Genomic DNA, 144179 nt, shown 5'->3' on the forward strand with positions numbered 1-144179 from the left:
TAACTGACTGCCCTGTTTCTGGGGTAACTGACTGCCCTGTTTCCAGGGAAACTGATCACCCTGTTTCCGGGATAACTGACTGCCCTGTTTCCGGGATAACTGACTGCCCTGTTTCCGGGGTAACTGACTGCCCTGTTTCTGGGGTAACTGACTGCCCAGTTTCCAGGGCATCTGATCACCCTGTTTCCGGGATAACTGACTGCCCTGTTTCCAGGGTAACTGACTGCCCTGTTTCCGGAGTAACTGACTGCCCTGTTTCCGGGGTAACGGACCGCCCTGTTTCCAGCTTAACTGACTGCCTTGTTTCCGGGATAACTGACTGCCCTGTTTCCGGGGTAACTGACCGCCCTGATTCCAGGATAACTGATCACCCTGTTTCCGGGGTAACTGACCACCCTGTTTCCAGGATAACTGACTGCCCTGTTTCCAGGGTAACTGACTGCCCTGTTTCCGGGGTAACTGATCTCCCCATTACCGCGGTAACTGACTGCCCTGTTTCCAGGCTAACTGACTGCCCTGTTTCCAGGATAACTGATCACCCTGTTTCTTGGGTAACTGACTAATCTGTTTCCAGGGTTACTGACCGCCCTGTTTCCGGGGTAACTGACTGCCCTGCTTCCGGGGTAACTGACCGCCCTGTTTCCAGGATAACTGATCACACTGTTTCCGGTGTAACTGACTGCCCTGTTTCCAGGGTAACTGACTGCCCAGTTTCCAGGGTAACCGATCACCCTTTTTCCGGGATAACTGACTGCCCTGTTTCCGGGATAACTGTCTGCCCTGTTTCCAGGGTAACTGATCACCCTGTTTCCGGGATAACTGACTGCCCTGTTTCCAGGGTAACTGACTGCCCTGTTTCTGGGATAACTGACTGCCCTGTTTCCAGGGTAACTGACTGCCCTGTTTCCAGGGAAACTGATCACCCTGTTTCAGGGATAACTGACTGCCCTGTTTCCGGGATAACTGACAGCCCTGTTTCCAGGGTAACTGACTGCCCTGTTTCTGGGGTAACTGACTGCCCTGTTTCCAGGGTATCTGATCACCCTGTTTCCGGGAAAACTGACTGCCCTGTTTCCAGGGTAACTGGCTGCCCTGTTTCCAGGGTAACTGACTGCCCTGTTTCCAGAGTAACTGACTGCCCTGTTTCCAGGATAACTGACTGCCCTGTTTGCGGAGTAGCTCACTGCCCTGTTTCCAGGGTAACTGACTGCCCTGTTTCAAAGGGAAATGACTGCCCTGTTTCCAGGGTAACTGACGAACCTGTTTCCAGGGTGACTGACTGCCCTGTTTCCAGGGTAACTGACTGCCCAGTTTCCGGGGTAACTGACTGCCCTGTTTCCAGGGTAACTGACTGCCCTCTTTCCGGGGTAACTGACTGCCCTGTTTCCAGGCTAACTGACTGCCCTGTTTCCAGGATAACTGATCACCCAGTTTTCGGGGTAACTGACTAATCTGTTTCCAGGGTTACTGACCGCCCTGTTTCCGGGGTAACTGACTGCCCAGTTTCCAGGGTAACTAATCATCCTGTTTCCAGGGTAACTGACTGCCCAGTTTCCAGGGTAACTGATCACCCTGTTTCCGGGATAACTGACTGCCCTGTTTCCGGGATAACTGACTGCCCTGTTTCCAGGCTAACTGACTGCCCTGTTTCCAGGGTAACTGACTGCCCTGTTTCCAGGCTAACTGACTGCCCTGTTTCCAGGATAACTGATCACCCTGTTTTCGGGGTAACTGACAAATCTGTTTCCAGGGTTACTGACCGCCCTGTTTCCGGGGTAACTGACTGCCCAGTTTCCAGGGTAACTAATCACCCTGTTTCCAGGGTAACTGACTGCCAAGTTTCCAGGGTAACTGATCACCCTGTTTCCGGGATAACTGACTGCCCTGTTTGCGGGATAACTGACTGCCCTGTTTCCAGGGAAACTGACTGCCCTGTTTCCGAGATAACTGATCACCCTGTTTCCGGCGTAACTGATCACCCTTTTTCCGGGGTAAGTGACTGCCCTGTTTCCAGGGTAACTGATCTCCCTGTTTCCTGTGTAACTGATCACCCTGTTTCCAGGGCAACTGACCGCCCTGTTTCCGGGGTAACTGACTGCCCTGTTTCCGGGGAACAGACTGCCCTGTTTCAGGGTAACTGATCGCCCAGTTTCCGGTATAACTGACAGCCCTGTTTCCGGGATAACTGACTGCCCTGTTTCCAGGGTAACTGACTGCCCTGTTTCCGAGGTAACTGACTGCCCTGTTTCCAGGCTAACTGACTGCCCTGTTTCCAGGATAACTGATCACCCTGTTTCTTGGGTAACTGACTAATCTGTTTCCAGGGTTACTGACCGCCCTGCTTCCGGGGTAACTGACTGCCCTGCTTCCGGGGTAACTGACCGCCCTGTTTCCAGGATAACTGATCACACTGTTTCCGGGGTAACTGACCACCCTGTTTCCAGGGGAACTGACTGCCCAGTTTCCGGTGTAACTGACTGCCCTGTTTCCAGGGTAACTGACTGCCAAGTTTCCAGGGTAACCGATCACCCTTTTTCCGGGATAACTGACTGCCCTGTTTCCAGGATAACTGTCTGCCCTGTTGCCAGGGTAACTGATCACCCTGCTTCCGGGATAACTGACTGCCCTGTTTCCAGGGTAACTGACTGCCCTGTTTCCAGGGTTACTGACCGCCCTGTTTCCGGGGTAACTGACTGCCCTGTTTCCGGGGTAACTGACCGCCCTGATTCCAGGATAACTGATCACCCTGTTTCCGGGGTACCTGACCACCCTGTTTCCAGGATAACTGACTGCCCTGTTTCCAGGGTAACTGACCGCCCTGTTTCCGGGGTAACTGATCACCCTTTTTCCGGGGTAACTGACCGCCCTCTTTCCAGGATAACTGACCGCCCTATTTCCGGGGTATCTGACCGCCCTGTTTCCAGGATAACTGACTGCCCTGTTTCCAGGGTAACTGACCGCCCTGTTTCCAGGGTAACTGACTGCCCAGTTTCCAGGGTCACTGTTCACCCTGTTTCCGGGATAACTGACTGCCCTGTTTCCGGGATAGCTCACTGCCCTGTTTCCAGGGTAACTGACTGCCCTGTTTCGTTGGGAAATGACTGCCCTGTTTCCAGGGTAACTGACGAACCTGTTTCCAGGGTGACTGACTGCCCTGTTTCCAGGGTAACTGACTGCCCTCTTTCCGGGGTAACTGACTGCCCTGTTTCCAGGCTAACTGACTGCCCTGTTTCCAGGATAACTGATCACCCAATTTTCGGGGTAACTGACTAATCTGTTTCCAGGGTTACTGACCGCCCTGTTTCCGGGGTAACTGACTGCCCAGTTTCCAGGGTAACTAATCACCCTGTTTCCAGGGTAACTGACTGCCAAGTTTCCAGGGTAACTGATCACCCTGTTTCCGGGATAACTGACTGCCCTGTTTGCGGGATAACTGACTGCCCTGTTTCCAGGGAAACTGACTGCCCTGTTTCCGAGATAACTGATCACCCTGTTTCCGGCGTAACTGATCACCCTTTTTCCGGGGTAAGTGACTGCCCTGTTTCCAGGGTAACTGATCTCCCTGTTTCCTGTGTAACTGATCACCCTGTTTCCAGGGCAACTGACCGCCCTGTTTCCGGGGTAACTGACTGCCCTGTTTTCGGAATAACAGACCGCCCTCTTTCCAGGGTAACTGACTGCCCTGTTTCCGGCATAACAGACTGCCCTGTTTCAGGTTAACTGATCACCCAGTTTCCGGTATAACTGACAGCCCTGTTTCCGGGATAACTGACTGCCCTGTTTCCAGGGTAACTGACTGCCCTGTTTCCGGGGTAACTGACTGCCCTGTTTCCAGGCTAACTGACTGCCCTGTTTCCAGGATAACTGATCACCCTGTTTCTTGGGCAACTGACTAATCTGTTTCCAGGGTTACTGACCGCCCTGTTTCCGGGGTAACTGACTGCCCTGCTTCCGGGGTAACTGACCGCCCTGTTTCCAGGATAACTGATCACACTGTTTCCGGGGTAACTGACCACCCTGTTTCCAGGGTAACTGACCACCCTGTTTCCAGGGGAACTGACTGCCCAGTTTCCGGTGTAACTGACTGCCCTGTTTCCAGGGTAACAGACTGCCCAGTTTCCAGGGTAACCGATCACCCTTTTTCCGGGATAACTGACTGCCCTGTTTCCGGGATAACTGTCTGCCCTGTTTCCAGGGTAACTGATCACCCTGTTTCCGGGAAAACTGACTGCCCTGTTTCCAGGGTAACTGACTGCCCTGTTTCTGGGATAACTGACTGCCCTGTTTCCAGGGTAACTGACTGCCCTGTTTCCAGGGAAACTGATCACCCTGTTTCAGGGATAACTGACTGCCCTGTTTCCGGGATAACTGACTGCCCTGTTTCCAGGGTAACTGACTGCCCTGTTTCTGGGGTAACTGACTGCCCTGTTTCCAGGGTATCTGATCACCCTGTTTCCGGGATAACTGACTGCCCTGTTTCCAGGGTAACTGGCTGCCCTGTTTCCAGGGTAACTGACTGCCCTGTTTCCAGAGTAACTGACTGCCCTGTTTCCAGGGTAACTGACCGCCCTGTTTCCAGGTTAACTGACTGCCCTGTTTCCAGGATAACTGAATGCCCTGTTTCCGGGGTAACTGACTGCCCTGTTTCCAGGCTAACTGACTGCCCTGTTTCCAGAATAACTGATCACCCTGTTTTCGGGGTAAGTGACTAATCTGTTTCCAGGGTTACTGACCGCCCTGTTTCCGGGGTAAATGACTGCCCTGTTTCCGGGGTAACTGACTGCCCTGTTTCCAGGCTAACTGACTGCCCTGTTTCCAGGATAACTGATCACCCTGTTTTCGGGGTAACTGACTAATCTGTTTCCAGGGTTACTGACCGCCCTGTTTCCGGGGTAACTGACTGCCCAGTTTCCAGGGTAACTAATCACCCTGTTTCCAGGGTAACTGACTGCCCAGTTTCCAGGGTAACTGATCACCCTGTTTCCGGGATAACGTACTGCCCTGCTCCGGGATAACTGACTGACCTGTTTCCAGGGTAACTGACTGCCCTCTTTCCGGGGTAACTGACTGCCCTGTTTCCAGGCTAACTGACTGCCCTGTTTCCAGGATAACTGATCACCCTGTTTTCGGGGTAACTGACTAATCTGTTTCCAGGGTTACTGAACGCCCTGTTTCCGGGGTAACTGACTGCCCAGTTTCCAGGGTAACTAATCACCCTGTTTCCAGGGTAACTGACTGCCCAGTTTCCAGGGTAACTGATCACCCTGTTTCCGGGATAACTGACTGCCCTGTTTCCGGGATAACTGACTGCCCTGTTTCCAGGGTAACTGACTGCCCTGTTTCCGGGATAACTGATCACCCTGTTTCCGGCGTAACTGATCACCCTTCTCCGGGGTAACTGACCGCCCTGCTTCCGGGATAACTGACTGCCCTGTTTCCAGGGTAACTGACTGCCCAGTTTCCAGGGTAACTGACTGCCCTTTTTCCGGGATAACTGACTGCCCTGTTTCCAGGGTAACTGACTGCCCTGTTTCTGGGGTAACTGACTGCCCTGTTTCCAGGGAAACTGATCACCCTGTTTCCGGGATAACTGACTGCCCTGTTTCCGGGATAACTGACTGCCCTGTTTCCGGGGTAACTGACTGCCCTGTTTCTGGGGTAACTGACTGCCCTGTTTCCAGGTCATCTGATCACCCTGTTTCCGGGATAACTGACTGCCCTGTTTCCAGGGTAACTGACTGCCCTGTTTCCGGAGTAACTGACTGCCCTGTTTCCGGGGTAACTGACCGCCCTGTTTCCAGGTTAACTAATCACCCTGTTTCCAGGGTAACTGACTGCCCAGTTACCAGGGTAACTGATCACCCTGTTTCCGGGATAACTGACTGCCCTGTTTCCGGGATAACTGACTGCCCTGTTTCCAGGCTAACTGACTGCCCTGTTTCCAGGGTAACTGACTGCCCTGTTTCCAGGCGAACTGACTGCCCTGTTTCCAGGATAACTGATCACCCTGTTTTCGGGGTAACTGACAAATCTGTTTCCAGGGTTACTGACCGCCCTGTTTCCGGGGTAACTGACTGCCCAGTTTCCAGGGTAACTAATCACCCTGTTTCCAGGGTAACTGACTGCCAAGTTTCCAGGGTAACTGATCACCCTGTTTCCGGGATAACTGACTGCCCTGTTTGCGGGATAACTGACTGCCCTGTTTCCAGGGAAACTGACTGCCCTGTTTCCGAGATAACTGATCACCCTGTTTCCAGCGTAACTGATCACCCTTTTTCCGGGGTAACTGACTGCCCTGTTTCCAGGGTAACTGATCTCCCTGTTTCCTGTGTAACTGATCAAACTGTTTCCAGGGCAACTGACCGCCCTGTTTCCGGGGTAACTGACTGCCCTGTTTCCGGAATAACAGACTGCCCTCTTTCCAGGGTAACTGACTGCCCTGTTTCCGGGGTAACAGACTGCCCTGTTTCAGGGTAACTGATCACCCAGTTTCCGGTATAACTGACAGCCCTGTTTACGGGATAACTGACTGCCCTGTTTCCAGGGTAACTGACTACCCTGTTTCTGGGGTAACTGACTGCCCTGTTTCCAGGATAACGGATCACCCTGTTTCTTGGGTAACTGACTAATCTGTTTCCAGGGTTACTGACCGCCCTGTTTCCGGGGTAACTGACTGCCCTGCTTCCGGGGTAACTGACCGCCCTGTTTCCAGGATAACTGATCACACTGTTTCCGGGGTAACTGACCACCCTGTTTCCAGGGTAACTGACCACCCTGTTTCCAGGGGAACTGACTGCCCAGTTTCCGGTGTAACTGACTGCCCTGTTTCCAGGGTAACAGACTGCCCAGTTTCCAGGGTAACCGATCACCCTTTTTCCGGGATAACTGACTGCCCTGTTTCCGGGATAACTGTCTGCCCTGTTTCCAGGGTAACTGATCACCCTGTTTCCGGGATAACTGACTGCCCTGTTTCCAGGGTAACTGACTGCCCTGTTTCTGGGATAACTGACTGCCCTGTTTCCAGGGTAACTGACTGCCCTGTTTCCAGGGAAACTGATCACCCTGTTTCAGGGATAACTGACTGCCCTGTTTCCGGGATAACTAACTGCCCTGTTTCCAGGGTAACTGACTGCCCTGTTTCTGGGGTAACTGACTGCCCTGTTTCCAGGGTATCTGATCACCCTGTTTCCGGGATAACTGACTGCCCTGTTTCCAGGGTAACTGGCTGCCCTGTTTCCAGGTTAACTGACTGCCCTGTTTCCGGGATAACTGAATGCCCTGTTTCCGGGGTAACTGACTGCCCTGTTTCCAGGCTAACTGACTGCCCTGTTTCCAGAATAACTGATCACCCTGTTTTCGGGGTAAGTGACTAATCTGTTTCCAGGGTTACTGACCGCCCTGTTTCCGGGGTAAATGACTGCCCTGTTTCCGGGGTAACTGACTGCCCTGTTTCCAGGCTAACTGACTGCCCTGTTTCCAGGATAACTGATCACCCTGTTTCTTGGGTAACTGACTAATCTGTTTCCAGGGTTACTGACCGCCCTGTTTCCGGGGTAACTGACTGCCCTGCTTCCGGGGTAACTGACCGCCCTGTTTCCAGGATACCTGATCACACTGTTTCCGGGGTAACTGACCACCCTGTTTCCAGGGTAACTGACCACCCTGTTTCCAGGGTAACTGACTGCCCAGTTTCCAAGGTAACCGATCACCCTTTTTCCGGGATAACTGACTGCCCTGTTTCCGGGATAACTGTCTGCCCTGTTTCCAGGGTAACTGATCACCCTGTTTCCGGGATAACTGACTGCCCTGTTTCCAGGGTAACTGACTGCCCTGTTTCTGGGATAACTGACTGCCCTGTTTCCAGGATAACTGACTGCCCTGTTTCCAGGGAAACTGATCACCCTGTTTCAGGGATAACTGACTGCCCTGTTTCCGGGATAACTGACTGCCCTGTTTCCAGGGTAACTGACTGCCCTGTTTCTGGGGTAACTGACTGCCCTGTTTCCAGGGTATCTGATCACCCTGTTTCCGGGATAACTGACTGCCCTGTTTCCAGGGTAACTGGCTGCCCTGTTTCCAGGGTAACTGACTGCCCTGTTTCCAGAGTAACTGACTGCCCTGTTTCCAGGGTAACTGACCGCCCTGTTTCCAGGTTAACTGACTGCCCTGTTTCCGGGATAACTGAATGCCCTGTTTCCGGGGTAACTGACTGCCCTGTTTCCAGGCTAACTGACTGCCCTGTTTCCAGAATAACTGATCACCCTGTTTTCGGGGTAAGTGACTAATCTGTTTCCAGGGTTACTGACCGCCCTGTTTCCGGGGTAAATGACTGCCCTGTTTCCGGGGTAACTGACTGCCCTGTTTCCAGGCTAACTGACTGCCCTGTTTCCAGGATAACTGATCACCCTGTTTTTGGGGTAACTGACTAATCTGTTTCCAGGGTTACTGACCGCCCTGTTTCCGGGGTAACTGACTGCCCAGTTTCCAGGGTAACTAATCACCCTGTTTCCAGGGTAACTGACTGCCCTGTTTCCAGGGTAACTGATCACCCTGTTTCCGGGATAACGTACTGCCCTGCTCCGGGATAACTGACTGCCCTGTTTCCAGGGTAACTGACTGCCCTCTTTCCGGGGTAACTGACTGCCCTGTTTCCAGGCTAACTGACTGCCCTGTTTCCAGGATAACTGATCACCCTGTTTTCGAGGTAACTGACTAATCTGTTTCCAGGGTTACAGAACGCCCTGTTTCCGGGGTAACTGACTGCCCAATTTCCAGGGTAACTAATCACCCTGTTTCCAGGGTAACTGAGTGCCCAGTTTCCAGGGTAACTGATCACCCTGTTTCCGGGATAACTGACTGCCCTGTTTCCGGGATAACTGACTGCCCTGTTTCCAGGGTAACTGACTGCCCTGTTTCCGGGATAACTGATCACCCTGTTTCCGGCGAAACTGATCACCCTTTTTCCGGGGTAACTGACCGCCCTGCTTCCGGGATAACTGACTGCCCTGTTTCCAGGGGAACTGACTGCCCAGTTTCCAGGGTAACTGACTGCCCTTTTTCCGGGATAACTGACTGCCCTGTTTCCAGGGTAACTGACTGCCCTGTTTCTGGGGTAACTGACTGCCCTGTTTCCAGGGAAACTGATCACCCTGTTTCCGGGATAACTGACTGCCCTGTTTCCGGGATAACTGACTGCCCTGTTTCCGGGGTAACTGACTGCCCTGTTTCTGGGGTAACTGACTGCCCAGTTTCCAGGGCATCTGATCACCCTGTTTCCGGGATAACTGACTGCCCTGTTTCCAGGGTAACTGACTGCCCTGTTTCCGGAGTAACTGACTGCCCTGTTTCCGGGGTAACGGACCGCCCTGTTTCCAGCTTAACTGACTGCCTTGTTTCCGGGATAACTGACTGCCCTGTTTCCGGGGTAACTGACCGCCCTGATTCCAGGATAACTGATCACCCTGTTTCCGGGGTAACTGACCACCCTGTTTCCAGGATAACTGACTGCCCTGTTTCCAGGGTAACTGACTGCCCTGTTTCCGGGGTAACTGATCTCCCCATTACCGCGGTAACTGACTGCCCTGTTTCCAGGCTAACTGACTGCCCTGTTTCCAGGATAACTGATCACCCTGTTTCTTGGGTAACTGACTAATCTGTTTCCAGGGTTACTGACCGCCCTGTTTCCGGGGTAACTGACTGCCCTGCTTCCGGGGTAACTGACCGCCCTGATTCCAGGATAACTGATCACACTGTTTCCGGTGTAACTGACTGCCCTGTTTCCAGGGTAACTGACTGCCCAGTTTCCAGGGTAACCGATCACCCTTTTTCCGGGATAACTGACTGCCCTGTTTCCGGGATAACTGTCTGCCCTGTTTCCAGGGTAACTGATCACCCTGTTTCCGGGATAACTGACTGCCCTGTTTCCAGGGTAACTGACTGCCCTGTTTCTGGGATAACTGACTGCCCTGTTTCCAGGGTAACTGACTGCCCTGTTTCCAGGGAAACTGATCACCCTGTTTCAGGGATAACTGACTGCCCTGTTTCCGGGATAACTGACAGCCCTGTTTCCAGGGTAACTGACTGCCCTGTTTCTGGGGTAACTGACTGCCCTGTTTCCAGGGTATCTGATCACCCTGTTTCCGGGAAAACTGACTGCCCTGTTTCCAGGGTAACTGGCTGCCCTGTTTCCAGGGTAACTGACTGCCCTGTTTCCAGAGTAACTGACTGCCCTGTTTCCAGGATAACTGACTGCCCTGTTTGCGGAGTAGCTCACTGCCCTGTTTCCAGGGTAACTGACTGCCCTGTTTCAAAGGGAAATGACTGCCCTGTTTCCAGGGTAACTGACGAACCTGTTTCCAGGGTGACTGACTGCCCTGTTTCCAGGGTAACTGACTGCCCAGTTTCCGGGGTAACTGACTGCCCTGTTTCCAGGGTAACTGACTGCCCTCTTTCCGGGGTAACTGACTGCCCTGTTTCCAGGCTAACTGACTGCCCTGTTTCCAGGATAACTGATCACCCAGTTTTCGGGGTAACTGACTAATCTGTTTCCAGGGTTACTGACCGCCCTGTTTCCGGGGTAACTGACTGCCCAGTTTCCAGGGTAACTAATCATCCTGTTTCCAGGGTAACTGACTGCCCAGTTTCCAGGGTAACTGATCACCCTGTTTCCGGGATAACTGACTGCCCTGTTTCCGGGATAACTGACTGCCCTGTTTCCAGGCTAACTGACTGCCCTGTTTCCAGGGTAACTGACTGCCCTGTTTCCAGGCTAACTGACTGCCCTGTTTCCAGGATAACTGATCACCCTGTTTTCGGGGTAACTGACAAATCTGTTTCCAGGGTTACTGACCGCCCTGTTTCCGGGGTAACTGACTGCCCAGTTTCCAGGGTAACTAATCACCCTGTTTCCAGGGTAACTGACTGCCAAGTTTCCAGGGTAACTGATCACCCTGTTTCCGGGATAACTGACTGCCCTGTTTGCGGGATAACTGACTGCCCTGTTTCCAGGGAAACTGACTGCCCTGTTTCCGAGATAACTGATCACCCTGTTTCCGGCGTAACTGATCACCCTTTTTCCGGGGTAAGTGACTGCCCTGTTTCCAGGGTAACTGATCTCCCTGTTTCCTGTGTAACTGATCACCCTGTTTCCAGGGCAACTGACCGCCCTGTTTCCGGGGTAACTGACTGCCCTGTTTCCGGGGAACAGACTGCCCTGTTTCAGGGTAACTGATCGCCCAGTTTCCGGTATAACTGACAGCCCTGTTTCCGGGATAACTGACTGCCCTGTTTCCAGGGTAACTGACTGCCCTGTTTCCGAGGTAACTGACTGCCCTGTTTCCAGGCTAACTGACTGCCCTGTTTCCAGGATAACTGATCACCCTGTTTCTTGGGTAACTGACTAATCTGTTTCCAGGGTTACTGACCGCCCTGCTTCCGGGGTAACTGACTGCCCTGCTTCCGGGGTAACTGACCGCCCTGTTTCCAGGATAACTGATCACACTGTTTCCGGGGTAACTGACCACCCTGTTTCCAGGGGAACTGACTGCCCAGTTTCCGGTGTAACTGACTGCCCTGTTTCCAGGGTAACTGACTGCCAAGTTTCCAGGGTAACCGATCACCCTTTTTCCGGGATAACTGACTGCCCTGTTTCCAGGATAACTGTCTGCCCTGTTGCCAGGGTAACTGATCACCCTGCTTCCGGGATAACTGACTGCCCTGTTTCCAGGGTAACTGACTGCCCTGTTTCCAGGGTTACTGACCGCCCTGTTTCCGGGGTAACTGACTGCCCTGTTTCCGGGGTAACTGACCGCCCTGATTCCAGGATAACTGATCACCCTGTTTCCGGGGTACCTGACCACCCTGTTTCCAGGATAACTGACTGCCCTGTTTCCAGGGTAACTGACCGCCCTGTTTCCGGGGTAACTGATCACCCTTTTTCCGGGGTAACTGACCGCCCTCTTTCCAGGATAACTGACCGCCCTATTTCCGGGGTATCTGACCGCCCTGTTTCCAGGATAACTGACTGCCCTGTTTCCAGGGTAACTGACCGCCCTGTTTCCAGGGTAACTGACTGCCCAGTTTCCAGGGTCACTGTTCACCCTGTTTCCGGGATAACTGACTGCCCTGTTTCCGGGATAGCTCACTGCCCTGTTTCCAGGGTAACTGACTGCCCTGTTTCGTTGGGAAATGACTGCCCTGTTTCCAGGGTAACTGACGAACCTGTTTCCAGGGTGACTGACTGCCCTGTTTCCAGGGTAACTGACTGCCCTCTTTCCGGGGTAACTGACTGCCCTGTTTCCAGGCTAACTGACTGCCCTGTTTCCAGGATAACTGATCACCCAATTTTCGGGGTAACTGACTAATCTGTTTCCAGGGTTACTGACCGCCCTGTTTCCGGGGTAACTGACTGCCCAGTTTCCAGGGTAACTAATCACCCTGTTTCCAGGGTAACTGACTGCCAAGTTTCCAGGGTAACTGATCACCCTGTTTCCGGGATAACTGACTGCCCTGTTTGCGGGATAACTGACTGCCCTGTTTCCAGGGAAACTGACTGCCCTGTTTCCGAGATAACTGATCACCCTGTTTCCGGCGTAACTGATCACCCTTTTTCCGGGGTAAGTGACTGCCCTGTTTCCAGGGTAACTGATCTCCCTGTTTCCTGTGTAACTGATCACCCTGTTTCCAGGGCAACTGACCGCCCTGTTTCCGGGGTAACTGACTGCCCTGTTTTCGGAATAACAGACCGCCCTCTTTCCAGGGTAACTGACTGCCCTGTTTCCGGCATAACAGACTGCCCTGTTTCAGGTTAACTGATCACCCAGTTTCCGGTATAACTGACAGCCCTGTTTCCGGGATAACTGACTGCCCTGTTTCCAGGGTAACTGACTGCCCTGTTTCCGGGGTAACTGACTGCCCTGTTTCCAGGCTAACTGACTGCCCTGTTTCCAGGATAACTGATCACCCTGTTTCTTGGGCAACTGACTAATCTGTTTCCAGGGTTACTGACCGCCCTGTTTCCGGGGTAACTGACTGCCCTGCTTCCGGGGTAACTGACCGCCCTGTTTCCAGGATAACTGATCACACTGTTTCCGGGGTAACTGACCACCCTGTTTCCAGGGTAACTGACCACCCTGTTTCCAGGGGAACTGACTGCCCAGTTTCCGGTGTAACTGACTGCCCTGTTTCCAGGGTAACAGACTGCCCAGTTTCCAGGGTAACCGATCACCCTTTTTCCGGGATAACTGACTGCCCTGTTTCCGGGATAACTGTCTGCCCTGTTTCCAGGGTAACTGATCACCCTGTTTCCGGGAAAACTGACTGCCCTGTTTCCAGGGTAACTGACTGCCCTGTTTCTGGGATAACTGACTGCCCTGTTTCCAGGGTAACTGACTGCCCTGTTTCCAGGGAAACTGATCACCCTGTTTCAGGGATAACTGACTGCCCTGTTTCCGGGGTAACTGACTGCCCTGTTTCCAGGCTAACTGACTGCCCTGTTTCCAGAATAACTGATCACCCTGTTTTCGGGGTAAGTGACTAATCTGTTTCCAGGGTTACTGACCGCCCTGTTTCCGGGGTAAATGACTGCCCTGTTTCCGGGGTAACTGACTGCCCTGTTTCCAGGCTAACTGACTGCCCTGTTTCCAGGATAACTGATCACCCTGTTTTTGGGGTAACTGACTAATCTGTTTCCAGGGTTACTGACCGCCCTGTTTCCGGGGTAACTGACTGCCCAGTTTCCAGGGTAACTAATCACCCTGTTTCCAGGGTAACTGACTGCCCTGTTTCCAGGGTAACTGATCACCCTGTTTCCGGGATAACGTACTGCCCTGCTCCGGGATAACTGACTGCCCTGTTTCCAGGGTAACTGACTGCCCTCTTTCCGGGGTAACTGACTGCCCTGTTTCCAGGCTAACTGACTGCCCTGTTTCCAGGATAACTGATCACCCTGTTTTCGAGGTAACTGACTAATCTGTTTCCAGGGTTACAGAACGCCCTGTTTCCGGGGTAACTGACTGCCCAGTTTCCAGGGTAACTAATCACCCTGTTTCCAGGGTAACTGAGTGCCCAGTTTCCAGGGTAACTGATCACCCTGTTTCCGGGATAACTGACTGCCCTGTTTCCGGGATAACTGACTGCCCTGTTTCCAGGGTAACTGACTGCCCTGTTTCCGGGATAACTGATCACCCTGTTTCCGGCGAAACTGATCACCCTTTTTCCGGGGTAACTGACCGCCCTGCTTCCGGGATAACTGACTGCCCTGTTTCCAGGGGAACTGACTGCCCAGTTTCCAGGGTAACTGACTGCCCTTTTTCCGGGATAACTGACTGCCCTGTTTCCAGGGTAACTGACTGCCCTGTTTCTGGGGTAACTGACTGCCCTGTTTCCAGGGAAACTGATCACCCTGTTTCCGGGATAACTGACTGCCCTGTTTCCGGGATAACTGACTGCCCTGTTTCCGGGGTAACTGACTGCCCTGTTTCTGGGGTAACTGACTGCCCAGTTTCCAGGGCATCTGATCACCCTGTTTCCGGGATAACTGACTGCCCTGTTTCCAGGGTAACTGACTGCCCTGTTTCCGGAGTAACTGACTGCCCTGTTTCCGGGGTAACGGACCGCCCTGTTTCCAGCTTAACTGACTGCCTTGTTTCCGGGATAACTGACTGCCCTGTTTCCGGGGTAACTGACCGCCCTGTTTTCGGAATAACAGACCGCCCTCTTTCCAGGGTAACTGACTGCCCTGTTTCCGGCATAACAGACTGCCCTGTTTCAGGTTAACTGATCACCCAGTTTCCGGGATAACTGACTGCCCTGTTTCCAGGGTAACTGACTGCCCTGTTTCCGGGGTAACTGACTGCCCTGTTTCCAGGCTAACTGACTGCCCTGTTTCCAGGATAACTGATCACCCTGTTTCTTGGGCAACTGACTAATCTGTTTCCAGGGTTACTGACCGCCCTGTTTCCGGGGTAACTGACTGCCCTGCTTCCGGGGTAACTGACCGCCCTGTTTCCAGGATAACTGATCACACTGTTTCCGGGGTAACTGACCACCCTGTTTCCAGGGTAACTGACCACCCTGTTTCCAGGGGAACTGACTGCCCAGTTTCCGGTGTAACTGACTGCCCTGTTTCCAGGGTAACAGACTGCCCAGTTTCCAGGGTAACCGATCACCCTTTTTCCGGGATAACTGACTGCCCTGTTTCCGGGATAACTGTCTGCCCTGTTTCCAGGGTAACTGATCACCCTGTTTCCGGGAAAACTGACTGCCCTGTTTCCAGGGTAACTGACTGCCCTGTTTCTGGGATAACTGACTGCCCTGTTTCCAGGGTAACTGACTGCCCTGTTTCCAGGGAAACTGATCACCCTGTTTCAGGGATAACTGACTGCCCTGTTTCCGGGGTAACTGACTGCCCTGTTTCCAGGCTAACTGACTGCCCTGTTTCCAGAATAACTGATCACCCTGTTTTCGGGGTAAGTGACTAATCTGTTTCCAGGGTTACTGACCGCCCTGTTTCCGGGGTAAATGACTGCCCTGTTTCCGGGGTAACTGACTGCCCTGTTTCCAGGCTAACTGACTGCCCTGTTTCCAGGATAACTGATCACCCTGTTTTTGGGGTAACTGACTAATCTGTTTCCAGGGTTACTGACCGCCCTGTTTCCGGGGTAACTGACTGCCCAGTTTCCAGGGTAACTAATCACCCTGTTTCCAGGGTAACTGACTGCCCTGTTTCCAGGGTAACTGATCACCCTGTTTCCGGGATAACGTACTGCCCTGCTCCGGGATAACTGACTGCCCTGTTTCCAGGGTAACTGACTGCCCTCTTTCCGGGGTAACTGACTGCCCTGTTTCCAGGCTAACTGACTGCCCTGTTTCCAGGATAACTGATCACCCTGTTTTCGAGGTAACTGACTAATCTGTTTCCAGGGTTACAGAACGCCCTGTTTCCGGGGTAACTGACTGCCCAGTTTCCAGGGTAACTAATCACCCTGTTTCCAGGGTAACTGAGTGCCCAGTTTCCAGGGTAACTGATCACCCTGTTTCCGGGATAACTGACTGCCCTGTTTCCGGGATAACTGACTGCCCTGTTTCCAGGGTAACTGACTGCCCTGTTTCCGGGATAACTGATCACCCTGTTTCCGGCGAAACTGATCACCCTTTTTCCGGGGTAACTGACCGCCCTGCTTCCGGGATAACTGACTGCCCTGTTTCCAGGGGAACTGACTGCCCAGTTTCCAGGGTAACTGACTGCCCTTTTTCCGGGATAACTGACTGCCCTGTTTCCAGGGTAACTGACTGCCCTGTTTCTGGGGTAACTGACTGCCCTGTTTCCAGGGAAACTGATCACCCTGTTTCCGGGATAACTGACTGCCCTGTTTCCGGGATAACTGACTGCCCTGTTTCCGGGGTAACTGACTGCCCTGTTTCTGGGGTAACTGACTGCCCAGTTTCCAGGGCATCTGATCACCCTGTTTCCGGGATAACTGACTGCCCTGTTTCCAGGGTAACTGACTGCCCTGTTTCCGGAGTAACTGACTGCCCTGTTTCCGGGGTAACGGACCGCCCTGTTTCCAGCTTAACTGACTGCCTTGTTTCCGGGATAACTGACTGCCCTGTTTCCGGGGTAACTGACCGCCCTGATTCCAGGATAACTGATCACCCTGTTTCCGGGGTAACTGACCACCCTGTTTCCAGGATAACTGACTGCCCTGTTTCCAGGGTAACTGACTGCCCTGTTTCCGGGGTAACTGATCTCCCCATTACCGCGGTAACTGACTGCCCTGTTTCCAGGCTAACTGACTGCCCTGTTTCCAGGATAACTGATCACCCTGTTTCTTGGGTAACTGACTAATCTGTTTCCAGGGTTACTGACCGCCCTGTTTCCGGGGTAACTGACTGCCCTGCTTCCGGGGTAACTGACCGCCCTGTTTCCAGGATAACTGATCACACTGTTTCCGGTGTAACTGACTGCCCTGTTTCCAGGGTAACTGACTGCCCAGTTTCCAGGGTAACCGATCACCCTTTTTCCGGGATAACTGACTGCCCTGTTTCCGGGATAACTGTCTGCCCTGTTTCCAGGGTAACTGATCACCCTGTTTCCGGGATAACTGACTGCCCTGTTTCCAGGGTAACTGACTGCCCTGTTTCTGGGATAACTGACTGCCCTGTTTCCAGGGTAACTGACTGCCCTGTTTCCAGGGAAACTGATCACCCTGTTTCAGGGATAACTGACTGCCCTGTTTCCGGGATAACTGACAGCCCTGTTTCCAGGGTAACTGACTGCCCTGTTTCTGGGGTAACTGACTGCCCTGTTTCCAGGGTATCTGATCACCCTGTTTCCGGGAAAACTGACTGCCCTGTTTCCAGGGTAACTGGCTGCCCTGTTTCCAGGGTAACTGACTGCCCTGTTTCCAGAGTAACTGACTGCCCTGTTTCCAGGATAACTGACTGCCCTGTTTGCGGAGTAGCTCACTGCCCTGTTTCCAGGGTAACTGACTGCCCTGTTTCAAAGGGAAATGACTGCCCTGTTTCCAGGGTAACTGACGAACCTGTTTCCAGGGTGACTGACTGCCCTGTTTCCAGGGTAACTGACTGCCCAGTTTCCGGGGTAACTGACTGCCCTGTTTCCAGGGTAACTGACTGCCCTCTTTCCGGGGTAACTGACTGCCCTGTTTCCAGGCTAACTGACTGCCCTGTTTCCAGGATAACTGATCACCCAGTTTTCGGGGTAACTGACTAATCTGTTTCCAGGGTTACTGACCGCCCTGTTTCCGGGGTAACTGACTGCCCAGTTTCCAGGGTAACTAATCATCCTGTTTCCAGGGTAACTGACTGCCCAGTTTCCAGGGTAACTGATCACCCTGTTTCCGGGATAACTGACTGCCCTGTTTCCGGGATAACTGACTGCCCTGTTTCCAGGCTAACTGACTGCCCTGTTTCCAGGGTAACTGACTGCCCTGTTTCCAGGCTAACTGACTGCCCTGTTTCCAGGATAACTGATCACCCTGTTTTCGGGGTAACTGACAAATCTGTTTCCAGGGTTACTGACCGCCCTGTTTCCGGGGTAACTGACTGCCCAGTTTCCAGGGTAACTAATCACCCTGTTTCCAGGGTAACTGACTGCCAAGTTTCCAGGGTAACTGACTGCCCTGTTTCCGGGGTAACAGACTGCCCTGTTTCAGGGTAACTGATCACCCAGTTTCCGGGATAACTGACTGCCCTGTTTGCGGGATAACTGACTGCCCTGTTTCCAGGGAAACTGACTGCCCTGTTTCCGAGATAACTGATCACCCTGTTTCCGGCGTAACTGATCACCCTTTTTCCGGGGTAAGTGACTGCCCTGTTTCCAGGGTAACTGATCTCCCTGTTTCCTGTGTAACTGATCACCCTGTTTCCAGGGCAACTGACCGCCCTGTTTCCGGGGTAACTGACTGCCCTGTTTCCGGGGAACAGACTGCCCTGTTTCAGGGTAACTGATCGCCCAGTTTCCGGTATAACTGACAGCCCTGTTTCCGGGATAACTGACTGCCCTGTTTCCAGGGTAACTGACTGCCCTGTTTCCGAGGTAACTGACTGCCCTGTTTCCAGGCTAACTGACTGCCCTGTTTCCAGGATAACTGATCACCCTGTTTCTTGGGTAACTGACTAATCTGTTTCCAGGGTTACTGACCGCCCTGCTTCCGGGGTAACTGACTGCCCTGCTTCCGGGGTAACTGACCGCCCTGTTTCCAGGATAACTGATCACACTGTTTCCGGGGTAACTGACCACCCTGTTTCCAGGGGAACTGACTGCCCAGTTTCCGGTGTAACTGACTGCCCTGTTTCCAGGGTAACTGACTGCCAAGTTTCCAGGGTAACCGATCACCCTTTTTCCGGGATAACTGACTGCCCTGTTTCCAGGATAACTGTCTGCCCTGTTGCCAGGGTAACTGATCACCCTGCTTCCGGGATAACTGACTGCCCTGTTTCCAGGGTAACTGACTGCCCTGTTTCCAGGGTTACTGACCGCCCTGTTTCCGGGGTAACTGACTGCCCTGTTTCCGGGGTAACTGACCGCCCTGATTCCAGGATAACTGATCACCCTGTTTCCGGGGTACCTGACCACCCTGTTTCCAGGATAACTGACTGCCCTGTTTCCAGGGTAACTGACCGCCCTGTTTCCGGGGTAACTGATCACCCTTTTTCCGGGGTAACTGACCGCCCTCTTTCCAGGATAACTGACCGCCCTATTTCCGGGGTATCTGACCGCCCTGTTTCCAGGATAACTGACTGCCCTGTTTCCAGGGTAACTGACCGCCCTGTTTCCAGGGTAACTGACTGCCCAGTTTCCAGGGTCACTGTTCACCCTGTTTCCGGGATAACTGACTGCCCTGTTTCCGGGATAGCTCACTGCCCTGTTTCCAGGGTAACTGACTGCCCTGTTTCGTTGGGAAATGACTGCCCTGTTTCCAGGGTAACTGACGAACCTGTTTCCAGGGTGACTGACTGCCCTGTTTCCAGGGTAACTGACTGCCCTCTTTCCGGGGTAACTGACTGCCCTGTTTCCAGGCTAACTGACTGCCCTGTTTCCAGGATAACTGATCACCCAATTTTCGGGGTAACTGACTAATCTGTTTCCAGGGTTACTGACCGCCCTGTTTCCGGGGTAACTGACTGCCCAGTTTCCAGGGTAACTAATCACCCTGTTTCCAGGGTAACTGACTGCCAAGTTTCCAGGGTAACTGATCACCCTGTTTCCGGGATAACTGACTGCCCTGTTTGCGGGATAACTGACTGCCCTGTTTCCAGGGAAACTGACTGCCCTGTTTCCGAGATAACTGATCACCCTGTTTCCGGCGTAACTGATCACCCTTTTTCCGGGGTAAGTGACTGCCCTGTTTCCAGGGTAACTGATCTCCCTGTTTCCTGTGTAACTGATCACCCTGTTTCCAGGGCAACTGACCGCCCTGTTTCCGGGGTAACTGACTGCCCTGTTTTCGGAATAACAGACCGCCCTCTTTCCAGGGTAACTGACTGCCCTGTTTCCGGCATAACAGACTGCCCTGTTTCCAGGGTAACTGACTGCCCTGTTTCCGGGGTAACTGACTGCCCTGTTTCCAGGCGAACTGACTGCCCTGTTTCCAGGATAACTGATCACCCTGTTTCTTGGGCAACTGACTAATCTGTTTCCAGGGTTACTGACCGCCCTGTTTCCGGGGTAACTGACTGCCCTGCTTCCGGGGTAACTGACCGCCCTGTTTCCAGGATAACTGATCACACTGTTTCCGGGGTAACTGACCACCCTGTTTCCAGGGTAACTGACCACCCTGTTTCCAGGGGAACTGACTGCCCAGTTTCCGGTGTAACTGACTGCCCTGTTTCCAGGGTAACAGACTGCCCAGTTTCCAGGGTAACCGATCACCCTGTTTCCGGGATAACTGACTGCCCTGTTTCCGGGATAACTGTCTGCCCTGTTTCCAGGGTAACTGATCACCCTGTTTCCGGGAAAACTGACTGCCCTGTTTCCAGGGTAACTGACTGCCCTGTTTCTGGGATAACTGACTGCCCTGTTTCCAGGGTAACTGACTGCCCTGTTTCCAGGGAAACTGATCACCCTGTTTCAGGGATAACTGACTGCCCTGTTTCCGGGATAACTGACTGCCCTGTTTCCAGGGTAACTGACTGCCCTGTTTCTGGGGTAACTGACTGCCCTGTTTCCAGGGTATCTGATCACCCTGTTTCCGGGATAACTGACTGCCCTGTTTCCAGGGTAACTGGCTGCCCTGTTTCCAGGGTAACTGACTGCCCTGTTTCCAGAGTAACTGACTGCCCTGTTTCCAGGGTAACTGACCGCCCTGTTTCCAGGTTAACTGACTGCCCTGTTTCCAGGATAACTGAATGCCCTGTTTCCGGGGTAACTGACTGCCCTGTTTCCAGGCTAACTGACTGCCCTGTTTCCAGAATAACTGATCACCCTGTTTTCGGGGTAAGTGACTAATCTGTTTCCAGGGTTACTGACCGCCCTGTTTCCGGGGTAAATGACTGCCCTGTTTCCGGGGTAACTGACTGCCCTGTTTCCAGGCTAACTGACTGCCCTGTTTCCAGGATAACTGATCACCCTGTTTTCGGGGTAACTGACTAATCTGTTTCCAGGGTTACTGACCGCCCTGTTTCCGGGGTAACTGACTGCCCAGTTTCCAGGGTAACTAATCACCCTGTTTCCAGGGTAACTGACTGCCCAGTTTCCAGGGTAACTGATCACCCTGTTTCCGGGATAACGTACTGCCCTGCTCCGGGATAACTGACTGACCTGTTTCCAGGGTAACTGACTGCCCTCTTTCCGGGGTAACTGACTGCCCTGTTTCCAGGCTAACTGACTGCCCTGTTTCCAGGATAACTGATCACCCTGTTTTCGGGGTAACTGACTAATCTGTTTCCAGGGTTACTGAACGCCCTGTTTCCGGGGTAACTGACTGCCCAGTTTCCAGGGTAACTAATCACCCTGTTTCCAGGGTAACTGACTGCCCAGTTTCCAGGGTAACTGATCACCCTGTTTCCGGGATAACTGACTGCCCTGTTTCCGGGATAACTGACTGCCCTGTTTCCAGGGTAACTGACTGCCCTGTTTCCGGGATAACTGATCACCCTGTTTCCGGCGTAACTGATCACCCTTCTCCGGGGTAACTGACCGCCCTGCTTCCGGGATAACTGACTGCCCTGTTTCCAGGGTAACTGACTGCCCAGTTTCCAGGGTAACTGACTGCCCTTTTTCCGGGATAACTGACTGCCCTGTTTCCAGGGTAACTGACTGCCCTGTTTCTGGGGTAACTGACTGCCCTGTTTCCAGGGAAACTGATCACCCTGTTTCCGGGATAACTGACTGCCCTGTTTCCGGGATAACTGACTGCCCTGTTTCCGGGGTAACTGACTGCCCTGTTTCTGGGGTAACTGACTGCCCTGTTTCCAGGTCATCTGATCACCCTGTTTCCGGGATAACTGACTGCCCTGTTTCCAGGGTAACTGACTGCCCTGTTTCCGGAGTAACTGACTGCCCTGTTTCCGGGGTAACTGACCGCCCTGTTTCCAGGTTAACTAATCACCCTGTTTCCAGGGTAACTGACTGCCCAGTTACCAGGGTAACTGATCACCCTGTTTCCGGGATAACTGACTGCCCTGTTTCCGGGATAACTGACTGCCCTGTTTCCAGGCTAACTGACTGCCCTGTTTCCAGGGTAACTGACTGCCCTGTTTCCAGGCGAACTGACTGCCCTGTTTCCAGGATAACTGATCACCCTGTTTTCGGGGTAACTGACAAATCTGTTTCCAGGGTTACTGACCGCCCTGTTTCCGGGGTAACTGACTGCCCAGTTTCCAGGGTAACTAATCACCCTGTTTCCAGGGTAACTGACTGCCAAGTTTCCAGGGTAACTGATCACCCTGTTTCCGGGATAACTGACTGCCCTGTTTGCGGGATAACTGACTGCCCTGTTTCCAGGGAAACTGACTGCCCTGTTTCCGAGATAACTGATCACCCTGTTTCCAGCGTAACTGATCACCCTTTTTCCGGGGTAACTGACTGCCCTGTTTCCAGGGTAACTGATCTCCCTGTTTCCTGTGTAACTGATCAAACTGTTTCCAGGGCAACTGACCGCCCTGTTTCCGGGGTAACTGACTGCCCTGTTTCCGGAATAACAGACTGCCCTCTTTCCAGGGTAACTGACTGCCCTGTTTCCGGGGTAACAGACTGCCCTGTTTCAGGGTAACTGATCACCCAGTTTCCGGTATAACTGACAGCCCTGTTTACGGGATAACTGACTGCCCTGTTTCCAGGGTAACTGACTACCCTGTTTCTGGGGTAACTGACTGCCCTGTTTCCAGGATAACGGATCACCCTGTTTCTTGGGTAACTGACTAATCTGTTTCCAGGGTTACTGACCGCCCTGTTTCCGGGGTAACTGACTGCCCTGCTTCCGGGGTAACTGACCGCCCTGTTTCCAGGATAACTGATCACACTGTTTCCGGGGTAACTGACCACCCTGTTTCCAGGGGAACTGACCACCCTGTTTCCAGGGGAACTGACTGCCCAGTTTCCGGTGTAACTGACTGCCCTGTTTCCAGGGTAACAGACTGCCCAGTTTCCAGGGTAACCGATCACCCTTTTTCCGGGATAACTGACTGCCCTGTTTCCGGGATAACTGTCTGCCCTGTTTCCAGGGTAACTGATCACCCTGTTTCCGGGATAACTGACTGCCCTGTTTCCAGGGTAACTGACTGCCCTGTTTCTGGGATAACTGACTGCCCTGTTTCCAGGGTAACTGACTGCCCTGTTTCCAGGGAAACTGATCACCCTGTTTCAGGGATAACTGACTGCCCTGTTTCCGGGATAACTGACTGCCCTGTTTCCAGGGTAACTGACTGCCCTGTTTCTGGGGTAACTGACTGCCCTGTTTCCAGGGTATCTGATCACCCTGTTTCCGGGATAACTGACTGCCCTGTTTCCAGGGTAACTGGCTGCCCTGTTTCCAGGTTAACTGACTGCCCTGTTTCCGGGATAACTGAATGCCCTGTTTCCGGGGTAACTGACTGCCCTGTTTCCAGGCTAACTGACTGCCCTGTTTCCAGAATAACTGATCACCCTGTTTTCGGGGTAACTGACTAATCTGTTTCCATGGTTACTGACCACCCTGTTTCCGGGGTAACTGACTGCCCAGTTTCCAGGGTAACTAATCACCCTGTTTCCAGGGTAACTGACTGCCCAGTTTCCAGGGTAACTGATCACCCTGTTTCCGGGATAACGTACTGCCCTGCTCCGGGATAACTGACTGACCTGTTTCCAGGGTAACTGACTGCCCTCTTTCCGGGGTAACTGACTGCCCTGTTTCCAGGCTAACTGACTGCCCTGTTTCCAGGATAACTGATCACCCTGTTTTCGGGGTAACTGACTAATCTGTTTCCAGGGTTACTGACCGCCCTGTTTCCGGGGTAACTGACTGCCCAGTTTCCAGGGTAACTAATCACCCTGTTTCCAGGGTAACTGACTGCCCAGTTTCCAGGGTAACTGATCACCCTGTTTCCGGGATAACTGACTGCCCTGTTTCCAGGGTAACTGACTGCCCTGTTTCCGGGATAACTGATCACCCTTTTTCCGGCGTAACTGACCACCCTTCTCCGGGGTAACTGACCGCCCTGCTTCCGGGATAACTGACTGCCCTGTTTCCAGGGTAACTGACTGCCCAGTTTCCAGGGTAACTGACTGCCCTTTTTCCGGGATAACTGACTGCCCTGTTTCCAGGGTAACTGACCACCCTGTTTCTGGGGTAACTGACTGCCCTGTTTCCAGGGGAACTGATCACCCTGTTTCCGGGATAACTGACTGCCCGGTTTCCGGGAAAACTGACTGCCCTGTTTCCGGGGTAACTGACTGCCCTGTTTCTGGGGTAACTGACTGCCCTGTTTCCAGGGCATCTGATCACCCTGTTTCCGGGATAATTGACTGCCCTGTTTCCAGGGTAACTGACTGCCCTGTTTCCGGAGTAACTGACTGCCCTGTTTCCGGGGTAACTGACCGCCCTGTTTCCAGGTTAACTAATGACCCTGTTTCCAGGGTAACTGACTGCCCAGTTACCAGGGTAACTGATCACCCTGTTTCCGGGATAACTGACTGCCCTGTTTCCGGGATAACTGACTGCCCTGTTTCCAGGCTAACTGACTGCCCTGTTTCCAGGGTAACTGACTGCCCTGTTTCCAGGCGAACTGACTGCCCTGTTTCCAGGATAACTGATCACCCTGTTTTCGGGGTAACTGACAAATCTGTTTCCAGGGTTACTGACCGCCCTGTTTCCGGGGTAACTGACTGCCCAGTTTCCAGGGTAACTAATCACCCTGTTTCCAGGGTAACTGACTGCCAAGTTTCCAGGGTAACTGATCACCCTGTTTCCGGGATAACTGACTGCCCTGTTTCCGGGATAACTGACTGCCCTGTTTCCAGGGAAACTGACTGCCCTGTTTCCGAGATAACTGATCACCCTGTTTCCGGCGTAACTGATCACCCTTTTTCCGGGGTTACTGACTGCCCTGTTTCCAGGGTAACTGATCTCCCTGTTTCCTGTGTAACTGATCACCCTGTTTCCAGGGCAACTGACCGCCCTGTTTCCGGGGTAACTGACTGCCCTGTTTCCGGAATAACAGACCGCCCTCTTTCCAGGGTAACTGACTGCCATGTTTCCGGGGTAACAGACTGCCCTGTTTCAGGGTAACTGATCACCCAGTTTCCGGTATAACTGACAGCCCTGTTTCCGGGATAACTGACTGCCCTGTTTCCAGGGTAACTGACTGCCCTGTTTCCGGGGTAACTGACTGCCCTGTTTCCAGGCTAACTGACTGCCCTGTTTCCAGGATAACTGATCACCCTGTTTCTTGGGTAACTGACTAATCTGTTTCCAGGGTTACTGACCGCCCTGTTTCCGGGGTAACTGACTGCCCTGCTTCCGGGGTAACTGACCGCCCTGTTTCCAGGATAACTGATCACACTGTTTCCGGGGTAACTGACCACCCTGTTTCCAGGGTAACTGACCACCCTGTTTCCAGGGGAACTGACTGCCCAGTTTCCGGTGCAACTGACTGCCCTGTTTCCAGGGTAACTGACTGCCCAGTTTCCAGGGTAACCGATCACCCTTTTTCCGGGATAACTGACTGCCCTGTTTCCGGGATAACTGTCTGCCCTGTTTCCAGGGTAACTGATCACCCTGTTTCCGGGATAACTGACTGCCCTGTTTCCAGGGTAACTGACTGCCCTGTTTCTGGGATAACTGACTGCCCTGTTTCCAGGGTAACTGACTGCCCTGTTTTCAGGGAAACTGATCACCCTGTTTCAGGGATAACTGACTGCCCTTTTTCCGGGATAACTGACTGCCCTGTTTCCAGGGTAACTGACTGCCCTGTTTCTGGGGTAACTGACTGCCCTGTTTCCAGGGTATCTGATCACCCTGTTTCCGGGATAACTGACTGCCCTGTTTCCAGGGTAACTGGCTGCCCTGTTTCCAGGGTAACTGACTGCCCTGTTTCCAGAGTAACTGACTGCCCTGTTTCCAGGGTAACTGACCGCCCTGTTTCCAGGTTAACTGACTGCCCTGTTTCCGGGATAACTGAATGCCCTGTTTCCGGGGTAACTGACTGCCCTGTTTCCAGGATAACTGATCACCCTGTTTTCGGGGTAACTGACTAATCTGTTTCCAGGGTTACTGACCGCCCTGTTTCCAGGGTAACTGACTGCCCTGTTTCCAGGGTAACTGATCACCCTGTTTCCGGGATAACGTACTGCCCTGCTCCGGGATAACTGACTGCCCTGTTTCCAGGGTAACTGACTGCCCTCTTTCCGGGGTAACTGACTGCCCTGTTTCCAGGCTAACTGACTGCCCTGTTTTCAGGATAACTGATCACCCTGTTTCCGGGGTAACTGACTGCCCAGTTTCCATGGTAACTAATCACCCTGTTTCCAGGGTAACTGACTGCCAAGTTTCCAGGGTAACTGATCACCCTGTTTCCGGGATAACTGACTGCCCTGTTTGCGGGATAACTGACTGCCCTGTTTCCAGGGGAACTGACTGCCCTGTTTCCGAGATAACTGATCACCCTGTTTCCGGCGTAACTGATCACCCTTTTTCCGGGGTAAGTGACTGCCCTGTTTCCAGGGTAACTGATCTCCCTGTTTCCTGTGTAACTGATCACCCTGTTTCCAGGGCAACTGACCGCCCTGTTTCCGGGGTAACTGACTGCCCTCTTTCCGGAATAACAGACTGCCCTCTTTCCAGGGTAACTGACTGCCCTGTTTCCGGGGTAACAGACTGCCCTGTTTCAGGGTAACTGATCACCCAGTTTCCGGTATAACTGACAGCCCTGTTTCCGGGATAACTGACTGCCCTGTTTCCAGGGTAACTGACTGCCCTGTTTCCGGGGTAACTGACTGCCCTGTTTCCAGGCTAACTGACTGCCCTGTTTCCAGGATAACTGATCACCCTGTTTCTTGGGTAACTGACTAATCTGTTTCCAGGGTTACTGACCGCCCTGTTTCCGGGGTAACTGACTGCCCTGCTTCCGGGGTAACTGACCGCCCTGTTTCCAGGATAACTGATCACACTGTTTCCGGGGTAACTGACCACCCTGTTTCCAGGGTAACTGACCACCCTGTTTCCAGGGGAACTGACTGCCCAGTTTCCGGTGTAACTGACTGCCCTGTTTCCAGGGTAACTGACTGCCCAGTTTCCAGGGTAACCGATCACACTTTTTCCGGGATAACTGACTGCCCTGTTTCCGGGATAACTGTCTGCCCTGTTTCCAGGGTAACTGATCACCCTGTTTCCGGGATAACTGACTGCCCTGTTTCCAGGGTAACTGACTGCCCTGTTTCTGGGATAACTGACTGCCCTGTTTCCAGGGTAACTGACTGCCCTGTTTCCAGGGAAACTAATCACCCTGTTTCAGGGATAACTGACTGCCCTGTTTCCGGGATAACTGACTGCCCTGTTTCCAGGGTAACTGACTGCCCTGTTTCTGGGGTAACTGACTGCCCTGTTTCCAGGGTATCTGATCACCCTGTTTCCGGGATAACTGACTGCCCTGTTTCCAGGGTAACTGGCTGCCCTGTTTCCAGGTTAACTGACTGCCCTGTTTCCGGGATAACTGAATGCCCTGTTTCCGGGGTAACTGACTGCCCTGTTTCCAGGCTAACTGACTGCCCTGTTTCCAGAATAACTGATCACCCTGTTTTCGGGGTAAGTGACTAATCTGTTTCCAGGGTTACTGACCGCCCTGTTTCCGGGGTAAATGACTGCCCTGTTTCCGGGGTAACTGACTGCCCTGTTTCCAGGCTAACTGACTGCCCTGTTTCCGGGATACCTGATCACCCTGTTTTCGGGGTAACTGACTAATCTGTTTCCAGGGTTACTGACCGCCCTGTTTCCGGGGTAACTGACTGCCCAGTTTCCAGGGTAACTAATCACCCTGTTTCCAGGGTAACTGACTGCCCAGTTTCCAGGGTAACTGATCACCCTGTTTCCGGGATAACGTACTGCCCTGCTCCGGGATAACTGACAGACCTGTTTCCAGGGTAACTGACTGCCCTCTTTCCGGGGTAACTGACTGCCCTGTTTCCAGGCTAACTGACTGCCCTGTTTCCAGGATAACTGATCACCCTGTTTTCGGGGTAACTGACTAATCTGTTTCCAGGGTTACTGACCGCCCTGTTTCCGGGGTAACTGACTGCCCAGTTTCCAGGGTAACTAATCACCCTGTTTCCAGGGTAACTGACTGCCCAGTTTCCAGGGTAACTGATCACCCTGTTTCCGGGATAACTGACTGCCCTGTTTCCAGGGTAACTGACTGCCCTGTTTCCGGGATAACTGATCACCCTTTTTCCGGCGTAACTGATCACCCTTCTCCGGGGTAACTGACCGCCCTGCTTCCGGGATAACTGACTGCCCTGTTTCCAGGGTAACTGACTGCCCAGTTTCCAGGGTAACTGACTGCCCTTTTTCCGGGATAACTGACTGCCCTGTTTCCAGGGTAACTGACCACCCTGTTTCTGGGGTAACTGACTGCCCTGTTTCCAGGGGAACTGATCACCCTGTTTCCGGGATAACTGACTGCCCTGTTTCCGGGATAACTGACTGCCCTGTTTCCGGGGTAACTGACTGCCCTGTTTCTGGGGTAACTGACTGCCCTGTTTCCAGGGCATCTGATCACCCTGTTTCCGGGATAATTGACTGCCCTGTTTCCAGGGTAACTGACTGCCCTGTTTCCGGAGTAACTGACTGCCCTGTTTCCGGGGTAACTGACCGCCCTGTTTCCAGGTTAACTAATGACCCTGTTTCCAGGGTAACTGACTGCCCAGTTACCAGGGTAACTGATCACCCTGTTTCCGGGATAACTGACTGCCCTGTTTCCGGGATAACTGACTGCCCTGTTTCCAGGCTAACTGACTGCCCTGTTTCCAGGGTAACTGACTGCCCTGTTTCCAGGCGAACTGACTGCCCTGTTTCCAGGATAACTGATCACCCTGTTTTCGGGGTAACTGACAAATCTGTTTCCAGGGTTACTGACCGCCCTGTTTCCGGGGTAACTGACTGCCCAGTTTCCAGGGTAACTAATCACCCTGTTTCCAGGGTAACTGACTGCCAAGTTTCCAGGGTAACTGATCACCCTGTTTCCGGGATAACTGACTGCCCTGTTTCCGGGATAACTGACTGCCCTGTTTCCAGGGAAACTGACTGCCCTGTTTCCGAGATAACTGATCACCCTGTTTCCGGCGTAACTGATCACCCTTTTTCCGGGGTTACTGACTGCCCTGTTTCCAGGGTAACTGATCTCCCTGTTTCCTGTGTAACTGATCAACCTGTTTCCAGGGCAACTGACCGCCCTGTTTCCGGGGTAACTGACTGCCCTGTTTCCGGAATAACAGACTGCCCTCTTTCCAGGGTAACTGACTGCCATGTTTCCGGGGTAACAGACTGCCCTGTTTCAGGGTAACTGATCACCCAGTTTCCGGTATAACTGACAGCCCTGTTTCCGGGATAACTGACTGCCCTGTTTCCAGGGTAACTGACTGCCCTGTTTCCGGGGTAACTGACTGCCCTGTTTCCAGGCTAACTGACTGCCCTGTTTCCAGGATAACTGATCACCCTGTTTCTTGGGTAACTGACTAATCTGTTTCCAGGGTTACTGACCGCCCTGTTTCCGGGGTAACTGACTGCCCTGCTTCCGGGGTAACTGACCGCCCTGTTTCCAGGATAACTGATCACACTGTTTCCGGGGTAACTGACCACCCTGTTTCCAGGGTAACTGACCACCCTGTTTCCAGGGGAACTGACTGCCCAGTTTCCGGTGCAACTGACTGCCCTGTTTCCAGGGTAACTGACTGCCCAGTTTCCAGGGTAACCGATCACCCTTTTTCCGGGATAACTGACTGCCCTGTTTCCGGGATAACTGTCTGCCCTGTTTCCAGGGTAACTGATCACCCTGTTTCCGGGATAACTGACTGCCCTGTTTCCAGGGTAACTGACTGCCCTGTTTCTGGGATAACTGACTGCCCTGTTTCCAGGGTAACTGACTGCCCTGTTTTCAGGGAAACTGATCACCCTGTTTCAGGGATAACTGACTGCCCTTTTTCCGGGATAACTGACTGCCCTGTTTCCAGGGTAACTGACTGCCCTGTTTCTGGGGTAACTGACTGCCCTGTTTCCAGGGTATCTGATCACCCTGTTTCCGGGATAACTGACTGCCCTGTTTCCAGGGTAACTGGCTGCCCTGTTTCCAGGGTAACTGACTGCCCTGTTTCCAGAGTAACTGACTGCCCTGTTTCCAGGGTAACTGACCGCCCTGTTTCCAGGTTAACTGACTGCCCTGTTTCCGGGATAACTGAATGCCCTGTTTCCGGGGTAACTGACTGCCCTGTTTCCAGGATAACTGATCACCCTGTTTTCGGGGTAACTGACTAATCTGTTTCCAGGGTTACTGACCGCCCTGTTTCCGGGGTAACTGACTGCCCAGTTTCCAGGGTAACTAATCACCCTGTTTCCAGGGTAACTGACTGCCCTGTTTCCAGGGTAACTGATCACCCTGTTTCCGGGATAACGTACTGCCCTGCTCCGGGATAACTGACTGCCCTGTTTCCAGGGTAACTGACTGCCCTCTTTCCGGGGTAACTGACTGCCCTGTTTCCAGGCTAACTGACTGCCCTGTTTCCAGGATAACTGATCACCCTGTTTCCGGGGTAACTGACTGCCCAGTTTCCATGGTAACTAATCACCCTGTTTCCAGGGTAACTGACTGCCAAGTTTCCAGGGTAACTGATCACCCTGTTTCCGGAATAACTGACTGCCCTGTTTGCGGGATAACTGACTGCCCTGTTTCCAGGGAAACTGACTGCCCTGTTTCCGAGATAACTGATCACCCTGTTTCCGGCGTAACTGATCACCCTTTTTCCGGGGTAAGTGACTGCCCTGTTTCCAGGGTAACTGATCTCCCTGTTTCCTGTGTAACTGATCACCCTGTTTCCAGGGCAACTGACCGCCCTGTTTCCGGGGTAACTGACTGCCCTCTTTCCGGAATAACAGACTGCCCTCTTTCCAGGGTAACTGACTGCCCTGTTTCCGGGGTAACAGACTGCCCTGTTTCAGGGTAACTGATCACCCAGTTTCCGGTATAACTGACAGCCCTGTTTCCGGGATAACTGACTGCCCTGTTTCCAGGGTAACTGACTGCCCTGTTTCCGGGGTAACTGACTGCCCTGTTTCCAGGCTAACTGACTGCCCTGTTTCCAGGAGAACTGATCACCCTGTTTCTTGGGTAACTGACTAATCTGTTTCCAGGGTTACTGACCGCCCTGTTTCCGGGGTAACTGACTGCCCTGCTTCCGGGGTAACTGACCGCCCTGTTTCCAGGATAACTGATCACACTGTTTCCGGGGTAACTGACCACCCTGTTTCCAGGGTAACTGACCACCCTGTTTCCAGGGGAACTGACTGCCCAGTTTCCGGTGTAACTGACTGCCCTGTTTCCAGGGTAACTGACTGCCCAGTTTCCAGGGTAACCGATCACACTTTTTCCGGGATAACTGACTGCCCTGTTTCCGGGATAACTGTCTGCCCTGTTTCCAGGGTAACTGATCACCCTGTTTCCGGGATAACTGACTGCCCTGTTTCCAGGGTAACTGACTGCCCTGTTTCTGGGATAACTGACTGCCCTGTTTCCAGGGTAACTGACTGCCCTGTTTCCAGGGAAACTGATCACCCTGTTTCAGGGATAACTGACTGCCCTGTTTCCGGGATAACTGACTGCCCTGTTTCCAGGGTAACTGACTGCCCTGTTTCTGGGGTAACTGACTGCCCTGTTTCCAGGGTATCTGATCACCCTGTTTCCGGGATAACTGACTGCCCTGTTTCTGGGATAACTGACTGCCCTGTTTCCAGGGTAACTGACTGCCCTGTTTCTGGGATAACTGACTGCCCTGTTTCCAGGGTAACTGACTGCCCTGTTTCTGGGATAACTGACTGCCCTGTTTCCAGGGTAACTGACTGCCCTGTTTCCAGGGAAACTGATCACCCTGTTTCAGGGATAACTGACTGCCCTTTTTCCGGGATAACAGACTGCCCTGTTTCCAGGGTAACTGACTGCCCTGTTTCTAGGGTAACTGACTGCCCTGTTTCCAGGGTATCTGATCACCCTGTTTCCGGGATAACTGACTGCCCTGTTTCCAGGGTAACTGGCTGCCCTGTTTCCAGGGTAACTGACTGCCCTGTTTCTGGGATAACTGACTGCCCTGTTTCCAGGGTAACTGACTGCCCTGTTTCCAGGGAAACTGATCACCCTGTTTCAGGGATAACTGACTGCCCTGTTTCCGGGATAACTGACTGCCCTGCTTCCAGGGTAACTGGCTGCCCTGTTTCCAGAGTAACTGACTGCCCTGTTTCCAGGGTAACTGACCGCCCTGTTTCCAGGTTAACTGACTGCCCTGTTTCCAGAATAACTGATCACCCTGTTTTCGGGGTAAGTGACTAATCTGTTTCCAGGGTTACTGACCGCCCTGTTTCCGGGGTAAATGACTGCCCTGTTTCCGGGGTAACTGACTGCCCTGTTTCCAGGCTAACTGACTGCCCTGTTTCCAGGATAACTGATCACACTGTTTTCGGGGTAACTGACTAATCTGTTTCCAGGGTTACTGACTGCCCTGTTTCCGGGGTAACTGACTGCCCTGTTTCCAGGCTAACTGACTGCCCTGTTTCCAGAATAACTGATCAGCCTGTTTTCGGGGTAAGTGACTAATCTGTTTCCAGGGTTACTGACCGCCCTGTTTCCGGGGTAAATGACTGCCCTGTTTCCGGGGTAACTGACTGCCCTGTTTCCAGGATAACTGATCACCCTGTTTTCGGGGTAACTGACTAATCTGTTTCCAGGGTTACTGACCGCCCTGTTTCCGGGGTAACTGACTGCCCAGTTTCCAGGGTAACTAATCACCCTGTTTCCAGGGTAACTGACTGCCCTGTTTCCAGGGTAACTGATCACCCTGTTTCCGGGATAACGTACTGCCCTGCTCCGGGATAACTGACTGCCCTGTTTCCAGGGTAACTGACTGCCCTGTTTCTGGGATAACTGACTGCCCTGTTTCCAGGGTAACTGACTGCCCTGTTTCCAGGGAAACTGATCACCCTGTTTCAGGGATAACTGACTGCCCTTTTTCCGGGATAACTGACTGCCCTGTTTCCAGGGTAACTGACTGCCCTGTTTCCAGGGTAACTGACTGCCCTGTTTCTGGGATAACTGACTGCCCTGTTTCCAGGGTAACTGACTGCCCTGTTTCCAGGGAAACTGATCACCCTGTTTCAGGGATAACTGACTGCCCTTTTTCCGGGATAACTGACTGCCCTGTTTCCAGGGTAACTGACTGCCCTGTTTCTGGGGTAACTGACTGCCCTGTTTCCAGGGTATCTGATCACCCTGTTTCCGGGATATCTGACTGCCCTGTTTCCAGGGTAACTGGCTGCCCTGTTTCCAGGGTAACTGACTGCCCTGTTTCCAGAGTAACTGACTGCCCTGTTTCCAGGGTAACTGACCGCCCTGTTTCCAGGTTAACTGACTGCCCTGTTTCCGGGATAACTGAATGCCCTGTTTCCGGGGTAACTGACTGCCCTGTTTCCAGGATAACTGATCACCCTGTTTTCGGGGTAACTGACTAATCTGTTTCCAGGGTTACTGACCTCCCTGTTTCCGGGGTAACTGACTGCCCAGTTTCCAGGGTAACTAATCACCCTGTTTCCAGGGTAACTGACTGCCCTGTTTCCAGGGTAACTGATCACCCTGTTTCCGGGATAACGTACTGCCCTGCTCCGGGATAACTGACTGCCCTGTTTCCAGGGTAACTGACTGCCCTCTTTCCGGGGTAACTGACTGCCCTGTTTCCAGGCTAACTGACTGCCCTGTTTCCAGGATAACTGATCACCCTGTTTCCGGGGTAACTGACTGCCCAGTTTCCAGGGTAACTAATCACCCTGTTTCCAGGGTAACTGACTGCCAAGTTTCCAGGGTAACTGATCACCCTGTTTCCGGGATAACTGACTGCCCTGTTTGCGGTATAACTGACTGCCCTGTTTCCAGGGAAACTGACTGCCCTGTTTCCGAGATAACTGATCACCCTGTTTCCGGCGTAACTGATCACCCTTTTTCCGGGGTAACTGACTGCCCTGTTTCCAGGGGAACTGATCTCCCTGTTTCCTGTGTAACTGATCACCCTGTTTCCAGGGCAACTGACCGCCCTGTTTCCGGGGTAACTGACTGCCCTGTTTCCGGAATAACAGACTGCCCTCTTTCCAGGGTAACTGACTGCCCTGTTTCCGGGGTAACAGACTGCCCTGTTTCAGGGTAACTGATCACCCAGTTTCCGGTATAACTGACAGCCCTGTTTCCGGGATAACTGACTGCCCTGTTTCCAGGGTAACTGACTGCCCTGTTTCCGGGGTAACTGACTGCCCTGTTTCCAGGCTAACTGACTGCCCTGTTTCCAGGATAACTGATCACCCTGTTTCTTGGGTAACTGACTAATCTGTTTCCAGGGTTACTGACCGCCCTGTTTCCGGGGTAACTGTCTGCCCTGCTTCCGGGGTAACTGACCGCCCTGTTTCCAGGATAACTGATCACACTGTTTCCGGGGTAACTGACCACCCTGTTTCCAGGGTAACTGACCACCCTGTTTCCAGGGGAACTGACTGCCCAGTTTCCGGTGTAACTGACTGCCCTGTTTCCAGGGTAACTGACTGCCCAGTTTCCAGGGTAACCGATCACCCTTTTTCCGGGATAACTGACTGCCCTGTTTCCGGGATAACTGTCTGCCCTGTTTCCAGGGTAACTGATCACCCTGTTTCCGGGATAACTGACTGCCCTGTTTCCAGGGTAACTGACTGCCCTGTTTCTGGGATAACTGACTGCCCTGTTTCCAGGGTAACTGACTGCCCTGTTTCCAGGGAAACTGATCACCCTGTTTCAGGGATAACTGACTGCCCTGTTTCCGGGATAACTGACTGCCCTGTTTCCAGGGTAACTGACTGCCCTGTTTCTGGGGTAACTGACTGCCCTGTTTCCAGGGTATCTGATCACCCTGTTTCCGGGATAACTGACTGCCCTGTTTCCAGGGTAACTGGCTGCCCTGTTTCCAGGGTAACTGACTGCCCTGTTTCTGGGATAACTGACTGCCCTGTTTCCAGGGTAACTGACCGCCCTGTTTCCAGGTTAACTGACTGCCCTGTTTCCGGGATAACTGAATGCCCTGTTTCCGGGGTAACTGACTGCCCTGTTTCCAGGCTAACTGACTGCCCTGTTTCCAGAATAACTGATCACCCTGTTTTCGGGGTAAGTGACTAATCTGTTTCCAGGGTTACTGACCGCCCTGTTTCCGGGGTAAATGACTGCCCTGTTTCCGGGGTAACTGACTGCCCTGTTTCCAGGCTAACTGACTGCCCTGTTTCCAGGATAACTGATCACCCTGTTTTCGGGGTAAGTGACTAATCTGTTTCCAGGGTTACTGACCGCCCTGTTTCCGGGGTAAATGACTGCCCTGTTTCCGGGGTAACTGACTGCCCTGTTTCCAGGCTAACTGACCGCCCTGTTTCCAGGATAACTGATCACCCTGTTTTCGGGGTAACTGACTAATCTGTTTCCAGGGTTACTGACCGCCCTGTTTCCGGGGTAACTGACTGCCCAGTTTCCAGGGTAACTAATCACCCTTTTTCCAGGGTAACTGACTGCCCTGTTTCCAGGGTAACTGATCACCCTGTTTCCGGGATAACGTACTGCCCTGCTCCGGGATAACTGACTGCCCTGTTTCCAGGGTAACTGACTGCCCTGTTTCTGGGATAACTGACTGCCCTGTTTCCAGGGTAACTGACTGCCCTGTTTCCAGGGAAACTGATCACCCTGTTTCAGGGATAACTGACTGCCCTTTTTCCGGGATAACAGACTGCCCTGTTTCCAGGGTAACTGACTGCCCTGTTTCTAGGGTAACTGACTGCCCTGTTTCCAGGGTATCTGATCACCCTGTTTCCGGGATAACTGACTGCCCTGTTTCCAGGGTAACTGGCTGCCCTGTTTCCAGGGTAACTGACTGCCCTGTTTCCAGAGTAACTGACTGCCCTGTTCCAGGGTAACTGACCGCCCTGTTTCCAGGTTAACTGACTGCCCTGTTTCCGGGATAACTGAATGCCCTGTTTCCGGGGTAACTGACTGCCCTGTTTCCAGGCTAACTGACTGCCCTGTTTCCAGAATAACTGATCACCCTGTTTTCGGGGTAAGTGACTAATCTGTTTCCAGGGTTACTGACCGCCCTGTTTCCGGGGTAAATGACTGCCCTGTTTCCGGGGTAACTGACTGCCCTGTTTCCAGGCTAACTGACTGCCCTGTTTCCAGGATAACTGATCACCCTGTTTTCGGGGTAACTGACTAATCTGTTTCCAGGGTTACTGACCGCCCTGTTTCCGGGGTAACTGACTGCCCAGTTTCCAGGGTAACTAATCACCCTGTTTCCAGGGTAACTGACTGCCCTGCTCCGGGATAACTGACTGCCCTGTTTCCAGGGTAACTGACTGCCCTCTTTCCGGTGTAACTGACTGCCCTGTTTCCAGGCTAACTGACTGCCCTGTTTCCAGGATAACTGATCACCCTGTTTTCGGGGTAACTGACTAATCTCTTTCCAGGGTTACTGACCGCCCTGTTTCCGGGGTAACTGACTGCCCAGTTTCCAGGGTAACTCATCACCCTGTTTCCAGGGTAACTGACTGCCCAGTTTCCAGGGTAACTGATCACCCTGTTTCCGGGATAACTGACTGCCCTGTTTCCGGGATAACTGACTGCCCTGTTTCCAGGGTAACTGACTGCCCTGTTTCCGGGATAACTGATCACCCTGTTTCTGGCGTAACTGATGACCCTTTTTCCAGGGTAACTGACAGCCCTGCTTCCGGGATAACTGACTGCCCTGTTTCCAGGGTAACTGACTGCCCAGTTTCCAGGGTAACTGACTGCCCTTTTTCCGGGATAACTGACTGCCCTGTTTCCAGGGTAACTGACTGCCCAGTTTCCAGGGTAACTGACTGCCCTTTTTCCGGGATAACTGACTGCCCTGTTTCCAGGGTAACTGACTGCCCTGTTTCTGGGGTAACTGACTGCCCTGTTTCCAGGGAAACTGATCACCCTGTTTCCGGGATAACTGACTGCCCTGTTTCCGGGATAACTGACTGCCCTGTTTCCGGGGTAACTGACTGCCCTGTTTCTGGGGTAACTGACTGCCCAGTTTCCAGGGCATCTGATCACCCTGTTTCCGGGATAACTGACTGCCCTGTTTCCAGGGTAACTGACTGCCCTGTTTCCGGAGTTACTGACTGCCCTGTTTCTGGGGTAACTGAGTGCCCAGTTTCCAGGGCATCTGATCACCCTGTTTCCGGGATAACTGACTGCCCTGTTTCCAGGGTAACTGACTGCCCTGTTTCCGGAGTAACTGACTGCCCTGTTTCCGGGATAACTGACTGCCCTGTTTCCGGGGTAACTGACCGCCCTGATTCCAGGATAACTGATCACCCTGTTTCCGGGGTAACTGACCACCCTGTTTCCAGGATAACAGACTGCCCTGTTTCCAGGGTAACTGACTGCCCTGTTTCCGGGGTAACTGATCTCCCCGTTACCGCGGTAACTGACTGCCCTGTTTCCAGGCTAACTGACTGCCCTGTTTCCAGGATAACTGATCACCCTGTTTCTTGGGTAACTGACTAATCTGTTTCCAGGGTTACTGACCGCCCTGTTTCCGGGGTAACTGACTGCCCTGCTTCCGGGGTAACTGACCGCCCTGTTTCCAGGATAACTGATCACACTGTTTCCGGGGTAACTGACCACCCTGTTTCCAGGGTAACTGACCACCCTGTTTCCAGGGGAACTGACTGCCCAGTTTCCGGTGTAACTGACTGCCCTGTTTCCAGGATAACTTTCTGCCCTGTTTCCAGGGTAACTGATCACCCTGTTTCCGGGATAACTGACTGCCCTGTTTCCAGAGTAACTGACTGCCCTGTTTCTGGGATAACTGACTGCCCTGTTTCCAGGGGAACTGACTGCCCTGTTTCCAGGGAAACTGATCACCCTGTTTCAGGGATAACTGACTGCCCTGTTTCCGGGATAACTGACTGCCCTGTTTCCAGGGTAACTGACTGCCCTGTTTCTGGGGTAACTGACTGCCCTGTTTCCAGGGTATCTGATCACCCTGTTTCCGGGATAACTGACTGCCCTGTTTCCAGGGTAACTGGCTGCCCTGTTTCCAGGGTAACTGACTGCCCTGTTTCCAGAGTAACTGACTGCCCTGTTTCCAGGGTAACTGACCGCCCTGTTTCCAGGTTAACTGACTGCCCTGTTTCCGGGATAACTGAATGCCCTGTTTCCGGGGTAACTGACTGCCCTGTTTCCAGGCTAACTGACTGCCCTGTTTCCAGAATAACTGATCACCCTGTTTTCGGGGTAAGTGACTAATCTGTTTCCAGGGTTACTGACCGCCCTGTTTCCGGGGTAAATGACTGCCCTGTTTCCGGGGTAACTGACTGCCCTGTTTCCAGGCTAACTGACTGCCCTGTTTCCAGGATAACTGATCACCCTGTTTTCGGGGTAACTGACTAATCTGTTTCCAGGGTTACTGACCGCCCTGTTTCCGGGGTAACTGACTGCCCAGTTTCCAGGGTAACTAATCACCCTGTTTCCAGGGTAACTAACTGCCCTGTTTCCAGGGTAACTGATCACCCTGTTTCCGGGATAACGTACTGCCCTGCTCCGGGATAACTGACTGCCCTGTTTCCAGGGTAACTGACTGCCCTGTTTCTGGGATAACTGACTGCCCTGTTTCCAGGGTAACTGACTGCCCTGTTTCCAGGGAAACTGATCACCCTGTTTCAGGGATAACTGACTGCCCTTTTTCCGGGATAACTGACTGCCCTGTTTCCAGGGTAACTGACTGCCCTGTTTCTGGGGTAACTGACTGCCCTGTTTCCAGGGTATGTGATCACCCTGTTTCCGGGATAACTGACTGCCCTGTTTCCAGGGTAACTGGCTGCCCTGTTTCCAGGGTAACTGACTGCGCTGTTTCCAGAGTAACTGACTGCCCTGTTTCCAGGGTAACTGACCGCCCAGTTTCCAGGGTAACTGATCACCCTGTTTCCGGGATAACTGACTGCCCTGTTTCCGGGATAACTGACTGCCCTGTTTCCAGGGTAACTGACTGCCCTGTTTCCGGGATAACTGATCACCCTGTTTCTGGCGTAACTGATCACCCTTTTTCCGGGGTAACTGACCGCCCTGCTTCCGGGATAACTGACTGCCCTGTTTCCAGGGTAACTGACTGCCCAGTTTCCAGGGTAACTGACTGCCCTTTTTCCGGGATAACTGACTGCCCTGTTTCCAGGGTAACTGACTGCCCTGTTTCTGGGGTAACTGACTGCCCTGTTTCCAGGGAAACTGATCACCCTGTTTCCGGGATAACTGACTGCCCTGTTTCCGGGATAACTGACTGCCCTGTTTCCGGGGTAACTGACTGCCCTGTTTCTGGGGTAACTGACTGCCCAGTTTCCAGGGCATCTGATCACCCTGTTTCCGGGATAACTGACTGCCCTGTTTCCAGGGTAACTGACTGCCCTGTTTCCAGAGTAACTGACTGCCCTGTTTCTGGGGTAACTGACCGCCCTGTTTCCAGGTTAACTGACTGCCCTGTTTCCGGGATAACTGACTGCCCTGTTTCCGGGGTAACTGACCGCCCTGATTCCAGGATAACTGATCACCCTGTTTCCGGGGTAACTGACCACCCTGTTTCCAGGATAACTGACTGCCCTGTTTCCAGGGTAACTGACTGCCCTGTTTCCGGGGTAACTGATCTCCCCGTTACCGCGGTAACTGACTGCCCTGTTTCCAGGCTAACTGACTGCCCTGTTTCCAGGATAACTGATCACCCTGTTTCTTGGGTAACTGACTAATCTGTTTCCAGGGTTACTGACCGCCCTGTTTCCGGGGTAACTGACTGCCCTGCTTCCGGGGTAACTGACCGCCCTGTTTCCAGGATAACTGATCACACTGTTTCCGGGGTAACTGACCACCCTGTTTCCAGGGTAACTGACCACCCTGTTTCCAGGGGAACTGACTGCCCAGTTTCCGGTGTAACTGACTGCCCTGTTTCCAGGGTAACTGACTGCCCAGTTTCCAGGGTAACCGATCACCCTTTTTCCGGGATAACTGACTGCCCTGTTTCCGGGATAACTGTCTGCCCTGTTTCCAGGGTAACTGATCACCCTGTTTCCGGGATAACTGACTGCCCTGTTTCCAGGGTAACTGACTGCCCTGTTTCTGGGATAACTGACATCCCTGTTTCCAGGGTAACTGACTGCCCTGTTTCTGGGATAACTGACTGCCCTGTTTCCAGGGTAACTGACCACCCTGTTTCCAGGGTAACTGACCACCCTGTTTCCAGGGGAACTGACTGCCCAGTTTCCGGTGTAACTGACTGCCCTGTTTCCAGGGTAACTGACTGCCCAGTTTCCAGGGTAACCGATCACCCTTTTTCCGGGATAACTGACTGCCCTGTTTCCGGGATAACTGTCTGCCCTGTTTCCAGGGTAACTGATCACCCTGTTTCTGGGATAACTGACTGCCCTGTTTCCAGGGTAACTGACTGCCCTGTTTCTGGGATAACTGACTGCCCTGTTTCCAGGGTAACTGACTGCCCTGTTTCCAGGGAAACTGATCACCCTGTTTCAGGGATAACTGACTGCCCTGTTTCCGGGATAACTGACTGCCCTGTTTCCAGGGGAACTGACTGCCCAGTTTCCGGTGTAACTGACTGCCCTGTTTCCAGGATAACTGTCTGCCCTGTTTCCAGGGTAACTGATCACCCTGTTTCCGGGATAACTGACTGCCCTGTTTCCAGGGTAACTGACTGCCCTGTTTCTGGGATAACTGACTGCCCTGTTTCCAGGGTAACTGACTGCCCTGTTTCCAGGGAAACTGATCACCCTGTTTCAGGGATAACTGACTGCCCTGTTTCCGGGATAACTGACTGCCCTGTTTCGAGGGTAACTGATCACCCTATTTCCGGGATAACTGAATGCCCTGTTTCCAGGGTATCTGATCACCCTGTTTTCGGGGTAACTGACTAATCTGTTTCCAGGGTTACTGACCGCCCTGTTTCCGGGGTAACTGACTGCCCAGTTTCCAGGGTAACTAATCACCCTGTTTCCAGGGTAACTGACTGCCCTGCTCCGGGATAACTGACTGCCCTGTTTCCAGGGTAACTGACTGCCCTCTTTCCGGTGTAACTGACTGCCCTGTTTCCAGGCTAACTGACTGCCCTGTTTCCAGGATAACTGATCACCCTGTTTTCGGGGTAACTGACTAATCTCTTTCCAGGGTTACTGACCGCCCTGTTTCCGGGGTAACTGACTGCCCAGTTTCCAGGGTAACTAATCACCCTGTTTCCAGGGTAACTGACTGCCCAGTTTCCAGGGTAACTGATCACCCTGTTTCCGGGATAACTGACTGCCCTGTTTCTGGGATAACTGACTGCCCTGTTTCCAGGGTAACTGACTGCCCTGTTTCCGGGATAACTGATCACCCTGTTTCTGGCTTAACTGATGACCCTTTTTCCAGGGTAACTGACAGCCCTGCTTCCGGGATAACTGACTGCCCTGTTTCCAGGGTAACTGACTGCCCAGTTTCCAGGGTAACTGACTGCCCTTTTTCCGGGATAACTGACTGCCCTGTTTCCAGGGTAACTGACTGCCCAGTTTCCAGGGTAACTGACTGCCCTTTTTCCGGGATAACTGACTGCCCTGTTTCCAGGGTAACTGACTGCCCTGTTTCTGGGGTAACTGACTGCCCTGGTTCCAGGGAAACTGATCACCCTGTTTCCGGGATAACTGACTGCCCTGTTTCCGGGATAACTGACTGCCCTGTTTCCGGGGTAACTGACTGCCCTGTTTCTGGGGTAACTGACTGCCCAGTTTCCAGGGCATCTGATCACCCTGTTTCCGGGATAACTGACTGCCCTGTTTCCAGGGTAACTGACTGCCCTGTTTCCGGAGTAACTGACTGCCCTGTTTCTGGGGTAACTGACTGCCCAGTTTCCAGGGCATCTGATCACCCTGTTTCCGGGATAACTGACTGCCCTGTTTCCAGGGTAACTGACTGCCCTGTTTCCGGAGTAACTGACTGCCCTGTTTCCGGGATAACTGACTGCCCTGTTTCCGGGGTAACTGACCGCCCTGATTCCAGGATAACTGATCACCCTGTTTCCGGGGTAACTGACCACCCTGTTTCCAGGATAACTGACTGCCCTGTTTCCAGGGTAACTGACTGCCCTGTTTCCGGGGTAACTGATCTCCCCGTTACCGCGGTAACTGACTGCCCTGTTTCCAGGCTAACTGACTGCCCTGTTTCCAGGATAACTGATCACCCTGTTTCTTGGGTAACTGACTAATCTGTTTCCAGGGTTACTGACCGCCCTGTTTCCGGGGTAACTGACTGCCCTGCTTCCGGGGTAACTGACCGCCCTGTTTCCAGGATAACTGATCACACTGTTTCCGGGGTAACTGACCACCCTGTTTCCAGGGTAACTGACCACCCTGTTTCCAGGGGAACTGACTGCCCAGTTTCCGGTGTAACTGACTGCCCTGTTTCCAGGATAACTGTCTGCCCTGTTTCCAGGGTAACTGATCACCCTGTTTCCGGGATAACTGACTGCCCTGTTTCCAGAGTAACTGACTGCCCTGTTTCTGGGATAACTGACTGCCCTGTTTCCAGGGGAACTGACTGCCCTGTTTCCAGGGAAACTGATCACCCTGTTTCAGGGATAACTGACTGCCCTGTTTCCGGGATAACTGACTGCCCTGTTTCCAGGGTAACTGACTGCCCTGTTTCTGGGGTAACTGACTGCCCTGTTTCCAGGGTATCTGATCACCCTGTTTCCGGGATAACTGACTGCCCTGTTTCCAGGGTAACTGGCTGCCCTGTTTCCAGGGTAACTGACTGCCCTGTTTCCAGAGTAACTGACTGCCCTGTTTCCAGGGTAACTGACCGCCCTGTTTCCAGGTTAACTGACTGCCCTGTTTCCGGGATAACTGAATGCCCTGTTTCCGGGGTAACTGACTGCCCTGTTTCCAGGCTAACTGACTGCCCTGTTTCCAGAATAACTGATCACCCTGTTTTCGGGGTAAGTGACTAATCTGTTTCCAGGGTTACTGACCGCCCTGTTTCCGGGGTAAATGACTGCCCTGTTTCCGGGGTAACTGACTGCCCTGTTTCCAGGCTAACTGACTGCCCTGTTTCCAGGATAACTGATCACCCTGTTTTCGGGGTAACTGACTAATCTGTTTCCAGGGTTACTGACCGCCCTGTTTCCGGGGTAACTGACTGCCCAGTTTCCAGGGTAACTAATCACCCTGTTTCCAGGGTAACTAACTGCCCTGTTTCCAGGGTAACTGATCACCCTGTTTCCGGGATAACGTACTGCCCTGCTCCGGGATAACTGACTGCCCTGTTTCCAGGGTAACTGACTGCCCTGTTTCTGGGATAACTGACTGCCCTGTTTCCAGGGTAACTGACTGCCCTGTTTCCAGGGAAACTGATCACCCTGTTTCAGGGATAACTGACTGCCCTTTTTCCGGGATAACTGACTGCCCTGTTTCCAGGGTAACTGACTGCCCTGTTTCTGGGGTAACTGACTGCCCTGTTTCCAGGGTATGTGATCACCCTGTTTCCGGGATAACTGACTGCCCTGTTTCCAGGGTAACTGGCTGCCCTGTTTCCAGGGTAACTGACTGCGCTGTTTCCAGAGTAACTGACTGCCCTGTTTCCAGGGTAACTGACCGCCCAGTTTCCAGGGTAACTGATCACCCTGTTTCCGGGATAACTGACTGCCCTGTTTCCGGGATAACTGACTGCCCTGTTTCCAGGGTAACTGACTGCCCTGTTTCCGGGATAACTGATCACCCTGTTTCTGGCGTAACTGATCACCCTTTTTCCGGGGTAACTGACCGCCCTGCTTCCGGGATAACTGACTGCCCTGTTTCCAGGGTAACTGACTGCCCAGTTTCCAGGGTAACTGACTGCCCTTTTTCCGGGATAACTGACTGCCCTGTTTCCAGGGTAACTGACTGCCCTGTTTCTGGGGTAACTGACTGCCCTGTTTCCAGGGAAACTGATCACCCTGTTTCCGGGATAACTGACTGCCCTGTTTCCGGGATAACTGACTGCCCTGTTTCCGGGGTAACTGACTGCCCTGTTTCTGGGGTAACTGACTGCCCAGTTTCCAGGGCATCTGATCACCCTGTTTCCGGGATAACTGACTGCCCTGTTTCCAGGGTAACTGACTGCCCTGTTTCCAGAGTAACTGACTGCCCTGTTTCCGGGATAACTGACTGCCCTGTTTCCGGGGTAACTGACCGCCCTGATTCCAGGATAACTGATCACCCTGTTTCCGGGGTAACTGACCACCCTGTTTCCAGGATAACTGACTGCCCTGTTTCCAGGGTAACTGACTGCCCTTTTTCCGGGATAACTGACTGCCCTGTTTCCAGGGTAACTGACTGCCCTGTTTCTGGGGTAACTGACTGCCCTGTTTCCGGGGTAACTGATCTCCCTGTTACCGCGGTAACTGACCGCCCTGTTTCCAGGATAACTGACTGCCCAGTTTCCAGGGTCACTGTTCACCCTGTTTCCGGGATAACTGACTGCCCTGTTTCCAGGGTAACTGGCTGCCCTGTTTCCAGGGTAACTGACTACCCTGTTTCCAGGGTAACTGACCGCCCTGTTTCCAGGTTAACTGACCGCCCTGTTTCCGGGATAACTGAATGCCCTGTTTCCGGGGTAACTGACTGCCCTGTTTCCAGGCTAACTGACTGCCCTGTTTCCAGGATAACTGATCACCCTGTTTTCGGGGTAAGTGACTAATCTGTTTCCAGGGTTACTGACTGCCCTGTTTCCGGGGTAACTGACTGCCCAGTTTCCAGGGTAACTAATCACCCTGTTTCCAGGGTAACTGACTGCCCAGTTTCCAGGGTAACTGATCACCCTTTTTCCGGGGTAACTGACTGCCCTGCTCCGGGATAACTGACTGCCCTGTTTCCAGGGTAGCTGACTGCCCTCTTTCCGGGGTAACTGACTGCCCTGTTTCCAGGCTAACTGACTGCCCTGTTTCCAGGATAACTGATCACCCTGTTTTCGGGGTAACTGACTAATCTGTTTCCAGGGTTACTGACCGCCCTGTTTCCGGGGTAACTGACTGCCCAGTTTCCAGGGTAACTAATCACCCTGTTTCCAGGGTAACTGACTGCCCAGTTTCCAGGGTAACTGATCACCCTGTTTCCGGGATAACTGACTGCCCTGTTTCCGGGATAACTGACTGCCCTGTTTCCAGGGTAACTGACTGCCCTATTTCCGGGATAACTGATCACCCTGTTTCCGGGGTAACTGACCGCCCTGCTTCCGGGATAACTGACTGCCCTGTTTCCAGGGTAACTGACTGCCAGTTTCCAGGGTAACTGACTGCCCTTTTTCCGGGATAACTGACTGCCCTGTTTCCAGGGTAACTGACTGCCCTGTTTCTGGGGTAACTGACTGCCCTGTTTCCAGGGAAACTGATCACCCTGTTTCCGGGATAACTGACTGCCCTGTTTCCGTGATAACTGACTGCCCTGTTTCCGGGGTAACTGACTGCCCTGTTTCTGGGGTAACTGACTGCCCAGTTTCCAGGGCATCTGATCACCCTGTTTCCGGGATAACTGACTGCCCTGTTTCCAGGGTAACTGACTGCCCTGTTTCCGGAGTAACTGACTGCCCTGTTTCCGGGGTAACTGACCGCCCTGTTTCCAGGTTAACTGACTGCCCTGTTTCCGGGATAACTGACTGCCCTGTTTCCGGGGTAACTGACCGCCCTGATTCCAGGATAACTGATCACCCTGTTTCCGGGGTAACTGACCACCCTGTTTCCAGGATAACTGACTGCCCTGTTTCCAGGGTAACTGACTGCCCTGTTTCCGGGGTAACTGATCTCCCCGTTACCGCGGTAACTGACTGCCCTGTTTCCAGGCTAACTGACTGCCCTGTTTCCAGGATAACTGATCACCCTGTTTCTTGGGTAACTGACTAATCTGTTTCCAGGGTTTCTGACCGCCCTGTTTCCGGGGTAACTGACTGCCCTGCTTCCGGGGTAACTGACCGCCCTGTTTCCAGGATAACTGATCACACTGTTTCCGGGGTAACTGACCACCCTGTTTCCAGGGTAACTGACCACCCTGTTTCCAGGGGAACTGAATGCCCAGTTTCCGGTGTAACTGACTGCCCTGTTTCCAGGGTAACTGACTGCCCAGTTTCCAGGGTAACCGATCACCCTTTTTCCGGGATAACTGACTGCCCTGTTTCCAGGATAACTGTCTGCCCTGTTTCCAGGGTAACTGATCACCCTGTTTCCGGGATAACTGACTGCCCTGTTTCCAGGGTAACTGACTGCCCTGTTTCTGGGATAACTGACTGCCCTGTTTCCGGGATAACTGATCACCCTGTTTCTGGCGTAACTGATCACCCTTTTTCCGGGGTAACTGACCGCCCTGCTTCCGGGATAACTGACTGCCCTGTTTCCAGGGTAACTGACTGCCCAGTTTCCAGGGTAACTGACTGCCCTTTTTCCGGGATAACTGACTGCCCTGTTTCCAGGGTAACTGACTGCCCTGTTTCTGGGGTAACTGACTGCCCTGTTTCCAGGGAAACTGATCACCCTGTTTCCGGGATAACTGACTGCCCTGTTTCCGGGATAACTGACTGCCCTGTTTCCGGGGTAACTGACTGCCCTGTTTCTGGGGTAACTGACTGCCCAGTTTCCAGGGCATCTGATCACCCTGTTTCCGGGATAACTGACTGCCCTGTTTCCAGGGTAACTGACTGCCCTGTTTCCAGAGTAACTGACTGCCCTGTTTCTGGGGTAACTGACCGCCCTGTTTCCAGGTTAACTGACTGCCCTGTTTCCGGGATAACTGACTGCCCTGTTTCCGGGGTAACTGACCGCCCTGATTCCAGGATAACTGATCACCCTGTTTCCGGGGTAACTGACCACCCTGTTTCCAGGATAACTGACTGCCCTGTTTCCAGGGTAACTGACTGCCCTGTTTCCGGGGTAACTGATCTCCCCGTTACCGCGGTAACTGACTGCCCTGTTTCCAGGCTAACTGACTGCCCTGTTTCCAGGATAACTGATCACCCTGTTTCTTGGGTAACTGACTAATCTGTTTCCAGGGTTACTGACCGCCCTGTTTCCGGGGTAACTGACTGCCCTGCTTCCGGGGTAACTGACCGCCCTGTTTCCAGGATAACTGATCACACTGTTTCCGGGGTAACTGACCACCCTGTTTCCAGGGTAACTGACCACCCTGTTTCCAGGGGAACTGACTGCCCAGTTTCCGGTGTAACTGACTGCCCTGTTTCCAGGGTAACTGACTGCCCTGTTTCCAGGGTAACTGACCGCCCTGTTTCCAGGTTAACTGACTGCCCTGTTTCCGGGATAACTGAATGCCCTGTTTCCGGGGTAACTGACTGCCCTGTTTCCAGGCTAACTGACTGCCCTGTTTCCAGAATAACTGATCACCCTGTTTTCGGGGTAAGTGACTAATCTGTTTCCAGGGTTACTGACCGCCCTGTTTCCGGGGTAAATGACTGCCCTGTTTCCGGGGTAACTGACTGCCCTGTTTCCAGGCTAACTGACTGCCCTGTTTCCAGGATAACTGATCACCCTGTTTTCGGGGTAACTGACTAATCTGTTTCCAGGGTTACTGACCGCCCTGTTTCCGGGGTAACTGACTGCCCAGTTTCCAGGGTAACTAATCACCCTGTTTCCAGGGTAACTGACTGCCCTGTTTCCAGGGTAACTGATCACCCTGTTTCCGGGATAACGTACTGCCCTGCTCCGGGATAACTGACTGCCCTGTTTCCAGGGTAACTGACTGCCCTGTTTCTGGGATAACTGACTGCCCTGTTTCCAGGGTAACTGACTGCCCTGTTTCCAGGGTATCTGATCACCCTGTTTCCGGGATAACTGACTGCCCTGTTTCCAGGGTAACTGGCTGCCCTGTTTCCAGGGTAACTGACTGCGCTGTTTCCAGAGTAACTGACTGCCCTGTTTCCAGGGTAACTGACCGCCCAGTTTCCAGGGTAACTGATCACCCTGTTTCCGGGATAACTGACTGCCCTGTTTCCGGGATAACTGACTGCCCTGTTTCCAGGGTAACTGACTGCCCTGTTTCCGGGATAACTGATCACCCTGTTTCTGGCGTAACTGATCACCCTTTTTCCGGGGTAACTGACCGCCCTGCTTCCGGGATAACTGACTGCCCTGTTTCCAGGGTAACTGACTGCCCAGTTTCCAGGGTAACTGACTGCCCTGTTTCCGGGATAACTGACTGCCCTGTTTCCAGGGTAACTGACTGCCCTGTTTCTGGGGTAACTGACTGCCCTGTTTCCAGGGAAACTGATCACCCTGTTTCCGGGATAACTGACTGCCCTGTTTCCGGGATAACTGACTGCCCTGTTTCCGGGGTAACTGACTGCCCTGTTTCTGGGGTAACTGACTGCCCAGTTTGCAGGGCATCTGATCACCCTGTTTCCGGGATAACTGACTGCCCTGTTTCCAGTGTAACTGACTGCCCTGTTTCCGGAGTAACTGACTGCCCTGTTTCTGGGGTAACTGACCGCCCTGTTTCCAGGTTAACTGACTGCCCTGTTTCCGGGATAACTGACTGCCCTGTTTCCGGGGTAACTGACCGCCCTGATTCCAGGATAACTGATCACCCTGTTTCCGGGGTAACTGACCACCCTGTTTCCAGGATAACTGACTGCCCTGTTTCCAGGGTAACTGACTGCCCTGTTTCCGGGGTAACTGATCTCCCCGTTACCGCGGTAACTGACTGCCCTGTTTCCAGGCTAACTGACTGCCCTGTTTCCAGGATAACTGATCACCCTGTTTCTTGGGTAACTGACTAATCTGTTTCCAGGGTTACTGACCGCCCTGTTTCCGGGGTAACTGACTGCCCTGCTTCCGGGGTAACTGACCGCCCTGTTTCCAGGATAACTGATCACACTGTTTCCGGGGTAACTGACCACCCTGTTTCCAGGGTAACTGACCACCCTGTTTCCAGGGGAACTGACTGCCCAGTTTCCGGTGTAACTGACTGCCCTGTTTCCAGGGTAACTGAATGCCCAGTTTCCAGGGTAACCGATCACCCTTTTTCCGGGATAACTGACTGCCCTGTTTCCGGGATAACTGTCTGCCCTGTTTCCAGGGTAACTGATCACCCTGTTTCCGGGATAACTGACTGCCCTGTTTCCAGGGTAACTGACTGCCCTGTTTCTGGGATAACTGACTGCCCTGTTTCCAGGGTAACTGACTGCCCTGTTTCTGGGATAACTGACTGCCCTGTTTCCAGGGTAACTGACTGCCCTGTTTCCAGGGTAACTGACCACCCTGTTTCCAGGGGAACTGACTGCCCAGTTTCCGGTGTAACTGACTGCCCTGTTTCCAGGGTAACTGACTGCCCAGTTTCCAGGGTAACCGATCACCCTTTTTCCGGGATAACTGACTGCCCTGTTTCCGGGATAACTGTCTGCCCTGTTTCCAGGGTAACTGATCACCCTGTTTCTGGGATAACTGACTGCCCTGTTTCCAGGGTAACTGACTGCCCTGTTTCCAGGGAAACTGATCACCCTGTTTCAGGGATAACTGACTGCCCTGTTTCCGGGATAACTGACTGCCCTGTTTCCAGGGTAACTGACTGCCCTGTTTCTGGGGTAACTGACTGCCCTGTTTCCAGGGTATCTGATCACCCTGTTTCCGGGATAACTGACTGCCCTGTTTCCAGGGTAACTGGCTGCCCTGTTTCCAGGGTAACTGACTGCCCTGTTTCCAGAGTAACTGACTGCCCTGTTTCCAGGGTAACTGACCGCCCTGTTTCCAGGTTAACTGACTGCCCTGTTTCCGGGATAACTGAATGCCCTGTTTCCGGGGTAACTGACTGCCCTGTTTCCAGGCTAACTGACTGCCCTGTTTCCAGAATAACTGATCACCCTGTTTTCGGGGTAAGTGACTAATCTGTTTCCAGGGTTATTGACCGCCCTGTTTCCGGGGTAAATGACTGCCCTGTTTCCGGGGTAAATGACTGCCCTGCTCCGGGATAACTGACTGCCCTGTTTCCAGGGTAACTGACTGCCCAGTTTCCAGGGTAACTGACTGCCCTTTTTCCGGGATAACTGACTGCCCTGTTTCCAGGGTAACTGACTGCCCTGTTTCTGGGGTAACTGACTGCCCTGTTTCCAGGGAAACTGATCACCCTGTTTCCGGGATAACTGACTGCCCTGTTTCCGGGATAACTGACTGCCCTGTTTCCGGGGTAACTGACTGCCCTGTTTCTGGGGTAACTGACTGCCCAGTTTCCAGGGCATCTGATCACCCTGTTTCCGGGATAACTGACTGCCCTGTTTCCAGGGTAACTGACTGCCCTGTTTCCAGAGTAACTGACTGCCCTGTTTCTGGGGTAACTGACCGCCCTGTTTCCAGGTTAACTGACTGCCCTGTTTCCGGGATAACTGACTGCCCTGTTTCCGGGGTAACTGACCGCCCTGATTCCAGGATAACTGATCACCCTGTTTCCGGGGTAACTGACCACCCTGTTTCCAGGATAACTGACTGCCCTGTTTCCAGGGTAACTGACTGCCCTGTTTCCGGGGTAACTGATCTCCCCGTTACCGCGGTAACTGACTGCCCTGTTTCCAGGCTAACTGACTGCCCTGTTTCCAGGATAACTGATCACCCTGTTTCTTGGGTAACTGACTAATCTGTTTCCAGGGTTACTGACCGCCCTGTTTCCGGGGTAACTGACTGCCCTGCTTCCGGGGTAACTGACCGCCCTGTTTCCAGGATAACTGATCACACTGTTTCCGGGGTAACTGACCACCCTGTTTCCAGGGTAACTGACCACCCTGTTTCCAGGGGAACTGACTGCCCAGTTTCCGGTGTAACTGACTGCCCTGTTTCCAGGGTAACTGACTGCCCTGTTTCCAGGGTAACTGACCGCCCTGTTTCCAGGTTAACTGACTGCCCTGTTTCCGGGATAACTGAATGCCCTGTTTCCGGGGTAACTGACTGCCCTGTTTCCAGGCTAACTGACTGCCCTGTTTCCAGAATAACTGATCACCCTGTTTTCGGGGTAAGTGACTAATCTGTTTCCAGGGTTACTGACCGCCCTGTTTCCGGGGTAAATGACTGCCCTGTTTCCGGGGTAACTGACTGCCCTGTTTCCAGGCTAACTGACTGCCCTGTTTCCAGGATAACTGATCACCCTGTTTTCGGGGTAACTGACTAATCTGTTTCCAGGGTTACTGACCGCCCTGTTTCCGGGGTAACTGACTGCCCAGTTTCCAGGGTAACTAATCACCCTGTTTCCAGGGTAACTGACTGCCCTGTTTCCAGGGTAACTGATCACCCTGTTTCCGGGATAACGTACTGCCCTGCTCCGGGATAACTGACTGCCCTGTTTCCAGGGTAACTGACTGCCCTGTTTCTGGGATAACTGACTGCCCTGTTTCCAGGGTAACTGACTGCCCTGTTTCCAGGGTAACTGATCACCCTGTTTCAGGGATAACTGACTGCCCTTTTTCCGGGATAACTGACTGCCCTGTTTCCAGGGTAACTGACTGCCCTGTTTCTGGGGTAACTGACTGCCCTGTTTCCAGGGTATCTGATCACCCTGTTTCCGGGATAACTGACTGCCCTGTTTCCAGGGTAACTGGCTGCCCTGTTTCCAGGGTAACTGACTGCGCTGTTTCCAGAGTAACTGACTGCCCTGTTTCCAGGGTAACTGACCGCCCAGTTTCCAGGGTAACTGATCACCCTGTTTCCGGGATAACTGACTGCCCTGTTTCCGGGATAACTGACTGCCCTGTTTCCAGGGTAACTGACTGCCCTGTTTCCGGGATAACTGATCACCCTGTTTCTGGCGTAACTGATCACCCTTTTTCCGGGGTAACTGACCGCCCTGCTTCCGGGATAACTGACTGCCCTGTTTCCAGGGTAACTGACTGCCCAGTTTCCAGGGTAACTGACTGCCCTGTTTCCGGGATAACTGACTGCCCTGTTTCCAGGGTAACTGACTGCCCTGTTTCTGGGGTAACTGACTGCCCTGTTTCCAGGGAAACTGATCACCCTGTTTCCGGGATAACTGACTGCCCTGTTTCCGGGATAACTGACTGCCCTGTTTCCGGGGTAACTGACTGCCCTGTTTCTGGGGTAACTGACTGCCCAGTTTGCAGGGCATCTGATCACCCTGTTTCCGGGATAACTGACTGCCCTGTTTCCAGTGTAACTGACTGCCCTGTTTCCGGAGTAACTGACTGCCCTGTTTCTGGGGTAACTGACCGCCCTGTTTCCAGGTTAACTGACTGCCCTGTTTCCGGGATAACTGACTGCCCTGTTTCCGGGGTAACTGACCGCCCTGATTCCAGGATAACTGATCACCCTGTTTCCGGGGTAACTGACCACCCTGTTTCCAGGATAACTGACTGCCCTGTTTCCAGGGTAACTGACTGCCCTGTTTCCGGGGTAACTGATCTCCCCGTTACCGCGGTAACTGACTGCCCTGTTTCCAGGCTAACTGACTGCCCTGTTTCCAGGATAACTGATCACCCTGTTTCTTGGGTAACTGACTAATCTGTTTCCAGGGTTACTGACCGCCCTGTTTCCGGGGTAACTGACTGCCCTGCTTCCGGGGTAACTGACCGCCCTGTTTCCAGGATAACTGATCACACTGTTTCCGGGGTAACTGACCACCCTGTTTCCAGGGTAACTGACCACCCTGTTTCCAGGGGAACTGACTGCCCAGTTTCCGGTGTAACTGACTGCCCTGTTTCCAGGGTAACTGAATGCCCAGTTTCCAGGGTAACCGATCACCCTTTTTCCGGGATAACTGACTGCCCTGTTTCCGGGATAACTGTCTGCCCTGTTTCCAGGGTAACTGATCACCCTGTTTCCGGGATAACTGACTGCCCTGTTTCCAGGGTAACTGACTGCCCTGTTTCTGGGATAACTGACTGCCCTGTTTCCAGGGTAACTGACTGCCCTGTTTCTGGGATAACTGACTGCCCTGTTTCCAGGGTAACTGACTGCCCTGTTTCCAGGGTAACTGACCACCCTGTTTCCAGGGGAACTGACTGCCCAGTTTCCGGTGTAACTGACTGCCCTGTTTCCAGGGTAACTGACTGCCCAGTTTCCAGGGTAACCGATCACCCTTTTTCCGGGATAACTGACTGCCCTGTTTCCGGGATAACTGTCTGCCCTGTTTCCAGGGTAACTGATCACCCTGTTTCTGGGATAACTGACTGCCCTGTTTCCAGGGTAACTGACTGCCCTGTTTCCAGGGAAACTGATCACCCTGTTTCAGGGATAACTGACTGCCCTGTTTCCGGGATAACTGACTGCCCTGTTTCCAGGGTAACTGACTGCCCTGTTTCTGGGGTAACTGACTGCCCTGTTTCCAGGGTATCTGATCACCCTGTTTCCGGGATAACTGACTGCCCTGTTTCCAGGGTAACTGGCTGCCCTGTTTCCAGGGTAACTGACTGCCCTGTTTCCAGAGTAACTGACTGCCCTGTTTCCAGGGTAACTGACCGCCCTGTTTCCAGGTTAACTGACTGCCCTGTTTCCGGGATAACTGAATGCCCTGTTTCCGGGGTAACTGACTGCCCTGTTTCCAGGCTAACTGACTGCCCTGTTTCCAGAATAACTGATCACCCTGTTTTCGGGGTAAGTGACTAATCTGTTTCCAGGGTTATTGACCGCCCTGTTTCCGGGGTAAATGACTGCCCTGTTTCCGGGGTAAATGACTGCCCTGCTCCGGGATAACTGACTGCCCTGTTTCCAGGGTAACTGACTGCCCTCTTTCCGGGGTAACTGACTGCCCAGTTTCCAGGGTAACTGATCACCCTTTTTCCGGGGTAACTGACTGCCCTGCTCCGGGATAACTGAATGCCCCGTTTGCAGGGTAACTGACTGCCCTCTTTCCGGGGTAACTGACTGCCCTGTTTCCAGGCTAACTGACTGCCCTGTTTCCAGGATAACTGATCACCCTGTTTTCGGGGTAACTGACTAATCTCTTTCCAGGGTTACTGACCGCCCTGTTTCCGGGGTAACTGACTGACCAGTTTCCAGGGTAACTGATCACCCTGTTTCCGGCGTAACTGATCACCCTTTTTCCAGGGTAACTGACCGCCCTGCTTCCGGGATAACTGACTGCCCAGTTTCCAGGGTAACTGACTGCCCTTTTTCCGGGATAACTGACTGCCCTGTTTCCAGGGTAACTGACTGCCCTGTTTCTGGGGTAACTGACTGCCCTGTTTCCAGGGCATCTGATCACCCTGTTTCCGGGATAACTGACTGCCCTGTTTCCAGGGTAACTGACTGCCCTGTTTCCGGAGCAACTGACTGCCCTGTTTCCGGGGTAACTGACCGCCCTGTTTCCAGGTTAACTGACTGCCCTGTTTCCGGGATAACTGACTGCCCTGTTTCCGGGGTAACTGACCGCCCTGATTCCAGGATAACTGATCACCCTGTTTCCGGGGTAACTGACCACCCTGTTTCCAGGATAACTGACTGCCCTGTTTCCAGGGTAACTGACTGCCCTGTTTCCGGGGTAACTGATCTCCCTGTTACCGCGGTAACTGACCGCCCTGTTTCCAGGATAACTGACTGCCCAGTTTCCAGGGTCACTGTTCACCCTGTTTCTGGGATAACTGACTGCCCTGTTTCCAGGGTAACTGGCTGCCCTGTTTCCAGGGTAACTGACTACCCTGTTTCCAGGGTAACTGACCGCCCTGTTTCCAGGTTAACTGACCGCCCTGTTTCCGGGATAACTGAATGCCCTGTTTCCGGGGTAACTGACTGCCCTGTTTCCAGGCTAACTGACTGCCCTGTTTCCAGGATAACTGATCACCCTGTTTTCGGGGTAAGTGACTAATCTGTTTCCAGGGTTACTGACCGCCCTGTTTCCGGGGTAACTGACTGCCCAGTTTCCAGGGTAACTAATCACCCTGTTTCCAGGGTAACTGACTGCCCAGTTTCCAGGGTAACTGATCACCCTTTTTCCGGGGTAACTGACTGCCCTGCTCCGGGATAACTGCCTGCCCTGTTTCCAGGGTAACTGACTGCCCTCTTTCCGGGGTAACTGACTGCCCTGTTTCCAGGCTAACTGACTGCCCTGTTTCCAGGATAACTGATCACCCTGTTTTCGGGGTAACTGACTAATCTGTTTCCAGGGTTACTGACCGCCCTGTTTCCGGGGTAACTGACTGCCCAGTTTCCAGGGTAACTAATCACCCTGTTTCCAGGGTAACTGACTGCCCAGTTTCCAGGGTAACTGATCACCCTGTTTCCGGGATAACTGACTGCCCTGTTTCCGGGATAACTGACTGCCCTGTTTCCAGGGTAACTGACTGCCCTATTTCCGGGATAACTGATCACCCTGTTTCCGGGGTAACTGACCGCCCTGCTTCCGGGATAACTGACTGCCCTGTTTCCAGGGTAACTGACTGCCAGTTTCCAGGGTAACTGACTGCCCTTTTTCCGGGATAACTGACTGCCCTGTTTCCAGGGTAACTGACTGCCCTGTTTCTGGGGTAACTGACTGCCCTGTTTCCAGGGAAACTGATCACCCTGTTTCCGGGATAACTGACTGCCCTGTTTCCGTGATAACTGACTGCCCTGTTTCCGGGGTAACTGACTGCCCTGTTTCTGGGGTAACTGACTGCCCAGTTTCCAGGGCATCTGATCACCCTGTTTCCGGGATAACTGACTGCCCTGTTTCCAGGGTAACTGACTGCCCTGTTTCCGGAGTAACTGACTGCCCTGTTTCCGGGGTAACTGACCGCCCTGTTTCCAGGTTAACTGACTGCCCTGTTTCCGGGATAACTGACTGCCCTGTTTCCGGGGTAACTGACCGCCCTGATTCCAGGATAACTGATCACCCTGTTTCCGGGGTAACTGACCACCCTGTTTCCAGGATAACTGACTGCCCTGTTTCCAGGGTAACTGACTGCCCTGTTTCCGGGGTAACTGATCTCCCCGTTACCGCGGTAACTGACTGCCCTGTTTCCAGGCTAACTGACTGCCCTGTTTCCAGGATAACTGATCACCCTGTTTCTTGGGTAACTGACTAATCTGTTTCCAGGGTTTCTGACCGCCCTGTTTCCGGGGTAACTGACTGCCCTGCTTCCGGGGTAACTGACCGCCCTGTTTCCAGGATAACTGATCACACTGTTTCCGGGGTAACTGACCACCCTGTTTCCAGGGTAACTGACCACCCTGTTTCCAGGGGAACTGAATGCCCAGTTTCCGGTGTAACTGACTGCCCTGTTTCCAGGGTAACTGACTGCCCAGTTTCCAGGGTAACCGATCACCCTTTTTCCGGGATAACTGACTGCGCTGTTTCCAGGATAACTGTCTGCCCTGTTTCCAGGGTAACTGATCACCCTGTTTCCGGGATAACTGACTGCCCTGTTTCCAGGGTAACTGACTGCCCTGTTTCTGGGATAACTGACTGCCCTGTTTCCAGGGTAACTGACTGCCCTGTTTCCAGGGAAACTGATCACCCTGTTTCAGGGATAACTGACTGCCCTGTTTCCGGGATAACTGACTGCCCTGTTTCCAGGGTAACTGACTGCCCTGTTTCTGGGGTAACTGACTGCCCTGTTTCCAGGGTATCTGATCACCCTGTTTCCGGGATAACTGACTGCCCTGTTTCCAGGGTAACTGGCTGCCCTGTTTCCAGGGTAACTGACTGCCCTGTTTCCAGAGTAACTGACTGCCCTGTTTCCAGGGTAACTGACCGCCCTGTTTCCAGGTTAACTGACTGCCCTGTTTCCGGGATAACTGAATGCCCTGTTTCCGGGGTAACTGACTGCCCTGTTTCCAGGCTAACTGACTGCCCTGTTTCCAGAATAACTGATCACCCTGTTTTCGGGGTAAGTGACTAATCTGTTTCCAGGGTTACTGACCGCCCTGTTTCCGGGGTAAATGACTGCCCTGTTTCCGGGGTAACTGACTGCCCTGTTTCCAGGCTAACTGACTGCCCTGTTTCCAGGATAACTGATCACCCTGTTTTCGGGGTAACTGACTAATCTGTTTCCAGGGTTACTGACCGCCCTGTTTCCGGGGTAACTGACTGCCCAGTTTCCAGGGTAACTAATCACCCTGTTTCCAGGGTAACTGACTGCCCAGTTTCCAGGGTAACTGATCACCCTTTTTCCGGGGTAACTGACTGCCCTGCTCCGGGATAACTGACTGCCCTGTTTCCAGGGTAACTGACTGCCCTCTTTCCGGGGTAACTGACTGCCCTGTTTCCAGGCTAACTGATTGCCCTGTTTCCAGGATAACTGATCACCCTATTTTCGGGGTAACTGACTAATCTCTTTCCAGGGTTACTGACCGCCCTGTTTCCGGGGTAACTGACTGCCCAGTTTCCAGGGTAACTAATCACCCTGTTTCCAGGGTAACTGACTGCCCAGTTTCCAGGGTAACTGACTGCCCTGTTTCCGGAGCAACTGACTGCCCTGTTTCCGGGGTAACTGACCGCCCTGTTTCCAGGTTAACTGACTGCCCTGTTTCCGGGATAACTGACTGCCCTGTTTCCAGGGTAACTGACTGCCCTGTTTCCGGGATAACTGATCACCCTGTTTCCGGCGTAACTTATCACCCTTTTTCCGGGGTAAGTGACCGCCCTGCTTCCGGGATAACTGACTGCCCAGTTTCCAGGGTAACTGACTGCCCTTTTTCCGGGATAACTGACTGCCCTGTTTCCAGGGCAACTCACTGCCCTGTTTCCAGGGCATCTGATCACCCTGTTTCCGGGATAACTGACTGCCCTGTTTCCGGAGCAACTGACTGCCCTGTTTCCGGGGTAACTGACCGCCCTGTTTCCTGGTTAACTGACTGCCCTGTTTCCGGGATAACTGACTGCCCTGTTTCCGGGGTAACTGACCGCACTGATTCCGGGATAACTGATCACCCTGTTTCCGGCGTAACTGATCACCCTTTTTCCGGGGTAACTGACCCCCTGCTTCCGGGATAACTGACTGCCCAGTTTCCAGGGTAACTGACTGCCCTGTTACCGCGGTAACTAACCGCCCTGTTTCCAGGATAACTGACTGCCCAGTTTCCAGGGTCACTGTTCACCCTGTTTCCGGGATAACTGACTGCCCTGTTTCCGGGATAGCTCACTGCCCTGTTTCCAGGGTAACTGACTGCCCTGTTTCCAAGGGAAATGACTGCCCTGTTTCCAGGGTAGCTGACGAACCTGTTTCCAGGGTGACTGACTGCCCAGTTTCCGGGGTAACTGACTGCCCTGTTTCCGGGGTAACTGACTGCCCAGTTTCCAGGGTAACTGATCACCCTTTTTCCGGGATAACTGACTGCCCTGTTTCCGGGATAACATTCTGCCCTGTTTCCAGGGTAACTGATCACCCTGTTTCCGGGATAACTGACTGCCCTGTTTCCAGGGTAACTGACTGCCCAGTTTCCAGGGTAACTGACTGCCCTTTTTCCGGGATAACTGACTGCCCTGTTTCCAGGGTAACTGACTGCCCAGTTTCCAGGATAACTGATCACCCTGTTTTCGGGGTAACTGACTAATCTGTTTCCAGGGTTACTGACCGCCCTGTTTCCGGGGTAAATGACTGCCCTGTTTCCGGTGTAACTGACTGCCCTGTTTCCAGGCTAACTGACTGCACTGTTTCCAGGATAACTGATCACCCAGTTTTCGGGGTAACTGACTAATCTGTTTCCAGGGTTACTTTCTGCCCTGTTTCCGGGGTAACTGACTGCCCAGTTTCCAGGGTAACTAATCACCCTGTTTCCAGGGTAACTGACTGCCCAGTTTCCAGGGTAACTGATCACCCTGTTATCGGGATAACTGACTGCCCTGTTTCCGGGATAACTGACTGCCCTGTTTCCAGGGTAACTGACTGCCCTCTTTCCGGGGTAACTGACTGCCCTGTTTCCAGGCTAACTGACTGCCCTGTTTCCAGGATAACTGATCACCCTGTTTTCGGGTTAACTGACGAATCTGTTTCCAGGGTTACTGACCCCCCTGTTTCCGGGGAAACTGACTGCCCTGTTTCCAGGGTAACTGACCGCCCTGTTTCCAGGTTAACTGACTGCCCTGTTTCCGGGATAACTGAATGCCCTGTTTCCGGGGTAACTGACTGCCCTGTTTCCAGGCTAACTGACTGCCCTGTTTCCAGGATAACTGATCACCCTGTTTTCGGGGTAAGTGACTAATCTGTTTCCAGGGTTACTGACCGCCCTGTTTCCGGGGTAACTGACTGCCCTGTTTCCAGGTTAACTGACTGCCCTGTTTCCAGGATAACTGATCACCCAGTTTTCGGGGTAACTGACCAATCTGTTCCCAGGGTTACTGACCGCCCTGTTTCTGGGGTAACTGACTGCCCAGTTTCCAGGGTAACTAATCACCCTGTTTCCAGGGTAACTGAATGCCCAGTTTCCAGGGTAACTGATCACCCTGTTTCCGGGATAACTGACTGCCCTGTTTCCGGGATAACTGACTGCCCTGTTTCCAGGATAACTGACTGCCCTGTTTCCGGGATCACTGATCACCCTCTTTCCGGCGTAACTGATTACCCTGTTTCCAGGGTTACTGACCGCCCTGTTTCCGGGGTAACTGACTGCCCTGTTTCCGGGGTAACTGACCGCCCTGATTCCAGGATAACTGATCACCCTGTTTCCGGGGTAACTGACCACCCTGTTTCCAGGATAACTGACAGCCCTGTTTCCGCGGTAACTGACTGCCCTGTTTCCGGGGTAACTGATCTCCCTGTTACCGCGGTAACTGACCGCCCTGTTTCCAGGATAACTGATCGCCCTATTTCCGGGGTAACTGACTGCCCTGTTTCCAGGATAAATGACTGCCCTGTTTCCAGGATAACTGACTGCCCTGTTTCCAGGTTAACTGACTGCCCTGTTTCCAGGGTAACTGACTGCCCTGTTTCTAGGGTAACTGACCGCCCTGTTTCCGGGGTAACTGATCACCCTTTTTCCGGGCTAACTGACCGCCCTCTTTCCAGGATAACTGACCGCCCTATTTACGGGGTATCTGACCGCCCTGTTTCCAGGATAACTGACTGCCCTGTTTCCAGGGTAACTGACCGCCCTGTTTCCAGGTTAACTGACTGCCCAGTTTCCAGGGTCAGTGTTCACCCTGTTTCCGGGATAACTGACTGCCCTGTTTCCGGGATAGCTCACTGCCCTGTTTCCAGGGTAACTGACTGCCCTGTTTCCAAGGGAAATGACTGCCCTGTTTCCAGGGTAACTGACGAACCTGTTTCCAGGGTGACTGAGTGCCCTGTTTCCAGGGTAACAGACTGCCCAGTTTCCGGGGTAACTGACTTCCCTGTTTCCGGGGTAACTGACTGCCCTGTTTCCGGGGTAACTGACTGCCCAGTTTCCAGGGTAACTGATCACCCTTTTTCCGGGATAACTGACTGCCCTGTTTCCGGGATAACATTCTGCCCTGTTTCCAGGGTAACTGATCACCCTGTTTCCGGGATAACTGACTGCCCTGTTTCCAGGGTAACTGACTGCCCAGTTACCAGGGTAACTGACTGCCCTTTTTCCGGGATAACTGACTGCCCTGTTTCCAGGGTAACTGACTGCCCAGTTTCCAGGGTAACTGATCACCCTGTTTCCGGGATAACTGACTGCCCTGTTTCCGGGATAACTGTCTGCCCTGTTTCCAGGATAACTGTCTGCCCTGTTTCCAGGGTAACTGATCACCCTGTTTCTGGGATAACTGACCGCCCTGTTTCCAGGGTAACTGACTGCCCAGTTTCCAGGGTAACTGACTGCCCTGTTTCTGGGGTAACTGACTGCCCTGTTTCCAGGGTATCTGATCACCCTGTTACCGGGATAACTGTCTGCCCTGTTTCCAGGGTAACTGATCACCCTGTTTCCGGGATAACTGAATGCCCTGTTTCCAGGGTAACTGACTGCCCAGTTTCCAGGGTAACTGACTGCCCTGTTTATGGGGTAACTGACTGCCCTGTTTCCAGGGGAACTGATCACCCTGTTTCCGGGATAACTGACTGCCCTGTTTCCGGGATAACTGACTGCCCTGTTTCCAGGGTAACTGACTGCCCTGTTTCTGGGGTAACTGACTGCCCTGTTTCCAGGGCATCTGATCACCCTGTTTCCGGGATAACTGACTGCCCTGTTTCCAGGGTAACTGACTGCCCTGTTTCCGGAGTAACTGACTGCCCTGTTTCCGGGGTAACTGACCGCCCTGTTTCCAGGTTAACTGACTGCCCTGTTTCCGGGATAACTGACTGCCCTGTTTCCGGGATAACTGACTGCCCTGTTTCCAGGCTAACTGACTGCCCTGTTTCCAGGATAACTGATCACCCTGTTTCCGGGATAACTGACTGCCCTGTTTCCAGGGTAACTGGCTGCCCTGTTTCCAGGGTAACAGACTGCCCTGTTTCCGGAGTAACTGACTGCCCTGTTTCCGGGGTAACTGACCGCCCTGTTTCCAGGTTAACTGACTGCCCTGTTTCCGGGATAACTGAATGCCCTGTTTCCGGGGTAACTGACTGCCCTGTTTCCAGGCTAACTGACTGCCCTGTTTCCAGGATAACTGATCACCCTGTTTTCGGGGTAAGTGACTAATCTGTTTCCAGGGTTACTGACCGCCCTGTTTCCGGGGTAAATGACTGCCCTGTTTCCAGGGTAACTGACTGCCCTTTTTCCAGGCTAACTGACTGCCCTGTTTCCAGGATAACTGATCACCCTGTTTTCGGGGTAACTGACTAATCTGTTTCCAGGGTTACTGGCCGCCCTGTTTCCGGGGTAACTGACTGCCCAGTTTCCAGGGTAACTAATCACCCTGTTTCCAGGGTAACTGACTGCCCAGTTTCCAGGGTAACTGATCACCCTGTTTCCGGGATAACTGACTGCCCTGTTTCCGAGATAACTGACTGCCCTGTTTCCAGGGTAACTGACTGCCCTCTTTCCGGGGTAACTGAATGCCCTGTTTCCAGGCTAACTGACTGCCCTGTTTCCAGGATAACTGATCACTCTGTTTTCGGGGTAACTGACTAATCTGTTTCCAGGGTTACTGACCGCCCTGTTTCCGGGGTAACTGACTGCCCAGTTTCCAGGGTAACTAATCACCCTGTTTCCAGGGTAACTGACTGGCCAGTTTCCAGGGTAACTGATCACCCTGTTTCCAGGATAACTGACTGCCCTGTTTCCGGGATAACTGACTGCCCTGTTTCCATGGTAACTGACTGCCCTGTTTCCGGGATAACTGATCACTCTGTTTCCGGCGTAACTGATTACCCTGTTTCCAGGGTTACTGACCGCCCTGTTTCCGGGGTAACTGACTGCCCTGTTTCCGGGGTAACTGACCGCCCTGATTCCAGGATAACTGATCACCCTGTTTCCGGGGTAACTGACCACCCTGTTTCCAGGATAACTGACTGCCCTGTTTCCAGGGTAACTGACTGCCCTGTTTCCGGGGTAACTGATCTCCCTGTTACCGCGGTAACTGACCGCCCTGTTTCCAGGATAACTGATCGCCCTATTTCCGGGGTAACTGACTGCCCTGTTTCCAGGATAAATGACTGCCCTGTTTGCAGGAAAACTGACTGCCCTGTTTCCAGGTTAACTGACTGCCCTGTTTCCATTGTAACTGACAGCCCTGTTTCTAGGGTAACTGAACGCCCTGTTTCCGGGGTAACTGATCACACTTTTTCCGGGGTAACTGACCGCCCTCTTTCCAGGATAACTGACCGCCCTATTTCCGGGGTATCTGACCGCCCTGTTTCCAGGATAACTGACTGCCCTGTTTCCAGGGTAACTGACCGCCCTGTTTCCAGGGTAACTGACTGCCCAGTTTCCAGGGTCACTGTTCACCCTGTTTCCGGGATAACTGACTGCCCTGTTTCCGGGATAGCTCACTGCCCTGTTTCCAGGGTAACTGACTGCCCTGTTTCCAAGGGAAATGACTGCCGTGTTTCCAGGGTAACTGACGAACCTGTTTGCAGGGTGACTGACTGCCCTGTTTCCAGGGTAACTGACTGCCCAGTTTCCGGGGTAACTGACTGCCCTGTTTCCGGGGTAACTGACTGCCCAGTTTCCAGGGTAACTGATCACCCTTTTTCCGGGATAACTGACTGCCCTGTTTCCGGGATAACTGACTGCCCTGTTTCCAGGGTAACTGACTGCCCAGTTTCCAGGGTAACTGACTGCCCTTTTTCCGGGATAACTGACTGCCCTGTTTCCAGGGTGACTGACTGCCCAGTTTCCAGGGTAACTGATCACCCTGTTTCCGGGATAACGGACTGCCCTGTTTCCGGGATAACTGACTGCCCTGTTTCCAGGATAACTGTCTGCCCTGTTTCCAGGGTAACTGAACACCCTGTTTCCGGGATAACTGACCGCCCTGTTTCCAGGGTAACTGACTGCCCTGTTTCCAGGGTAACTGACTGCCCATTTTCCAGGGTAACTGACTGCCCTGTTTCTGGGGTAACTGACTGCCCTGTTTCCAGGGTATCTGATCACCCTGTTTCCGGGATAACTGTCTGCCCTGTTTCCAGGGTAACTGATCACCCTGTTTCCGGGATAACTGACTGCCCTGTTTCCAGGGTAACTGACTGCCCAGTTTCCAGGGTAACTGACTGCCCTGTTTCTGGGGTAACTGACTGCCCTGTTTCCAGGGAAACTGATCACCCTGTTTCCGGGATAACTGACTGCCCTGTTTCCGGGATAACTGACTGCCCTGTTTCTAGGGTAACTGACTGCCCTGTTTCCAGGCTAACTGACTGCCCTGTTTCCAGGATAACTGATCACCCTGTTTTCGGGGTAACTGACAAATCTGTTTCCAGGGTTACTGACCGCCCTGTTTCCGGGGTAACTGACTGCCCAGTTTCCAGGGTAACTAATCACCCTGTTTCCAGGGTAACTGACTGCCAAGTTTCCAGGGTAACTGATCACCCTGTTTCCGGGATAACTGACTGCCCTGTTTGCGGGATAACTGACTGCCCTGTTTCCAGGGAAACTGACTGCCCTGTTTCCGAGATAACTGATCACCCTGTTTCCGGCGTAACTGATCACCCTTTTCCTGGGGTAACTGACTGCCCTGTTTCCAGGGTAACTGTTCTCCCTGTTTCCTGTGTAACTGATCACCCTGTTTCCAGGGCAACTGACCGCCCTGTTTCCGGGGTAACTGACTGCCCTGTTTCCGGGGTAACAGACTGCCCTGTTTCAGGGTAACTGATCACCCAGTTTCCGTTATAACTGACAGCCCTGTTTCCGGGATAACTGACTGCCCTGTTTCCAGGGTAACTGACTGCCCTGTTTCCGAGGTAACTGACTGCCCTGTTTCCAGGCTAACTGACTGCCCTGTTTCCAGGATAACTGATCACCCTGTTTCTTGGGTAACTGACTAATCTGTTTCCAGGGTTACAGACCGCCCTGTTTCCGGGGTAACTGACTGCCCTGCTTCCGGGGTAACTGACCGCCCTGTTTCCAGGATAACTGATCACACTGTTTCCGGGGTAACTGACCACCCTGTTTCCAGGGTAACTGACCACCCTGTTTCCAGGGGAACTGACTGCCCAGTTTCCGGTGTAACTGACTGCCCTGTTTCCAGGGTAACTGACTGCCCAGTTTCCAGGGTAACCGATCACCCTTTTTCCGGGATAACTGTCTGCCCTGTTTCCAGGGTAACTGATCACCCTGTTTCCGGGATAACTGACTGCCCTGTTTCCAGGGTAACTGACTGCCCAGTTTCCAGGGTAACCGATCACCCTTTTTCCGGGATAACTGTCTGCCCTGTTTCCAGGGTAACTGATCACCCTGTTTCCGGGATAACTGACTGCCCTGTTTCCAGGGTAACTGACTGCCCTGTTTCTGGGGTAACTGACTGCCCTGTTTCCAGGGTATCTGATCACCCTGTTTCCGGGATAACTGTCTGCCCTGTTTCCAGGGTAACTGATCACCCTGTTTCCGGGATAACTGACTGCCCTGTTTCCAGGGTAACTGACTGCCCAGTTTCCAGGGTAACTGACTGCCCTGTTTCTGGGGTAACTGACTGCCCTGTTTCCAGGGAAACTGATCACCCTGTTTCCGGGATAACTGACTGCCCTGTTTCCGGGATAACTGACTGCCCTGTTTCTAGGGTAACTGACTGCCCTGTTTCCAGGCTAACTGACTGCCCTGTTTCCAGGATAACTGATCACCCTGTTTTCGGGGTAACTGACAAATCTGTTTCCAGGGTTACTGACCGCCCTGTTTCCGGGGTAACTGACTGCCCAGTTTCCAGGGTAACTAATCACCCTGTTTCCAGGGTAACTGACTGCCAAGTTTCCAGGGTAACTGATCACCCTGTTTCCGGGATAACTGACTGCCCTGTTTGCGGGATAACTGACTGCCCTGTTTCCAGGGAAACTGACTGCCCTGTTTCCGAGATAACTGATCACCCTGTTTCCGGCGTAACTGATCACTCTTTTCCTGGGGTAACTGACTGCCCTGTTTCCAGGGTAACTGTTCTCCCTGTTTCCTGTGTAACTGATCACCCTGTTTCCAGGGCAACTGACCGCCCTGTTTCCGGGGTAACTGACTGCCCTGTTTCCGGGGTAACAGACTGCCCTGTTTCAGGGTAACTGATCACCCAGTTTCCGTTATAACTGACAGCCCTGTTTCCGGGATAACTGACTGCCCTGTTTCCAGGGTAACTGACTGCCCTGTTTCCGAGGTAACTGACTGCCCTGTTTCCAGGCTAACTGACTGCCCTGTTTCCAGGATAACTGATCACCCTGTTTCTTGGGTAACTGACTAATCTGTTTCCAGGGTTACAGACCGCCCTGTTTCCGGGGTAACTGACTGCCCTGCTTCCGGGGTAACTGACCGCCCTGTTTCCAGGATAACTGATCACACTGTTTCCGGGGTAACTGACCACCCTGTTTCCAGGGTAACTGACCACCCTGTTTCCAGGGGAACTGACTGCCCAGTTTCCGGTGTAACTGACTGCCCTGTTTCCAGGGTAACTGACTGCCCAGTTTCCAGGGTAACCGATCACCCTTTTTCCGGGATAACTGACTGCCCTGTTTCCAGGGTAACAGATCACCCTGTTTCCGGGATAACTGACTGCCCTGTTTCCAGGGTAACTGACTGCCCTGTTTCCAGGGTTACTGACCGCCATGTTTCCGGGGTAACTGACTGCCCTGTTTCCGGGGTAACTGACCGCCCTGATTCCAGGATAACTGATCACCCTGTTTCCGGGGTACCTGACCACCCTGTTTCCAGGATCACTGACTGCCCTGTTTCCAGGGTAACTGACTGCCCTGTTTCCGGGGTAACTGATCTCCCTGTTACCGCGGTAACTGACCGCCCTGTTTCCAGGATAACTGATCGCCCTATTTCCGGGGTAACTGACTGCCCTGCTTCCAGGATGAATGACTGCCCTGTTTCCAGGATAACTGACTGCCCTGTTTCCAGGTTAACTGACTGCCCTGTCTCCAGGGTAACTGACTGCCCTTTTTCTAGGGTAACTTACCGTCCTGTTTCCGGGGTAACTGATCACCCTTTTTCCGGGGTAACTGACCGCCCTCTTTCCAGAATAACTGACCGCCCTATTTCCGGGGTATCTGACCGCCCTGTTTCCAGGATAACTGACTGCCCTGTTTCCAGGGTAACTGACCGCCCTGTTTCCAGGGTAACTGACTGCCCAGTTTCCAGGGTCACTGTTCACCCTGTTTCCGGGATAACTGACTGCCCTGTTTCCGGGATAGCTCACTGCCCTGTTTCCAGGGTAACTGACTGCCCTGTTTCCAAGGGAAATGACTGCCCTGTTTCCAGGGTAACTGACGAACCTGTTTCCAGGGTGACTGACTGCCCTGTTTCCAGGGTAACTGACTGCCCTCTTTCCGGGGTAACTGACTGCCCTGTTTCCAGGCTAACTGACTGCCCTGTTTCCAGGATAACTGATCACCCAGTTTTCGGGGTAACTGACTAATCTGTTTCCAGGGTTACTGACCGCCCTGTTTCCGGGGTAACTGACTGCCCAGTTTCCAGGGTAACTAATCACCCTGTTTCCAGGGTAACTGACTGCCCAGTTACCAGGGTAACTGATCACCCTGTTTCCGGGATAACTGACTGCCCTGTTTCCGGGATAACTGATGCCCTGTTTCCAGGCTAACTGACTGCCCTGTTTCCAGGGTAACTGTCTGCCCTGTTTCCAGGCCAACTGACTGCCCTGTTTCCAGGATAACTGATCACCCTGTTTTCGGGGTAACTGACAAATCTGTTTCCAGGGTTACTGACCGCCCTGTTTCCGGGGTAACTGACTGCCCAGTTTCCAGGGTAACTAATCACCCTGTTTCCAGGGTAACTGACTGCCAAGTTTCCAGGGTAACTGATCACCCTGTTTCCGGGATAACTGACTGCCCTGTTTGCGGGATAACTGACTGCCCTGTTTCCAGGGAAACTGACTGCCCTGTTTCCGAGATAACTGATCACCCTGTTTCCGGCGTAACTGATCACCCTTTTTCCGGGGTAAGTGACTGCCCTGTTTCCAGGGTAACTGATCTCCCTGTTTCCTGTGTAACTGATCACCCTGTTTCCAGGGCAACTGACCGCCCTGTTTCCGGGGTAACTGACTACCCTGTTTCCGGAATAACAGACTGCCCTCTTTCCAGGGTAACTGACTGCCCAGTTTCTGGGGTAACTGACTGCCCTGCTTCCGGGGTAACTGACCGCCCTGTTTCCAGGATAACTGATCACACTGTTTCCGGGGTAACTGACCACCCTGTTTCCAGGGTAACTGACCATCCTGTTTCCAGGGGAACTGACTGCCCAGTTTCCGGTGTAACTGACTGCCCTGTTTCCAGGGTAACAGACTGCCCTGCTTCCGGGGTAACTGACCGCCCTGTTTCCAGGATAACTGATCACACTGTTTCCGGGGTAACTGACCACCCTGTTTCCAGGGTAACTGACCATCCTGTTTCCAGGGGAACTGATTGCCCAGTTTCCGGTGTAACTGACTGCCCTGTTTCCAGGGTAACAGACTGCCCAGTTTCCAGGGTAACCGATCACCCTTTTTCCGGGATAACTGACTGCGCTGTTTCCGGGATAACTGTCTGCCCTGTTTCCAGGGTAACTGATCACCCTGTTTCCGGGATAACTGACTGCCCTGTTTCCAGGGTAACTGACTGCCCTGTTTCTGGGATAACTGACTGCCCTGTTTCCAGGGTAACTGACCACCCTGTTTCCAGGGGAACTGACTGCCCAGTTTCCGGTGTAACTGACTGCCCTGTTTCCAGGGTAACAGACTGCCCAGTTTCCAGGGTAACCGATCACCCTTTTTCCGGGATAACTGACTGCCCTGTTTCCGGGATAACTGTCTGCCCTGTTTCCAGGGTAACTGATCACCCTGTTTCCGGGATAACTGACTGCCCTGTTTCCAGGGTAACTGACTGCCCTGTTTCTGGGATAACTGACTGCCCTGTTTCCAGGGTAACTGACTGCCCTGTTTCCAGGGAAACTGATCACCCTGTTTCAGGGATAACTGACTGCCCTGTTTCCGGGATAACTAACTGCCCTGTTTCCAGGGTAACTGACTGCCCTGTTTCTGGGGTAACTGACTGCCCTGTTTCCAGGGTATCTGATCACCCTGTTTCCGGGATAACTGACTGCCCTGTTTCCAGGGTAACTGGCTACCCTGTTTCCAGGTTAACTGACTGCCCTGTTTCCGGGATAACTGAATGCCCTGTTTCCGGGGTAACTGACTGCCCTGTTTCCAGGCTAACTGACTGCCCTGTTTCCAGAATAACTGATCACCCTGTTTTCGGGGTAAGTGACTAATCTGTTTCCAGGGTTACTGACCGCCCTGTTTCCGGGGTAAATGACTGCCCTGTTTCCGGGGTAACTGACTGCCCTGTTTCCAGGCTAACTGACTGCCCTGTTTCCAGGATAACTGATCACCCTGTTTCTTGGGTAACTGACTAATCTGTTTCCAGGGTTACTGACCGCCCTGTTTCCGGGGTAACTGACTGCCCTGCTTCCGGGGTAACTGACCGCCCTGTTTCCAGGATACCTGATCACACTGTTTCCGGGGTAACTGACCACCCTGTTTCCAGGGTAACTGACCACCCTGTTTCCAGGGTAACTGACTGCCCAGTTTCCAAGGTAACCGATCACCCTTTTTCCGGGATAACTGACTGCCCTGTTTCCGGGATAACTGTCTGCCCTGTTTCCAGGGTAACTGATCACCCTGTTTCCGGGATAACTGACTGCCCTGTTTCCAGGGTAACTGCCTGCCCTGTTTCTGGGATAACTGACTGCCCTGTTTCCAGGGTAACTGACTGCCCTGTTTCCAGGGAAACTGATCACCCTGTTTCAGGGATAACTGACTGCCCTGTTTCCGGGATAACTGACTGCCCTGTTTCCAGGGTAACTGACTGCCCTGTTTCTGGGGTAACTGACTGCCCTGTTTCCAGGGTATCTGATCACCCTGTTTCCGGGATAACTGACTGCCCTGTTTCCAGGGTAACTGGCTGCCCTGTTTCCAGGGTAACTGACTGCCCTGTTTCCAGAGTAACTGACTGCCCTGTTTCCAGGGTAACTGACCGCCCTGTTTCCAGGTTAACTGACTGCCCTGTTTCCGGGATAACTGAATGCCCTGTTTCCGGGGTAACTGACTGCCCTGTTTCCAGGCTAACTGACTGCCCTGTTTCCAGAATAACTGATCACCCTGTTTTCGGGGTAAGTGACTAATCTGTTTCCAGGGTTACTGACCGCCCTGTTTCCGGGGTAAATGACTGCCCTGTTTCCGGGGTAACTGACTGCCCTGTTTCCAGGCTAACTGACTGCCCTGTTTCCAGGATAACTGATCACCCTGTTTTTGGGGTAACTGACTAATCTGTTTCCAGGGTTACTGACCGCCCTGTTTCCGGGGTAACTGACTGCCCAGTTTCCAGGGTAACTAATCACCCTGTTTCCAGGGTAACTGACTGCCCTGTTTCCAGGGTAACTGATCACCCTGTTTCCGGGATAACGTACTGCCCTGCTCCGGGATAACTGACTGCCCTGTTTCCAGGGTAACTGACTGCCCTCTTTCCGGGGTAACTGACTGCCCTGTTTCCAGGCTAACTGACTGCCCTGTTTCCAGGATAACTGATCACCCTGTTTTCGAGGTAACTGACTAATCTGTTTCCAGGGTTACAGAACGCCCTGTTTCCGGGGTAACTGACTGCCCAATTTCCAGGGTAACTAATCACCCTGTTTCCAGGGTAACTGAGTGCCCAGTTTCCAGGGTAACTGATCACCCTGTTTCCGGGATAACTGACTGCCCTGTTTCCGGGATAACTGACTGCCCTGTTTCCAGGGTAACTGACTGCCCTGTTTCCGGGATAACTGATCACCCTGTTTCCGGCGAAACTGATCACCCTTTTTCCGGGGTAACTGACCGCCCTGCTTCCGGGATAACTGACTGCCCTGTTTCCAGGGGAACTGACTGCCCAGTTTCCAGGGTAACTGACTGCCCTTTTTCCGGGATAACTGACTGCCCTGTTTCCAGGGTAACTGACTGCCCTGTTTCTGGGGTAACTGACTGCCCTGTTTCCAGGGAAACTGATCACCCTGTTTCCGGGATAACTGACTGCCCTGTTTCCGGGATAACTGACTGCCCTGTTTCCGGGGTAACTGACTGCCCTGTTTCTGGGGTAACTGACTGCCCAGTTTCCAGGGCATCTGATCACCCTGTTTCCGGGATAACTGACTGCCCTGTTTCCAGGGTAACTGACTGCCCTGTTTCCGGAGTAACTGACTGCCCTGTTTCCGGGGTAACGGACCGCCCTGTTTCCAGCTTAACTGACTGCCTTGTTTCCGGGATAACTGACTGCCCTGTTTCCGGGGTAACTGACCGCCCTGATTCCAGGATAACTGATCACCCTGTTTCCGGGGTAACTGACCACCCTGTTTCCAGGATAACTGACTGCCCTGTTTCCAGGGTAACTGACTGCCCTGTTTCCGGGGTAACTGATCTCCCCATTACCGCGGTAACTGACTGCCCTGTTTCCAGGCTAACTGACTGCCCTGTTTCCAGGATAACTGATCACCCTGTTTCTTGGGTAACTGACTAATCTGTTTCCAGGGTTACTGACCGCCCTGTTTCCGGGGTAACTGACTGCCCTGCTTCCGGGGTAACTGACCGCCCTGTTTCCAGGATAACTGATCACACTGTTTCCGGTGTAACTGACTGCCCTGTTTCCAGGGTAACTGACTGCCCAGTTTCCAGGGTAACCGATCACCCTTTTTCCGGGATAACTGACTGCCCTGTTTCCGGGATAACTGTCTGCCCTGTTTCCAGGGTAACTGATCACCCTGTTTCCGGGATAACTGACTGCCCTGTTTCCAGGGTAACTGACTGCCCTGTTTCTGGGATAACTGACTGCCCTGTTTCCAGGGTAACTGACTGCCCTGTTTCCAGGGAAACTGATCACCCTGTTTCAGGGATAACTGACTGCCCTGTTTCCGGGATAACTGACAGCCCTGTTTCCAGGGTAACTGACTGCCCTGTTTCTGGGGTAACTGACTGCCCTGTTTCCAGGGTATCTGATCACCCTGTTTCCGGGAAAACTGACTGCCCTGTTTCCAGGGTAACTGGCTGCCCTGTTTCCAGGGTAACTGACTGCCCTGTTTCCAGAGTAACTGACTGCCCTGTTTCCAGGATAACTGACTGCCCTGTTTGCGGAGTAGCTCACTGCCCTGTTTCCAGGGTAACTGACTGCCCTGTTTCAAAGGGAAATGACTGCCCTGTTTCCAGGGTAACTGACGAACCTGTTTCCAGGGTGACTGACTGCCCTGTTTCCAGGGTAACTGACTGCCCAGTTTCCGGGGTAACTGACTGCCCTGTTTCCAGGGTAACTGACTGCCCTCTTTCCGGGGTAACTGACTGCCCTGTTTCCAGGCTAACTGACTGCCCTGTTTCCAGGATAACTGATCACCCAGTTTTCGGGGTAACTGACTAATCTGTTTCCAGGGTTACTGACCGCCCTGTTTCCGGGGTAACTGACTGCCCAGTTTCCAGGGTAACTAATCATCCTGTTTCCAGGGTAACTGACTGCCCAGTTTCCAGGGTAACTGATCACCCTGTTTCCGGGATAACTGACTGCCCTGTTTCCGGGATAACTGACTGCCCTGTTTCCAGGCTAACTGACTGCCCTGTTTCCAGGGTAACTGACTGCCCTGTTTCCAGGCTAACTGACTGCCCTGTTTCCAGGATAACTGATCACCCTGTTTTCGGGGTAACTGACAAATCTGTTTCCAGGGTTACTGACCGCCCTGTTTCCGGGGTAACTGACTGCCCAGTTTCCAGGGTAACTAATCACCCTGTTTCCAGGGTAACTGACTGCCAAGTTTCCAGGGTAACTGATCACCCTGTTTCCGGGATAACTGACTGCCCTGTTTGCGGGATAACTGACTGCCCTGTTTCCAGGGAAACTGACTGCCCTGTTTCCGAGATAACTGATCACCCTGTTTCCGGCGTAACTGATCACCCTTTTTCCGGGGTAAGTGACTGCCCTGTTTCCAGGGTAACTGATCTCCCTGTTTCCTGTGTAACTGATCACCCTGTTTCCAGGGCAACTGACCGCCCTGTTTCCGGGGTAACTGACTGCCCTGTTTCCGGGGAACAGACTGCCCTGTTTCAGGGTAACTGATCGCCCAGTTTCCGGTATAACTGACAGCCCTGTTTCCGGGATAACTGACTGCCCTGTTTCCAGGGTAACTGACTGCCCTGTTTCCGAGGTAACTGACTGCCCTGTTTCCAGGCTAACTGACTGCCCTGTTTCCAGGATAACTGATCACCCTGTTTCTTGGGTAACTGACTAATCTGTTTCCAGGGTTACTGACCGCCCTGCTTCCGGGGTAACTGACTGCCCTGCTTCCGGGGTAACTGACCGCCCTGTTTCCAGGATAACTGATCACACTGTTTCCGGGGTAACTGACCACCCTGTTTCCAGGGGAACTGACTGCCCAGTTTCCGGTGTAACTGACTGCCCTGTTTCCAGGGTAACTGACTGCCAAGTTTCCAGGGTAACCGATCACCCTTTTTCCGGGATAACTGACTGCCCTGTTTCCAGGATAACTGTCTGCCCTGTTGCCAGGGTAACTGATCACCCTGCTTCCGGGATAACTGACTGCCCTGTTTCCAGGGTAACTGACTGCCCTGTTTCCAGGGTTACTGACCGCCCTGTTTCCGGGGTAACTGACTGCCCTGTTTCCGGGGTAACTGACCGCCCTGATTCCAGGATAACTGATCACCCTGTTTCCGGGGTACCTGACCACCCTGTTTCCAGGATAACTGACTGCCCTGTTTCCAGGGTAACTGACCGCCCTGTTTCCGGGGTAACTGATCACCCTTTTTCCGGGGTAACTGACCGCCCTCTTTCCAGGATAACTGACCGCCCTATTTCCGGGGTATCTGACCGCCCTGTTTCCAGGATAACTGACTGCCCTGTTTCCAGGGTAACTGACCGCCCTGTTTCCAGGGTAACTGACTGCCCAGTTTCCAGGGTCACTGTTCACCCTGTTTCCGGGATAACTGACTGCCCTGTTTCCGGGATAGCTCACTGCCCTGTTTCCAGGGTAACTGACTGCCCTGTTTCGTTGGGAAATGACTGCCCTGTTTCCAGGGTAACTGACGAACCTGTTTCCAGGGTGACTGACTGCCCTGTTTCCAGGGTAACTGACTGCCCTCTTTCCGGGGTAACTGACTGCCCTGTTTCCAGGCTAACTGACTGCCCTGTTTCCAGGATAACTGATCACCCAATTTTCGGGGTAACTGACTAATCTGTTTCCAGGGTTACTGACCGCCCTGTTTCCGGGGTAACTGACTGCCCAGTTTCCAGGGTAACTAATCACCCTGTTTCCAGGGTAACTGACTGCCAAGTTTCCAGGGTAACTGATCACCCTGTTTCCGGGATAACTGACTGCCCTGTTTGCGGGATAACTGACTGCCCTGTTTCCAGGGAAACTGACTGCCCTGTTTCCGAGATAACTGATCACCCTGTTTCCGGCGTAACTGATCACCCTTTTTCCGGGGTAAGTGACTGCCCTGTTTCCAGGGTAACTGATCTCCCTGTTTCCTGTGTAACTGATCACCCTGTTTCCAGGGCAACTGACCGCCCTGTTTCCGGGGTAACTGACTGCCCTGTTTTCGGAATAACAGACCGCCCTCTTTCCAGGGTAACTGACTGCCCTGTTTCCGGCATAACAGACTGCCCTGTTTCAGGTTAACTGATCACCCAGTTTCCGGTATAACTGACAGCCCTGTTTCCGGGATAACTGACTGCCCTGTTTCCAGGGTAACTGACTGCCCTGTTTCCGGGGTAACTGACTGCCCTGTTTCCAGGCTAACTGACTGCCCTGTTTCCAGGATAACTGATCACCCTGTTTCTTGGGCAACTGACTAATCTGTTTCCAGGGTTACTGACCGCCCTGTTTCCGGGGTAACTGACTGCCCTGCTTCCGGGGTAACTGACCGCCCTGTTTCCAGGATAACTGATCACACTGTTTCCGGGGTAACTGACCACCCTGTTTCCAGGGTAACTGACCACCCTGTTTCCAGGGGAACTGACTGCCCAGTTTCCGGTGTAACTGACTGCCCTGTTTCCAGGGTAACAGACTGCCCAGTTTCCAGGGTAACCGATCACCCTTTTTCCGGGATAACTGACTGCCCTGTTTCCGGGATAACTGTCTGCCCTGTTTCCAGGGTAACTGATCACCCTGTTTCCGGGAAAACTGACTGCCCTGTTTCCAGGGTAACTGACTGCCCTGTTTCTGGGATAACTGACTGCCCTGTTTCCAGGGTAACTGACTGCCCTGTTTCCAGGGAAACTGATCACCCTGTTTCAGGGATAACTGACTGCCCTGTTTCCGGGATAACTGACTGCCCTGTTTCCAGGGTAACTGACTGCCCTGTTTCTGGGGTAACTGACTGCCCTGTTTCCAGGGTATCTGATCACCCTGTTTCCGGGATAACTGACTGCCCTGTTTCCAGGGTAACTGGCTGCCCTGTTTCCAGGGTAACTGACTGCCCTGTTTCCAGAGTAACTGACTGCCCTGTTTCCAGGGTAACTGACCGCCCTGTTTCCAGGTTAACTGACTGCCCTGTTTCCAGGATAACTGAATGCCCTGTTTCCGGGGTAACTGACTGCCCTGTTTCCAGGCTAACTGACTGCCCTGTTTCCAGAATAACTGATCACCCTGTTTTCGGGGTAAGTGACTAATCTGTTTCCAGGGTTACTGACCGCCCTGTTTCCGGGGTAAATGACTGCCCTGTTTCCGGGGTAACTGACTGCCCTGTTTCCAGGCTAACTGACTGCCCTGTTTCCAGGATAACTGATCACCCTGTTTTCGGGGTAACTGACTAATCTGTTTCCAGGGTTACTGACCGCCCTGTTTCCGGGGTAACTGACTGCCCAGTTTCCAGGGTAACTAATCACCCTGTTTCCAGGGTAACTGACTGCCCAGTTTCCAGGGTAACTGATCACCCTGTTTCCGGGATAACGTACTGCCCTGCTCCGGGATAACTGACTGACCTGTTTCCAGGGTAACTGACTGCCCTCTTTCCGGGGTAACTGACTGCCCTGTTTCCAGGCTAACTGACTGCCCTGTTTCCAGGATAACTGATCACCCTGTTTTCGGGGTAACTGACTAATCTGTTTCCAGGGTTACTGAACGCCCTGTTTCCGGGGTAACTGACTGCCCAGTTTCCAGGGTAACTAATCACCCTGTTTCCAGGGTAACTGACTGCCCAGTTTCCAGGGTAACTGATCACCCTGTTTCCGGGATAACTGACTGCCCTGTTTCCGGGATAACTGACTGCCCTGTTTCCAGGGTAACTGACTGCCCTGTTTCCGGGATAACTGATCACCCTGTTTCCGGCGTAACTGATCACCCTTCTCCGGGGTAACTGACCGCCCTGCTTCCGGGATAACTGACTGCCCTGTTTCCAGGGTAACTGACTGCCCAGTTTCCAGGGTAACTGACTGCCCTTTTTCCGGGATAACTGACTGCCCTGTTTCCAGGGTAACTGACTGCCCTGTTTCTGGGGTAACTGACTGCCCTGTTTCCAGGGAAACTGATCACCCTGTTTCCGGGATAACTGACTGCCCTGTTTCCGGGATAACTGACTGCCCTGTTTCCGGGGTAACTGACTGCCCTGTTTCTGGGGTAACTGACTGCCCTGTTTCCAGGTCATCTGATCACCCTGTTTCCGGGATAACTGACTGCCCTGTTTCCAGGGTAACTGACTGCCCTGTTTCCGGAGTAACTGACTGCCCTGTTTCCGGGGTAACTGACCGCCCTGTTTCCAGGTTAACTAATCACCCTGTTTCCAGGGTAACTGACTGCCCAGTTACCAGGGTAACTGATCACCCTGTTTCCGGGATAACTGACTGCCCTGTTTCCGGGATAACTGACTGCCCTGTTTCCAGGCTAACTGACTGCCCTGTTTCCAGGGTAACTGACTGCCCTGTTTCCAGGCGAACTGACTGCCCTGTTTCCAGGATAACTGATCACCCTGTTTTCGGGGTAACTGACAAATCTGTTTCCAGGGTTACTGACCGCCCTGTTTCCGGGGTAACTGACTGCCCAGTTTCCAGGGTAACTAATCACCCTGTTTCCAGGGTAACTGACTGCCAAGTTTCCAGGGTAACTGATCACCCTGTTTCCGGGATAACTGACTGCCCTGTTTGCGGGATAACTGACTGCCCTGTTTCCAGGGAAACTGACTGCCCTGTTTCCGAGATAACTGATCACCCTGTTTCCAGCGTAACTGATCACCCTTTTTCCGGGGTAACTGACTGCCCTGTTTCCAGGGTAACTGATCTCCCTGTTTCCTGTGTAACTGATCAAACTGTTTCCAGGGCAACTGACCGCCCTGTTTCCGGGGTAACTGACTGCCCTGTTTCCGGAATAACAGACTGCCCTCTTTCCAGGGTAACTGACTGCCCTGTTTCCGGGGTAACAGACTGCCCTGTTTCAGGGTAACTGATCACCCAGTTTCCGGTATAACTGACAGCCCTGTTTACGGGATAACTGACTGCCCTGTTTCCAGGGTAACTGACTACCCTGTTTCTGGGGTAACTGACTGCCCTGTTTCCAGGATAACGGATCACCCTGTTTCTTGGGTAACTGACTAATCTGTTTCCAGGGTTACTGACCGCCCTGTTTCCGGGGTAACTGACTGCCCTGCTTCCGGGGTAACTGACCGCCCTGTTTCCAGGATAACTGATCACACTGTTTCCGGGGTAACTGACCACCCTGTTTCCAGGGTAACTGACCACCCTGTTTCCAGGGGAACTGACTGCCCAGTTTCCGGTGTAACTGACTGCCCTGTTTCCAGGGTAACAGACTGCCCAGTTTCCAGGGTAACCGATCACCCTTTTTCCGGGATAACTGACTGCCCTGTTTCCGGGATAACTGTCTGCCCTGTTTCCAGGGTAACTGATCACCCTGTTTCCGGGATAACTGACTGCCCTGTTTCCAGGGTAACTGACTGCCCTGTTTCTGGGATAACTGACTGCCCTGTTTCCAGGGTAACTGACTGCCCTGTTTCCAGGGAAACTGATCACCCTGTTTCAGGGATAACTGACTGCCCTGTTTCCGGGATAACTAACTGCCCTGTTTCCAGGGTAACTGACTGCCCTGTTTCTGGGGTAACTGACTGCCCTGTTTCCAGGGTATCTGATCACCCTGTTTCCGGGATAACTGACTGCCCTGTTTCCAGGGTAACTGGCTGCCCTGTTTCCAGGTTAACTGACTGCCCTGTTTCCGGGATAACTGAATGCCCTGTTTCCGGGGTAACTGACTGCCCTGTTTCCAGGCTAACTGACTGCCCTGTTTCCAGAATAACTGATCACCCTGTTTTCGGGGTAAGTGACTAATCTGTTTCCAGGGTTACTGACCGCCCTGTTTCCGGGGTAAATGACTGCCCTGTTTCCGGGGTAACTGACTGCCCTGTTTCCAGGCTAACTGACTGCCCTGTTTCCAGGATAACTGATCACCCTGTTTCTTGGGTAACTGACTAATCTGTTTCCAGGGTTACTGACCGCCCTGTTTCCGGGGTAACTGACTGCCCTGCTTCCGGGGTAACTGACCGCCCTGTTTCCAGGATACCTGATCACACTGTTTCCGGGGTAACTGACCACCCTGTTTCCAGGGTAACTGACCACCCTGTTTCCAGGGTAACTGACTGCCCAGTTTCCAAGGTAACCGATCACCCTTTTTCCGGGATAACTGACTGCCCTGTTTCCGGGATAACTGTCTGCCCTGTTTCCAGGGTAACTGATCACCCTGTTTCCGGGATAACTGACTGCCCTGTTTCCAGGGTAACTGACTGCCCTGTTTCTGGGATAACTGACTGCCCTGTTTCCAGGATAACTGACTGCCCTGTTTCCAGGGAAACTGATCACCCTGTTTCAGGGATAACTGACTGCCCTGTTTCCGGGATAACTGACTGCCCTGTTTCCAGGGTAACTGACTGCCCTGTTTCTGGGGTAACTGACTGCCCTGTTTCCAGGGTATCTGATCACCCTGTTTCCGGGATAACTGACTGCCCTGTTTCCAGGGTAACTGGCTGCCCTGTTTCCAGGGTAACTGACTGCCCTGTTTCCAGAGTAACTGACTGCCCTGTTTCCAGGGTAACTGACCGCCCTGTTTCCAGGTTAACTGACTGCCCTGTTTCCGGGATAACTGAATGCCCTGTTTCCGGGGTAACTGACTGCCCTGTTTCCAGGCTAACTGACTGCCCTGTTTCCAGAATAACTGATCACCCTGTTTTCGGGGTAAGTGACTAATCTGTTTCCAGGGTTACTGACCGCCCTGTTTCCGGGGTAAATGACTGCCCTGTTTCCGGGGTAACTGACTGCCCTGTTTCCAGGCTAACTGACTGCCCTGTTTCCAGGATAACTGATCACCCTGTTTTTGGGGTAACTGACTAATCTGTTTCCAGGGTTACTGACCGCCCTGTTTCCGGGGTAACTGACTGCCCAGTTTCCAGGGTAACTAATCACCCTGTTTCCAGGGTAACTGACTGCCCTGTTTCCAGGGTAACTGATCACCCTGTTTCCGGGATAACGTACTGCCCTGCTCCGGGATAACTGACTGCCCTGTTTCCAGGGTAACTGACTGCCCTCTTTCCGGGGTAACTGACTGCCCTGTTTCCAGGCTAACTGACTGCCCTGTTTCCAGGATAACTGATCACCCTGTTTTCGAGGTAACTGACTAATCTGTTTCCAGGGTTACAGAACGCCCTGTTTCCGGGGTAACTGACTGCCCAATTTCCAGGGTAACTAATCACCCTGTTTCCAGGGTAACTGAGTGCCCAGTTTCCAGGGTAACTGATCACCCTGTTTCCGGGATAACTGACTGCCCTGTTTCCGGGATAACTGACTGCCCTGTTTCCAGGGTAACTGACTGCCCTGTTTCCGGGATAACTGATCACCCTGTTTCCGGCGAAACTGATCACCCTTTTTCCGGGGTAACTGACCGCCCTGCTTCCGGGATAACTGACTGCCCTGTTTCCAGGGGAACTGACTGCCCAGTTTCCAGGGTAACTGACTGCCCTTTTTCCGGGATAACTGACTGCCCTGTTTCCAGGGTAACTGACTGCCCTGTTTCTGGGGTAACTGACTGCCCTGTTTCCAGGGAAACTGATCACCCTGTTTCCGGGATAACTGACTGCCCTGTTTCCGGGATAACTGACTGCCCTGTTTCCGGGGTAACTGACTGCCCTGTTTCTGGGGTAACTGACTGCCCAGTTTCCAGGGCATCTGATCACCCTGTTTCCGGGATAACTGACTGCCCTGTTTCCAGGGTAACTGACTGCCCTGTTTCCGGAGTAACTGACTGCCCTGTTTCCGGGGTAACGGACCGCCCTGTTTCCAGCTTAACTGACTGCCTTGTTTCCGGGATAACTGACTGCCCTGTTTCCGGGGTAACTGACCGCCCTGATTCCAGGATAACTGATCACCCTGTTTCCGGGGTAACTGACCACCCTGTTTCCAGGATAACTGACTGCCCTGTTTCCAGGGTAACTGACTGCCCTGTTTCCGGGGTAACTGATCTCCCCATTACCGCGGTAACTGACTGCCCTGTTTCCAGGCTAACTGACTGCCCTGTTTCCAGGATAACTGATCACCCTGTTTCTTGGGTAACTGACTAATCTGTTTCCAGGGTTACTGACCGCCCTGTTTCCGGGGTAACTGACTGCCCTGCTTCCGGGGTAACTGACCGCCCTGATTCCAGGATAACTGATCACACTGTTTCCGGTGTAACTGACTGCCCTGTTTCCAGGGTAACTGACTGCCCAGTTTCCAGGGTAACCGATCACCCTTTTTCCGGGATAACTGACTGCCCTGTTTCCGGGATAACTGTCTGCCCTGTTTCCAGGGTAACTGATCACCCTGTTTCCGGGATAACTGACTGCCCTGTTTCCAGGGTAACTGACTGCCCTGTTTCTGGGATAACTGACTGCCCTGTTTCCAGGGTAACTGACTGCCCTGTTTCCAGGGAAACTGATCACCCTGTTTCAGGGATAACTGACTGCCCTGTTTCCGGGATAACTGACAGCCCTGTTTCCAGGGTAACTGACTGCCCTGTTTCTGGGGTAACTGACTGCCCTGTTTCCAGGGTATCTGATCACCCTGTTTCCGGGAAAACTGACTGCCCTGTTTCCAGGGTAACTGGCTGCCCTGTTTCCAGGGTAACTGACTGCCCTGTTTCCAGAGTAACTGACTGCCCTGTTTCCAGGATAACTGACTGCCCTGTTTGCGGAGTAGCTCACTGCCCTGTTTCCAGGGTAACTGACTGCCCTGTTTCAAAGGGAAATGACTGCCCTGTTTCCAGGGTAACTGACGAACCTGTTTCCAGGGTGACTGACTGCCCTGTTTCCAGGGTAACTGACTGCCCAGTTTCCGGGGTAACTGACTGCCCTGTTTCCAGGGTAACTGACTGCCCTCTTTCCGGGGTAACTGACTGCCCTGTTTCCAGGCTAACTGACTGCCCTGTTTCCAGGATAACTGATCACCCAGTTTTCGGGGTAACTGACTAATCTGTTTCCAGGGTTACTGACCGCCCTGTTTCCGGGGTAACTGACTGCCCAGTTTCCAGGGTAACTAATCATCCTGTTTCCAGGGTAACTGACTGCCCAGTTTCCAGGGTAACTGATCACCCTGTTTCCGGGATAACTGACTGCCCTGTTTCCGGGATAACTGACTGCCCTGTTTCCAGGCTAACTGACTGCCCTGTTTCCAGGGTAACTGACTGCCCTGTTTCCAGGCTAACTGACTGCCCTGTTTCCAGGATAACTGATCACCCTGTTTTCGGGGTAACTGACAAATCTGTTTCCAGGGTTACTGACCGCCCTGTTTCCGGGGTAACTGACTGCCCAGTTTCCAGGGTAACTAATCACCCTGTTTCCAGGGTAACTGACTGCCAAGTTTCCAGGGTAACTGATCACCCTGTTTCCGGGATAACTGACTGCCCTGTTTGCGGGATAACTGACTGCCCTGTTTCCAGGGAAACTGACTGCCCTGTTTCCGAGATAACTGATCACCCTGTTTCCGGCGTAACTGATCACCCTTTTTCCGGGGTAAGTGACTGCCCTGTTTCCAGGGTAACTGATCTCCCTGTTTCCTGTGTAACTGATCACCCTGTTTCCAGGGCAACTGACCGCCCTGTTTCCGGGGTAACTGACTGCCCTGTTTCCGGGGAACAGACTGCCCTGTTTCAGGGTAACTGATCGCCCAGTTTCCGGTATAACTGACAGCCCTGTTTCCGGGATAACTGACTGCCCTGTTTCCAGGGTAACTGACTGCCCTGTTTCCGAGGTAACTGACTGCCCTGTTTCCAGGCTAACTGACTGCCCTGTTTCCAGGATAACTGATCACCCTGTTTCTTGGGTAACTGACTAATCTGTTTCCAGGGTTACTGACCGCCCTGCTTCCGGGGTAACTGACTGCCCTGCTTCCGGGGTAACTGACCGCCCTGTTTCCAGGATAACTGATCACACTGTTTCCGGGGTAACTGACCACCCTGTTTCCAGGGGAACTGACTGCCCAGTTTCCGGTGTAACTGACTGCCCTGTTTCCAGGGTAACTGACTGCCAAGTTTCCAGGGTAACCGATCACCCTTTTTCCGGGATAACTGACTGCCCTGTTTCCAGGATAACTGTCTGCCCTGTTGCCAGGGTAACTGATCACCCTGCTTCCGGGATAACTGACTGCCCTGTTTCCAGGGTAACTGACTGCCCTGTTTCCAGGGTTACTGACCGCCCTGTTTCCGGGGTAACTGACTGCCCTGTTTCCGGGGTAACTGACCGCCCTGATTCCAGGATAACTGATCACCCTGTTTCCGGGGTACCTGACCACCCTGTTTCCAGGATAACTGACTGCCCTGTTTCCAGGGTAACTGACCGCCCTGTTTCCGGGGTAACTGATCACCCTTTTTCCGGGGTAACTGACCGCCCTCTTTCCAGGATAACTGACCGCCCTATTTCCGGGGTATCTGACCGCCCTGTTTCCAGGATAACTGACTGCCCTGTTTCCAGGGTAACTGACCGCCCTGTTTCCAGGGTAACTGACTGCCCAGTTTCCAGGGTCACTGTTCACCCTGTTTCCGGGATAACTGACTGCCCTGTTTCCGGGATAGCTCACTGCCCTGTTTCCAGGGTAACTGACTGCCCTGTTTCGTTGGGAAATGACTGCCCTGTTTCCAGGGTAACTGACGAACCTGTTTCCAGGGTGACTGACTGCCCTGTTTCCAGGGTAACTGACTGCCCTCTTTCCGGGGTAACTGACTGCCCTGTTTCCAGGCTAACTGACTGCCCTGTTTCCAGGATAACTGATCACCCAATTTTCGGGGTAACTGACTAATCTGTTTCCAGGGTTACTGACCGCCCTGTTTCCGGGGTAACTGACTGCCCAGTTTCCAGGGTAACTAATCACCCTGTTTCCAGGGTAACTGACTGCCAAGTTTCCAGGGTAACTGATCACCCTGTTTCCGGGATAACTGACTGCCCTGTTTGCGGGATAACTGACTGCCCTGTTTCCAGGGAAACTGACTGCCCTGTTTCCGAGATAACTGATCACCCTGTTTCCGGCGTAACTGATCACCCTTTTTCCGGGGTAAGTGACTGCCCTGTTTCCAGGGTAACTGATCTCCCTGTTTCCTGTGTAACTGATCACCCTGTTTCCAGGGCAACTGACCGCCCTGTTTCCGGGGTAACTGACTGCCCTGTTTTCGGAATAACAGACCGCCCTCTTTCCAGGGTAACTGACTGCCCTGTTTCCGGCATAACAGACTGCCCTGTTTCAGGTTAACTGATCACCCAGTTTCCGGTATAACTGACAGCCCTGTTTCCGGGATAACTGACTGCCCTGTTTCCAGGGTAACTGACTGCCCTGTTTCCGGGGTAACTGACTGCCCTGTTTCCAGGCTAACTGACTGCCCTGTTTCCAGGATAACTGATCACCCTGTTTCTTGGGCAACTGACTAATCTGTTTCCAGGGTTACTGACCGCCCTGTTTCCGGGGTAACTGACTGCCCTGCTTCCGGGGTAACTGACCGCCCTGTTTCCAGGATAACTGATCACACTGTTTCCGGGGTAACTGACCACCCTGTTTCCAGGGTAACTGACCACCCTGTTTCCAGGGGAACTGACTGCCCAGTTTCCGGTGTAACTGACTGCCCTGTTTCCAGGGTAACAGACTGCCCAGTTTCCAGGGTAACCGATCACCCTTTTTCCGGGATAACTGACTGCCCTGTTTCCGGGATAACTGTCTGCCCTGTTTCCAGGGTAACTGATCACCCTGTTTCCGGGAAAACTGACTGCCCTGTTTCCAGGGTAACTGACTGCCCTGTTTCTGGGATAACTGACTGCCCTGTTTCCAGGGTAACTGACTGCCCTGTTTCCAGGGAAACTGATCACCCTGTTTCAGGGATAACTGACTGCCCTGTTTCCGGGGTAACTGACTGCCCTGTTTCCAGGCTAACTGACTGCCCTGTTTCCAGAATAACTGATCACCCTGTTTTCGGGGTAAGTGACTAATCTGTTTCCAGGGTTACTGACCGCCCTGTTTCCGGGGTAAATGACTGCCCTGTTTCCGGGGTAACTGACTGCCCTGTTTCCAGGCTAACTGACTGCCCTGTTTCCAGGATAACTGATCACCCTGTTTTTGGGGTAACTGACTAATCTGTTTCCAGGGTTACTGACCGCCCTGTTTCCGGGGTAACTGACTGCCCAGTTTCCAGGGTAACTAATCACCCTGTTTCCAGGGTAACTGACTGCCCTGTTTCCAGGGTAACTGATCACCCTGTTTCCGGGATAACGTACTGCCCTGCTCCGGGATAACTGACTGCCCTGTTTCCAGGGTAACTGACTGCCCTCTTTCCGGGGTAACTGACTGCCCTGTTTCCAGGCTAACTGACTGCCCTGTTTCCAGGATAACTGATCACCCTGTTTTCGAGGTAACTGACTAATCTGTTTCCAGGGTTACAGAACGCCCTGTTTCCGGGGTAACTGACTGCCCAGTTTCCAGGGTAACTAATCACCCTGTTTCCAGGGTAACTGAGTGCCCAGTTTCCAGGGTAACTGATCACCCTGTTTCCGGGATAACTGACTGCCCTGTTTCCGGGATAACTGACTGCCCTGTTTCCAGGGTAACTGACTGCCCTGTTTCCGGGATAACTGATCACCCTGTTTCCGGCGAAACTGATCACCCTTTTTCCGGGGTAACTGACCGCCCTGCTTCCGGGATAACTGACTGCCCTGTTTCCAGGGGAACTGACTGCCCAGTTTCCAGGGTAACTGACTGCCCTTTTTCCGGGATAACTGACTGCCCTGTTTCCAGGGTAACTGACTGCCCTGTTTCTGGGGTAACTGACTGCCCTGTTTCCAGGGAAACTGATCACCCTGTTTCCGGGATAACTGACTGCCCTGTTTCCGGGATAACTGACTGCCCTGTTTCCGGGGTAACTGACTGCCCTGTTTCTGGGGTAACTGACTGCCCAGTTTCCAGGGCATCTGATCACCCTGTTTCCGGGATAACTGACTGCCCTGTTTCCAGGGTAACTGACTGCCCTGTTTCCGGAGTAACTGACTGCCCTGTTTCCGGGGTAACGGACCGCCCTGTTTCCAGCTTAACTGACTGCCTTGTTTCCGGGATAACTGACTGCCCTGTTTCCGGGGTAACTGACCGCCCTGTTTTCGGAATAACAGACCGCCCTCTTTCCAGGGTAACTGACTGCCCTGTTTCCGGCATAACAGACTGCCCTGTTTCAGGTTAACTGATCACCCAGTTTCCGGGATAACTGACTGCCCTGTTTCCAGGGTAACTGACTGCCCTGTTTCCGGGGTAACTGACTGCCCTGTTTCCAGGCTAACTGACTGCCCTGTTTCCAGGATAACTGATCACCCTGTTTCTTGGGCAACTGACTAATCTGTTTCCAGGGTTACTGACCGCCCTGTTTCCGGGGTAACTGACTGCCCTGCTTCCGGGGTAACTGACCGCCCTGTTTCCAGGATAACTGATCACACTGTTTCCGGGGTAACTGACCACCCTGTTTCCAGGGTAACTGACCACCCTGTTTCCAGGGGAACTGACTGCCCAGTTTCCGGTGTAACTGACTGCCCTGTTTCCAGGGTAACAGACTGCCCAGTTTCCAGGGTAACCGATCACCCTTTTTCCGGGATAACTGACTGCCCTGTTTCCGGGATAACTGTCTGCCCTGTTTCCAGGGTAACTGATCACCCTGTTTCCGGGAAAACTGACTGCCCTGTTTCCAGGGTAACTGACTGCCCTGTTTCTGGGATAACTGACTGCCCTGTTTCCAGGGTAACTGACTGCCCTGTTTCCAGGGAAACTGATCACCCTGTTTCAGGGATAACTGACTGCCCTGTTTCCGGGGTAACTGACTGCCCTGTTTCCAGGCTAACTGACTGCCCTGTTTCCAGAATAACTGATCACCCTGTTTTCGGGGTAAGTGACTAATCTGTTTCCAGGGTTACTGACCGCCCTGTTTCCGGGGTAAATGACTGCCCTGTTTCCGGGGTAACTGACTGCCCTGTTTCCAGGCTAACTGACTGCCCTGTTTCCAGGATAACTGATCACCCTGTTTTTGGGGTAACTGACTAATCTGTTTCCAGGGTTACTGACCGCCCTGTTTCCGGGGTAACTGACTGCCCAGTTTCCAGGGTAACTAATCACCCTGTTTCCAGGGTAACTGACTGCCCTGTTTCCAGGGTAACTGATCACCCTGTTTCCGGGATAACGTACTGCCCTGCTCCGGGATAACTGACTGCCCTGTTTCCAGGGTAACTGACTGCCCTCTTTCCGGGGTAACTGACTGCCCTGTTTCCAGGCTAACTGACTGCCCTGTTTCCAGGATAACTGATCACCCTGTTTTCGAGGTAACTGACTAATCTGTTTCCAGGGTTACAGAACGCCCTGTTTCCGGGGTAACTGACTGCCCAGTTTCCAGGGTAACTAATCACCCTGTTTCCAGGGTAACTGAGTGCCCAGTTTCCAGGGTAACTGATCACCCTGTTTCCGGGATAACTGACTGCCCTGTTTCCGGGATAACTGACTGCCCTGTTTCCAGGGTAACTGACTGCCCTGTTTCCGGGATAACTGATCACCCTGTTTCCGGCGAAACTGATCACCCTTTTTCCGGGGTAACTGACCGCCCTGCTTCCGGGATAACTGACTGCCCTGTTTCCAGGGGAACTGACTGCCCAGTTTCCAGGGTAACTGACTGCCCTTTTTCCGGGATAACTGACTGCCCTGTTTCCAGGGTAACTGACTGCCCTGTTTCTGGGGTAACTGACTGCCCTGTTTCCAGGGAAACTGATCACCCTGTTTCCGGGATAACTGACTGCCCTGTTTCCGGGATAACTGACTGCCCTGTTTCCGGGGTAACTGACTGCCCTGTTTCTGGGGTAACTGACTGCCCAGTTTCCAGGGCATCTGATCACCCTGTTTCCGGGATAACTGACTGCCCTGTTTCCAGGGTAACTGACTGCCCTGTTTCCGGAGTAACTGACTGCCCTGTTTCCGGGGTAACGGACCGCCCTGTTTCCAGCTTAACTGACTGCCTTGTTTCCGGGATAACTGACTGCCCTGTTTCCGGGGTAACTGACCGCCCTGATTCCAGGATAACTGATCACCCTGTTTCCGGGGTAACTGACCACCCTGTTTCCAGGATAACTGACTGCCCTGTTTCCAGGGTAACTGACTGCCCTGTTTCCGGGGTAACTGATCTCCCCATTACCGCGGTAACTGACTGCCCTGTTTCCAGGCTAACTGACTGCCCTGTTTCCAGGATAACTGATCACCCTGTTTCTTGGGTAACTGACTAATCTGTTTCCAGGGTTACTGACCGCCCTGTTTCCGGGGTAACTGACTGCCCTGCTTCCGGGGTAACTGACCGCCCTGTTTCCAGGATAACTGATCACACTGTTTCCGGTGTAACTGACTGCCCTGTTTCCAGGGTAACTGACTGCCCAGTTTCCAGGGTAACCGATCACCCTTTTTCCGGGATAACTGACTGCCCTGTTTCCGGGATAACTGTCTGCCCTGTTTCCAGGGTAACTGATCACCCTGTTTCCGGGATAACTGACTGCCCTGTTTCCAGGGTAACTGACTGCCCTGTTTCTGGGATAACTGACTGCCCTGTTTCCAGGGTAACTGACTGCCCTGTTTCCAGGGAAACTGATCACCCTGTTTCAGGGATAACTGACTGCCCTGTTTCCGGGATAACTGACAGCCCTGTTTCCAGGGTAACTGACTGCCCTGTTTCTGGGGTAACTGACTGCCCTGTTTCCAGGGTATCTGATCACCCTGTTTCCGGGAAAACTGACTGCCCTGTTTCCAGGGTAACTGGCTGCCCTGTTTCCAGGGTAACTGACTGCCCTGTTTCCAGAGTAACTGACTGCCCTGTTTCCAGGATAACTGACTGCCCTGTTTGCGGAGTAGCTCACTGCCCTGTTTCCAGGGTAACTGACTGCCCTGTTTCAAAGGGAAATGACTGCCCTGTTTCCAGGGTAACTGACGAACCTGTTTCCAGGGTGACTGACTGCCCTGTTTCCAGGGTAACTGACTGCCCAGTTTCCGGGGTAACTGACTGCCCTGTTTCCAGGGTAACTGACTGCCCTCTTTCCGGGGTAACTGACTGCCCTGTTTCCAGGCTAACTGACTGCCCTGTTTCCAGGATAACTGATCACCCAGTTTTCGGGGTAACTGACTAATCTGTTTCCAGGGTTACTGACCGCCCTGTTTCCGGGGTAACTGACTGCCCAGTTTCCAGGGTAACTAATCATCCTGTTTCCAGGGTAACTGACTGCCCAGTTTCCAGGGTAACTGATCACCCTGTTTCCGGGATAACTGACTGCCCTGTTTCCGGGATAACTGACTGCCCTGTTTCCAGGCTAACTGACTGCCCTGTTTCCAGGGTAACTGACTGCCCTGTTTCCAGGCTAACTGACTGCCCTGTTTCCAGGATAACTGATCACCCTGTTTTCGGGGTAACTGACAAATCTGTTTCCAGGGTTACTGACCGCCCTGTTTCCGGGGTAACTGACTGCCCAGTTTCCAGGGTAACTAATCACCCTGTTTCCAGGGTAACTGACTGCCAAGTTTCCAGGGTAACTGACTGCCCTGTTTCCGGGGTAACAGACTGCCCTGTTTCAGGGTAACTGATCACCCAGTTTCCGGGATAACTGACTGCCCTGTTTGCGGGATAACTGACTGCCCTGTTTCCAGGGAAACTGACTGCCCTGTTTCCGAGATAACTGATCACCCTGTTTCCGGCGTAACTGATCACCCTTTTTCCGGGGTAAGTGACTGCCCTGTTTCCAGGGTAACTGATCTCCCTGTTTCCTGTGTAACTGATCACCCTGTTTCCAGGGCAACTGACCGCCCTGTTTCCGGGGTAACTGACTGCCCTGTTTCCGGGGAACAGACTGCCCTGTTTCAGGGTAACTGATCGCCCAGTTTCCGGTATAACTGACAGCCCTGTTTCCGGGATAACTGACTGCCCTGTTTCCAGGGTAACTGACTGCCCTGTTTCCGAGGTAACTGACTGCCCTGTTTCCAGGCTAACTGACTGCCCTGTTTCCAGGATAACTGATCACCCTGTTTCTTGGGTAACTGACTAATCTGTTTCCAGGGTTACTGACCGCCCTGCTTCCGGGGTAACTGACTGCCCTGCTTCCGGGGTAACTGACCGCCCTGTTTCCAGGATAACTGATCACACTGTTTCCGGGGTAACTGACCACCCTGTTTCCAGGGGAACTGACTGCCCAGTTTCCGGTGTAACTGACTGCCCTGTTTCCAGGGTAACTGACTGCCAAGTTTCCAGGGTAACCGATCACCCTTTTTCCGGGATAACTGACTGCCCTGTTTCCAGGATAACTGTCTGCCCTGTTGCCAGGGTAACTGATCACCCTGCTTCCGGGATAACTGACTGCCCTGTTTCCAGGGTAACTGACTGCCCTGTTTCCAGGGTTACTGACCGCCCTGTTTCCGGGGTAACTGACTGCCCTGTTTCCGGGGTAACTGACCGCCCTGATTCCAGGATAACTGATCACCCTGTTTCCGGGGTACCTGACCACCCTGTTTCCAGGATAACTGACTGCCCTGTTTCCAGGGTAACTGACCGCCCTGTTTCCGGGGTAACTGATCACCCTTTTTCCGGGGTAACTGACCGCCCTCTTTCCAGGATAACTGACCGCCCTATTTCCGGGGTATCTGACCGCCCTGTTTCCAGGATAACTGACTGCCCTGTTTCCAGGGTAACTGACCGCCCTGTTTCCAGGGTAACTGACTGCCCAGTTTCCAGGGTCACTGTTCACCCTGTTTCCGGGATAACTGACTGCCCTGTTTCCGGGATAGCTCACTGCCCTGTTTCCAGGGTAACTGACTGCCCTGTTTCGTTGGGAAATGACTGCCCTGTTTCCAGGGTAACTGACGAACCTGTTTCCAGGGTGACTGACTGCCCTGTTTCCAGGGTAACTGACTGCCCTCTTTCCGGGGTAACTGACTGCCCTGTTTCCAGGCTAACTGACTGCCCTGTTTCCAGGATAACTGATCACCCAATTTTCGGGGTAACTGACTAATCTGTTTCCAGGGTTACTGACCGCCCTGTTTCCGGGGTAACTGACTGCCCAGTTTCCAGGGTAACTAATCACCCTGTTTCCAGGGTAACTGACTGCCAAGTTTCCAGGGTAACTGATCACCCTGTTTCCGGGATAACTGACTGCCCTGTTTGCGGGATAACTGACTGCCCTGTTTCCAGGGAAACTGACTGCCCTGTTTCCGAGATAACTGATCACCCTGTTTCCGGCGTAACTGATCACCCTTTTTCCGGGGTAAGTGACTGCCCTGTTTCCAGGGTAACTGATCTCCCTGTTTCCTGTGTAACTGATCACCCTGTTTCCAGGGCAACTGACCGCCCTGTTTCCGGGGTAACTGACTGCCCTGTTTTCGGAATAACAGACCGCCCTCTTTCCAGGGTAACTGACTGCCCTGTTTCCGGCATAACAGACTGCCCTGTTTCAGGTTAACTGATCACCCAGTTTCCGGTATAACTGACAGCCCTGTTTCCGGGATAACTGACTGCCCTGTTTCCAGGGTAACTGACTGCCCTGTTTCCGGGGTAACTGACTGCCCTGTTTCCAGGCGAACTGACTGCCCTGTTTCCAGGGTATCTGATCACCCTGTTTCCGGGAAAACTGACTGCCCTGTTTCCAGGGTAACTGGCTGCCCTGTTTCCAGGGTAACTGACTGCCCTGTTTCCAGAGTAACTGACTGCCCTGTTTCCAGGATAACTGACTGCCCTGTTTGCGGAGTAGCTCACTGCCCTGTTTCCAGGGTAACTGACTGCCCTGTTTCAAAGGGAAATGACTGCCCTGTTTCCAGGGTAACTGACGAACCTGTTTCCAGGGTGACTGACTGCCCTGTTTCCAGGGTAACTGACTGCCCAGTTTCCGGGGTAACTGACTGCCCTGTTTCCAGGGTAACTGACTGCCCTCTTTCCGGGGTAACTGACTGCCCTGTTTCCAGGCTAACTGACTGCCCTGTTTCCAGGATAACTGATCACCCAGTTTTCGGGGTAACTGACTAATCTGTTTCCAGGGTTACTGACCGCCCTGTTTCCGGGGTAACTGACTGCCCAGTTTCCAGGGTAACTAATCATCCTGTTTCCAGGGTAACTGACTGCCCAGTTTCCAGGGTAACTGATCACCCTGTTTCCGGGATAACTGACTGCCCTGTTTCCGGGATAACTGACTGCCCTGTTTCCAGGCTAACTGACTGCCCTGTTTCCAGGGTAACTGACTGCCCTGTTTCCAGGCTAACTGACTGCCCTGTTTCCAGGATAACTGATCACCCTGTTTTCGGGGTAACTGACAAATCTGTTTCCAGGGTTACTGACCGCCCTGTTTCCGGGGTAACTGACTGCCCAGTTTCCAGGGTAACTAATCACCCTGTTTCCAGGGTAACTGACTGCCAAGTTTCCAGGGTAACTGACTGCCCTGTTTCCGGGGTAACAGACTGCCCTGTTTCAGGGTAACTGATCACCCAGTTTCCGGGATAACTGACTGCCCTGTTTGCGGGATAACTGACTGCCCTGTTTCCAGGGAAACTGACTGCCCTGTTTCCGAGATAACTGATCACCCTGTTTCCGGCGTAACTGATCACCCTTTTTCCGGGGTAAGTGACTGCCCTGTTTCCAGGGTAACTGATCTCCCTGTTTCCTGTGTAACTGATCACCCTGTTTCCAGGGCAACTGACCGCCCTGTTTCCGGGGTAACTGACTGCCCTGTTTCCGGGGAACAGACTGCCCTGTTTCAGGGTAACTGATCGCCCAGTTTCCGGTATAACTGACAGCCCTGTTTCCGGGATAACTGACTGCCCTGTTTCCAGGGTAACTGACTGCCCTGTTTCCGAGGTAACTGACTGCCCTGTTTCCAGGCTAACTGACTGCCCTGTTTCCAGGATAACTGATCACCCTGTTTCTTGGGTAACTGACTAATCTGTTTCCAGGGTTACTGACCGCCCTGCTTCCGGGGTAACTGACTGCCCTGCTTCCGGGGTAACTGACCGCCCTGTTTCCAGGATAACTGATCACACTGTTTCCGGGGTAACTGACCACCCTGTTTCCAGGGGAACTGACTGCCCAGTTTCCGGTGTAACTGACTGCCCTGTTTCCAGGGTAACTGACTGCCAAGTTTCCAGGGTAACCGATCACCCTTTTTCCGGGATAACTGACTGCCCTGTTTCCAGGATAACTGTCTGCCCTGTTGCCAGGGTAACTGATCACCCTGCTTCCGGGATAACTGACTGCCCTGTTTCCAGGGTAACTGACTGCCCTGTTTCCAGGGTTACTGACCGCCCTGTTTCCGGGGTAACTGACTGCCCTGTTTCCGGGGTAACTGACCGCCCTGATTCCAGGATAACTGATCACCCTGTTTCCGGGGTACCTGACCACCCTGTTTCCAGGATAACTGACTGCCCTGTTTCCAGGGTAACTGACCGCCCTGTTTCCGGGGTAACTGATCACCCTTTTTCCGGGGTAACTGACCGCCCTCTTTCCAGGATAACTGACCGCCCTATTTCCGGGGTATCTGACCGCCCTGTTTCCAGGATAACTGACTGCCCTGTTTCCAGGGTAACTGACCGCCCTGTTTCCAGGGTAACTGACTGCCCAGTTTCCAGGGTCACTGTTCACCCTGTTTCCGGGATAACTGACTGCCCTGTTTCCGGGATAGCTCACTGCCCTGTTTCCAGGGTAACTGACTGCCCTGTTTCGTTGGGAAATGACTGCCCTGTTTCCAGGGTAACTGACGAACCTGTTTCCAGGGTGACTGACTGCCCTGTTTCCAGGGTAACTGACTGCCCTCTTTCCGGGGTAACTGACTGCCCTGTTTCCAGGCTAACTGACTGCCCTGTTTCCAGGATAACTGATCACCCAATTTTCGGGGTAACTGACTAATCTGTTTCCAGGGTTACTGACCGCCCTGTTTCCGGGGTAACTGACTGCCCAGTTTCCAGGGTAACTAATCACCCTGTTTCCAGGGTAACTGACTGCCAAGTTTCCAGGGTAACTGATCACCCTGTTTCCGGGATAACTGACTGCCCTGTTTGCGGGATAACTGACTGCCCTGTTTCCAGGGAAACTGACTGCCCTGTTTCCGAGATAACTGATCACCCTGTTTCCGGCGTAACTGATCACCCTTTTTCCGGGGTAAGTGACTGCCCTGTTTCCAGGGTAACTGATCTCCCTGTTTCCTGTGTAACTGATCACCCTGTTTCCAGGGCAACTGACCGCCCTGTTTCCGGGGTAACTGACTGCCCTGTTTTCGGAATAACAGACCGCCCTCTTTCCAGGGTAACTGACTGCCCTGTTTCCGGCATAACAGACTGCCCTGTTTCAGGTTAACTGATCACCCAGTTTCCGGTATAACTGACAGCCCTGTTTCCGGGATAACTGACTGCCCTGTTTCCAGGGTAACTGACTGCCCTGTTTCCGGGGTAACTGACTGCCCTGTTTCCAGGCGAACTGACTGCCCTGTTTCCAGGATAACTGATCACCCTGTTTCTTGGGCAACTGACTAATCTGTTTCCAGGGTTACTGACCGCCCTGTTTCCGGGGTAACTGACTGCCCTGCTTCCGGGGTAACTGACCGCCCTGTTTCCAGGATAACTGATCACACTGTTTCCGGGGTAACTGACCACCCTGTTTCCAGGGTAACTGACCACCCTGTTTCCAGGGGAACTGACTGCCCAGTTTCCGGTGTAACTGACTGCCCTGTTTCCAGGGTAACAGACTGCCCAGTTTCCAGGGTAACCGATCACCCTGTTTCCGGGATAACTGACTGCCCTGTTTCCGGGATAACTGTCTGCCCTGTTTCCAGGGTAACTGATCACCCTGTTTCCGGGAAAACTGACTGCCCTGTTTCCAGGGTAACTGACTGCCCTGTTTCTGGGATAACTGACTGCCCTGTTTCCAGGGTAACTGACTGCCCTGTTTCCAGGGAAACTGATCACCCTGTTTCAGGGATAACTGACTGCCCTGTTTCCGGGATAACTGACTGCCCTGTTTCCAGGGTAACTGACTGCCCTGTTTCTGGGGTAACTGACTGCCCTGTTTCCAGGGTATCTGATCACCCTGTTTCCGGGATAACTGACTGCCCTGTTTCCAGGGTAACTGGCTGCCCTGTTTCCAGGGTAACTGACTGCCCTGTTTCCAGAGTAACTGACTGCCCTGTTTCCAGGGTAACTGACCGCCCTGTTTCCAGGTTAACTGACTGCCCTGTTTCCAGGATAACTGAATGCCCTGTTTCCGGGGTAACTGACTGCCCTGTTTCCAGGCTAACTGACTGCCCTGTTTCCAGAATAACTGATCACCCTGTTTTCGGGGTAAGTGACTAATCTGTTTCCAGGGTTACTGACCGCCCTGTTTCCGGGGTAAATGACTGCCCTGTTTCCGGGGTAACTGACTGCCCTGTTTCCAGGCTAACTGACTGCCCTGTTTCCAGGATAACTGATCACCCTGTTTTCGGGGTAACTGACTAATCTGTTTCCAGGGTTACTGACCGCCCTGTTTCCGGGGTAACTGACTGCCCAGTTTCCAGGGTAACTAATCACCCTGTTTCCAGGGTAACTGACTGCCCAGTTTCCAGGGTAACTGATCACCCTGTTTCCGGGATAACGTACTGCCCTGCTCCGGGATAACTGACTGACCTGTTTCCAGGGTAACTGACTGCCCTCTTTCCGGGGTAACTGACTGCCCTGTTTCCAGGCTAACTGACTGCCCTGTTTCCAGGATAACTGATCACCCTGTTTTCGGGGTAACTGACTAATCTGTTTCCAGGGTTACTGAACGCCCTGTTTCCGGGGTAACTGACTGCCCAGTTTCCAGGGTAACTAATCACCCTGTTTCCAGGGTAACTGACTGCCCAGTTTCCAGGGTAACTGATCACCCTGTTTCCGGGATAACTGACTGCCCTGTTTCCGGGATAACTGACTGCCCTGTTTCCAGGGTAACTGACTGCCCTGTTTCCGGGATAACTGATCACCCTGTTTCCGGCGTAACTGATCACCCTTCTCCGGGGTAACTGACCGCCCTGCTTCCGGGATAACTGACTGCCCTGTTTCCAGGGTAACTGACTGCCCAGTTTCCAGGGTAACTGACTGCCCTTTTTCCGGGATAACTGACTGCCCTGTTTCCAGGGTAACTGACTGCCCTGTTTCTGGGGTAACTGACTGCCCTGTTTCCAGGGAAACTGATCACCCTGTTTCCGGGATAACTGACTGCCCTGTTTCCGGGATAACTGACTGCCCTGTTTCCGGGGTAACTGACTGCCCTGTTTCTGGGGTAACTGACTGCCCTGTTTCCAGGTCATCTGATCACCCTGTTTCCGGGATAACTGACTGCCCTGTTTCCAGGGTAACTGACTGCCCTGTTTCCGGAGTAACTGACTGCCCTGTTTCCGGGGTAACTGACCGCCCTGTTTCCAGGTTAACTAATCACCCTGTTTCCAGGGTAACTGACTGCCCAGTTACCAGGGTAACTGATCACCCTGTTTCCGGGATAACTGACTGCCCTGTTTCCGGGATAACTGACTGCCCTGTTTCCAGGCTAACTGACTGCCCTGTTTCCAGGGTAACTGACTGCCCTGTTTCCAGGCGAACTGACTGCCCTGTTTCCAGGATAACTGATCACCCTGTTTTCGGGGTAACTGACAAATCTGTTTCCAGGGTTACTGACCGCCCTGTTTCCGGGGTAACTGACTGCCCAGTTTCCAGGGTAACTAATCACCCTGTTTCCAGGGTAACTGACTGCCAAGTTTCCAGGGTAACTGATCACCCTGTTTCCGGGATAACTGACTGCCCTGTTTGCGGGATAACTGACTGCCCTGTTTCCAGGGAAACTGACTGCCCTGTTTCCGAGATAACTGATCACCCTGTTTCCAGCGTAACTGATCACCCTTTTTCCGGGGTAACTGACTGCCCTGTTTCCAGGGTAACTGATCTCCCTGTTTCCTGTGTAACTGATCAAACTGTTTCCAGGGCAACTGACCGCCCTGTTTCCGGGGTAACTGACTGCCCTGTTTCCGGAATAACAGACTGCCCTCTTTCCAGGGTAACTGACTGCCCTGTTTCCGGGGTAACAGACTGCCCTGTTTCAGGGTAACTGATCACCCAGTTTCCGGTATAACTGACAGCCCTGTTTACGGGATAACTGACTGCCCTGTTTCCAGGGTAACTGACTACCCTGTTTCTGGGGTAACTGACTGCCCTGTTTCCAGGATAACGGATCACCCTGTTTCTTGGGTAACTGACTAATCTGTTTCCAGGGTTACTGACCGCCCTGTTTCCGGGGTAACTGACTGCCCTGCTTCCGGGGTAACTGACCGCCCTGTTTCCAGGATAACTGATCACACTGTTTCCGGGGTAACTGACCACCCTGTTTCCAGGGGAACTGACCACCCTGTTTCCAGGGGAACTGACTGCCCAGTTTCCGGTGTAACTGACTGCCCTGTTTCCAGGGTAACAGACTGCCCAGTTTCCAGGGTAACCGATCACCCTTTTTCCGGGATAACTGACTGCCCTGTTTCCGGGATAACTGTCTGCCCTGTTTCCAGGGTAACTGATCACCCTGTTTCCGGGATAACTGACTGCCCTGTTTCCAGGGTAACTGACTGCCCTGTTTCTGGGATAACTGACTGCCCTGTTTCCAGGGTAACTGACTGCCCTGTTTCCAGGGAAACTGATCACCCTGTTTCAGGGATAACTGACTGCCCTGTTTCCGGGATAACTGACTGCCCTGTTTCCAGGGTAACTGACTGCCCTGTTTCTGGGGTAACTGACTGCCCTGTTTCCAGGGTATCTGATCACCCTGTTTCCGGGATAACTGACTGCCCTGTTTCCAGGGTAACTGGCTGCCCTGTTTCCAGGTTAACTGACTGCCCTGTTTCCGGGATAACTGAATGCCCTGTTTCCGGGGTAACTGACTGCCCTGTTTCCAGGCTAACTGACTGCCCTGTTTCCAGAATAACTGATCACCCTGTTTTCGGGGTAAGTGACTAATCTGTTTCCAGGGTTACTGACCGCCCTGTTTCCGGGGTAAATGACTGCCCTGTTTCCGGGGTAACTGACTGCCCTGTTTCCAGGCTAACTGACTGCCCTGTTTCCAGGATACCTGATCACCCTGTTTTCGGGGTAACTGACTAATCTGTTTCCATGGTTACTGACCACCCTGTTTCCGGGGTAACTGACTGCCCAGTTTCCAGGGTAACTAATCACCCTGTTTCCAGGGTAACTGACTGCCCAGTTTCCAGGGTAACTGATCACCCTGTTTCCGGGATAACGTACTGCCCTGCTCCGGGATAACTGACTGACCTGTTTCCAGGGTAACTGACTGCCCTCTTTCCGGGGTAACTGACTGCCCTGTTTCCAGGCTAACTGACTGCCCTGTTTCCAGGATAACTGATCACCCTGTTTTCGGGGTAACTGACTAATCTGTTTCCAGGGTTACTGACCGCCCTGTTTCCGGGGTAACTGACTGCCCAGTTTCCAGGGTAACTAATCACCCTGTTTCCAGGGTAACTGACTGCCCAGTTTCCAGGGTAACTGATCACCCTGTTTCCGGGATAACTGACTGCCCTGTTTCCAGGGTAACTGACTGCCCTGTTTCCGGGATAACTGATCACCCTTTTTCCGGCGTAACTGACCACCCTTCTCCGGGGTAACTGACCGCCCTGCTTCCGGGATAACTGACTGCCCTGTTTCCAGGGTAACTGACTGCCCAGTTTCCAGGGTAACTGACTGCCCTTTTTCCGGGATAACTGACTGCCCTGTTTCCAGGGTAACTGACCACCCTGTTTCTGGGGTAACTGACTGCCCTGTTTCCAGGGGAACTGATCACCCTGTTTCCGGGATAACTGACTGCCCGGTTTCCGGGAAAACTGACTGCCCTGTTTCCGGGGTAACTGACTGCCCTGTTTCTGGGGTAACTGACTGCCCTGTTTCCAGGGCATCTGATCACCCTGTTTCCGGGATAATTGACTGCCCTGTTTCCAGGGTAACTGACTGCCCTGTTTCCGGAGTAACTGACTGCCCTGTTTCCGGGGTAACTGACCGCCCTGTTTCCAGGTTAACTAATGACCCTGTTTCCAGGGTAACTGACTGCCCAGTTACCAGGGTAACTGATCACCCTGTTTCCGGGATAACTGACTGCCCTGTTTCCGGGATAACTGACTGCCCTGTTTCCAGGCTAACTGACTGCCCTGTTTCCAGGGTAACTGACTGCCCTGTTTCCAGGCGAACTGACTGCCCTGTTTCCAGGATAACTGATCACCCTGTTTTCGGGGTAACTGACAAATCTGTTTCCAGGGTTACTGACCGCCCTGTTTCCGGGGTAACTGACTGCCCAGTTTCCAGGGTAACTAATCACCCTGTTTCCAGGGTAACTGACTGCCAAGTTTCCAGGGTAACTGATCACCCTGTTTCCGGGATAACTGACTGCCCTGTTTCCGGGATAACTGACTGCCCTGTTTCCAGGGAAACTGACTGCCCTGTTTCCGAGATAACTGATCACCCTGTTTCCGGCGTAACTGATCACCCTTTTTCCGGGGTTACTGACTGCCCTGTTTCCAGGGTAACTGATCTCCCTGTTTCCTGTGTAACTGATCACCCTGTTTCCAGGGCAACTGACCGCCCTGTTTCCGGGGTAACTGACTGCCCTGTTTCCGGAATAACAGACCGCCCTCTTTCCAGGGTAACTGACTGCCATGTTTCCGGGGTAACAGACTGCCCTGTTTCAGGGTAACTGATCACCCAGTTTCCGGTATAACTGACAGCCCTGTTTCCGGGATAACTGACTGCCCTGTTTCCAGGGTAACTGACTGCCCTGTTTCCGGGGTAACTGACTGCCCTGTTTCCAGGCTAACTGACTGCCCTGTTTCCAGGATAACTGATCACCCTGTTTCTTGGGTAACTGACTAATCTGTTTCCAGGGTTACTGACCGCCCTGTTTCCGGGGTAACTGACTGCCCTGCTTCCGGGGTAACTGACCGCCCTGTTTCCAGGATAACTGATCACACTGTTTCCGGGGTAACTGACCACCCTGTTTCCAGGGTAACTGACCACCCTGTTTCCAGGGGAACTGACTGCCCAGTTTCCGGTGCAACTGACTGCCCTGTTTCCAGGGTAACTGACTGCCCAGTTTCCAGGGTAACCGATCACCCTTTTTCCGGGATAACTGACTGCCCTGTTTCCGGGATAACTGTCTGCCCTGTTTCCAGGGTAACTGATCACCCTGTTTCCGGGATAACTGACTGCCCTGTTTCCAGGGTAACTGACTGCCCTGTTTCTGGGATAACTGACTGCCCTGTTTCCAGGGTAACTGACTGCCCTGTTTTCAGGGAAACTGATCACCCTGTTTCAGGGATAACTGACTGCCCTTTTTCCGGGATAACTGACTGCCCTGTTTCCAGGGTAACTGACTGCCCTGTTTCTGGGGTAACTGACTGCCCTGTTTCCAGGGTATCTGATCACCCTGTTTCCGGGATAACTGACTGCCCTGTTTCCAGGGTAACTGGCTGCCCTGTTTCCAGGGTAACTGACTGCCCTGTTTCCAGAGTAACTGACTGCCCTGTTTCCAGGGTAACTGACCGCCCTGTTTCCAGGTTAACTGACTGCCCTGTTTCCGGGATAACTGAATGCCCTGTTTCCGGGGTAACTGACTGCCCTGTTTCCAGGATAACTGATCACCCTGTTTTCGGGGTAACTGACTAATCTGTTTCCAGGGTTACTGACCGCCCTGTTTCCAGGGTAACTGACTGCCCTGTTTCCAGGGTAACTGATCACCCTGTTTCCGGGATAACGTACTGCCCTGCTCCGGGATAACTGACTGCCCTGTTTCCAGGGTAACTGACTGCCCTCTTTCCGGGGTAACTGACTGCCCTGTTTCCAGGCTAACTGACTGCCCTGTTTTCAGGATAACTGATCACCCTGTTTCCGGGGTAACTGACTGCCCAGTTTCCATGGTAACTAATCACCCTGTTTCCAGGGTAACTGACTGCCAAGTTTCCAGGGTAACTGATCACCCTGTTTCCGGGATAACTGACTGCCCTGTTTGCGGGATAACTGACTGCCCTGTTTCCAGGGGAACTGACTGCCCTGTTTCCGAGATAACTGATCACCCTGTTTCCGGCGTAACTGATCACCCTTTTTCCGGGGTAAGTGACTGCCCTGTTTCCAGGGTAACTGATCTCCCTGTTTCCTGTGTAACTGATCACCCTGTTTCCAGGGCAACTGACCGCCCTGTTTCCGGGGTAACTGACTGCCCTCTTTCCGGAATAACAGACTGCCCTCTTTCCAGGGTAACTGACTGCCCTGTTTCCGGGGTAACAGACTGCCCTGTTTCAGGGTAACTGATCACCCAGTTTCCGGTATAACTGACAGCCCTGTTTCCGGGATAACTGACTGCCCTGTTTCCAGGGTAACTGACTGCCCTGTTTCCGGGGTAACTGACTGCCCTGTTTCCAGGCTAACTGACTGCCCTGTTTCCAGGATAACTGATCACCCTGTTTCTTGGGTAACTGACTAATCTGTTTCCAGGGTTACTGACCGCCCTGTTTCCGGGGTAACTGACTGCCCTGCTTCCGGGGTAACTGACCGCCCTGTTTCCAGGATAACTGATCACACTGTTTCCGGGGTAACTGACCACCCTGTTTCCAGGGTAACTGACCACCCTGTTTCCAGGGGAACTGACTGCCCAGTTTCCGGTGTAACTGACTGCCCTGTTTCCAGGGTAACTGACTGCCCAGTTTCCAGGGTAACCGATCACACTTTTTCCGGGATAACTGACTGCCCTGTTTCCGGGATAACTGTCTGCCCTGTTTCCAGGGTAACTGATCACCCTGTTTCCGGGATAACTGACTGCCCTGTTTCCAGGGTAACTGACTGCCCTGTTTCTGGGATAACTGACTGCCCTGTTTCCAGGGTAACTGACTGCCCTGTTTCCAGGGAAACTAATCACCCTGTTTCAGGGATAACTGACTGCCCTGTTTCCGGGATAACTGACTGCCCTGTTTCCAGGGTAACTGACTGCCCTGTTTCTGGGGTAACTGACTGCCCTGTTTCCAGGGTATCTGATCACCCTGTTTCCGGGATAACTGACTGCCCTGTTTCCAGGGTAACTGGCTGCCCTGTTTCCAGGTTAACTGACTGCCCTGTTTCCGGGATAACTGAATGCCCTGTTTCCGGGGTAACTGACTGCCCTGTTTCCAGGCTAACTGACTGCCCTGTTTCCAGAATAACTGATCACCCTGTTTTCGGGGTAAGTGACTAATCTGTTTCCAGGGTTACTGACCGCCCTGTTTCCGGGGTAAATGACTGCCCTGTTTCCGGGGTAACTGACTGCCCTGTTTCCAGGCTAACTGACTGCCCTGTTTCCGGGATACCTGATCACCCTGTTTTCGGGGTAACTGACTAATCTGTTTCCAGGGTTACTGACCGCCCTGTTTCCGGGGTAACTGACTGCCCAGTTTCCAGGGTAACTAATCACCCTGTTTCCAGGGTAACTGACTGCCCAGTTTCCAGGGTAACTGATCACCCTGTTTCCGGGATAACGTACTGCCCTGCTCCGGGATAACTGACAGACCTGTTTCCAGGGTAACTGACTGCCCTCTTTCCGGGGTAACTGACTGCCCTGTTTCCAGGCTAACTGACTGCCCTGTTTCCAGGATAACTGATCACCCTGTTTTCGGGGTAACTGACTAATCTGTTTCCAGGGTTACTGACCGCCCTGTTTCCGGGGTAACTGACTGCCCAGTTTCCAGGGTAACTAATCACCCTGTTTCCAGGGTAACTGACTGCCCAGTTTCCAGGGTAACTGATCACCCTGTTTCCGGGATAACTGACTGCCCTGTTTCCAGGGTAACTGACTGCCCTGTTTCCGGGATAACTGATCACCCTTTTTCCGGCGTAACTGATCACCCTTCTCCGGGGTAACTGACCGCCCTGCTTCCGGGATAACTGACTGCCCTGTTTCCAGGGTAACTGACTGCCCAGTTTCCAGGGTAACTGACTGCCCTTTTTCCGGGATAACTGACTGCCCTGTTTCCAGGGTAACTGACCACCCTGTTTCTGGGGTAACTGACTGCCCTGTTTCCAGGGGAACTGATCACCCTGTTTCCGGGATAACTGACTGCCCTGTTTCCGGGATAACTGACTGCCCTGTTTCCGGGGTAACTGACTGCCCTGTTTCTGGGGTAACTGACTGCCCTGTTTCCAGGGCATCTGATCACCCTGTTTCCGGGATAATTGACTGCCCTGTTTCCAGGGTAACTGACTGCCCTGTTTCCGGAGTAACTGACTGCCCTGTTTCCGGGGTAACTGACCGCCCTGTTTCCAGGTTAACTAATGACCCTGTTTCCAGGGTAACTGACTGCCCAGTTACCAGGGTAACTGATCACCCTGTTTCCGGGATAACTGACTGCCCTGTTTCCGGGATAACTGACTGCCCTGTTTCCAGGCTAACTGACTGCCCTGTTTCCAGGGTAACTGACTGCCCTGTTTCCAGGCGAACTGACTGCCCTGTTTCCAGGATAACTGATCACCCTGTTTTCGGGGTAACTGACAAATCTGTTTCCAGGGTTACTGACCGCCCTGTTTCCGGGGTAACTGACTGCCCAGTTTCCAGGGTAACTAATCACCCTGTTTCCAGGGTAACTGACTGCCAAGTTTCCAGGGTAACTGATCACCCTGTTTCCGGGATAACTGACTGCCCTGTTTCCGGGATAACTGACTGCCCTGTTTCCAGGGAAACTGACTGCCCTGTTTCCGAGATAACTGATCACCCTGTTTCCGGCGTAACTGATCACCCTTTTTCCGGGGTTACTGACTGCCCTGTTTCCAGGGTAACTGATCTCCCTGTTTCCTGTGTAACTGATCAACCTGTTTCCAGGGCAACTGACCGCCCTGTTTCCGGGGTAACTGACTGCCCTGTTTCCGGAATAACAGACTGCCCTCTTTCCAGGGTAACTGACTGCCATGTTTCCGGGGTAACAGACTGCCCTGTTTCAGGGTAACTGATCACCCAGTTTCCGGTATAACTGACAGCCCTGTTTCCGGGATAACTGACTGCCCTGTTTCCAGGGTAACTGACTGCCCTGTTTCCGGGGTAACTGACTGCCCTGTTTCCAGGCTAACTGACTGCCCTGTTTCCAGGATAACTGATCACCCTGTTTCTTGGGTAACTGACTAATCTGTTTCCAGGGTTACTGACCGCCCTGTTTCCGGGGTAACTGACTGCCCTGCTTCCGGGGTAACTGACCGCCCTGTTTCCAGGATAACTGATCACACTGTTTCCGGGGTAACTGACCACCCTGTTTCCAGGGTAACTGACCACCCTGTTTCCAGGGGAACTGACTGCCCAGTTTCCGGTGCAACTGACTGCCCTGTTTCCAGGGTAACTGACTGCCCAGTTTCCAGGGTAACCGATCACCCTTTTTCCGGGATAACTGACTGCCCTGTTTCCGGGATAACTGTCTGCCCTGTTTCCAGGGTAACTGATCACCCTGTTTCCGGGATAACTGACTGCCCTGTTTCCAGGGTAACTGACTGCCCTGTTTCTGGGATAACTGACTGCCCTGTTTCCAGGGTAACTGACTGCCCTGTTTTCAGGGAAACTGATCACCCTGTTTCAGGGATAACTGACTGCCCTTTTTCCGGGATAACTGACTGCCCTGTTTCCAGGGTAACTGACTGCCCTGTTTCTGGGGTAACTGACTGCCCTGTTTCCAGGGTATCTGATCACCCTGTTTCCGGGATAACTGACTGCCCTGTTTCCAGGGTAACTGGCTGCCCTGTTTCCAGGGTAACTGACTGCCCTGTTTCCAGAGTAACTGACTGCCCTGTTTCCAGGGTAACTGACCGCCCTGTTTCCAGGTTAACTGACTGCCCTGTTTCCGGGATAACTGAATGCCCTGTTTCCGGGGTAACTGACTGCCCTGTTTCCAGGATAACTGATCACCCTGTTTTCGGGGTAACTGACTAATCTGTTTCCAGGGTTACTGACCGCCCTGTTTCCGGGGTAACTGACTGCCCAGTTTCCAGGGTAACTAATCACCCTGTTTCCAGGGTAACTGACTGCCCTGTTTCCAGGGTAACTGATCACCCTGTTTCCGGGATAACGTACTGCCCTGCTCCGGGATAACTGACTGCCCTGTTTCCAGGGTAACTGACTGCCCTCTTTCCGGGGTAACTGACTGCCCTGTTTCCAGGCTAACTGACTGCCCTGTTTCCAGGATAACTGATCACCCTGTTTCCGGGGTAACTGACTGCCCAGTTTCCATGGTAACTAATCACCCTGTTTCCAGGGTAACTGACTGCCAAGTTTCCAGGGTAACTGATCACCCTGTTTCCGGAATAACTGACTGCCCTGTTTGCGGGATAACTGACTGCCCTGTTTCCAGGGAAACTGACTGCCCTGTTTCCGAGATAACTGATCACCCTGTTTCCGGCGTAACTGATCACCCTTTTTCCGGGGTAAGTGACTGCCCTGTTTCCAGGGTAACTGATCTCCCTGTTTCCTGTGTAACTGATCACCCTGTTTCCAGGGCAACTGACCGCCCTGTTTCCGGGGTAACTGACTGCCCTCTTTCCGGAATAACAGACTGCCCTCTTTCCAGGGTAACTGACTGCCCTGTTTCCGGGGTAACAGACTGCCCTGTTTCAGGGTAACTGATCACCCAGTTTCCGGTATAACTGACAGCCCTGTTTCCGGGATAACTGACTGCCCTGTTTCCAGGGTAACTGACTGCCCTGTTTCCGGGGTAACTGACTGCCCTGTTTCCAGGCTAACTGACTGCCCTGTTTCCAGGAGAACTGATCACCCTGTTTCTTGGGTAACTGACTAATCTGTTTCCAGGGTTACTGACCGCCCTGTTTCCGGGGTAACTGACTGCCCTGCTTCCGGGGTAACTGACCGCCCTGTTTCCAGGATAACTGATCACACTGTTTCCGGGGTAACTGACCACCCTGTTTCCAGGGTAACTGACCACCCTGTTTCCAGGGGAACTGACTGCCCAGTTTCCGGTGTAACTGACTGCCCTGTTTCCAGGGTAACTGACTGCCCAGTTTCCAGGGTAACCGATCACACTTTTTCCGGGATAACTGACTGCCCTGTTTCCGGGATAACTGTCTGCCCTGTTTCCAGGGTAACTGATCACCCTGTTTCCGGGATAACTGACTGCCCTGTTTCCAGGGTAACTGACTGCCCTGTTTCTGGGATAACTGACTGCCCTGTTTCCAGGGTAACTGACTGCCCTGTTTCCAGGGAAACTGATCACCCTGTTTCAGGGATAACTGACTGCCCTGTTTCCGGGATAACTGACTGCCCTGTTTCCAGGGTAACTGACTGCCCTGTTTCTGGGGTAACTGACTGCCCTGTTTCCAGGGTATCTGATCACCCTGTTTCCGGGATAACTGACTGCCCTGTTTCTGGGATAACTGACTGCCCTGTTTCCAGGGTAACTGACTGCCCTGTTTCTGGGATAACTGACTGCCCTGTTTCCAGGGTAACTGACTGCCCTGTTTCTGGGATAACTGACTGCCCTGTTTCCAGGGTAACTGACTGCCCTGTTTCCAGGGAAACTGATCACCCTGTTTCAGGGATAACTGACTGCCCTTTTTCCGGGATAACAGACTGCCCTGTTTCCAGGGTAACTGACTGCCCTGTTTCTAGGGTAACTGACTGCCCTGTTTCCAGGGTATCTGATCACCCTGTTTCCGGGATAACTGACTGCCCTGTTTCCAGGGTAACTGGCTGCCCTGTTTCCAGGGTAACTGACTGCCCTGTTTCTGGGATAACTGACTGCCCTGTTTCCAGGGTAACTGACTGCCCTGTTTCCAGGGAAACTGATCACCCTGTTTCAGGGATAACTGACTGCCCTGTTTCCGGGATAACTGACTGCCCTGCTTCCAGGGTAACTGGCTGCCCTGTTTCCAGAGTAACTGACTGCCCTGTTTCCAGGGTAACTGACCGCCCTGTTTCCAGGTTAACTGACTGCCCTGTTTCCAGAATAACTGATCACCCTGTTTTCGGGGTAAGTGACTAATCTGTTTCCAGGGTTACTGACCGCCCTGTTTCCGGGGTAAATGACTGCCCTGTTTCCGGGGTAACTGACTGCCCTGTTTCCAGGCTAACTGACTGCCCTGTTTCCAGGATAACTGATCACACTGTTTTCGGGGTAACTGACTAATCTGTTTCCAGGGTTACTGACTGCCCTGTTTCCGGGGTAACTGACTGCCCTGTTTCCAGGCTAACTGACTGCCCTGTTTCCAGAATAACTGATCAGCCTGTTTTCGGGGTAAGTGACTAATCTGTTTCCAGGGTTACTGACCGCCCTGTTTCCGGGGTAAATGACTGCCCTGTTTCCGGGGTAACTGACTGCCCTGTTTCCAGGATAACTGATCACCCTGTTTTCGGGGTAACTGACTAATCTGTTTCCAGGGTTACTGACCGCCCTGTTTCCGGGGTAACTGACTGCCCAGTTTCCAGGGTAACTAATCACCCTGTTTCCAGGGTAACTGACTGCCCTGTTTCCAGGGTAACTGATCACCCTGTTTCCGGGATAACGTACTGCCCTGCTCCGGGATAACTGACTGCCCTGTTTCCAGGGTAACTGACTGCCCTGTTTCTGGGATAACTGACTGCCCTGTTTCCAGGGTAACTGACTGCCCTGTTTCCAGGGAAACTGATCACCCTGTTTCAGGGATAACTGACTGCCCTTTTTCCGGGATAACTGACTGCCCTGTTTCCAGGGTAACTGACTGCCCTGTTTCCAGGGTAACTGACTGCCCTGTTTCTGGGATAACTGACTGCCCTGTTTCCAGGGTAACTGACTGCCCTGTTTCCAGGGAAACTGATCACCCTGTTTCAGGGATAACTGACTGCCCTTTTTCCGGGATAACTGACTGCCCTGTTTCCAGGGTAACTGACTGCCCTGTTTCTGGGGTAACTGACTGCCCTGTTTCCAGGGTATCTGATCACCCTGTTTCCGGGATATCTGACTGCCCTGTTTCCAGGGTAACTGGCTGCCCTGTTTCCAGGGTAACTGACTGCCCTGTTTCCAGAGTAACTGACTGCCCTGTTTCCAGGGTAACTGACCGCCCTGTTTCCAGGTTAACTGACTGCCCTGTTTCCGGGATAACTGAATGCCCTGTTTCCGGGGTAACTGACTGCCCTGTTTCCAGGATAACTGATCACCCTGTTTTCGGGGTAACTGACTAATCTGTTTCCAGGGTTACTGACCTCCCTGTTTCCGGGGTAACTGACTGCCCAGTTTCCAGGGTAACTAATCACCCTGTTTCCAGGGTAACTGACTGCCCTGTTTCCAGGGTAACTGATCACCCTGTTTCCGGGATAACGTACTGCCCTGCTCCGGGATAACTGACTGCCCTGTTTCCAGGGTAACTGACTGCCCTCTTTCCGGGGTAACTGACTGCCCTGTTTCCAGGCTAACTGACTGCCCTGTTTCCAGGATAACTGATCACCCTGTTTCCGGGGTAACTGACTGCCCAGTTTCCAGGGTAACTAATCACCCTGTTTCCAGGGTAACTGACTGCCAAGTTTCCAGGGTAACTGATCACCCTGTTTCCGGGATAACTGACTGCCCTGTTTGCGGTATAACTGACTGCCCTGTTTCCAGGGAAACTGACTGCCCTGTTTCCGAGATAACTGATCACCCTGTTTCCGGCGTAACTGATCACCCTTTTTCCGGGGTAACTGACTGCCCTGTTTCCAGGGGAACTGATCTCCCTGTTTCCTGTGTAACTGATCACCCTGTTTCCAGGGCAACTGACCGCCCTGTTTCCGGGGTAACTGACTGCCCTGTTTCCGGAATAACAGACTGCCCTCTTTCCAGGGTAACTGACTGCCCTGTTTCCGGGGTAACAGACTGCCCTGTTTCAGGGTAACTGATCACCCAGTTTCCGGTATAACTGACAGCCCTGTTTCCGGGATAACTGACTGCCCTGTTTCCAGGGTAACTGACTGCCCTGTTTCCGGGGTAACTGACTGCCCTGTTTCCAGGCTAACTGACTGCCCTGTTTCCAGGATAACTGATCACCCTGTTTCTTGGGTAACTGACTAATCTGTTTCCAGGGTTACTGACCGCCCTGTTTCCGGGGTAACTGTCTGCCCTGCTTCCGGGGTAACTGACCGCCCTGTTTCCAGGATAACTGATCACACTGTTTCCGGGGTAACTGACCACCCTGTTTCCAGGGTAACTGACCACCCTGTTTCCAGGGGAACTGACTGCCCAGTTTCCGGTGTAACTGACTGCCCTGTTTCCAGGGTAACTGACTGCCCAGTTTCCAGGGTAACCGATCACCCTTTTTCCGGGATAACTGACTGCCCTGTTTCCGGGATAACTGTCTGCCCTGTTTCCAGGGTAACTGATCACCCTGTTTCCGGGATAACTGACTGCCCTGTTTCCAGGGTAACTGACTGCCCTGTTTCTGGGATAACTGACTGCCCTGTTTCCAGGGTAACTGACTGCCCTGTTTCCAGGGAAACTGATCACCCTGTTTCAGGGATAACTGACTGCCCTGTTTCCGGGATAACTGACTGCCCTGTTTCCAGGGTAACTGACTGCCCTGTTTCTGGGGTAACTGACTGCCCTGTTTCCAGGGTATCTGATCACCCTGTTTCCGGGATAACTGACTGCCCTGTTTCCAGGGTAACTGGCTGCCCTGTTTCCAGGGTAACTGACTGCCCTGTTTCTGGGATAACTGACTGCCCTGTTTCCAGGGTAACTGACCGCCCTGTTTCCAGGTTAACTGACTGCCCTGTTTCCGGGATAACTGAATGCCCTGTTTCCGGGGTAACTGACTGCCCTGTTTCCAGGCTAACTGACTGCCCTGTTTCCAGAATAACTGATCACCCTGTTTTCGGGGTAAGTGACTAATCTGTTTCCAGGGTTACTGACCGCCCTGTTTCCGGGGTAAATGACTGCCCTGTTTCCGGGGTAACTGACTGCCCTGTTTCCAGGCTAACTGACTGCCCTGTTTCCAGGATAACTGATCACCCTGTTTTCGGGGTAAGTGACTAATCTGTTTCCAGGGTTACTGACCGCCCTGTTTCCGGGGTAAATGACTGCCCTGTTTCCGGGGTAACTGACTGCCCTGTTTCCAGGCTAACTGACCGCCCTGTTTCCAGGATAACTGATCACCCTGTTTTCGGGGTAACTGACTAATCTGTTTCCAGGGTTACTGACCGCCCTGTTTCCGGGGTAACTGACTGCCCAGTTTCCAGGGTAACTAATCACCCTTTTTCCAGGGTAACTGACTGCCCTGTTTCCAGGGTAACTGATCACCCTGTTTCCGGGATAACGTACTGCCCTGCTCCGGGATAACTGACTGCCCTGTTTCCAGGGTAACTGACTGCCCTGTTTCTGGGATAACTGACTGCCCTGTTTCCAGGGTAACTGACTGCCCTGTTTCCAGGGAAACTGATCACCCTGTTTCAGGGATAACTGACTGCCCTTTTTCCGGGATAACAGACTGCCCTGTTTCCAGGGTAACTGACTGCCCTGTTTCTAGGGTAACTGACTGCCCTGTTTCCAGGGTATCTGATCACCCTGTTTCCGGGATAACTGACTGCCCTGTTTCCAGGGTAACTGGCTGCCCTGTTTCCAGGGTAACTGACTGCCCTGTTTCCAGAGTAACTGACTGCCCTGTTCCAGGGTAACTGACCGCCCTGTTTCCAGGTTAACTGACTGCCCTGTTTCCGGGATAACTGAATGCCCTGTTTCCGGGGTAACTGACTGCCCTGTTTCCAGGCTAACTGACTGCCCTGTTTCCAGAATAACTGATCACCCTGTTTTCGGGGTAAGTGACTAATCTGTTTCCAGGGTTACTGACCGCCCTGTTTCCGGGGTAAATGACTGCCCTGTTTCCGGGGTAACTGACTGCCCTGTTTCCAGGCTAACTGACTGCCCTGTTTCCAGGATAACTGATCACCCTGTTTTCGGGGTAACTGACTAATCTGTTTCCAGGGTTACTGACCGCCCTGTTTCCGGGGTAACTGACTGCCCAGTTTCCAGGGTAACTAATCACCCTGTTTCCAGGGTAACTGACTGCCCTGCTCCGGGATAACTGACTGCCCTGTTTCCAGGGTAACTGACTGCCCTCTTTCCGGTGTAACTGACTGCCCTGTTTCCAGGCTAACTGACTGCCCTGTTTCCAGGATAACTGATCACCCTGTTTTCGGGGTAACTGACTAATCTCTTTCCAGGGTTACTGACCGCCCTGTTTCCGGGGTAACTGACTGCCCAGTTTCCAGGGTAACTCATCACCCTGTTTCCAGGGTAACTGACTGCCCAGTTTCCAGGGTAACTGATCACCCTGTTTCCGGGATAACTGACTGCCCTGTTTCCGGGATAACTGACTGCCCTGTTTCCAGGGTAACTGACTGCCCTGTTTCCGGGATAACTGATCACCCTGTTTCTGGCGTAACTGATGACCCTTTTTCCAGGGTAACTGACAGCCCTGCTTCCGGGATAACTGACTGCCCTGTTTCCAGGGTAACTGACTGCCCAGTTTCCAGGGTAACTGACTGCCCTTTTTCCGGGATAACTGACTGCCCTGTTTCCAGGGTAACTGACTGCCCAGTTTCCAGGGTAACTGACTGCCCTTTTTCCGGGATAACTGACTGCCCTGTTTCCAGGGTAACTGACTGCCCTGTTTCTGGGGTAACTGACTGCCCTGTTTCCAGGGAAACTGATCACCCTGTTTCCGGGATAACTGACTGCCCTGTTTCCGGGATAACTGACTGCCCTGTTTCCGGGGTAACTGACTGCCCTGTTTCTGGGGTAACTGACTGCCCAGTTTCCAGGGCATCTGATCACCCTGTTTCCGGGATAACTGACTGCCCTGTTTCCAGGGTAACTGACTGCCCTGTTTCCGGAGTTACTGACTGCCCTGTTTCTGGGGTAACTGAGTGCCCAGTTTCCAGGGCATCTGATCACCCTGTTTCCGGGATAACTGACTGCCCTGTTTCCAGGGTAACTGACTGCCCTGTTTCCGGAGTAACTGACTGCCCTGTTTCCGGGATAACTGACTGCCCTGTTTCCGGGGTAACTGACCGCCCTGATTCCAGGATAACTGATCACCCTGTTTCCGGGGTAACTGACCACCCTGTTTCCAGGATAACAGACTGCCCTGTTTCCAGGGTAACTGACTGCCCTGTTTCCGGGGTAACTGATCTCCCCGTTACCGCGGTAACTGACTGCCCTGTTTCCAGGCTAACTGACTGCCCTGTTTCCAGGATAACTGATCACCCTGTTTCTTGGGTAACTGACTAATCTGTTTCCAGGGTTACTGACCGCCCTGTTTCCGGGGTAACTGACTGCCCTGCTTCCGGGGTAACTGACCGCCCTGTTTCCAGGATAACTGATCACACTGTTTCCGGGGTAACTGACCACCCTGTTTCCAGGGTAACTGACCACCCTGTTTCCAGGGGAACTGACTGCCCAGTTTCCGGTGTAACTGACTGCCCTGTTTCCAGGATAACTTTCTGCCCTGTTTCCAGGGTAACTGATCACCCTGTTTCCGGGATAACTGACTGCCCTGTTTCCAGAGTAACTGACTGCCCTGTTTCTGGGATAACTGACTGCCCTGTTTCCAGGGGAACTGACTGCCCTGTTTCCAGGGAAACTGATCACCCTGTTTCAGGGATAACTGACTGCCCTGTTTCCGGGATAACTGACTGCCCTGTTTCCAGGGTAACTGACTGCCCTGTTTCTGGGGTAACTGACTGCCCTGTTTCCAGGGTATCTGATCACCCTGTTTCCGGGATAACTGACTGCCCTGTTTCCAGGGTAACTGGCTGCCCTGTTTCCAGGGTAACTGACTGCCCTGTTTCCAGAGTAACTGACTGCCCTGTTTCCAGGGTAACTGACCGCCCTGTTTCCAGGTTAACTGACTGCCCTGTTTCCGGGATAACTGAATGCCCTGTTTCCGGGGTAACTGACTGCCCTGTTTCCAGGCTAACTGACTGCCCTGTTTCCAGAATAACTGATCACCCTGTTTTCGGGGTAAGTGACTAATCTGTTTCCAGGGTTACTGACCGCCCTGTTTCCGGGGTAAATGACTGCCCTGTTTCCGGGGTAACTGACTGCCCTGTTTCCAGGCTAACTGACTGCCCTGTTTCCAGGATAACTGATCACCCTGTTTTCGGGGTAACTGACTAATCTGTTTCCAGGGTTACTGACCGCCCTGTTTCCGGGGTAACTGACTGCCCAGTTTCCAGGGTAACTAATCACCCTGTTTCCAGGGTAACTAACTGCCCTGTTTCCAGGGTAACTGATCACCCTGTTTCCGGGATAACGTACTGCCCTGCTCCGGGATAACTGACTGCCCTGTTTCCAGGGTAACTGACTGCCCTGTTTCTGGGATAACTGACTGCCCTGTTTCCAGGGTAACTGACTGCCCTGTTTCCAGGGAAACTGATCACCCTGTTTCAGGGATAACTGACTGCCCTTTTTCCGGGATAACTGACTGCCCTGTTTCCAGGGTAACTGACTGCCCTGTTTCTGGGGTAACTGACTGCCCTGTTTCCAGGGTATGTGATCACCCTGTTTCCGGGATAACTGACTGCCCTGTTTCCAGGGTAACTGGCTGCCCTGTTTCCAGGGTAACTGACTGCGCTGTTTCCAGAGTAACTGACTGCCCTGTTTCCAGGGTAACTGACCGCCCAGTTTCCAGGGTAACTGATCACCCTGTTTCCGGGATAACTGACTGCCCTGTTTCCGGGATAACTGACTGCCCTGTTTCCAGGGTAACTGACTGCCCAGTTTCCAGGGTAACCGATCACCCTTTTTCCGGGATAACTGACTGCCCTGTTTCCAGGATAACTGTCTGCCCTGTTTCCAGGGTAACTGATCACCCTGTTTCCGGGATAACTGACTGCCCTGTTTCCAGGGTAACTGACTGCCCTGTTTCTGGGATAACTGACTGCCCTGTTTCCGGGATAACTGATCACCCTGTTTCTGGCGTAACTGATCACCCTTTTTCCGGGGTAACTGACCGCCCTGCTTCCGGGATAACTGACTGCCCTGTTTCCAGGGTAACTGACTGCCCAGTTTCCAGGGTAACTGACTGCCCTTTTTCCGGGATAACTGACTGCCCTGTTTCCAGGGTAACTGACTGCCCTGTTTCTGGGGTAACTGACTGCCCTGTTTCCAGGGAAACTGATCACCCTGTTTCCGGGATAACTGACTGCCCTGTTTCCGGGATAACTGACTGCCCTGTTTCCGGGGTAACTGACTGCCCTGTTTCTGGGGTAACTGACTGCCCAGTTTCCAGGGCATCTGATCACCCTGTTTCCGGGATAACTGACTGCCCTGTTTCCAGGGTAACTGACTGCCCTGTTTCCAGAGTAACTGACTGCCCTGTTTCTGGGGTAACTGACCGCCCTGTTTCCAGGTTAACTGACTGCCCTGTTTCCGGGATAACTGACTGCCCTGTTTCCGGGGTAACTGACCGCCCTGATTCCAGGATAACTGATCACCCTGTTTCCGGGGTAACTGACCACCCTGTTTCCAGGATAACTGACTGCCCTGTTTCCAGGGTAACTGACTGCCCTGTTTCCGGGGTAACTGATCTCCCCGTTACCGCGGTAACTGACTGCCCTGTTTCCAGGCTAACTGACTGCCCTGTTTCCAGGATAACTGATCACCCTGTTTCTTGGGTAACTGACTAATCTGTTTCCAGGGTTACTGACCGCCCTGTTTCCGGGGTAACTGACTGCCCTGCTTCCGGGGTAACTGACCGCCCTGTTTCCAGGATAACTGATCACACTGTTTCCGGGGTAACTGACCACCCTGTTTCCAGGGTAACTGACCACCCTGTTTCCAGGGGAACTGACTGCCCAGTTTCCGGTGTAACTGACTGCCCTGTTTCCAGGGTAACTGACTGCCCAGTTTCCAGGGTAACCGATCACCCTTTTTCCGGGATAACTGACTGCCCTGTTTCCGGGATAACTGTCTGCCCTGTTTCCAGGGTAACTGATCACCCTGTTTCCGGGATAACTGACTGCCCTGTTTCCAGGGTAACTGACTGCCCTGTTTCTGGGATAACTGACATCCCTGTTTCCAGGGTAACTGACTGCCCTGTTTCTGGGATAACTGACTGCCCTGTTTCCAGGGTAACTGACCACCCTGTTTCCAGGGTAACTGACCACCCTGTTTCCAGGGGAACTGACTGCCCAGTTTCCGGTGTAACTGACTGCCCTGTTTCCAGGGTAACTGACTGCCCAGTTTCCAGGGTAACCGATCACCCTTTTTCCGGGATAACTGACTGCCCTGTTTCCGGGATAACTGTCTGCCCTGTTTCCAGGGTAACTGATCACCCTGTTTCTGGGATAACTGACTGCCCTGTTTCCAGGGTAACTGACTGCCCTGTTTCTGGGATAACTGACTGCCCTGTTTCCAGGGTAACTGACTGCCCTGTTTCCAGGGAAACTGATCACCCTGTTTCAGGGATAACTGACTGCCCTGTTTCCGGGATAACTGACTGCCCTGTTTCCAGGGGAACTGACTGCCCAGTTTCCGGTGTAACTGACTGCCCTGTTTCCAGGATAACTGTCTGCCCTGTTTCCAGGGTAACTGATCACCCTGTTTCCGGGATAACTGACTGCCCTGTTTCCAGGGTAACTGACTGCCCTGTTTCTGGGATAACTGACTGCCCTGTTTCCAGGGTAACTGACTGCCCTGTTTCCAGGGAAACTGATCACCCTGTTTCAGGGATAACTGACTGCCCTGTTTCCGGGATAACTGACTGCCCTGTTTCGAGGGTAACTGATCACCCTATTTCCGGGATAACTGAATGCCCTGTTTCCAGGGTATCTGATCACCCTGTTTTCGGGGTAACTGACTAATCTGTTTCCAGGGTTACTGACCGCCCTGTTTCCGGGGTAACTGACTGCCCAGTTTCCAGGGTAACTAATCACCCTGTTTCCAGGGTAACTGACTGCCCTGCTCCGGGATAACTGACTGCCCTGTTTCCAGGGTAACTGACTGCCCTCTTTCCGGTGTAACTGACTGCCCTGTTTCCAGGCTAACTGACTGCCCTGTTTCCAGGATAACTGATCACCCTGTTTTCGGGGTAACTGACTAATCTCTTTCCAGGGTTACTGACCGCCCTGTTTCCGGGGTAACTGACTGCCCAGTTTCCAGGGTAACTAATCACCCTGTTTCCAGGGTAACTGACTGCCCAGTTTCCAGGGTAACTGATCACCCTGTTTCCGGGATAACTGACTGCCCTGTTTCTGGGATAACTGACTGCCCTGTTTCCAGGGTAACTGACTGCCCTGTTTCCGGGATAACTGATCACCCTGTTTCTGGCTTAACTGATGACCCTTTTTCCAGGGTAACTGACAGCCCTGCTTCCGGGATAACTGACTGCCCTGTTTCCAGGGTAACTGACTGCCCAGTTTCCAGGGTAACTGACTGCCCTTTTTCCGGGATAACTGACTGCCCTGTTTCCAGGGTAACTGACTGCCCAGTTTCCAGGGTAACTGACTGCCCTTTTTCCGGGATAACTGACTGCCCTGTTTCCAGGGTAACTGACTGCCCTGTTTCTGGGGTAACTGACTGCCCTGGTTCCAGGGAAACTGATCACCCTGTTTCCGGGATAACTGACTGCCCTGTTTCCGGGATAACTGACTGCCCTGTTTCCGGGGTAACTGACTGCCCTGTTTCTGGGGTAACTGACTGCCCAGTTTCCAGGGCATCTGATCACCCTGTTTCCGGGATAACTGACTGCCCTGTTTCCAGGGTAACTGACTGCCCTGTTTCCGGAGTAACTGACTGCCCTGTTTCTGGGGTAACTGACTGCCCAGTTTCCAGGGCATCTGATCACCCTGTTTCCGGGATAACTGACTGCCCTGTTTCCAGGGTAACTGACTGCCCTGTTTCCGGAGTAACTGACTGCCCTGTTTCCGGGATAACTGACTGCCCTGTTTCCGGGGTAACTGACCGCCCTGATTCCAGGATAACTGATCACCCTGTTTCCGGGGTAACTGACCACCCTGTTTCCAGGATAACTGACTGCCCTGTTTCCAGGGTAACTGACTGCCCTGTTTCCGGGGTAACTGATCTCCCCGTTACCGCGGTAACTGACTGCCCTGTTTCCAGGCTAACTGACTGCCCTGTTTCCAGGATAACTGATCACCCTGTTTCTTGGGTAACTGACTAATCTGTTTCCAGGGTTACTGACCGCCCTGTTTCCGGGGTAACTGACTGCCCTGCTTCCGGGGTAACTGACCGCCCTGTTTCCAGGATAACTGATCACACTGTTTCCGGGGTAACTGACCACCCTGTTTCCAGGGTAACTGACCACCCTGTTTCCAGGGGAACTGACTGCCCAGTTTCCGGTGTAACTGACTGCCCTGTTTCCAGGATAACTGTCTGCCCTGTTTCCAGGGTAACTGATCACCCTGTTTCCGGGATAACTGACTGCCCTGTTTCCAGAGTAACTGACTGCCCTGTTTCTGGGATAACTGACTGCCCTGTTTCCAGGGGAACTGACTGCCCTGTTTCCAGGGAAACTGATCACCCTGTTTCAGGGATAACTGACTGCCCTGTTTCCGGGATAACTGACTGCCCTGTTTCCAGGGTAACTGACTGCCCTGTTTCTGGGGTAACTGACTGCCCTGTTTCCAGGGTATCTGATCACCCTGTTTCCGGGATAACTGACTGCCCTGTTTCCAGGGTAACTGGCTGCCCTGTTTCCAGGGTAACTGACTGCCCTGTTTCCAGAGTAACTGACTGCCCTGTTTCCAGGGTAACTGACCGCCCTGTTTCCAGGTTAACTGACTGCCCTGTTTCCGGGATAACTGAATGCCCTGTTTCCGGGGTAACTGACTGCCCTGTTTCCAGGCTAACTGACTGCCCTGTTTCCAGAATAACTGATCACCCTGTTTTCGGGGTAAGTGACTAATCTGTTTCCAGGGTTACTGACCGCCCTGTTTCCGGGGTAAATGACTGCCCTGTTTCCGGGGTAACTGACTGCCCTGTTTCCAGGCTAACTGACTGCCCTGTTTCCAGGATAACTGATCACCCTGTTTTCGGGGTAACTGACTAATCTGTTTCCAGGGTTACTGACCGCCCTGTTTCCGGGGTAACTGACTGCCCAGTTTCCAGGGTAACTAATCACCCTGTTTCCAGGGTAACTAACTGCCCTGTTTCCAGGGTAACTGATCACCCTGTTTCCGGGATAACGTACTGCCCTGCTCCGGGATAACTGACTGCCCTGTTTCCAGGGTAACTGACTGCCCTGTTTCTGGGATAACTGACTGCCCTGTTTCCAGGGTAACTGACTGCCCTGTTTCCAGGGAAACTGATCACCCTGTTTCAGGGATAACTGACTGCCCTTTTTCCGGGATAACTGACTGCCCTGTTTCCAGGGTAACTGACTGCCCTGTTTCTGGGGTAACTGACTGCCCTGTTTCCAGGGTATGTGATCACCCTGTTTCCGGGATAACTGACTGCCCTGTTTCCAGGGTAACTGGCTGCCCTGTTTCCAGGGTAACTGACTGCGCTGTTTCCAGAGTAACTGACTGCCCTGTTTCCAGGGTAACTGACCGCCCAGTTTCCAGGGTAACTGATCACCCTGTTTCCGGGATAACTGACTGCCCTGTTTCCGGGATAACTGACTGCCCTGTTTCCAGGGTAACTGACTGCCCTGTTTCCGGGATAACTGATCACCCTGTTTCTGGCGTAACTGATCACCCTTTTTCCGGGGTAACTGACCGCCCTGCTTCCGGGATAACTGACTGCCCTGTTTCCAGGGTAACTGACTGCCCAGTTTCCAGGGTAACTGACTGCCCTTTTTCCGGGATAACTGACTGCCCTGTTTCCAGGGTAACTGACTGCCCTGTTTCTGGGGTAACTGACTGCCCTGTTTCCAGGGAAACTGATCACCCTGTTTCCGGGATAACTGACTGCCCTGTTTCCGGGATAACTGACTGCCCTGTTTCCGGGGTAACTGACTGCCCTGTTTCTGGGGTAACTGACTGCCCAGTTTCCAGGGCATCTGATCACCCTGTTTCCGGGATAACTGACTGCCCTGTTTCCAGGGTAACTGACTGCCCTGTTTCCAGAGTAACTGACTGCCCTGTTTCCGGGATAACTGACTGCCCTGTTTCCGGGGTAACTGACCGCCCTGATTCCAGGATAACTGATCACCCTGTTTCCGGGGTAACTGACCACCCTGTTTCCAGGATAACTGACTGCCCTGTTTCCAGGGTAACTGACTGCCCTTTTTCCGGGATAACTGACTGCCCTGTTTCCAGGGTAACTGACTGCCCTGTTTCTGGGGTAACTGACTGCCCTGTTTCCGGGGTAACTGATCTCCCTGTTACCGCGGTAACTGACCGCCCTGTTTCCAGGATAACTGACTGCCCAGTTTCCAGGGTCACTGTTCACCCTGTTTCCGGGATAACTGACTGCCCTGTTTCCAGGGTAACTGGCTGCCCTGTTTCCAGGGTAACTGACTACCCTGTTTCCAGGGTAACTGACCGCCCTGTTTCCAGGTTAACTGACCGCCCTGTTTCCGGGATAACTGAATGCCCTGTTTCCGGGGTAACTGACTGCCCTGTTTCCAGGCTAACTGACTGCCCTGTTTCCAGGATAACTGATCACCCTGTTTTCGGGGTAAGTGACTAATCTGTTTCCAGGGTTACTGACTGCCCTGTTTCCGGGGTAACTGACTGCCCAGTTTCCAGGGTAACTAATCACCCTGTTTCCAGGGTAACTGACTGCCCAGTTTCCAGGGTAACTGATCACCCTTTTTCCGGGGTAACTGACTGCCCTGCTCCGGGATAACTGACTGCCCTGTTTCCAGGGTAGCTGACTGCCCTCTTTCCGGGGTAACTGACTGCCCTGTTTCCAGGCTAACTGACTGCCCTGTTTCCAGGATAACTGATCACCCTGTTTTCGGGGTAACTGACTAATCTGTTTCCAGGGTTACTGACCGCCCTGTTTCCGGGGTAACTGACTGCCCAGTTTCCAGGGTAACTAATCACCCTGTTTCCAGGGTAACTGACTGCCCAGTTTCCAGGGTAACTGATCACCCTGTTTCCGGGATAACTGACTGCCCTGTTTCCGGGATAACTGACTGCCCTGTTTCCAGGGTAACTGACTGCCCTATTTCCGGGATAACTGATCACCCTGTTTCCGGGGTAACTGACCGCCCTGCTTCCGGGATAACTGACTGCCCTGTTTCCAGGGTAACTGACTGCCAGTTTCCAGGGTAACTGACTGCCCTTTTTCCGGGATAACTGACTGCCCTGTTTCCAGGGTAACTGACTGCCCTGTTTCTGGGGTAACTGACTGCCCTGTTTCCAGGGAAACTGATCACCCTGTTTCCGGGATAACTGACTGCCCTGTTTCCGTGATAACTGACTGCCCTGTTTCCGGGGTAACTGACTGCCCTGTTTCTGGGGTAACTGACTGCCCAGTTTCCAGGGCATCTGATCACCCTGTTTCCGGGATAACTGACTGCCCTGTTTCCAGGGTAACTGACTGCCCTGTTTCCGGAGTAACTGACTGCCCTGTTTCCGGGGTAACTGACCGCCCTGTTTCCAGGTTAACTGACTGCCCTGTTTCCGGGATAACTGACTGCCCTGTTTCCGGGGTAACTGACCGCCCTGATTCCAGGATAACTGATCACCCTGTTTCCGGGGTAACTGACCACCCTGTTTCCAGGATAACTGACTGCCCTGTTTCCAGGGTAACTGACTGCCCTGTTTCCGGGGTAACTGATCTCCCCGTTACCGCGGTAACTGACTGCCCTGTTTCCAGGCTAACTGACTGCCCTGTTTCCAGGATAACTGATCACCCTGTTTCTTGGGTAACTGACTAATCTGTTTCCAGGGTTTCTGACCGCCCTGTTTCCGGGGTAACTGACTGCCCTGCTTCCGGGGTAACTGACCGCCCTGTTTCCAGGATAACTGATCACACTGTTTCCGGGGTAACTGACCACCCTGTTTCCAGGGTAACTGACCACCCTGTTTCCAGGGGAACTGAATGCCCAGTTTCCGGTGTAACTGACTGCCCTGTTTCCAGGGTAACTGACTGCCCAGTTTCCAGGGTAACCGATCACCCTTTTTCCGGGATAACTGACTGCCCTGTTTCCAGGATAACTGTCTGCCCTGTTTCCAGGGTAACTGATCACCCTGTTTCCGGGATAACTGACTGCCCTGTTTCCAGGGTAACTGACTGCCCTGTTTCTGGGATAACTGACTGCCCTGTTTCCGGGATAACTGATCACCCTGTTTCTGGCGTAACTGATCACCCTTTTTCCGGGGTAACTGACCGCCCTGCTTCCGGGATAACTGACTGCCCTGTTTCCAGGGTAACTGACTGCCCAGTTTCCAGGGTAACTGACTGCCCTTTTTCCGGGATAACTGACTGCCCTGTTTCCAGGGTAACTGACTGCCCTGTTTCTGGGGTAACTGACTGCCCTGTTTCCAGGGAAACTGATCACCCTGTTTCCGGGATAACTGACTGCCCTGTTTCCGGGATAACTGACTGCCCTGTTTCCGGGGTAACTGACTGCCCTGTTTCTGGGGTAACTGACTGCCCAGTTTCCAGGGCATCTGATCACCCTGTTTCCGGGATAACTGACTGCCCTGTTTCCAGGGTAACTGACTGCCCTGTTTCCAGAGTAACTGACTGCCCTGTTTCTGGGGTAACTGACCGCCCTGTTTCCAGGTTAACTGACTGCCCTGTTTCCGGGATAACTGACTGCCCTGTTTCCGGGGTAACTGACCGCCCTGATTCCAGGATAACTGATCACCCTGTTTCCGGGGTAACTGACCACCCTGTTTCCAGGATAACTGACTGCCCTGTTTCCAGGGTAACTGACTGCCCTGTTTCCGGGGTAACTGATCTCCCCGTTACCGCGGTAACTGACTGCCCTGTTTCCAGGCTAACTGACTGCCCTGTTTCCAGGATAACTGATCACCCTGTTTCTTGGGTAACTGACTAATCTGTTTCCAGGGTTACTGACCGCCCTGTTTCCGGGGTAACTGACTGCCCTGCTTCCGGGGTAACTGACCGCCCTGTTTCCAGGATAACTGATCACACTGTTTCCGGGGTAACTGACCACCCTGTTTCCAGGGTAACTGACCACCCTGTTTCCAGGGGAACTGACTGCCCAGTTTCCGGTGTAACTGACTGCCCTGTTTCCAGGGTAACTGACTGCCCTGTTTCCAGGGTAACTGACCGCCCTGTTTCCAGGTTAACTGACTGCCCTGTTTCCGGGATAACTGAATGCCCTGTTTCCGGGGTAACTGACTGCCCTGTTTCCAGGCTAACTGACTGCCCTGTTTCCAGAATAACTGATCACCCTGTTTTCGGGGTAAGTGACTAATCTGTTTCCAGGGTTACTGACCGCCCTGTTTCCGGGGTAAATGACTGCCCTGTTTCCGGGGTAACTGACTGCCCTGTTTCCAGGCTAACTGACTGCCCTGTTTCCAGGATAACTGATCACCCTGTTTTCGGGGTAACTGACTAATCTGTTTCCAGGGTTACTGACCGCCCTGTTTCCGGGGTAACTGACTGCCCAGTTTCCAGGGTAACTAATCACCCTGTTTCCAGGGTAACTGACTGCCCTGTTTCCAGGGTAACTGATCACCCTGTTTCCGGGATAACGTACTGCCCTGCTCCGGGATAACTGACTGCCCTGTTTCCAGGGTAACTGACTGCCCTGTTTCTGGGATAACTGACTGCCCTGTTTCCAGGGTAACTGACTGCCCTGTTTCCAGGGTAACTGATCACCCTGTTTCAGGGATAACTGACTGCCCTTTTTCCGGGATAACTGACTGCCCTGTTTCCAGGGTAACTGACTGCCCTGTTTCTGGGGTAACTGACTGCCCTGTTTCCAGGGTATCTGATCACCCTGTTTCCGGGATAACTGACTGCCCTGTTTCCAGGGTAACTGGCTGCCCTGTTTCCAGGGTAACTGACTGCGCTGTTTCCAGAGTAACTGACTGCCCTGTTTCCAGGGTAACTGACCGCCCAGTTTCCAGGGTAACTGATCACCCTGTTTCCGGGATAACTGACTGCCCTGTTTCCGGGATAACTGACTGCCCTGTTTCCAGGGTAACTGACTGCCCTGTTTCCGGGATAACTGATCACCCTGTTTCTGGCGTAACTGATCACCCTTTTTCCGGGGTAACTGACCGCCCTGCTTCCGGGATAACTGACTGCCCTGTTTCCAGGGTAACTGACTGCCCAGTTTCCAGGGTAACTGACTGCCCTGTTTCCGGGATAACTGACTGCCCTGTTTCCAGGGTAACTGACTGCCCTGTTTCTGGGGTAACTGACTGCCCTGTTTCCAGGGAAACTGATCACCCTGTTTCCGGGATAACTGACTGCCCTGTTTCCGGGATAACTGACTGCCCTGTTTCCGGGGTAACTGACTGCCCTGTTTCTGGGGTAACTGACTGCCCAGTTTGCAGGGCATCTGATCACCCTGTTTCCGGGATAACTGACTGCCCTGTTTCCAGTGTAACTGACTGCCCTGTTTCCGGAGTAACTGACTGCCCTGTTTCTGGGGTAACTGACCGCCCTGTTTCCAGGTTAACTGACTGCCCTGTTTCCGGGATAACTGACTGCCCTGTTTCCGGGGTAACTGACCGCCCTGATTCCAGGATAACTGATCACCCTGTTTCCGGGGTAACTGACCACCCTGTTTCCAGGATAACTGACTGCCCTGTTTCCAGGGTAACTGACTGCCCTGTTTCCGGGGTAACTGATCTCCCCGTTACCGCGGTAACTGACTGCCCTGTTTCCAGGCTAACTGACTGCCCTGTTTCCAGGATAACTGATCACCCTGTTTCTTGGGTAACTGACTAATCTGTTTCCAGGGTTACTGACCGCCCTGTTTCCGGGGTAACTGACTGCCCTGCTTCCGGGGTAACTGACCGCCCTGTTTCCAGGATAACTGATCACACTGTTTCCGGGGTAACTGACCACCCTGTTTCCAGGGTAACTGACCACCCTGTTTCCAGGGGAACTGACTGCCCAGTTTCCGGTGTAACTGACTGCCCTGTTTCCAGGGTAACTGAATGCCCAGTTTCCAGGGTAACCGATCACCCTTTTTCCGGGATAACTGACTGCCCTGTTTCCGGGATAACTGTCTGCCCTGTTTCCAGGGTAACTGATCACCCTGTTTCCGGGATAACTGACTGCCCTGTTTCCAGGGTAACTGACTGCCCTGTTTCTGGGATAACTGACTGCCCTGTTTCCAGGGTAACTGACTGCCCTGTTTCTGGGATAACTGACTGCCCTGTTTCCAGGGTAACTGACTGCCCTGTTTCCAGGGTAACTGACCACCCTGTTTCCAGGGGAACTGACTGCCCAGTTTCCGGTGTAACTGACTGCCCTGTTTCCAGGGTAACTGACTGCCCAGTTTCCAGGGTAACCGATCACCCTTTTTCCGGGATAACTGACTGCCCTGTTTCCGGGATAACTGTCTGCCCTGTTTCCAGGGTAACTGATCACCCTGTTTCTGGGATAACTGACTGCCCTGTTTCCAGGGTAACTGACTGCCCTGTTTCCAGGGAAACTGATCACCCTGTTTCAGGGATAACTGACTGCCCTGTTTCCGGGATAACTGACTGCCCTGTTTCCAGGGTAACTGACTGCCCTGTTTCTGGGGTAACTGACTGCCCTGTTTCCAGGGTATCTGATCACCCTGTTTCCGGGATAACTGACTGCCCTGTTTCCAGGGTAACTGGCTGCCCTGTTTCCAGGGTAACTGACTGCCCTGTTTCCAGAGTAACTGACTGCCCTGTTTCCAGGGTAACTGACCGCCCTGTTTCCAGGTTAACTGACTGCCCTGTTTCCGGGATAACTGAATGCCCTGTTTCCGGGGTAACTGACTGCCCTGTTTCCAGGCTAACTGACTGCCCTGTTTCCAGAATAACTGATCACCCTGTTTTCGGGGTAAGTGACTAATCTGTTTCCAGGGTTATTGACCGCCCTGTTTCCGGGGTAAATGACTGCCCTGTTTCCGGGGTAAATGACTGCCCTGCTCCGGGATAACTGACTGCCCTGTTTCCAGGGTAACTGACTGCCCTCTTTCCGGGGTAACTGACTGCCCAGTTTCCAGGGTAACTGATCACCCTTTTTCCGGGGTAACTGACTGCCCTGCTCCGGGATAACTGAATGCCCCGTTTGCAGGGTAACTGACTGCCCTCTTTCCGGGGTAACTGACTGCCCTGTTTCCAGGCTAACTGACTGCCCTGTTTCCAGGATAACTGATCACCCTGTTTTCGGGGTAACTGACTAATCTCTTTCCAGGGTTACTGACCGCCCTGTTTCCGGGGTAACTGACTGACCAGTTTCCAGGGTAACTGATCACCCTGTTTCCGGCGTAACTGATCACCCTTTTTCCAGGGTAACTGACCGCCCTGCTTCCGGGATAACTGACTGCCCAGTTTCCAGGGTAACTGACTGCCCTTTTTCCGGGATAACTGACTGCCCTGTTTCCAGGGTAACTGACTGCCCTGTTTCTGGGGTAACTGACTGCCCTGTTTCCAGGGCATCTGATCACCCTGTTTCCGGGATAACTGACTGCCCTGTTTCCAGGGTAACTGACTGCCCTGTTTCCGGAGCAACTGACTGCCCTGTTTCCGGGGTAACTGACCGCCCTGTTTCCAGGTTAACTGACTGCCCTGTTTCCGGGATAACTGACTGCCCTGTTTCCGGGGTAACTGACCGCCCTGATTCCAGGATAACTGATCACCCTGTTTCCGGGGTAACTGACCACCCTGTTTCCAGGATAACTGACTGCCCTGTTTCCAGGGTAACTGACTGCCCTGTTTCCGGGGTAACTGATCTCCCTGTTACCGCGGTAACTGACCGCCCTGTTTCCAGGATAACTGACTGCCCAGTTTCCAGGGTCACTGTTCACCCTGTTTCTGGGATAACTGACTGCCCTGTTTCCAGGGTAACTGGCTGCCCTGTTTCCAGGGTAACTGACTACCCTGTTTCCAGGGTAACTGACCGCCCTGTTTCCAGGTTAACTGACCGCCCTGTTTCCGGGATAACTGAATGCCCTGTTTCCGGGGTAACTGACTGCCCTGTTTCCAGGCTAACTGACTGCCCTGTTTCCAGGATAACTGATCACCCTGTTTTCGGGGTAAGTGACTAATCTGTTTCCAGGGTTACTGACCGCCCTGTTTCCGGGGTAACTGACTGCCCAGTTTCCAGGGTAACTAATCACCCTGTTTCCAGGGTAACTGACTGCCCAGTTTCCAGGGTAACTGATCACCCTTTTTCCGGGGTAACTGACTGCCCTGCTCCGGGATAACTGCCTGCCCTGTTTCCAGGGTAACTGACTGCCCTCTTTCCGGGGTAACTGACTGCCCTGTTTCCAGGCTAACTGACTGCCCTGTTTCCAGGATAACTGATCACCCTGTTTTCGGGGTAACTGACTAATCTGTTTCCAGGGTTACTGACCGCCCTGTTTCCGGGGTAACTGACTGCCCAGTTTCCAGGGTAACTAATCACCCTGTTTCCAGGGTAACTGACTGCCCAGTTTCCAGGGTAACTGATCACCCTGTTTCCGGGATAACTGACTGCCCTGTTTCCGGGATAACTGACTGCCCTGTTTCCAGGGTAACTGACTGCCCTATTTCCGGGATAACTGATCACCCTGTTTCCGGGGTAACTGACCGCCCTGCTTCCGGGATAACTGACTGCCCTGTTTCCAGGGTAACTGACTGCCAGTTTCCAGGGTAACTGACTGCCCTTTTTCCGGGATAACTGACTGCCCTGTTTCCAGGGTAACTGACTGCCCTGTTTCTGGGGTAACTGACTGCCCTGTTTCCAGGGAAACTGATCACCCTGTTTCCGGGATAACTGACTGCCCTGTTTCCGTGATAACTGACTGCCCTGTTTCCGGGGTAACTGACTGCCCTGTTTCTGGGGTAACTGACTGCCCAGTTTCCAGGGCATCTGATCACCCTGTTTCCGGGATAACTGACTGCCCTGTTTCCAGGGTAACTGACTGCCCTGTTTCCGGAGTAACTGACTGCCCTGTTTCCGGGGTAACTGACCGCCCTGTTTCCAGGTTAACTGACTGCCCTGTTTCCGGGATAACTGACTGCCCTGTTTCCGGGGTAACTGACCGCCCTGATTCCAGGATAACTGATCACCCTGTTTCCGGGGTAACTGACCACCCTGTTTCCAGGATAACTGACTGCCCTGTTTCCAGGGTAACTGACTGCCCTGTTTCCGGGGTAACTGATCTCCCCGTTACCGCGGTAACTGACTGCCCTGTTTCCAGGCTAACTGACTGCCCTGTTTCCAGGATAACTGATCACCCTGTTTCTTGGGTAACTGACTAATCTGTTTCCAGGGTTTCTGACCGCCCTGTTTCCGGGGTAACTGACTGCCCTGCTTCCGGGGTAACTGACCGCCCTGTTTCCAGGATAACTGATCACACTGTTTCCGGGGTAACTGACCACCCTGTTTCCAGGGTAACTGACCACCCTGTTTCCAGGGGAACTGAATGCCCAGTTTCCGGTGTAACTGACTGCCCTGTTTCCAGGGTAACTGACTGCCCAGTTTCCAGGGTAACCGATCACCCTTTTTCCGGGATAACTGACTGCGCTGTTTCCAGGATAACTGTCTGCCCTGTTTCCAGGGTAACTGATCACCCTGTTTCCGGGATAACTGACTGCCCTGTTTCCAGGGTAACTGACTGCCCTGTTTCTGGGATAACTGACTGCCCTGTTTCCAGGGTAACTGACTGCCCTGTTTCCAGGGAAACTGATCACCCTGTTTCAGGGATAACTGACTGCCCTGTTTCCGGGATAACTGACTGCCCTGTTTCCAGGGTAACTGACTGCCCTGTTTCTGGGGTAACTGACTGCCCTGTTTCCAGGGTATCTGATCACCCTGTTTCCGGGATAACTGACTGCCCTGTTTCCAGGGTAACTGGCTGCCCTGTTTCCAGGGTAACTGACTGCCCTGTTTCCAGAGTAACTGACTGCCCTGTTTCCAGGGTAACTGACCGCCCTGTTTCCAGGTTAACTGACTGCCCTGTTTCCGGGATAACTGAATGCCCTGTTTCCGGGGTAACTGACTGCCCTGTTTCCAGGCTAACTGACTGCCCTGTTTCCAGAATAACTGATCACCCTGTTTTCGGGGTAAGTGACTAATCTGTTTCCAGGGTTACTGACCGCCCTGTTTCCGGGGTAAATGACTGCCCTGTTTCCGGGGTAACTGACTGCCCTGTTTCCAGGCTAACTGACTGCCCTGTTTCCAGGATAACTGATCACCCTGTTTTCGGGGTAACTGACTAATCTGTTTCCAGGGTTACTGACCGCCCTGTTTCCGGGGTAACTGACTGCCCAGTTTCCAGGGTAACTAATCACCCTGTTTCCAGGGTAACTGACTGCCCAGTTTCCAGGGTAACTGATCACCCTTTTTCCGGGGTAACTGACTGCCCTGCTCCGGGATAACTGACTGCCCTGTTTCCAGGGTAACTGACTGCCCTCTTTCCGGGGTAACTGACTGCCCTGTTTCCAGGCTAACTGATTGCCCTGTTTCCAGGATAACTGATCACCCTATTTTCGGGGTAACTGACTAATCTCTTTCCAGGGTTACTGACCGCCCTGTTTCCGGGGTAACTGACTGCCCAGTTTCCAGGGTAACTAATCACCCTGTTTCCAGGGTAACTGACTGCCCAGTTTCCAGGGTAACTGACTGCCCTGTTTCCGGAGCAACTGACTGCCCTGTTTCCGGGGTAACTGACCGCCCTGTTTCCAGGTTAACTGACTGCCCTGTTTCCGGGATAACTGACTGCCCTGTTTCCAGGGTAACTGACTGCCCTGTTTCCGGGATAACTGATCACCCTGTTTCCGGCGTAACTTATCACCCTTTTTCCGGGGTAAGTGACCGCCCTGCTTCCGGGATAACTGACTGCCCAGTTTCCAGGGTAACTGACTGCCCTTTTTCCGGGATAACTGACTGCCCTGTTTCCAGGGCAACTCACTGCCCTGTTTCCAGGGCATCTGATCACCCTGTTTCCGGGATAACTGACTGCCCTGTTTCCGGAGCAACTGACTGCCCTGTTTCCGGGGTAACTGACCGCCCTGCTTCCTGGTTAACTGACTGCCCTGTTTCCGGGATAACTGACTGCCCTGTTTCCGGGGTAACTGACCGCACTGATTCCGGGATAACTGATCACCCTGTTTCCGGCGTAACTGATCACCCTTTTTCCGGGGTAACTGACCCCCTGCTTCCGGGATAACTGACTGCCCAGTTTCCAGGGTAACTGACTGCCCTGTTACCGCGGTAACTAACCGCCCTGTTTCCAGGATAACTGACTGCCCAGTTTCCAGGGTCACTGTTCACCCTGTTTCCGGGATAACTGACTGCCCTGTTTCCGGGATAGCTCACTGCCCTGTTTCCAGGGTAACTGACTGCCCTGTTTCCAAGGGAAATGACTGCCCTGTTTCCAGGGTAGCTGACGAACCTGTTTCCAGGGTGACTGACTGCCCAGTTTCCGGGGTAACTGACTGCCCTGTTTCCGGGGTAACTGACTGCCCAGTTTCCAGGGTAACTGATCACCCTTTTTCCGGGATAACTGACGGCCCTGTTTCCGGGATAACATTCTGCCCTGTTTCCAGGGTAACTGATCACCCTGTTTCCGGGATAACTGACTGCCCTGTTTCCAGGGTAACTGACTGCCCAGTTTCCAGGGTAACTGACTGCCCTTTTTCCGGGATAACTGACTGCCCTGTTTCCAGGGTAACTGACTGCCCAGTTTCCAGGATAACTGATCACCCTGTTTTCGGGGTAACTGACTAATCTGTTTCCAGGGTTACTGACCGCCCTGTTTCCGGGGTAAATGACTGCCCTGTTTCCGGTGTAACTGACTGCCCTGTTTCCAGGCTAACTGACTGCACTGTTTCCAGGATAACTGATCACCCAGTTTTCGGGGTAACTGACTAATCTGTTTCCAGGGTTACTTTCTGCCCTGTTTCCGGGGTAACTGACTGCCCAGTTTCCAGGGTAACTAATCACCCTGTTTCCAGGGTAACTGACTGCCCAGTTTCCAGGGTAACTGATCACCCTGTTATCGGGATAACTGACTGCCCTGTTTCCGGGATAACTGACTGCCCTGTTTCCAGGGTAACTGACTGCCCTCTTTCCGGGGTAACTGACTGCCCTGTTTCCAGGCTAACTGACTGCCCTGTTTCCAGGATAACTGATCACCCTGTTTTCGGGTTAACTGACGAATCTGTTTCCAGGGTTACTGACCCCCCTGTTTCCGGGGAAACTGACTGCCCTGTTTCCAGGGTAACTGACCGCCCTGTTTCCAGGTTAACTGACTGCCCTGTTTCCGGGATAACTGAATGCCCTGTTTCCGGGGTAACTGACTGCCCTGTTTCCAGGCTAACTGACTGCCCTGTTTCCAGGATAACTGATCACCCTGTTTTCGGGGTAAGTGACTAATCTGTTTCCAGGGTTACTGACCGCCCTGTTTCCGGGGTAACTGACTGCCCTGTTTCCAGGTTAACTGACTGCCCTGTTTCCAGGATAACTGATCACCCAGTTTTCGGGGTAACTGACCAATCTGTTCCCAGGGTTACTGACCGCCCTGTTTCTGGGGTAACTGACTGCCCAGTTTCCAGGGTAACTAATCACCCTGTTTCCAGGGTAACTGAATGCCCAGTTTCCAGGGTAACTGATCACCCTGTTTCCGGGATAACTGACTGCCCTGTTTCCGGGATAACTGACTGCCCTGTTTCCAGGATAACTGACTGCCCTGTTTCCGGGATCACTGATCACCCTCTTTCCGGCGTAACTGATTACCCTGTTTCCAGGGTTACTGACCGCCCTGTTTCCGGGGTAACTGACTGCCCTGTTTCCGGGGTAACTGACCGCCCTGATTCCAGGATAACTGATCACCCTGTTTCCGGGGTAACTGACCACCCTGTTTCCAGGATAACTGACAGCCCTGTTTCCGCGGTAACTGACTGCCCTGTTTCCGGGGTAACTGATCTCCCTGTTACCGCGGTAACTGACCGCCCTGTTTCCAGGATAACTGATCGCCCTATTTCCGGGGTAACTGACTGCCCTGTTTCCAGGATAAATGACTGCCCTGTTTCCAGGATAACTGACTGCCCTGTTTCCAGGTTAACTGACTGCCCTGTTTCCAGGGTAACTGACTGCCCTGTTTCTAGGGTAACTGACCGCCCTGTTTCCGGGGTAACTGATCACCCTTTTTCCGGGCTAACTGACCGCCCTCTTTCCAGGATAACTGACCGCCCTATTTACGGGGTATCTGACCGCCCTGTTTCCAGGATAACTGACTGCCCTGTTTCCAGGGTAACTGACCGCCCTGTTTCCAGGTTAACTGACTGCCCAGTTTCCAGGGTCAGTGTTCACCCTGTTTCCGGGATAACTGACTGCCCTGTTTCCGGGATAGCTCACTGCCCTGTTTCCAGGGTAACTGACTGCCCTGTTTCCAAGGGAAATGACTGCCCTGTTTCCAGGGTAACTGACGAACCTGTTTCCAGGGTGACTGAGTGCCCTGTTTCCAGGGTAACAGACTGCCCAGTTTCCGGGGTAACTGACTTCCCTGTTTCCGGGGTAACTGACTGCCCTGTTTCCGGGGTAACTGACTGCCCAGTTTCCAGGGTAACTGATCACCCTTTTTCCGGGATAACTGACTGCCCTGTTTCCGGGATAACATTCTGCCCTGTTTCCAGGGTAACTGATCACCCTGTTTCCGGGATAACTGACTGCCCTGTTTCCAGGGTAACTGACTGCCCAGTTACCAGGGTAACTGACTGCCCTTTTTCCGGGATAACTGACTGCCCTGTTTCCAGGGTAACTGACTGCCCAGTTTCCAGGGTAACTGATCACCCTGTTTCCGGGATAACTGACTGCCCTGTTTCCGGGATAACTGTCTGCCCTGTTTCCAGGATAACTGTCTGCCCTGTTTCCAGGGTAACTGATCACCCTGTTTCTGGGATAACTGACCGCCCTGTTTCCAGGGTAACTGACTGCCCAGTTTCCAGGGTAACTGACTGCCCTGTTTCTGGGGTAACTGACTGCCCTGTTTCCAGGGTATCTGATCACCCTGTTACCGGGATAACTGTCTGCCCTGTTTCCAGGGTAACTGATCACCCTGTTTCCGGGATAACTGAATGCCCTGTTTCCAGGGTAACTGACTGCCCAGTTTCCAGGGTAACTGACTGCCCTGTTTATGGGGTAACTGACTGCCCTGTTTCCAGGGGAACTGATCACCCTGTTTCCGGGATAACTGACTGCCCTGTTTCCGGGATAACTGACTGCCCTGTTTCCAGGGTAACTGACTGCCCTGTTTCTGGGGTAACTGACTGCCCTGTTTCCAGGGCATCTGATCACCCTGTTTCCGGGATAACTGACTGCCCTGTTTCCAGGGTAACTGACTGCCCTGTTTCCGGAGTAACTGACTGCCCTGTTTCCGGGGTAACTGACCGCCCTGTTTCCAGGTTAACTGACTGCCCTGTTTCCGGGATAACTGACTGCCCTGTTTCCGGGATAACTGACTGCCCTGTTTCCAGGCTAACTGACTGCCCTGTTTCCAGGATAACTGATCACCCTGTTTCCGGGATAACTGACTGCCCTGTTTCCAGGGTAACTGGCTGCCCTGTTTCCAGGGTAACAGACTGCCCTGTTTCCGGAGTAACTGACTGCCCTGTTTCCGGGGTAACTGACCGCCCTGTTTCCAGGTTAACTGACTGCCCTGTTTCCGGGATAACTGAATGCCCTGTTTCCGGGGTAACTGACTGCCCTGTTTCCAGGCTAACTGACTGCCCTGTTTCCAGGATAACTGATCACCCTGTTTTCGGGGTAAGTGACTAATCTGTTTCCAGGGTTACTGACCGCCCTGTTTCCGGGGTAAATGACTGCCCTGTTTCCAGGGTAACTGACTGCCCTTTTTCCAGGCTAACTGACTGCCCTGTTTCCAGGATAACTGATCACCCTGTTTTCGGGGTAACTGACTAATCTGTTTCCAGGGTTACTGGCCGCCCTGTTTCCGGGGTAACTGACTGCCCAGTTTCCAGGGTAACTAATCACCCTGTTTCCAGGGTAACTGACTGCCCAGTTTCCAGGGTAACTGATCACCCTGTTTCCGGGATAACTGACTGCCCTGTTTCCGAGATAACTGACTGCCCTGTTTCCAGGGTAACTGACTGCCCTCTTTCCGGGGTAACTGAATGCCCTGTTTCCAGGCTAACTGACTGCCCTGTTTCCAGGATAACTGATCACTCTGTTTTCGGGGTAACTGACTAATCTGTTTCCAGGGTTACTGACCGCCCTGTTTCCGGGGTAACTGACTGCCCAGTTTCCAGGGTAACTAATCACCCTGTTTCCAGGGTAACTGACTGGCCAGTTTCCAGGGTAACTGATCACCCTGTTTCCAGGATAACTGACTGCCCTGTTTCCGGGATAACTGACTGCCCTGTTTCCATGGTAACTGACTGCCCTGTTTCCGGGATAACTGATCACTCTGTTTCCGGCGTAACTGATTACCCTGTTTCCAGGGTTACTGACCGCCCTGTTTCCGGGGTAACTGACTGCCCTGTTTCCGGGGTAACTGACCGCCCTGATTCCAGGATAACTGATCACCCTGTTTCCGGGGTAACTGACCACCCTGTTTCCAGGATAACTGACTGCCCTGTTTCCAGGGTAACTGACTGCCCTGTTTCCGGGGTAACTGATCTCCCTGTTACCGCGGTAACTGACCGCCCTGTTTCCAGGATAACTGATCGCCCTATTTCCGGGGTAACTGACTGCCCTGTTTCCAGGATAAATGACTGCCCTGTTTGCAGGAAAACTGACTGCCCTGTTTCCAGGTTAACTGACTGCCCTGTTTCCATTGTAACTGACAGCCCTGTTTCTAGGGTAACTGAACGCCCTGTTTCCGGGGTAACTGATCACACTTTTTCCGGGGTAACTGACCGCCCTCTTTCCAGGATAACTGACCGCCCTATTTCCGGGGTATCTGACCGCCCTGTTTCCAGGATAACTGACTGCCCTGTTTCCAGGGTAACTGACCGCCCTGTTTCCAGGGTAACTGACTGCCCAGTTTCCAGGGTCACTGTTCACCCTGTTTCCGGGATAACTGACTGCCCTGTTTCCGGGATAGCTCACTGCCCTGTTTCCAGGGTAACTGACTGCCCTGTTTCCAAGGGAAATGACTGCCGTGTTTCCAGGGTAACTGACGAACCTGTTTGCAGGGTGACTGACTGCCCTGTTTCCAGGGTAACTGACTGCCCAGTTTCCGGGGTAACTGACTGCCCTGTTTCCGGGGTAACTGACTGCCCAGTTTCCAGGGTAACTGATCACCCTTTTTCCGGGATAACTGACTGCCCTGTTTCCGGGATAACTGACTGCCCTGTTTCCAGGGTAACTGACTGCCCAGTTTCCAGGGTAACTGACTGCCCTTTTTCCGGGATAACTGACTGCCCTGTTTCCAGGGTGACTGACTGCCCAGTTTCCAGGGTAACTGATCACCCTGTTTCCGGGATAACGGACTGCCCTGTTTCCGGGATAACTGACTGCCCTGTTTCCAGGATAACTGTCTGCCCTGTTTCCAGGGTAACTGAACACCCTGTTTCCGGGATAACTGACCGCCCTGTTTCCAGGGTAACTGACTGCCCTGTTTCCAGGGTAACTGACTGCCCATTTTCCAGGGTAACTGACTGCCCTGTTTCTGGGGTAACTGACTGCCCTGTTTCCAGGGTATCTGATCACCCTGTTTCCGGGATAACTGTCTGCCCTGTTTCCAGGGTAACTGATCACCCTGTTTCCGGGATAACTGACTGCCCTGTTTCCAGGGTAACTGACTGCCCAGTTTCCAGGGTAACTGACTGCCCTGTTTCTGGGGTAACTGACTGCCCTGTTTCCAGGGAAACTGATCACCCTGTTTCCGGGATAACTGACTGCCCTGTTTCCGGGATAACTGACTGCCCTGTTTCTAGGGTAACTGACTGCCCTGTTTCCAGGCTAACTGACTGCCCTGTTTCCAGGATAACTGATCACCCTGTTTTCGGGGTAACTGACAAATCTGTTTCCAGGGTTACTGACCGCCCTGTTTCCGGGGTAACTGACTGCCCAGTTTCCAGGGTAACTAATCACCCTGTTTCCAGGGTAACTGACTGCCAAGTTTCCAGGGTAACTGATCACCCTGTTTCCGGGATAACTGACTGCCCTGTTTGCGGGATAACTGACTGCCCTGTTTCCAGGGAAACTGACTGCCCTGTTTCCGAGATAACTGATCACCCTGTTTCCGGCGTAACTGATCACCCTTTTCCTGGGGTAACTGACTGCCCTGTTTCCAGGGTAACTGTTCTCCCTGTTTCCTGTGTAACTGATCACCCTGTTTCCAGGGCAACTGACCGCCCTGTTTCCGGGGTAACTGACTGCCCTGTTTCCGGGGTAACAGACTGCCCTGTTTCAGGGTAACTGATCACCCAGTTTCCGTTATAACTGACAGCCCTGTTTCCGGGATAACTGACTGCCCTGTTTCCAGGGTAACTGACTGCCCTGTTTCCGAGGTAACTGACTGCCCTGTTTCCAGGCTAACTGACTGCCCTGTTTCCAGGATAACTGATCACCCTGTTTCTTGGGTAACTGACTAATCTGTTTCCAGGGTTACAGACCGCCCTGTTTCCGGGGTAACTGACTGCCCTGCTTCCGGGGTAACTGACCGCCCTGTTTCCAGGATAACTGATCACACTGTTTCCGGGGTAACTGACCACCCTGTTTCCAGGGTAACTGACCACCCTGTTTCCAGGGGAACTGACTGCCCAGTTTCCGGTGTAACTGACTGCCCTGTTTCCAGGGTAACTGACTGCCCAGTTTCCAGGGTAACCGATCACCCTTTTTCCGGGATAACTGTCTGCCCTGTTTCCAGGGTAACTGATCACCCTGTTTCCGGGATAACTGACTGCCCTGTTTCCAGGGTAACTGACTGCCCAGTTTCCAGGGTAACCGATCACCCTTTTTCCGGGATAACTGTCTGCCCTGTTTCCAGGGTAACTGATCACCCTGTTTCCGGGATAACTGACTGCCCTGTTTCCAGGGTAACTGACTGCCCTGTTTCTGGGGTAACTGACTGCCCTGTTTCCAGGGTATCTGATCACCCTGTTTCCGGGATAACTGTCTGCCCTGTTTCCAGGGTAACTGATCACCCTGTTTCCGGGATAACTGACTGCCCTGTTTCCAGGGTAACTGACTGCCCAGTTTCCAGGGTAACTGACTGCCCTGTTTCTGGGGTAACTGACTGCCCTGTTTCCAGGGAAACTGATCACCCTGTTTCCGGGATAACTGACTGCCCTGTTTCCGGGATAACTGACTGCCCTGTTTCTAGGGTAACTGACTGCCCTGTTTCCAGGCTAACTGACTGCCCTGTTTCCAGGATAACTGATCACCCTGTTTTCGGGGTAACTGACAAATCTGTTTCCAGGGTTACTGACCGCCCTGTTTCCGGGGTAACTGACTGCCCAGTTTCCAGGGTAACTAATCACCCTGTTTCCAGGGTAACTGACTGCCAAGTTTCCAGGGTAACTGATCACCCTGTTTCCGGGATAACTGACTGCCCTGTTTGCGGGATAACTGACTGCCCTGTTTCCAGGGAAACTGACTGCCCTGTTTCCGAGATAACTGATCACCCTGTTTCCGGCGTAACTGATCACTCTTTTCCTGGGGTAACTGACTGCCCTGTTTCCAGGGTAACTGTTCTCCCTGTTTCCTGTGTAACTGATCACCCTGTTTCCAGGGCAACTGACCGCCCTGTTTCCGGGGTAACTGACTGCCCTGTTTCCGGGGTAACAGACTGCCCTGTTTCAGGGTAACTGATCACCCAGTTTCCGTTATAACTGACAGCCCTGTTTCCGGGATAACTGACTGCCCTGTTTCCAGGGTAACTGACTGCCCTGTTTCCGAGGTAACTGACTGCCCTGTTTCCAGGCTAACTGACTGCCCTGTTTCCAGGATAACTGATCACCCTGTTTCTTGGGTAACTGACTAATCTGTTTCCAGGGTTACAGACCGCCCTGTTTCCGGGGTAACTGACTGCCCTGCTTCCGGGGTAACTGACCGCCCTGTTTCCAGGATAACTGATCACACTGTTTCCGGGGTAACTGACCACCCTGTTTCCAGGGTAACTGACCACCCTGTTTCCAGGGGAACTGACTGCCCAGTTTCCGGTGTAACTGACTGCCCTGTTTCCAGGGTAACTGACTGCCCAGTTTCCAGGGTAACCGATCACCCTTTTTCCGGGATAACTGACTGCCCTGTTTCCAGGGTAACAGATCACCCTGTTTCCGGGATAACTGACTGCCCTGTTTCCAGGGTAACTGACTGCCCTGTTTCCAGGGTTACTGACCGCCATGTTTCCGGGGTAACTGACTGCCCTGTTTCCGGGGTAACTGACCGCCCTGATTCCAGGATAACTGATCACCCTGTTTCCGGGGTACCTGACCACCCTGTTTCCAGGATCACTGACTGCCCTGTTTCCAGGGTAACTGACTGCCCTGTTTCCGGGGTAACTGATCTCCCTGTTACCGCGGTAACTGACCGCCCTGTTTCCAGGATAACTGATCGCCCTATTTCCGGGGTAACTGACTGCCCTGCTTCCAGGATGAATGACTGCCCTGTTTCCAGGATAACTGACTGCCCTGTTTCCAGGTTAACTGACTGCCCTGTCTCCAGGGTAACTGACTGCCCTTTTTCTAGGGTAACTTACCGTCCTGTTTCCGGGGTAACTGATCACCCTTTTTCCGGGGTAACTGACCGCCCTCTTTCCAGAATAACTGACCGCCCTATTTCCGGGGTATCTGACCGCCCTGTTTCCAGGATAACTGACTGCCCTGTTTCCAGGGTAACTGACCGCCCTGTTTCCAGGGTAACTGACTGCCCAGTTTCCAGGGTCACTGTTCACCCTGTTTCCGGGATAACTGACTGCCCTGTTTCCGGGATAGCTCACTGCCCTGTTTCCAGGGTAACTGACTGCCCTGTTTCCAAGGGAAATGACTGCCCTGTTTCCAGGGTAACTGACGAACCTGTTTCCAGGGTGACTGACTGCCCTGTTTCCAGGGTAACTGACTGCCCTCTTTCCGGGGTAACTGACTGCCCTGTTTCCAGGCTAACTGACTGCCCTGTTTCCAGGATAACTGATCACCCAGTTTTCGGGGTAACTGACTAATCTGTTTCCAGGGTTACTGACCGCCCTGTTTCCGGGGTAACTGACTGCCCAGTTTCCAGGGTAACTAATCACCCTGTTTCCAGGGTAACTGACTGCCCAGTTACCAGGGTAACTGATCACCCTGTTTCCGGGATAACTGACTGCCCTGTTTCCGGGATAACTGATGCCCTGTTTCCAGGCTAACTGACTGCCCTGTTTCCAGGGTAACTGTCTGCCCTGTTTCCAGGCCAACTGACTGCCCTGTTTCCAGGATAACTGATCACCCTGTTTTCGGGGTAACTGACAAATCTGTTTCCAGGGTTACTGACCGCCCTGTTTCCGGGGTAACTGACTGCCCAGTTTCCAGGGTAACTAATCACCCTGTTTCCAGGGTAACTGACTGCCAAGTTTCCAGGGTAACTGATCACCCTGTTTCCGGGATAACTGACTGCCCTGTTTGCGGGATAACTGACTGCCCTGTTTCCAGGGAAACTGACTGCCCTGTTTCCGAGATAACTGATCACCCTGTTTCCGGCGTAACTGATCACCCTTTTTCCGGGGTAAGTGACTGCCCTGTTTCCAGGGTAACTGATCTCCCTGTTTCCTGTGTAACTGATCACCCTGTTTCCAGGGCAACTGACCGCCCTGTTTCCGGGGTAACTGACTACCCTGTTTCCGGAATAACAGACTGCCCTCTTTCCAGGGTAACTGACTGCCCAGTTTCTGGGGTAACTGACTGCCCTGCTTCCGGGGTAACTGACCGCCCTGTTTCCAGGATAACTGATCACACTGTTTCCGGGGTAACTGACCACCCTGTTTCCAGGGTAACTGACCATCCTGTTTCCAGGGGAACTGACTGCCCAGTTTCCGGTGTAACTGACTGCCCTGTTTCCAGGGTAACAGACTGCCCTGCTTCCGGGGTAACTGACCGCCCTGTTTCCAGGATAACTGATCACACTGTTTCCGGGGTAACTGACCACCCTGTTTCCAGGGTAACTGACCATCCTGTTTCCAGGGGAACTGATTGCCCAGTTTCCGGTGTAACTGACTGCCCTGTTTCCAGGGTAACAGACTGCCCAGTTTCCAGGGTAACCGATCACCCTTTTTCCGGGATAACTGACTGCGCTGTTTCCGGGATAACTGTCTGCCCTGTTTCCAGGGTAACTGATCACCCTGTTTCCGGGATAACTGACTGCCCTGTTTCCAGGGTAACTGACTGCCCTGTTTCTGGGATAACTGACTGCCCTGTTTCCAGGGTAACTGACTGCCCTGTTTCCAGGGAAACTGATCACCCTGTTTCAGGGATAACTGACTGCCCTGTTTCCGGGATAACTGACTGCCCTGTTTCCAGGGTAATTGACTGCCCTGTTTCTGGGGTAACTGACTGCCCTGTTTCCAGGGTATCTGATCACCCTGTTTCCGGGATAACTGACTGCCCTTTTTCCAGGGTAACTGGCTGCCCTGTTTCCAGGGTAACTGACTGCCCTGTTTCCAGGGTAACTGACCGCCCTGTTTCCAGGTTAACTGACTGCCCTGTTTCCGGGATAACTGAATGCCCTGTTTCCGGGGTAACTGACTGCCCTGTTTCCAGGCTAACTGACTGCCCAGTTTCTGGGGTAACTGACTGCCCTGCTTCCGGGGTAACTGACCGCCCTGTTTCCAGGATAACTGATCACACTGTTTCCGGGGTAACTGACCACCCTGTTTCCAGGGTAACTGACCATCCTGTTTCCAGGGGAACTGACTGCCCAGTTTCCGGTGTAACTGACTGCCCTGTTTCCAGGGTAACAGACTGCCCTGCTTCCGGGGTAACTGACCGCCCTGTTTCCAGGATAACTGATCACACTGTTTCCGGGGTAACTGACCACCCTGTTTCCAGGGTAACTGACCATCCTGTTTCCAGGGGAACTGACTGCCCAGTTTCCGGTGTAACTGACTGCCCTGTTTCCAGGGTAACAGACTGCCCAGTTTCCAGGGTAACCGATCACCCTTTTTCCGGGATAACTGACTGCGCTGTTTCCGGGATAACTGTCTGCCCTGTTTCCAGGGTAACTGATCACCCTGTTTCCGGGATAACTGACTGCCCTGTTTCCAGGGTAACTGACTGCCCTGTTTCTGGGATAACTGACTGCCCTGTTTCCAGGGTAACTGACTGCCCTGTTTCCAGGGAAACTGATCACCCTGTTTCAGGGATAACTGACTGCCCTGTTTCCGGGATAACTGACTGCCCTGTTTCCAGGGTAACTGACTGCCCTGTTTCTGGGGTAACTGACTGCCCTGTTTCCAGGGTATCTGATCACCCTGTTTCCGGGATAACTGACTGCCCTTTTTCCAGGGTAACTGGCTGCCCTGTTTCCAGGGTAACTGACTGCCCTGTTTCCAGGGTAACTGACCGCCCTGTTTCCAGGTTAACTGACTGCCCTGTTTCCGGGATAACTGAATGCCCTGTTTCCGGGGTAACTGACTGCCCTGTTTCCAGGCTAACTGACTGCCCTGTTTCCGGGGTAACTGACTGCCCAGTTTCCAGGGTAACTAATCACCCTGTTTCCAGGGTAACTGACTGCCCAGTTTCCAGGGTAACTGATCACCCTGTTTCCGGGATAACGTACTGCCCTGCTCCGGGATAACTGACTGACCTGTTTCCAGGGTAACTGACTGCCCTCTTTCCGGGGTAACTGACTGCCCTGTTTCCAGGCTAACTGACTGCCCTGTTTCCAGGATAACTGATCACCCTGTTTTCGGGGTAAGTGACTAATCTGTTTCCAGGGTTACTGACCGCCCTGTTTCCAGGGTAAATGACTGCCCTGTTTCCGGGGTAACTGACTGCCCTGTTTCCAGGGTAACTGATCACCCTGTTTCCGGGATAACGTACTGCCCTGCTCCGGGATAACTGACTGACCTGTTTCCAGGGTAACTGACTGCCCTCTTTCCGGGGTAACTGACTGCCCTGTTTCCAGGCTAACTGACTGCCCTGTTTCCAGGATAACTGATCACCCTGTTTTCGGGGTAAGTGATTAATCTGTTTCCAGGGTTACTGACCGCCCTGTTTCCAGGGTAAATGACTGCCCTGTTTCCAGGGTTACTGACCGCCCTGTTTCCAGGGTAAATGACTGCCCTGTTTCCGGGGTAACTGACTGCCCTGTTTCCAGGATAACTGATCACCCTGTTTTCGGGGTAACTGACTAATCTGTTTCCAGGGTTACTGACCGCCCTGTTTCCGGGGTAACTGACTGCCCAGTTTCCAGGGTAACTAATCACCCTGTTTCCAGGGTAACTGACTGCCCAGTTTCCAGGGTAACTGATCACCCTGTTTCCGGGATAACGTACTGCCCTGCTCCGGGATAACTGACTGACCTGTTTCCAGGGTAACTGACTGCCCTCTTTCCGGGGTAACTGACTGCCCTGTTTCCAGGCTAACTGACTGCCCTGTTTCCAGGATAACTGATCACGCTGTTTTCGGGGTAACTGACTAATCTGTTTCCAGGGTTACTGACCGCCCTGTTTCCGGGGTAACTGACTGCCCAGTTTCCAGGGTAACTAATCACCCTGTTTCCAGGGTAACTGACTGCCCAGTTTCCAGGGTAACTGATCACCCTGTTTCCGGGATAACTGACTGCCCTGTTTCCAGGGTAACTGACTGCCCTGTTTCCGGGATAACTGATCACCCTGTTTCCGGCGTAACTGATCACCATTCTCCGGGGTAACTGACCGCCCTGCTTCCGGGATAACTGACTGCCCTGTTTCCAGGGAAACTGATCACCCTGTTTCCGGGATAACTGACTGCCCAGTTTCCAGGGTAACTGACTGCCCTTTTTCCGGGATAACTGACTGCCCTGTTTCCAGGGAAACTGACTGCCCTGTTTCTGGGGTAACTGACTGCCCTGTTTCCAGGGAAACTGATCACCCTGTTTCCGGGATAACTGACTGCCCTGTTTCCGGGATAACTGACTGCCCTGTTTCCGGGGTAACTGACTGCCCTGTTTCTGGGGTAACTGACTGACCTGTTTCCAGGGCATCTGATCACCCTGTTTCCGGGATAACTGACTGCCCTGTTTCCAGGGTAACTGACTGCCCTGTTTCCGGAGTAACTGACTGCCCTGTTTCCGGGGTAACTGACCGCCCTGTTTCCAGGTTAACTAATCACCCTGTTTCCAGGGTAACTGACTGCCCAGTTACCAGGGTAACTGATCACCCTGTTTCCGGGATAACTGACTGCCCTGTTTCCGGGATAACTGACTGCCCTGTTTCCAGGCTAACTGACTGCCCTGTTTCCAGGGTAACTGACTGCCCTGTTTCCAGGCGAACTGACTGCCCTGTTTCCAGGATAACTGATCAGCCTGTTTTCGGGGTAACTGACAAATCTGTTTCCAGGGTTACTGACCGCCCTGTTTCCGGGGTAACTGACTGCCCAGTTTCCAGGGTAACTAATCACCCTGTTTCCAGGGTAACTGACTGCCAAGTTTCCAGGGTAACTGATCACCCTGTTTCCGGGATAACTGACTGCCCTGTTTGCGGGATAACTGACTGCCCTGTTTCCAGGGAAACTGACTGACCTGTTTCCGAGATAACTGATCACCCTGTTTCCGGCGTAACTGATCACCCTTTTTCTGGGGTAAGTGACTGCCCTGTTTCCAGGGTAACTGATCTCCCTGTTTCCTGTGTAACTGATCACCCTGTTTCCAGGGCAACTGACCGCCCTGTTTCCGGGGTAACTGACTGCCCTGTTTCCGGAATAACAGACTGCCCTCTTTCCAGGGTAACTGACTGCCCTGTTTCCGGGGTAACAGACTGCCCTGTTTCAGGGTAACTGATCACCCAGTTTCCGGTATAACTGACAGCCCTGTTTCCGGGATAACTGACTGCCCTGTTTCCAGGGTAACTGACTGCCCTGTTTCCGGGGTAACTGACTGCCCTGTTTCCAGGCTAACTGACTGCCCTGTTTCCAGGATAACTGATCACCCTGTTTCTTGGGTAACTGACTAATCTGTTTCCAGGGTTACTGACCGCCCTGTTTCCGGGGTAACTGACTGCCCTGCTTCCGGGGTAACTGACCGCCCTGTTTCCAGGATAACTGATCACACTGTTTCCGGGGTAACTGACCACCCTGTTTCCAGGGTAACTGACCACCCTGTTTCCAGGGGAACTGACTGCCCAGTTTCCGGTGTAACTGACTGCCCTGTTTCCAGGGTAACTGACTGCCCAGTTTCCAGGGTAACCGATCACCCTTTTTCCGGGATAACTGACTGCCCTGTTTCCGGGATAACTGTCTGCCCTGTTTCCAGGGTAACTGATCACCCTGTTTCCGGGATAACTGACTGCCCTGTTTCCAGGGTAACTGACTGCCCTGTTTCTGGGATAACTGACTGCCCTGTTTCCAGGGTAACTGACTGCCCTGTTTCCAGGGAAACTGATCACCCTGTTTCCGGGATAACTGACTGCCCTGTTTCCAGGGTAACTGACTGCCCTGTTTCCGGGATAACTGACTGCCCTGTTTCCAGGGTAACTGACTGCCCTGTTTCTGGGGTATCTTACTGCCCTGTTTCCAGGGTATCTGATCACCCTGTTTCCGGGATAACTGACTGCCCTGTTTCCAGGGTAACTGGCTGCCCTGTTTCCAGGGTAACTGACTGCCCTGTTTCCAGAGTAACTGACTGCCCTGTTTCCAGGGTAACTGACCGCCCTGTTTCCAGGTTAACTGACTGCCCTGTTTCCGGGATAACTGAATGCCCTGTTTCCGGGGTAACTGACTGCCCTGTTTCCAGGCTAACTGACTGCCCTGTTTCCAGAATAACTGATCACCCTGTTTTCGGGGTAAGTGACTAATCTTTTTCCAGGGTTACTGACCGCCCTGTTTCCGGGGTAAATGACTGCCCTGTTTCCGGGGTAACTGACTGCCCTGTTTCCAGGCTAACTGACTGCCCTGTTTCCAGGATAACTGATCACCCTGTTTTCGGGGTAACTGACTAATCTGTTTCCAGGGTTACTGACCGCCCTGTTTCCGGGGTAACTGACTGCCCAGTTTCCAGGGTAACTAATCACCCTGTTTCCAGGGTAACTGACTGCCCTGTTTCCAGGGTAACTGATCACCCTGTTTCCGGGATAAAGTACTGCCCTGCTTCCGGGATAACTGACTGCCCTGTTTCCAGGGTAACTGACCGCCCAGTTTCCAGGGTAACTGACTGCCCTTTTTCCGGGATAACTGACTGCCCTGTTTCCAGGGTAACTGACTGCCCAGTTTCCAGGGTAACTGACTGCCCTTTTTCCGGGATAACTGACTGCCCTGTTTCCAGGGAAACTGATCACCCTGTTTCCGGGATAACTGACTGCCCTGTTTCCGGGATAACTGACTGCCCTGTTTCCGGGGTAACTGACTGCCCTGTTTCTGGGGTAACTGACTGCCCTGTTTCCAGGGCATCTGATCACCCTGTTTCCGGGATAACTGACTGCCCTGTTTCCAGGGTAACTGACTGCCCTGTTTCCGGAGTAACTGACTGCCCTGTTTCCGGGTTAACTGACCGCCCTGTTTCCAGGTTAACTAATCACCCTGTTTCCAGGGTAACTGACTGCCCAGTTACCAGGGTAACTGATCACCCTGTTTCCGGGATAACTGACTGCCCTGTTTCCGGGATAACTGACTGCCCTGTTTCCTGGCTAACTGACTGCCCTGTTTCCAGGGTAACTGACTACCCTGTTTCCAGGCGAAC

Source organism: Heterodontus francisci, chromosome 14 (genome assembly GCF_036365525.1).
Source record: "Heterodontus francisci isolate sHetFra1 chromosome 14, sHetFra1.hap1, whole genome shotgun sequence".
NCBI classification, from domain to species: Eukaryota; Metazoa; Chordata; class Chondrichthyes; order Heterodontiformes; family Heterodontidae; genus Heterodontus; species Heterodontus francisci.